We start from the raw sequence: 144,179 nt of genomic DNA, 5'->3' as shown, positions 1-144,179 counted from the left end.
GAAGTCCAAATTTAGAGTTCTTCCATCTGTACAGAGGTGAAGATTGCATGCAAGTCTTTGTGAAGCAAATGGAGACACTGGCAAAAGATATCTACGAGAAAAAGCAAAAACACAGGTACTTCACAGGAGCAGTTGGACAAACAAAAGATATTGCGACTCACTGTTGGATATGCGAAACTAGTTTTTCTGCGGACAACAAAAAAGTCTTGGATCACTGCCATTTCTCAAATCAGTTTCTTGGCTGGGCTAACTCAAAGTGTAACCTACAGCGCAGAACACAAAGCTTCGTCCCCATAATCGCACACAACTTGTCTGGATATGACTTGCATCATGTTGTGTCTTCGTCACTGCAACCCTAACAATAAATTTTCAATAATACCTCAAACTGATGAGAATTATATCAGTTTTAGCTTCAAAGTTTGGATCAAAGATATTGTGAACAAAAATCAAAACGTCATACCCATATACGAAGAACTTCGCTTTATCGATTCTCTTCGCTTCATGCAGTCGTCTTTAGATAAACTAGTTCAGTCTTTGCCTGACGACAGTTTCGATATACTTGATAACCATTTTGAATACTGTGATCAAAATGATGTGAAACTACTGCACGGTAAAGGATTCTACCCCTACTCCTACATGGACACATTCAGAAAATTCAAGCTTAAAAAATTGCCGCCTAAGAAGTTCTGGGTCGACAAACTCAAATCAGGAAAAGTGACAATAACCGAAGCTGACTACGAAAAAGCAAATCTGATCTTCGAAAAATTCGATTGTAGAAACATGGGTGAATATCACGATCTGTACTTGACAGTCGACACCCTACAGCTTGCCTGCTGGTTTGAGCGGCTACGAGCAGTCTGTCTGGACTCGTACAGCTTAGACTGTGCTCAATATCTATCAGCACCACACTTAGCGGGCGATGCCTTTCTGAAGATATGTCAACCCGACCTGGAACTTCTCACAGATCGCAACCATCTTGATATAGCAGAAGAATTGTTGCGAGGGGGTATGTCCTCGGTATACACAAAAAGACTGTTCACGCCAAACAACAAATATCTGGAACGTTTTGATGGCACGCAAAAATCAACATATGGTCTCACCATAGATGCTAATAACCTCTATGGTGGGATTATGAAGGATTTCTGCTTGCCAATCAATTCCTTCCAGACAGACACAGAAGTGCCGATTGAACAAATTTTGCAAACTCCAGACGACGCTGAATTTGGATATATCGTCTGCGTCGACTTGGACTACCCCGACTCAATTCACGATGCTCACCAAGATTTTCCAATGGCACCTACCCGAGAACCTGTAGACAGCATGTGGTTGAGTAGTTACCAGTTGGATCTTTTGGAAGAATATCATCTCCCCAAAGTTTCAAAGTGCAACAAACTGCTTCAAACACTCTATGATAAGAAGGATTATACACTACACTATGTAACGTTGAAGATTTATGAACAAACGGCCTTAAAGTTTCAAAACTGCACAAGGTGCTCAAGTTCAGACAATCAAATTGGATGGCAAAGTATATCGAACTGAACACAAGATTGCGGCAAGCAGCAACCAGCAAAATTGCTGAAAACTTCTTCAAACTCATGAACAAATCTGCTTTTGGAAAGTGCTGTGAAAGCATGCGAAATCGAGTAAACGCTTTCCTGGTCCAAGATGAACGAGCTCTCCTCAACCGCACAGATAAGTTTAACATGAAATCCTTTAAAATTTTTGATGAAAACATGGCCGTCGTGACTACAAGAAAAACGAAAATAAACTGGTTAAAACCTACAATAGTTGGTGCTTCAATTCTGGATCTTTCAAAAGCATTCATGTTTCGATTTCACTACAAGAATATGAAACAGTGGATCAAGTGTGAACTTTTATACTCTGATACGGACTCACTTACCTATGCTGTTGATTGTGATGACTTGTATGAGGAGCTAGCATGGGCAGAAGTCAACACAGAATTCGATTTCTCCAACTACCATTCTGATAACGCATTGTACAACACAGAAAATCATATGGTAACTCTCAAATTCAAAAACGAACTGGCAGGGGTGGTAATGGAGGAGTTCTGTGGCTTGAAACCCAAAATGTATTCAATACAAACGAAGGGTATGTGTAACATTAAATTTTATTAAAACAAATTCCAGTTTTGAAACTAACCAAATTCATGGAAGCGTTTTTTTAATATAACAGGAACATTGAAACCTAGATTAAGAAAGCACATAGATTAAAATAGAAAATGGATTGATTGTAATGTTCTTTCAGACTGTCAGAAGAAAAGTGCAAAGGGAATAACACATGAGGGGCAAAAGCAACTAAAGCACGAGGTCTTCAAGAGAGTATTGAACAGCGGGGAAATTGTCCGCGTCAAAAATGTGACCAACAAATCAGAGAAACATGAGTTGATGACACTGGAACAAAACAGAGTTGCGCTTTCGGCCTACTGTGACAAGCGGTTTTACCTTGACCCAATAAACTCCCTACCATTTGGACAAAAAAATATTAGAGAATTTGCATTTCACAATGTTATATTAAATGATTGGGATTGGGAGTCAGAAAACGAAAGCGACTTGGATTCAATTTCACAACCAACACCGGAAAATGTGATATCTGAAAACAAAAGTTTTTCTCCCCCCGATCCAGGATTCAATCAGCCCGATTATTCAGAAAGTGAGCTTGATCAAGATATTGTTGACTGGAATGAACCCTTTGCAATTTCCCCGCCAGCCTTTGACAATTCTTTTCTAGAAATGGAAGCAGTTGAAAGCGAAGCAAGCAATAATAGTGATATGTCTGATTTATCTTCAAGTAATAGTCTTATAATAGAACCAACACCAAAACGCAGACGTCTAGTATTATACAATTCAAGCAGTGAAGATAACTGATAACTTACATTTAGTTGTAGTTGAAGTGCATGGATAAATTATAAAAAGCATTCATAAAAACTAAATACAAATTAATGTAAAAAATTGAAACTTTATTATAAAAAGAAGAAAAATAAAAGGTTTCTCTAACACTGTTTTATCGGGATTCCACGACGACTAAGAATAATTTCCATGGGGGAATGACTTTTAACATGGCTAGTCAAACCTTTTTGCTGGGTAAAAACTTTGAAACAAATTTTACACCTTAAAACAGGGTTTTGGATAATTAGAGGGGGCGCAATAACTGCTGAATTTTCACACTGGTGGTATCGTGTGTGAATTAAACGCCAAATTTTCTGATTGCAGTTTTCACATTGATATCTAAAATTGTTGGGGTGTATATCTTCAAAATGAGTAAAAAGATCTTTAGAATTTAAAAGTTTGGAGCGACACAGAAAGCAGTCCAATAAGCAACGTTTTCGCCTTGGTGGCATTTGGAATTCTTCGTATTCTGGTATTGGGTGTGTAGGTTCTGTATAACTGTGGGTAAAATGTTGAAATGGTCTCAGACCAAAACAAGATTAAAGTACCCTGGCGCAGACATATGACGAATTAACTTTCAAAGCAAAAGCGGTGGTAGTTAAAAAGGCTTCAAGCCCAAAGCGGCAAACCAGTCACGCAAGTGGAGGGAAAATGGTTTCCTAAGATTAGTTTCATGCATGGCAGGGGAAATAAGGAGAAAGAATTTCAAAGTGTCCCACCCTGTAGTTTGCCCAGGAAGACACTTGTGTCCCCCCCGTAGTGTTCACGGGAAGACACTTATGTCCCCCCCCCAGTAGTTTGCCCAGAAAGACACATCACTACTGTCACATAATCCGGGTCTTTCCTAGAAACTTTGACACGGACAAGCGGACAAGCAAAAGTGTCGAGTGATTGAAATGTACGCTACAAGTTTCCCGTAGCCTGATTTGGGTCTTTAATTTCCAGCATCCATGAGAAGTCACATGTGTCAAGCAAGTAATTCAGATCCAGCTTTTGGGCAACGGCTTGCTTCCTACCAAAGACACACCGATGTTAATTTTTCGTTGTCTGCGACGGTTCGTTAACTAGAGCAACATTGGCAAAAAGCAGAGAGGGAGCAAACGAGATACCGCGCTTGTAATGTACTTCTGCTGTACACATTCCAAAGTCAAGTTGGGAATCTTTGTAAGTAGAGCCCTTGAAAACATGAGCCACAGGCAATTGCTCAACGACCTTAGACATATCGAAATCATTAAAATCGCCACAAATAGTAAAATTTGCTTGCGGATAGACCCATTTTGATATCTCAACGGTTTCAATGAAATGATTTTCATACAATTGCTGGATAATATTATGAAACGCAGAAGATATGGACAGATTGGGAACGCAAAATCAACCACATCGCCTAGTTTTTTCGAGCCAGGAAAAATAAGCTTCTCAATGGGTAGTTCAGACATAAAATAAGCTCAACCATCACAACCAAGTTTTCTACAAGAATTTTACTTCGTTCTATCGCATCTCAAAGTCGTGTCCGGCAACATTGATGTAGCTGTCCTTAGTGTTGTCGTTCAAAAATTTCCAAGTCTCAGTAACAAAACACAATTCTTTGTTATTCATAAAAAGGTCATTCTGCAAATAGCGTTGGGCTTCTTAATTGGGGCCATTCCCATTACAGCTTCGTGGTTTGATAACCCATAGCCCCCAATCATGGTATTTATACCATAATGGGGACTATATTTTCATGGGGGGCCTATGATGGGAAAGATCTCCTAATTGACCTGGCATGTATTAAAAAGACTTAAGATAAGCAGAAACTCGTTCTTGTCATTTTGTGACCCACTTATTCAACCAATCATGCACCTGCACAGAAAAGTTTCTGATTCTGATGCTCTTTGGATCCGAACCATCAACATTTTTTTCGCGCCATTTGGCTGCACAGTTTTGTTCTTTCTGATGGTCGTCGGGAGAGTCAAGCGACACAAATTTTTTATTACTGTAAGAAGCAAGTTTGTACAGAGCGGATAAAATGTTCCGTCGACTCAAACTATTGTCAACTGTAAAGTGACTTTGTTCCAAGTCTTTGAACATCGAATATTTCACAAGGAAGTTCTAAGTGCTTGAACAAATTCTGGGCTTCAGTAATCTCATGCTGAATTTGTGCACTCGACTGAGTTTGTGTCTCCAATTGACTCTGTTAAACGTCTAATTCCTATTGCGTTTGGCAACGCATCGCGCTTTGGTTTGCTTTGAATATTAACGGGAGGAGCTCCATTCAAAACCTGTATTTCAGTTTGGCAGGAATTTCACCAGTACCAACGTTTCATGTGACTTCTGAATAGCTTCGAACAACTAATTGAGACACGTAGGAGGCGGCAATTAAATTAAGTTTATCTTTGATACATGAAAGGTCAGTTTGTATTGACTGAGCCCCGCGTAATTGGGCGATCGTCTCGCACAGGACAGTGGCCAGTCCTTCGTCATCTTTTCCGTGAATCCCTTGAATTCGGCGTTTTTGGCCTGGAGCAGTTCGGCAACCACAGGATAGTGCCTCACGTCGCGTGTCATAGCGTTAATGCGCCGAACTACATTGAAATGGCGGATGTTGGCCCTACCATACAAAATTCCCGAAGAGGAATTGAAGATTAGAAAAAATATTTTCCACCGATCCTTCATCTTGTTAAACACCATAAATAAAGCTTATCGCCGACAATCATTGTGTTGAAAACGATAATAGGCGATATTTACTGGGAGTACTTCTTACAAAACTACAACGAGCATTTTACATGGTCATGGACAGTCCTGTGTTACAGTGGACAGTTTATCATTAATGGCTAATTTATGATGATCATCATGATAAGAATGTTTTGTACTGATTTCAAGTTTAATAGACCAAACTTTTCCGTTTGTGTGAAACCCGCAGTACGTTATGTACCCTCCGTTACAGAGAAAGTACAACTGCAGGTGCAAGAGCAGGTGTTCGAATATTCGGAGTCCTTTTTGAAGCTGACATAAAGTACAAGCCTCTCCGACAAACTCTCAAAAGATTCGCAGTTATCCTAGACCTGAAAGTATATTGCTCGGATGATTGGTCACAGAAAAAAAATTTTGACATCAGGCGGAAGACATCAAATCACGCCTAATAACTGCTGTGAAAAATATGCTGCTAAAAGATAAATTATCGATCAAACTCCGTATATAAAAAGAATTTTTACTACCTGTCGTTCTCTATTGGTTTTGCGCGGCTTTGTCTAAACGTGAAATGCAACCTGTTGAAAAAAAATAATATTTCGATGAAATGCATTGCTGGAAACAAAGAAGCAAGGTACATAAACCAGTTCTGATTTCCAGATGTTCATAAGGATAATGAGTGTCTTCTCTTGTCTTTCATGACGCAGACAAAACGCACACAAATTCGAAAATAGATCATTTTAGTAGAAATATAGACTTGCGTCAATTGTCTGAGCAAATATACAGTTGCGAGCAAAAAATTGTTTTAAGAATGGCAGTTAACACCTAATAAGGATGTTTGTCAAAGCTTGGTTATCTCTAGCAAAGGGTTGACTGTAGCAAATTTTTTGTAATTGGAACTGGTGCAAACGAAACGGGACATAGTTTTTACAATGAAGATAGGAACATTGATGGAAGATGGCTGAGGAAAAGCTGGCCTTGGTTGAGGAAAACCAAATGTCCCTCAACGTCGAAAAATATATTATCCTAAAATTGAAAAGCCAAATTGCAGGAAAACTAAAAGAGAATTCTATCAACTCTTCACTGATGGCGAATGACTTGGGCATCGTTGTTGTTTAACATCTGACGATGACGGAGAACGGTCAGTTAATAAATAAGACCTTTAAAAATCTTTTGGCAAAAAATAATAACGTGTCATCAACTGGGGAAATGGCAGTAAAGCTCCCTACTTGCACCATAAATTTAGTTCCAATACTAACGAATGCCTCGCCGGTCCCTGGCCCAAAAAAATCAGCTATCGAAATGATAGAAAGGTTGGAGAAGACGGCCAGAAATGGATCTTGATTAGTAGAAAGAAAGCTACTTTCCGTTGCGCACTACAAAGAACGAAAAGCATAAAATGTAAAATTAAGTCGGAAAAAACATCCAACAGTCATAAAAAATGCGTACCAAAAGCTCTAAAGTTCACATAATCTGTAAATTTAAAATTTTATCAGGAAATATCTGACCCAGTTCTTTCTTGACTCCGTCATCTGATGGGGGCAAACGTGGTCTGAGACGATCTTTGCAATACGCACACTCTTGAACTCAATAAAAGTCATTTTTTGCTTTCACGCTAGGTTGTTAGATGAACTAACGCTGCTTCAGCTTTGTCGGTTCATTGACTCTACCATGAAAAATTGGAGCAATGTCGTTTAATTTCATACTACTGCCTCCTATTGAAGGCACGGTGTTTATTTCTCAAAAAGTAATTTATCTGCGGAGTCTTATAATCTGGGTCTTTCCTAGAAACTTTGACACGGACAAGCGGACAAGCAAAATTGAGTGATCGAAAGGTACGCTACAAGTTGCCCGTAGCCTGATTTGTGTATTTAATTTCCAGCATCCATGAGAATTCAGATGTGTCAAGCAAGTATTTCAGATCCAACTTTTGGGCAACGGCTTGCTTCCTACCAAAGACACACTGATGACAATTTTTCGTTGTCTGCAATGGTTCGTTAACTAGAGCAACATGGGCAAAAGGCAGAGAGGGAGCTAACGAGATACCGCGCTTGTAATGTACTTCTGCTGTAGACATTCCAAAGTCAATTTGGGAATCTTTGTAAGTAGAGCCCTTGAAAAGATGAGACATATGCAATTGCTCAACGACCTTAGACAAATCAAAATCATTAAAATCGCCACAAATAGTAAAATGTGCTTGCGGATAAAAACATGTTGATATCTCAACGGTTTCAATGAAATGATTTTCATACAAAACTGTTTTTAGCAACTGCTGGATAATATTATGAAACGCAGAAGACATGGACAGATTGGGAATGCAAAATCAACCACATCGCCTAATTTTTTCGAGCCAGGAAAAATAAGCTTCTCAATGGGTAGTTCAGACCTAAAATAAGCACAACCATCACAACCAAGTTTTCTACAAGAATTTTCCTTCGTTCTATCGCATCTCAAAGTCGTGTGTCCGGCAACATTGATGTAGCTGTCCTTAGTGTTGTCGTTCAAAAAGTTCCAAGTCTCAGAAACAAAACACAATTCATTGTTACTCATAAAAAGGTCATTCTGCAAATAGCGTTGGGCTTCTTAATTGGGGCCTTTCCCATTACAGCTTCGTGGTCTGATAACCCATAGCCCCCCAATCATGGTATTTATACCATAATGGGGGGCTATATTTTCATGGAGAACCTATGATGGGAAAGATCTCTTAATTGACCTGGCATGTATTAAAAAGACTTAAGATAAGCAGAAACTTGTTCTAGTCATTTTGTGATCCACTTATTCAACTAATCATGCACCTGCACAGAAAAGTTTCTGATTCTGATGCTCTTTGGATCCGAAACATCAACACTTTTTTCGCGCCATTTGGCTGCGCAGTTTCGTTCTTGCTGATGGTTGTCGGGAGAGTCAAGCGACACAAACTTTTTAGTACTGTAAGAAGCAAGTTTATACAGAGCGGATAAAATCTTCCGTCGACTCAAACTATTGTCAACTGTAAAGTGACTTTCTTCCAAGTCTTTGAACATCGAATATTTCACAAGGAAGTTCTAAGTGCTTAAACAAATTCTGGGCTTCAGTAATCTCATGCTGAATTTGTGCACTCGACTGAGTTTGCGTTTCCACTTGACTCTGTTAAACGTCTTATTCCTATTGCGTTTGGCAACGCATCGCGCTTTGGTTTGCTTTGAATATTAATGGGAGGAGCTCCATTCAAAACCTGTATTTTAGTTTGGCAGGAATTTCACCAGTACCAACATTTCGTGTGACTTCTGAATAGCTTCGAACAACTAATTGAGACACATAGGATGCGGCTATTGAATTAAATTTATCTTTGATACATGAAAGGTCAGTTTGTATTGACTGAGCCCCGCGTAATTGGGTGATCGTCTCGCACAAGACAGCAGCCAGTCCTTCGTCATATAGACCGATCTTTTCCGTTTGTGTGAAACCCGCAGTACGTTATGTACCCACAGTTACAGAGCAAGTGCAATTGCAGGTGCAAGAGCAGGTGTTCGAATATTCGGAGTCCTTTTTGAAGCTGATATAAAGTTCAAGCCTCTCCGACAAACTCTCAAAACATTCGCAGTTATCCTAGACCTGAAAGTATATTGCTCGGATGTTTGGTCACAGAAAAAAAACGTTGACATCAGTCGGAAGAAATCAAATCACGCCTAATAACTTCTGTGAAAAATATGCTGCTAAAAGATAAATTATCGATCAAACTGCGTATATAAAAAGAATTTTTACTACTTGTCGTTCTCTATTGGTTTTGCGCGGCTTTGTCTAAACGTGAATGGTTACCTGTTGAAAAACTTAATATTTCGATGAAATGCATTATTGGAAACAAAGGGGCAAGGTACAAAAACCAGTTCTGATTTCCAGATGTTCATAAGGATAATGAGTGTCTCCTCTTGTCTTTCATGACGCCGACAAAACGCACGCAAAAAGCCGAAAATAGATTATTTTAGTGGAAATATAGACTTGCGTCAATTGGCTGAGCAAATATACAGTTGCGAGCAAGAAAATCGTTTTAAGAATGGCCGTTAACACCTAATAAGGAAGTTTGTCAAAGCTTGGTTATCTCTGGCAAAGGGTTGACTGTAGCAAATTTTTTGGAATTGGAACTGGTGCAGACGAAACGGGACATAGTTTTTACAATGACGATAGGATTGTTGATGGAAGATGGCTGAGGAAAAGCTGGCCTTGTTTGAGGGAAACCAAATGTCCCTCAACGTCGAAAAATATATTATCCTGAAATTGAAAAGCCAAATTGCAGGAAAACTAAAAGAGAATTCTATCAACTCTTCACTGATGGCGAATGACTTGGGCATCGTTGTTGTTTAACATCTGACGATGACGGAAAACGGTCAGTTAATAAACAAGACTTTTAATAATCTTTTAGCAAAAAATAATAACGTGTCATCAACTGGGGAAATGGCAGTAAAACTCCCTACTTGCACCATAAGTTTAGTTCCAATACTAACGAATGCCTCGCCGGTCCCTCGCCCAAAAAAATCAGCTGTCGAAATGATAGAAAGGTTGGAGAAGACGGCCAGAAATGGATCTTGAATAGTAGAAAGAAAGCTACTTTCCGTTGCGCACTACAAAGAACGAAAAGCATAAAATGTAAAATTAAGTCGGAAAAAACATCCAACAGTCATAAAAAATGCGTACCAAAAGCTCTAAAGTTCACATAATCTGTAAATTTAAAATTTTATCAGGAAATATCTGACCCAGTTCTTTCTTGACTCCGTCATCTGATGGGGGCAAACGTGGTCTGAGACGATCTTTGCAATACGCACACTCTTGAACTCAATAAAAGTCATTTTTTGCTTTCACGCCAGGTTGTTAGCTGAACTAACGCTGCTTCAGCTTTGTCGGTTCATTGACTCTACCATGAAAAATTGGAGCAATGTCGTTTAATTTCATACGACTGCCTCCTATTGAAGGCACGGTGTTTGTTTCTCAAAAAGTAATTTATCTGCGGAGTCACATAATCTGGGTCTTTCCTAGAAATTTTGACACGGACAAGCGTACAAGCAAAATTGTAGAGTGATCGAAATGTACGCTACAAGTTGCCCGTAGCCTGATTTGTGTCTTTAATTTCTAGCATCCATGAGAATTCAGATGTGTCAAGCAAGTAATTCAGACCCAACTTTTGGGCAACGGCTTGCTTCCTACCAAAGACACACCGATGAGAATTTCTCGTTGTCTGTAATGGTTCGTTAACTAGAGCAACATGGGCAAAAGGCAGAGAGGGAGCAAACGAGATACCGCGCTTGTAATGTACTTCTGCTGTAGACATTCCAAATTCAAGTTGGGAATCTTTGTAAGTAAGGCCCTTGGAAACATGAGTCATAGGCAATTGCTCAACGACCTTAGACATATCAAAATCATTAAAATCGCCACAAATAGTAAAATGTGCTTGCGAATAAAAACATGTTGTTATCTCAACGGTTTCAATGAAATGATTTTCATACAAAACTGTTTTAGCAATTGCTGGATAATGATATGCAACGCAGAAAATATGGACAGGCTGGGAATGCAAAATCAACCACATCACCTAACTTTTTCAAGCCAGGAAAAGTAAGCTTCTGAATGGGTAGTTCAGACCTAAAATAAGCACAACCATCACAACCAAGTTTTCTACAAGAATTTTACTTCGTTCTATCGCATCTCAATGTCGTGTGTCCGGCAACATTGATGTAGTTGACCTTAGTGTTGTCGTTCAAAAAGTTCGAAGTCTCAGTAACAAAACACAATTCATTGTTATTCATAAAAAGGTCATTCTGCAAATAGCGTTGGGCTTCTTAATTGGGGCCTTTCCCATTATAGCCCGCTCCCCCACCCCCCAGCTTAGTGGTCTGATAACCAATAGCCCCCCAATCATGGTATTTATACCATAATGGGGGGCTATGTTTTTATGGGGGCCTATAATGGGAAAGTTCCCTTAATTGACCTGGCATGTATTAAAAAAAATTTAAGATAAGCAGAAACTCGTTCTAGTCATTTTGTGACCCGTTTATTCACCCCGTCATGCACCTGCACAGAAAAGTTTCTGATTCTGATGCTCTTTGGATCCGAGCCATTAACAATGTTTTGGCGCCTTTTGGCTGCGCAGTTTTTTTCTTTCTGATGGTCTCCGGACGAGAAATCAAGTGACACAAACCTTTAGTACTGTAAGGAACAAGTTTATACGGAGCGGATAAAATCTTTCGTCGACTCAAACTTTTTGCAACTTGCTGTTGTTGTTGTTGTTGTTGTTGTTGAGGATTTTCCTTACAGAAGGGATTTCTCCCGAACAAAACAGGTATAGAAAATTAGTCCATGTCTCTCTGCAGTGTTGACAGTCACAACAGATCTGTCACGTGCAGACGTTTTCTGGTTTGTACCGCATCATGATATCATTCCACATTTGCTTTAGAATTATATGTTTTAGGCCATGTTGATTTCCGAAGTCAATGCTGTGATGAAGTCTGTTGGCTATCCTTTGAGTGCGAAAGAAGAATTCGCCGCCAGATTTTTCCGTTTTTTGTTCAGTCAAAGTAATCGTCTCTTCTCATTGATCTGTTTCCAGGCAGCACCGGTTGTTTTGTATTTGTCGGTTGAAGTTGTTGAAGACTTGATAGTAGTAGAAGATCATTGAGCTGATAGGACTTAGGCAAGGGTAGTAGATTTGACAAACGCAGTTGTTCGATGTAACTCAGTGTCTTGCTATTTGTTATCGAGGACCCAATCTTTGGTTGAAACCGTTCCAAGTTTCGCATACTTCCTCGGTTTAAGTTACAGCACGAATATCCGGACATTAGAACCGGCAGAATCATCGATTTGTAAAGTCCCTGTTTGATGCATTTATTATCTTTAAAGGCTACATTGCTTCTCGGGGAATAGAAGACTCGGTTAGTTTTCTTCATTCTTTCATCTAAATGGATTTTCCAAGTCAAATCAGATTAGTAGTAGTGGTAGTAGTAGTAGAAGTAGTAGTAGTAGTAGTAGTAGTAGTAGTAGTAGTAGTAGTAGTAGTAGTAGTAGTAGTAGTAGTAGTAGTAGTAGTAGTAGTAGTAGTAGTAGTAGTACTAGTAGTAGTAGTAGTAGTAGTAGTAGTAGTAGTAGTAGTAGTAGTAGTAGTAGTAGTAGTAGTAGTAGTAGTAGTAGTAGTAGTAGTAGTAGTAGTAGTAGTAGTAGTAGTAGTAGTAGTAGTAGTAGTAGTAGTAGTAGTAGTAGTAGTAGTAGTAGTAGTAGTAGTAGTAGTAGTAGTAGTAGTAGTAGTAGTAGTAGTAGTAGTAGTAGTAGTAGTAGTAGTAGTAGTAGTAGTAGTAGTAGTAGTAGTAGTAGTAGTAGTAGTAGTAGTAGTAGTAGTAGTAGTAGTAGTAGTAGTATTAGTAGTAGTAGTAGTATTAGTAGTAGTAGTAGTAGATTAGGCCTCGAAGTTCGTTCTTCAAGGTATTGCTCCCATTCAATTGTCCAGACTTATAAGTTTCTGATTAATGTTGCAGTATCCACAATTGCATACAATGCGCCAAGTGCATTTGTTTTCCTCTGAGTACTGATTGCAGAAATAATGCCAAAAATTTCTAACAATATATTTCAATTTAAGATTCTACCATAATTTGAATAAACTTTGAGCACTAAATTGTGGAGATTTTTTGACGGGTGGAAAAAATTTTCGTCTCTTCTTACTAATCGATTTTTCTTTATTTGTAGTTCCCGTCGGCTATGTTGACGAGTGGTACTTTCCTGAATATTGTCTACGTTCGATAGTTCAACGTCGTATTTACCTCGTTTTAAAGCAATAGGGTTTAATAAGTTGTGAAGTTCAATATAAAGGCTGAGAGGCAACAAATTCAAAGTAACAAGTCGCTATTTATAGTTCTGCTTTTCGCTCAAAATCCATTTTGTCGCAATTTTTGTAACTTTTCAATTTCTTTCATTTGCGAATTATTCGGAAACCATGCCTGTGAGCAATAAGTACCTATCGGTACAAGGTAACATAAATAAGCGTTCAGTTTAGATTTTTGTTTACAATTTTGAGAAATTTTTGTTTTAAGCTTGAAAAAAACACATAGACTTTTTCGTATTCTAAGAGAGCAGTTTTCATTCCAATTTAGGTTTTCTGAAACTTGGAGCTCAAGGTCTTGCTGATTTTTTACTTGATCTAGCTTATGGTTGTCAATAGACGCCGTTATATTTCCCTTGATGTTCAGGAGGTGAGTTTTGTTATAATTTATTCTCATTTGATTTTCTTTGCACCAAGTTGACAAACTAGAAACTGCGGTTTCAGTATTGCAATTCTTCTCACTTATCAGTTTCATATCGTCTGCAGAGCCATAACAAATTACTTCAGCTGGTGTTCAGGTAAGTCGTTGATGAAAATAATGAACAAAAGAGGTCCTAATACAGATCCCTGTGGGACATCACTGGTGACTTCAATCAAAATAGATACCTCTTTGTTGATTTTCACATATTGTTTGCGATTCGTTAGATGCGACGATATCAATTGAATTAACTTCCCTCAAATGCCAATGTTATAAAGCTTTTGTAACAGAATATTATGTGGTACAGTGTCAAAAGCTTTTGCAAAGTCAAGATATAAGATACTTAGGTCTTTGCTTTGATCGTTTCATTGTCAAAATTTTGTACACTGTGTCGAGAAATAATAGTACCTGCAAAGTTGCCGATTGATTTTTCATGAAGCCAAATTGATTTTCACAGAGTTTGTGTCTTACTAGTTCGTATATTTCATCAAAATTTATTTTCTCGAGTACCTTGGACATGCAGTTTAAAAGACTTATGGGTCGGTAGCAAGTTTTATCTGTTTTATTACCGTCCTTAAAAATGGGAACTATTTGGCTTACTTTCCAATATGTAGGATAGGTTCCCTTCTTCATTATTGTTTGGTACAAGAATGTGACTGACTTTGTGACTGAACTACTACAATTTCGCTGCAGTAAATTTCCATTTCCGTCTGGTCCAGTAGACTTGTGGATATCAAGATCTTTGAGCAGGTTTTCGGCTTTTGTGGAATCAACTTTGATGAAATTAAGATTTTGTTTCGAGTATGTTATTGGTATTTCTGTTTTTTGATTAAAGACGCTCGCAAACAAGAAGTTGAAGCTCTCAGCTTTTTGTTTATATATTCGATGTTCAGTTGTATCAGTAGAGACCTGTAAGCATTAGAGACCTGCTGTACTTATCTGACTTTCTTCCAAGGCTTTGAACATCGACTATTTCACAAGGAACTTCTAAGTGCTTCAAAAAATTCTGGGCTTCAGTAATCTCATGCTGAATTTGTGCACTCGACTGAGTTTGTGTTTCCACTCGACTCTGTTAAACGTCTAATTCCTATTGCGTTTGGCAAAGCATCGCGCTTTGGTTTGCTTTGAAGATTAACGGGAGGAGCTCCATTCAAAACCTGTATTTTAGTTTGGCAGGAATTTCACCAGTATCAACGTTTCGTGTGACTTCTGAATAGCTTCGAACAACTAATTGAGACACATAGGATGCGGCAATTGAATTAAGTTTATCTTTGATACATGAAAGGTCAGTTTGTATTGACTGAGCCCCGCGTAATTGGGCGATCGTCTCGCACAAGACAGCAGCCAGTCCTTCGTCATCTTTTCCGTGAATCCCTTGAATTCGGCGTTTTTGGCCTGGAGCAGTTCGGCAACCGCAGGATAGTGCCTCACGTCGCGTGTCATAGCCTTAATGCGCCGAACTACATTGAAATGGCGGATGTTGGCCCTACCATACAAAATTCCCGAAGAGGAATTGAAGATTAGACAAAATATTTTCCACCGATCCTTCATCTTGTTAAACACCATAAATAAAGCTTACCGCCGACAATCATTGTGTTGAAAGCGATAATAGGCGATATTTACTGGGAGTACTTCTTACAAAACTACAACGAGCATTTTACATGGTCATGGACAGTCCTGTGTTACAGTGGACAGTTTATCATTAATGGCTAATTTATGATGATCATCATGATAAGAATGTTTTGTTCTGATTTCAAGTTTAATAGACCGATCTTTTCCGTTTGTGTGCACCCCCCCCCCCTCAGTACGTTATGTACCCACAGTTACAGAGCAAGTGCTATTAAATGGTAAATCATATGGCACGTGCACCCGGGTTGCAAATATGCACACACTAAGCGGGGGTTGTCACAAACGGATAAGTTGAACGGATAATAGACTGATTAGATGATCGAAATCCCAAGCAGTAAAAACTAAGCGGTTGTTCAATCAGTGAATAAAGAACACCAATAATATTCATGAAAGCAGATCTGACCTATCAACTGGGAAGCAAAAATAAAGAATAGCAATAATTCCGCAAAGTCTTTCCCGTTATAGGCCCCAGCTTAGTGGTTATAGAGCGTGTACCTCCCCCCCCCCCCGCACTCATAGTAATTATACCGCAAGGGGGGCTATAATGGGAACCCGTTCCAGATGCTTTATCCGGAAAAGTTTCTTTTGGCGGTTACCTTCACGCTGCTGCCCGTTTTCGGACATTTGGAGATGAAAATAATAAACCATCGTAGGAATATCTTAAAATATAGCTGTGAGTTCAATCATGAGGTGAGAGTGATGGCAGCTAACTTAACCGTAAAAGACGTTGTGACGCTACTCAATCAGTACTATGTGTTTTGTCATCTTGAATTGGAATGAGCTACCGCTATCTCCTAATATGTATAAAAACAAAAATTGTTTCAAACCCTCTGATCAGGTTCTTGCGAAAATATCAATTGGATCCCGACTCATGCTTTGAGCGAAAATTTTTCATGGGTGGATTTTAAGTTTAAAAGCGTTCAATTTTAAAAGCTGGGTGTTTGCACCATCAAAATAAATACGACTTGTCTACTTTAGGTTAGGCAACATGTTTTTTTTTGAAATTTGATTGAAATAATTAATAGGAAATAAATTTTTCTAATTCTGCTTCAAAATCACATAACGTACATAACGTGCATAACGTATGAAGGGGAATGTTCACAAACGGAAAAGGTTTTAAGTGGGGGCACAAACGTAATTAGGTGGCATGAAAAACACGGGGGGGGGGGGTAAAATTGAGCTATCTTTTATTGTCACCGTGATCGTGTTGGCTGAATATCCTATCGACCAGTTTTCTTGGTCTTGTCGTAGCACAGTAGTCTTGCAATTTCCGTTAAACTTGCTACTGAGGTTGGGTTTCTATCAAAATTGTTCGTTTTGATGTGGCTGTGCATACAACCATCTATTGCTTAAAAGACTAGAGCAAGTCCTCTCTTTAGGTGGTTTTTAATTTTAGGTATAATGGAGGGAGAAGGCCCGGATTCGGGCGGAAAATATATGTCTAGTAAAGATTCTATAAATTGTGATCCTGCAACTATGACACAAGAGCAACTCGAGCTGCGTCTGCAACAGGTTAGTTATTGACTTATTTTGATAAATAATGGTCCTATTGTGTTAATGCAAACGGTTGTTTCATCAGATCAAACAGGTTTTGTACTATTTAGCGAAAATTCAGTTTTTTATAAAGACACCACTTTTTCAGATTCAAGACCTCAACTCAAGGATTCCGAACACCTTCAGAGATCCTCGCAACGCACCTTTAAGAAAGATGAGCGTCGATTTAATCAAAACCTACAAATTAATAAATGAGGTTTGTATCCCTTATTTCATGTTCCACAAAGGCAGCTTCAACCTTAAAATTTTGTGGTCTTTGAATTTTGGTGTGTTCAGATATATTACGCCAAAAAGAAGGCAGATAAACTAAGACAAAGGCAAGCAACAGGAGCTGTGAACAATGAAGAATCAGCGACGACTGTTCATACGAACACAGTCGCGCACACTGGTCAAGGTACAATTGGTGTGCGAAAAAATATCCCCAATGCTGGTGTCAATAACATTGTTGTTGGAAAGTACATCGGACTGAATAATGATGGCTTCGATGACGACCAATGTGACTATATTGTGAAAGCTGACGAAGTGTGGATGGATAGATACGAGATTGAGTGCTCAATTGGCAAGGGTTCTTTTGGTCAAGTTGTCAGGGCATATGACCGATTGGAGCAAGAGTTAGTCGCAATAAAGATAATCAAAAACAAGAAAATGTTCTTGGACCAGGCCCAGATCGAAGTGCGGCTTCTGGAAATGATGAACAGAGCGGACCGGGGAAATAAATATTACATTGGTAAGAGACACATTTATGGGCTTATTAGTGTTAAATTAAAATCTGACTATGTTTGATATTAAGATCATCAAAAAGTCAGGAAGTGATTCGTGCTTTTGGAATATATATTATTTCTGAGGAAATTGGAATCCTGTCAGAAAAATCAAAGCTGAAATTCATTGTTTTTGTACCGAGGGACATGAATCCCCAAATCATGGACGACAACTATTCGTTTTTTATTAATATGTCAAGCAGAAATATTAGTTCAATTGATATTCAATTCTTACATGCAGTGTTGTTTTTTAGTAAACCTAAAACGTCATTTCGTGTTCCGGAACCACCTGTGTCTGGTATTTGAACTACTTTCCTGCAACTTGTACGAACTATTGAAAAACACTCAGTTCCACGGAGTCTCGTTGACCCTAACGAGGAAGTTTGCGACTCAGCTACTGACCGCTCTCCTCTTTCTCTCCTCTCCTGGACTCTCAATCATTCACTCAGATTTGAAGCCAGAGAACATCCTTTTGTGTAATCCGAAACGAAGCGCAATCAAGATTATCGACTTTGGATCTTCATGTCAAGTTGGTCACCAGGTACGTCTTCAGCTTTGTGCTATACAACAGCTAGAAATTTTAAGAATTTGTTACTAACATTGTTTCTGCATGCGGTTTGACCCTCAGTGTAGATTTTTTAAGAAAATTATTAACGTTAATCAAGTTCATCAAGCGGCGATATACAAAAAAATTCTCAGTTTTCTATTTACCAGACGTTCTATCTTAACTAGTGACTTGAAGATCGGTAAACGCGGTTTGTTTTTGTGGCAGTCAATATGAGTTCATATAATTTCTCAAACCAATTTGCGGGCCGATATGCCCTAACTAGCAATTTTTTTGCTGCTATATACGCATGAGATTATTGTTCCGCTCATTTTTAAACAACCGGTTGGTGACATGAGAGTATGATTTTAGTGTTTCCAATATATCCAGTCCCGCTTCTACCGTTCTCCGGAGATCTTGTTGGGCATTAGAGACTATGACACAGCAATCGACACTTGGTCTCTTGGCTGTATCCTTGTTGAGATGCACACTGGAGAACCACTCTTTCCTGGTCAGAACGAGGTGGGTACTTTAATATGTCATCATAACGTCACCCCTTAAGAGTCGAAGCGCAAATTCTGATGTTTAATAGCGGTGTGTCATTGTACTCAAGCATTTTTTGTAGTAGTCACTTTTGTCTGATTGGTCTTAACGCATTACTTTGTCACTTTTGTCTGACATATTTGAATTAGTTCTGACTGAAGTTTATCACATGAGTTCTTTTCCTTTTGTACCGATTTTTGAAATAAACTCATTAGCGCGCTCTAAATGGCCATTGACAAAAAGGCAATTCAAAAGTGTGACAGAATTATTTTAACTTAAAGCAAATCGACTAAGTGGTCGATAATTAATTTGAATTGCGTCTTTTAGCCCATTGTTAGTGTTTTATGTCATCGCAGCTCATTGCGTCTAGAATTGTTTCAAAAGAAGATTGTAACTCTTATTGCTGTGTTGGGCCGTTAATGAATTTTTTGTTGTGATTGATTTTTCGTCGTGTGAAACGGTTTAAACCAGAAAAGCTCGTAGGTAATTATTGTCTGCGCTGTTATGCTTGGGTTGTTGGAACCAAGCTCTAAAATTCATTCAATTTAATCGACTCAAGAACAATTCTTAATAATAGCTGTGATAGCTGAGCGGATTTATTGGCCTTCTCTTAGTGTTTATGATTCAAAGATGAACTATAGTGATTAATTGCTCTCAAACGAAGTTTGTAGCAATTATATTAGTCCAGTCGGTCTTTTTTATGAGATTTTTCGGTTGACCAATTTTTCGTCTGACGCATTTGTCTTTTCGTCCTCAAAAACGGGATAAACAGGTAGCGCCCAGCGGGCATTCAGTGCACTAAGAGCTTTGAGCTTACTAGTCTGCAAGTATGCGATTCATGAGAAGCAAACGATATGTCAAAAACCGCCCTTCCACCGTTGCCCCCACCCCCATTGTTGCCCCACCCACCCCCATAAGCACCCCCGCTGCGCTCACCTTACTTCCCTTCAATTAAACTAAAGCTAGCTTCACTACACAGTCGCTAGCAACTGACGAAGCCAGCTTCTCGTTTGAGAGCAATTCGCCCGAAGTTAGTTAGTTATGTTTATTAATAGCCGCACAGCGATAGCTAGGGCTATTTTTGGCCGTCTCGTTTTTTTTATTTCGTCATGATTTTTGTTACGACCATATGACGTCGCAGCCACTTTTTGTTCATTCGTTCATGCAATTTCAACTGAATTGCATGTGTGACGTCATTTTTCGCTCTTAGTGGAGCGAGTTTTTTTGTTCATGCGCGTGATTAAATTGTTGGTCACACTTGACTTACCTCAATCTCAAAAATGACTTCCTCAATTTGAAATTGACTTTTATTTACTTTAATTCAAAGAGATAAGGTCAAATGGCTGTGTCACTCTAAATGAAGGTTATTTAGGAGCAGCTAATAGAGGCAGCAAAAACTTATACAGATTTTTAATCAAAATATAACAGATCAGCCTTCAATGAGAAGACGAATTATTTTGGTCATTTTTACCTTTTTTTAGACTGCCGATCTACGAAGCTATTGCGGCTATTTTCTGGCAATCTGCCAGCTATGTTCAATGTTTCCAAGGATAAAGATTGCGGATGGTTTTTGCTTTCAATTTTCAGAAAAATTGTCAACCAATCTGTTTAGTCGGTGTCGTTCGTTAACCGTTTAAGTGCGAAGAAAGGTAAGTGTAAGAAGTTGAAAAGGTGTCCTTGTGTAAAGTGTCCGTTGAAAGTGAATAGATTGAATCTAGTCATCAGATATCCGATCACAACCAACCTTTCCTCGGATAGCGGTTAACATGTTTCCCCGATTTTATTTCGAACCGTACATTTACTCAGGATGAAATTTTCTCTCGTTTTGTCAGATTTTCTGCAGTTGTAAGTTGTACTATACTGATTTAGAGAAATCATGATGAAACTCACTTAGTCAGTGTATCTCAAAAAGTAACTGTTAAACCTTCTCGAGGTATCTTTACTGGGATATCTTTTATACGGGACCAGGTCCTTGTTGACCCCCCCACTGTTGCCACCCCATCAGCCCCCAGGTGCACCTCTCCCCGCTGCGCTCACTTACGCCCCTTCAATTAAGGTAAAGCTAGCCTCACTAAACCGTGCCTAGCTACTGACGAAGCAAACAGCTCGCTGGTCGTTTGAGAGCAATTCGCCCGACGTTAGTTGGTTATATTCTACGTTTTTAATCGGATAAGTGTCACAGCAGACAGGATAAGTGTCACTGCAGAGTTTTGAATGTCTTAATGAGTTTAAAATAGTAGCATAGTTTTCGGTTTTGTGGACAGCGTCAAAAACTTGAGCAATTTTATGTAGTTTTTGCCAACTTAAATTGCAGTTTTTGTTCGTTTTTGCTTCTGTTTGCTTTGTGCAGGAAGATCTCTGCTTGAATGCAAGTTAAATGCAATATATTTCCGCAAGGAAAAATTGGTTTGAAGACATAGGTATGAAGAATTAGGCAAATTTGCAATGATTTTCGTTATATTTTGAAATTTGGGAATTGTTTTATTACTTTCAAATTTTTGAGATCAAGTAAGTATTTTTTTGAGCATGATGATTCCAGTTGTGTGTTGAAATTTTTGGCAACAGAGCTCCCGCAGATCTTGGAATTCAACACATTGGCTTCCAACAGGCTGATTCTAAAAGTGTAATACTGTATTTCTCTGAATTCGAGAAACTAGCTTTATCTGTGTGTCTGGCTTTCTTCGATTGGTCTGCTGTTCAGTTACAGATATTTTTAGAATTCAATTCTATGGATTGATTTTGTGGTGTCTATGTTCTGTTCTTTGAATTCGCCTTACTTTTTGATCGCTTTTCGTTTCGACACGATTAATTCGTGACTTCCCGCACTCACGTTTCCAACTGAAAGGATTTTAAATGCTTTCACGCACTGAATTACGCAATATAGTCAATACGGTCAATGTCAAAATATCAAAATTAAAAGAAACGGGATAAACTGATAACGCTCGGTAATTAAGTTAAAGTAGATTAGGTCATTAAAGTTCATTAGAGCTATCTAAATTACTGCTAGCTATTATAGCTAGCTGACATTAGTATTAAGCTTAGTATTAAGGTTAATAGCTTTTAGTTCACAATCTGAAATAAGTATAGTTTTTGTATTAACTGAAACTGCACACTGAAACTCTCCACGCTGCAACTCTTTGCAAATTTACAAAAAAGTTCTGTCTATCTTTTCTTTTTTTTTTTCTGTTTCAATTCCGATATGTGTCAATCGCGTTAACGGTGACTGTTTTCCAAAATTTTGCCGCTTATGTTTAATTTTTTCCTGATCTTCAATTCAACTTGTACTTTTTTTGAGATAAAACTCCTGTACTTTTTTTGAGATTGACTTGTACTTTTTTAGATAACAATCAGGAGTAACGGTGGTCAGATTGAAAAAGCAAATAGTCAAATGAACTTGAATTTGAAACGTCTTGCTTGTTATGGGACAGACTAACGAAGGCGTTGCAATGGATGCATTGCGGCAGCTTTTCGTAGAATTGTTTGTAGCTCGAAGATGTCTGGGTAGAAAGAAGGGGCTTGTATTTTTTAAACCCAGGACGACCCGAAATTACCCAGTGACCCAAAAATTTTCACCAAATTTAGTAGAGTAATGAGTAATAACTACTTTATGTAGCTGAAAACCGATAGAAAATGACCGAAAACGAATCATTCAGAGTTCAAAAACGAGTTCGGAGCGCAAAATTGATTATCCTAGACCAAATTCCCGAAATTTTATTTTGTAAATGAAAAATATGAAATCGAGACCAACGCAGCTATTGGCACCTTTGGAAAGAAATTTTCAGTTTCAGTCAGTTCTATTGTTCTGGAAACTTCACTTGAAGTGATTTTTTTATTAAGCGAACAGAAGGTTATAAACCATTAGAGCATAGCCTATTGGAGTCGTTTAAATGAATTGATTAATAGCCGCACAGCGATAGCTGGGGCTATTATTGGCCTTCTCTTGGTTTTTTACAATCCAAGAATTGGATTGTATTGGTGCTCTTTCTTTTTTAAAATTTTTGTTAGATGTTTTCACACCTTTTTTCATGACTCTGAGCTTTCAAAACAGGATAAACAGGTAAAGCTCAGCGGGCATCAAGTTTCATTAGAGGCCCTTAGCCGCGTTTAGTAGTTCTTCAAGTACTTAGAGTGGTGAAGCTACTGGGAAGGCCGTAATTCAAGGTTAACAGGTCATTTCCAGATGTTTTTGAGCCCAAAATGTTGCAATTTTTTCGTCTTTTTTTCGGACTTTTTGTTGGACCAATCTGAAATTGAGGTTTGTAAAAGTTAGTAAAGGTCTTTTGTAAGACGTAATTACTTTTTATGGCCATTTTAAGAGCTACATGTATTGCTGCACCAAACATAAACACGGTAATTTATTCTAATTTTAAAAATTTTCAAGTTTTTAATCTTTTTGTTGTTTCAGCTCTTGGTGTCACAAAATAGGTTATTTTATAGTTTCTAGTGGTAATGGAACCATTTTCAACTTCACGAATTTTACCAATTTTTTATTAAACTTTTCCAATTTTCTGACATTAATTGTCATTATTCAAGTTTTCCAGCTTCAGGGGGCAAGAAATCTCGTCTAGGATTTGCTAATATTTTACTGCAAATTTTTTATTGGCCATGGCATAAGCCAATTTTCCCAAATTTTTGAAAATTGTTGTCAATTTTTTGGTTTCTCTAACCTTAACAGCCAAAACATTTTCTTTAGGTTTTGATAATAGTTACTGCATAGTTTCTTGTGGTAATGTGGAATGTGTTTCAAGATTTTAATTTTACAAATTTTAGCGATTTTCAAATTGTAATTTTGTCTTTGACTTCCTGAAATTTTAGTCTTTTTCCTCATTGGCCAGAGGTTTGCTGTTATTGAGTTTGCTAGCATGTTATACCAGAGTTTCTAGTGGCAACAAAATAGTTTTCTGTTTTTTAGATAGCAAATATAAGTAATGTTTTAAATATAGCTTGCAATTTAAATTTTTTTGATTGTTTTCAAATTTTTTGAATTTTTTTTTGTCATTTTCTGAGTTTAACTATCTTTATTGGCCAACGAAACTTTTTAAATGTTGCAGATGAGTTACATGACAGAACTCCACTGAGAAAAAATGAATTTGAACATTTTTTCCAGACACATTTTCGAAAAATATCTTCAAATTTTTCCTTTTCATTTGAAGCATTTTTCACATTTCGTTTTAAAGTATTTGTTTTTTTTTTCGAGATTATCTACCTTTAGTGTCAAATTAATCTTTCTCAAGTCTTTTGCGAGAGTTAATGACTATATTGCATTGTGTCATAAATGGTCTTCAGGTTAAAAGCTTCAAGAGTTTTAGGAATAATTGTTTTGTTTAGTTTCTTTTAGTTTGTCAGCTTTCGAGATTTCGTCTTTTTGGCTGGGATTGTTCAATTGATCTGCTGTTCAGGTACATTAGGCCTGCTTTTCATTCAATTCCTTGGATTGTATTTCAGGACTTGTCCTGCTATGTTTTTTATTTCGTCGTCGCAATTTTTGTTACTTCCATATGACGTCACAACCACTTCAAATCTGCTTTTTGTTCATTCGCTCATGCGATTTCAAATGAAGTGCGTGCGTGACGTCATTTTTCGCTCTTAATGGAGCGAGTTTTTTCTTTATTCGCGTGATTAAATTTTTGGTCACACTTGACTTACCTCACTCTCTAAAATGACTTCCTCACTTTTAAATTGACTTTTATTTACCTCAATTCAAAGAGATAAGGTCAAATGGGTGTGTGTCACTCTAAATGAAGGTTTTTTGAGAGCAGCTAATAGAGGCAACTTATACAGATTTTTAATCAAAGTATAACATATCAGCCTTGAATGAAGAGACGAATTTATTTGGTCTCCTTTTACTGTTTTTGTGGAGACTGCAGATCTGTAAAGCTATTGCGGCGATTTTCTGGCAATTAGTTGCATTTTGGCTGACTAGTATATGTTAGAGTATAGTTCTGGGAAGTCTAAGGCAATTAGAGCTCAAATACGAGGGTGCTTGAGCTCGAGGATGAGCTCGACTCGCCGAAGGCTTCCCTGAACTACACTTATTTAGACCCCCAATTTTCGTGTTGAAAATTTGACGAGAGAATCATTTGAAATTGATAGCAGCCTTGCAATTATGCATATTTCCAAAGAATACGTTTTCATTAACTCGTTTTTTCTATTTCTATGTCATTACGTTCTGCATGCTTGCCAAACAAAAGCAATTTTCGTTTCAAATCGGAATTGTTGTCGCATTCATTGTTCGAATCCAATTGTGTCCTTCTCAATGTCACTCTTTATGGTTTAACAAATGAGCAAACTATGAGATTGTACTGAATCAGTTATAGGCCTTGGAAATCCTCTTTGATAAAGTTATTTCTTTGTTTAATTGCTCTTCGTAGTTCTTAGCAATTATTGTAAACGTGTGTGTCTTTTTTATGCAAAATTTTCGCTTGACAATTTTGACTTTTCGAGTGACTTTTCCGCCCTTGACTTTTTGCATTTCGCGTGATCTAAAATTCTCTCTCAATCACAGTTTCAAGCAGCTGAACTCAATTGGCGGCAATTTAATGCTAAAAGTCAAATGAAAAGTGCGCCGAAACTGGTGTCATTTTTTTTACTTTAAATCTTAATAGTGGTATATGTTAACCTCTAATGTGGTTATTTGAAGCCCGCTATAGAACTTCTTAGTCCCATTTAGGCTCCCCTCCCCCCCCCCCCCCCGACTGAAGCAGGCTGCAATTGATTAGAGCTCCCACTAGTCGTTCAAGAGCAATTCTTCCGACGTTTAGTCGGTTATGTTTCCTATTTTTTATTATGCCTTTTGATTATCTTTGAAAAGTGAATGCATTTTTCTCTCGAAGCCTTGAGGTTTCCTAGAAGTTTGCTCAGTTGATTGCTCATTTTCACCAAATTGTCAGCTTGGTTTCTGTGAGACAGTGTGCAAACCGACCGCAAAACTGATCAAATTCGAAATCTAGTGTGATATAAAACCTGAAATCTTGAAAAAGTGGTACGCATAAAAAAGTATAAAATTTAAAAATTAGTGATCTAGCCGAGTTCATTTTTTGGTTTTTTTACAGCGAAATTGAGGTTCAAAGTAATCAAGATCATTGTAGGCAAAAGCATTACTTGCCCAACGACCAAACAATGAAGTATTCGATGCCAGATCTGCTAATAAAAATTGAAGGCCTTAGCAACCTTCCATAATGATGATGTTGACTATCTCGGTTCGTTGTTAAAAGAGAGGGTAATGTTGCTTTTTCACGTGCCTGGCAGTTAGTGGTATAGGGCCAAAAATAGAGAGCTTTGTCTCAATACAGTTTTATGAATAATGTAAAAAAATGGACTATCAAAAAAATTGTGAGAGAAAAGACCTAATTAATTGCGCGCAAATGAGGTTTGCGCATTATATTAGTCCTGTCGGTCTTTTTTATACGATTTTTCGCTTGACCGATTTTTTGTCTAACTCATTTGGTTTTTCGTCCTCGTTCTTCACCGCCCCGCACCCTATCACCGCCCCTGCACATCGTGCAGGCCGTAAGGGCCACGTGCACTCCTTTTTTTAAACGAAAAACTCTCCTTGTCCTGCCGTTCTTGCCCGGTGTGTACCTTTCTCCATTGGTGTAATCATCCTGCTTCATCACACTCTTGCTTTTTGTGAAGATTGTTCATCGAAAAAATTGTTTTGATAAACTGGTATATGTTGATCTGAATTGTGACTTCGCTGTTTTGTTACCGCGAATTGTGTGCCAAGATGTCTAAAAATAGTCTTAAAACGATCTACCTAAAATGGTTTTTTTTAGCCCTGCAAAGTCAGCGACCAATGAGGCTACTACTCATCATTGCACATAACTTGATATTATTTTTTTAAGAAAAGTGCGGAACAGTTAGTGTTGGCTGTCGGCAAATTGATTTTAGCTAATTGTAAGGTACGACAAATTAAGGGCAATGTAGCTGACTGGTGAGTGCTTCTGTTTAGGACGGAGGATGACTAGGGTTCGTTTTTTTTTCACCCATAAAGAACATTTTCTCGCTACAGCCCCCTATGAGTTAAAATGCCCCGTTAGTCGGTTTATGTTTAATTGCTCTCAAACGAAGTTTGTAGCAATTATATTAGTGCTGTTATTCTTTTTTGATGCGATTTTTTGCTTGACCAATTTTTCATCTGACATATTTGACTTCTCTTCCTCAAAAACGGGATAAACAGGTAGCGCCCAGTGTGCATCAAGTGCTCTTAGAGTCTTTCAGCTTACTAGTCTCCAAGAATGCGATTCACGAGAACCAAACGATATGTCAAAAACCGCCCTTCCACCGTTGCCCCCACCCCCATTGTTGACCCACCCACCCCCATAAGCACCCCCGCTGCGCTCACCTCACTTCCCTTCAATTAAACTAAAGCTAGCTTCACTACACAGTCGCTAGCTACTGACGAAGCAAGCCGGTCGTTTGAGAGCAATTCGCCCGACATTAGTCAGTTTATCAATGTTTCCAAGGATAAAGATTCCGGATGGCTTTTTTGTTTCAATTTTCAGAAAAATTGTCCACATTCTTTTTAGTTGGTGTCGTTCGTTAATCGTTTAAGTACCAAGAAAGGTTAGTGGAAGAAGTTGAAATAATGTCCTTGTGTAAAATGTCCGTTGAAAATGAATATATTGAATCAAGTCATCAGATAACCGATCACAACCTTTCCTCGGAGAGCGGTTAACATGTTTCCCCGATTTTATCCCAAACCGTACATTTACTAAGGATAAAATTTTCTCTCGTTCTGCAGTTTTAAGTTGTAGTCTACTGATCTAGAGAAATCATGATGAAGCTATCATCTACTCAGTGTATCTCAAAAGGTAACTGTTAAACCTTCTCGGGGTATCTTTACTGGGATATCTTTTATACTGGACGAGGTCGTTGTTTACCGTATCAACAGCTTAAATTCAGCACAGTTAATTTCAACTGATTCGATGAGGATTTTTGTGAAAATATTATATTGTTAACCAAGGTTTTTGTGATCTTTTTAATGTGGTTTAGTTTTCCTAGAAAAAAAATCGCCCATGACATTGTTGAATTCTTTAAACTCTATATACTGTTATTAATGGGCGCGGCAGTGAAGTATTGCTTCACGCATCCATTTGAGCTATTTTTTGTTGAATTGATTTTTTTTTGATAACTTAATCACATTGTTGATGGAATCGCGCAACGGCAATATGCTCCAATTAATCAAGACATCAATATAGCTGCGGATGGACTCACACAATATTTTTTCAATTTGAGCCAATGAATCTGGTTTTTAAGTTACCAGCGTATAAACCCACTTAAATCAGGATTTGTTGTTTAGTATGATCAGATGAACAAAATAATCGAGGTATTGGGTCTACCCCCGAGGAACCTGTTGGAACAGGGAAGCAAAGCTAAGAGATACTTCGACCACCACCCAGACGGAACTTACAGTCTCAATAAGAAACACAAGGACCACAAAAAGGTAAACAAAACAAGTTATATAATCAAGTGCACGCTAAATAAGTCATGATGATAGATTTGAGGGATCTATTCTGCCCCCCCCCCCAGCTCAGTGAGCATACATTTTTTATAAACCCAAGGCGCACGTGCCATTTTTTACATAGTAACGTGCTATATAACAACTTATAATTTGTAATTGGGAGTCATAAAAAACACTGGTGGGGGGGGGGGGGGGCGAAACAGAATAGATCCGATTTCGAAACTGATGTTTTGCCTGTACTGTAAAAATCTTGCCTCTTTTTTCTTAAATTATGCATATATGTATGGTTTAATGTATTATAATACAAGTTGTAGGTACTAGGTAATATGAGTTATGGTTAAGGTAATGTATATTAGAGATGATGCATGAGTGTTGAAATTGAAGCCCGTTCTTTGCGTTTCATCGTTGAGGGTGTCGAATAGAAAACCCAATTAGCCCGTTTGGATACTCATCGTTGGAGCTTTGTATACATAATAGTTAACTTCTGTTATTACAGTTTCCCGAAACGAATAAATTCATTTGTTGTTCAAATGTTTATCTGATTTGCGTGATTAAGACAAAAAAAGAGTCTCAAAAAAACAATGAGACAGTCAATCCTTCGATTTTTTATTGATACTAATAATGTTTTTCTCCTTTAAATTTCTCTAATTTAGGAACATATACTGATTGGGTGTTTATTTCTAAAAAGGCGAACAATTAATTACTAGAACGAGATTCTGTTAAAACGTTGTTTCTGTTATGTAGGAGTACAAGTTGGCTGGGACTCGTAAGTTGCACGATGTGTTGGGAGTGGAGACAGGGGGTCCAGGGGGCAGGAGGAGAGACATGCCAGGACACTCTGTCGTGGATTACATGAACTTCCAGGTCAGTTCTATCGATTCTGTCTCTGATTTCACTTCACTCACTTTTCACCAAGGTTCTTTCCGTCTAAAGAGTGAGATTGAGAACATTCGCAGAAATGCAGTTATGGACAGCATAAATTTAGGGTTTATTAAATGGCATTTGATTTTTTCATTAAGAGACTTGAATTTAAGATTAGAAACGCTTGGAGAGAGAGACTTTTGGAGTTCTTTTTTTACCCGGTAGATTACGACCTGCCATAATTGATATATTTGTACCTTTGTAACGCTATATTTAAGCTGTAATGATTGGTTCAATCCCGTATTAAGCAATACAAGTCATTAGCAGTGCAGAAACATTAGTGTAAACATTAGAAGTATTAGTATGATACACATGGTAATGAAAACAAGTAATTTGTCCAAGGGGAAAGAAAAGAATTCCAAACGTTTCTTAAATCTCATGAATGTTCAGTAATAATGGTTAAGCATTCATTGGATCCCTTCTCGTGAAAAGAGCGCTGAGGATGGACGTTTTACTTGTGCTTAGGATCTCATTCTGCGTATGTTGGAATACGACCCCAAACAGAGGATCAAGCCCCTGGACGCACTGAGTCACAAGTTCTTCAAAAAGATGAACGATGAAAGTACAAACACTGCAGCTGGAGCTACCCAATCTGCTTCCCAAGTAACCCTGGCGCCGGTTCTGGGACCCAGCGTGGGAGGAGTTCATCAAACTGCAGTTCCACCACTGACCTCTTTGGACCCGAGAGTAGCAGCCCAACATCAGCAGCCAACTCAGCACTCCTCGATTTTAGCGGGACTGACTCATGATCCGTCATCGAAGCAGAGCTTAGCACCAGGCAATCAACAACAGCAGGGATTGAGTAATATAGCTGGCATTACAGCTAATCACGTGCATATTCAGCCCAGGAAGACTCACGGCAACTCGATTCCTTTGTCGAGTGGAATGACCAACTCTAATCCAAGTGCTATTGAGTCGAAACCATTGTTCGACTTTAATATTCAGGTAAACATATTGACGTATTTCTCGCAATAACAAAAATATTGTTAAAAATCTGGTATAACATGGGAAGGTTGCAATAGAATGGTATGCTGCAGTAAATGTATAGGAATGTGAGGTCTAAGTTTAGGAAATACGGATAGCGTATATAAGCGCCTCATAAGGATAGTATATATTCAGCGCATATACTCCCCAATGAAGTAGCCTACAATTTTCCTTCTGTTTTTCTTAAGATGGTACGGCACATTTTCTACGATGACCGAATTTTTTTAAACGCGATAAACTGGTGAGGGGCGCTTAAATTCAGCAACAAAGTGGTGTCTATGTAAGCATCTGCAGTTCAGTAAGTTGTGAAAAAAAAAGTTGCTATGAAGGCATTAATTCAAGATGAAAAGGTCAGCATAAAGTTTTTCCTCCCCAAGTAGCATGATGGTTTTTTCCTATATAGGTGGGTTTCAAAGCTTCAAATGGTGGACTATGATTAACTGTTCTGTGTTACTTTGAACTGATCGGCTGCAGCGAAATTAATAGTTTGTTTTTAACCAAAACGACTTTTCTATTTATAAAAGTTAAAAGTATCTCTCAATGCATCATTTTGTTTTTTAATAGCCGCACAGCGATAGCTGGGGCTATTATTTGCCTTCTCAGTTTTTTTTACAATTCAAATAATTTGAATTTGTATTGGGGCGCTGTCTTTTTTTAAGATCGGTTCACACATTTTCATGATTTTTGAACTCAAAGTGGAGTAGTGATTTTGGTCACGCCGAAACAGGAAATGGAGCGAAAAAGCGAGTGGTTTTGCGGCGTGAATTTTTTTTCGCTCTCATTTTAAAGTAGTGTAAGAAAAGGGTGTTTGAACAAAAATTTGCTTGTTCGCTAGTGGTTTTTTGTTTACATGCGGCAATTTCACTTTGATTTTTACTGTTGGTTTAATTTTTTGGATCGGATTTTTTTCTAAATGGTTTTTCCAATCCATTCATAGTTAATTCAAGGGCTAGTTTGTTGTTAGAATCAAATTTATATTTCCCGCTAGTTGGTTTTTGTTCTCGCTTGCGGCATTTTGACATTGATTTTCCGTTGTTTGTTGTTTTTTATCTGATTTTTTTAAAAGGTTTTCCCAATTCACTCGTAGTTCGTTCTAGGTCTAGTTTTTTTGTTCAGTCAATGAAGATTCTTTGAATTGTACGTCAGGACTTGTCCTGCTATGTTTTTTTTATTTCGTCGTCGCCGCGATTTTTGTTACGACTATATGACGTCACAGCCACTTCAAATCTGCCTTTTGTTCATGCAATTTCAACTGAAGTGCGTGCTTGAGTTTTTTTTGTTCATTTGCGTGATTAAATTTTTGGTCACACTTGACTTACCTCACACACAAAAATGACTTCCTCACTTTGAAATTGACTTTTACTTACTTAATTCAAAGAGAAAGTCAAATGGGTGTGTGTCACTTTAAATGAAGGTCATTAGAGAGCAGCTAATGGAGGCAGCAAAAACAGATTTTTAATCGAAATATAACATATCAGCCTTCAATGAAATGACGGATTTTTTGGTGTGTGTTACTGTTTTTTTTGAGACTGAAGATCTACGAAGCTATTGCGGCTATTTTCTGGCAACCTGCCAGCTATGTTTTTGTTGTTTAAAGTAGTTTTTGGACAAATCCACCCTTTATTCTAAAAGTTACCTTGTGTAATAGGATATAAAAGTTATCGTCATATTGAATCAAAGTTATTAAGAGGTTTTCTTTCACACTATTTTTCTCAGATTTGAATAACGCACTTAAAAAGCAGCACATGTTTTGTTTCAATTGTGTTTCAGAATTTTAAGGGATCTCAAAAAAATTAGAAGCTTGAACGATGTCAATTTGATGAGTTCTTTCTAGTAGGGATGTGATCTACCTAATTGTAAAACTTCTGATATCGTGAAGTGTTCACAGTCGATGTTTTAGCAATTACGTAAGCGCTGATGATCTTGTTTAAAACAATTTTTGTACTACTCTTTTCCGGCTAACCAACGAGTTTTAGTCGCGAGAAACACGATAAACTCAAGCCGGGGGAATCTTAACACTCAAATTCTCTAAAAGCTTTGCTAGTTTCCAAGTATGTGGTTCACCGAAACTGCTGTGATGACTTAAATTCATGAAGTGAAGGGTGATTAATTGCTCTCAAACGATGTTTGTAGCAATTAGTGCTGTCGGTCTTTTTTAATGCGATTTTTCGTCTGACGCTTTTGACTTTACGCCCTCAAAAACGGGATAAACAGGTAGCGCCCAGCGGGCATTAAGTGCTCTTAGAGCCTTTCAGCTCAAACTGTTTCGGAGACTTATGGTGTGAAGAGCGGTTCTTAGAGGTTGAAGACCCCCCCTCCACTTTTGACCCCCCCCCCCTCTATTGCCCCCACCCCCGAGCGCTGTTACCCCCCTACCCACTGTTGCCCCCATCAGCCCTCGGTTCACCTACACCCCCACCCCACCATTTCTAGCTACTGACGAACAACCGCTCGCTAAAAGCTAAAAACACGTAAATTTATACTATTTTGCACAATTTTTTCAAGCTTTTTGAAAATTTTAAACCTTTTTTTGATTTTTATTAGCCCTAGGTGTTAAGGAACCTCCCCAAGGGTTTGAAAATAGGTTACTGCATGGTTTCTAGTGGTAATGGAATGGTTTCAACATTTTAACATCACGAACATCAGCATTTTTTTTTTACAAAAAGTGCATTTTTTTTCAACTTTTTTGACATTTATTTTTCCTTATTCAGGTCTTTACAACCCAGGTGCCAGAAAACCTGCTAAGCGGTTTGATATTAAGTTACCGATAAATTTTTATTGGCCATGGAATAGTTTTTCAACTTTTTAATGTAACAAATTTTAGCGATTTCTTGATAAAACTTGCTTTTTCAAGTCTTTTGAAAATTTTTCTCTTTTTTTGAGTTCTTCTGCCTCAAGAGGCGAAGAATCTCCTCTAGGTTTTGAAAACAGAATACTGTATAATTAATAGAAGTAATGGAATGTCCTGCAAGATTTTAACATCACGAATTTAAGCATTTTTTTACAACTGCCATTTTTTCCAATTTTTCGACATTTATTTATTATTCAGGTTTTTTGACCCTCAAGCCTCAGAAAATCTACCTTAGGGCGATAATAAGTTACTGAATATTTTTTGTTGGTCATGCATTAATATTCAAATTTTTAACATCACAAGTTTAAGTATTTTTTTAATAAATCTTGTTTGTAATTTTTGAAATTTTTTGTCATTTTTAAATTTCTCTGGCCTCAAGAGCAGCGGAACTTCGTCTAGTGTTTGATAATATGTTACTGCATAGTTAATAAATGTAATGTTATGTTTTTCAAGATTTTAATACCACGAATTTAAGCAATTTTATAAAGTATTTGCATTTTTTTTTACGTTTTTGAGTTTTTCCCGGCAGCAGTGGCCCGGGGACCTCCTCCAAGGCTTAATAATAAGCTGCTTCCTAGTTTCTAGAGTAAATGGAATGGTGATCAATTTTTTTTATGACTCCAGTTTTAGTAATTTTTGGATTAAATTTTAAAATTTTTTCAAATGTTCTGAAAGTTTTTGTTCCAAGTGTATGGAACTGTATGAGCCAGTGATACTATTTCAGACTTGAAACAGGGATACTGGATAGTCTCTTGAGACAATGAAATGGTTCATCAGATATTAATATCTTGAAATTTGGCAAGATTTTGTGTAAATTTACATTTGTTTCGAAAATATTCCATTTGTCCTTCTCTTGAGTTAAACGACCATTACTGGCCAACGAAACTCTTTAAGTGTTAGAGATGAGTTACTTGACAGAACTCCAGAGACAAAAATTGACTGTGAACTTTTTTTGCGAAGTTGAAAACTTTTTTGTTTAATTTTGCCTTCAGTTTTTGTTTCTATATGATTTATTTACTAACAAGGCTAGACAACTAGAAGTTGCAGAGTCGAATCCGATCATGGAAATTATTCCTATCTCTTTCTCTCTGTTTTTTAGGGTTTTTCCTTCCCTTTCTCGTTTACGTTTTCTCTCACTCTATCTGTCTCTCTCTTTTTTGTTGATGCCGCACTTCAGCTACTGTTATGTGGCGTAATGTCATCATCTCTGATCCTCATTAACAATGATATATAGTAGAAATGTTTTTATCATAAATGAGTTTACAGGTGCTTTTCGAGAAATTGTTAATTGCTCTCAAAAGCTATTTCTAGCAAATATATTAGTCCTGTTTCTCTTTTATGAAATTTTTCGCTTGGCCAATTTTTCTTCTGACCCATTTGACTTTCATCTTCAGAAACGGGTTAAAGAGGTGGCGCCCAGTTTGCATTAAGTGCTTTTAAAGCCTTTCAGCTCACTAAGGCGGTTCTTATAGATTGACTCCCCCCACTGTCGCCTCCTCAACAGCCACCCGGTGCACCCCCCGCTGCGCTCACTTACGCCCCTTCAATTAAGCTAAAGCTAGCCTCACTAAACCGTGCCTAGCGAAGCCAAACGCTCGCCGGTCGTTTGAGAGCAATTCGCCCGACGTTAGTCGGTGATGTTTTTTACAATCCAAGAATTGGATTGTATTGGTGCTCTGTCTTTTTTTTTATTTTAAGATGTTTTCACATTTTTTTTTCATGACGTTGAGCTTTCAAAACGGGATAAACAGGTAAGGCTCAGCGGGCATCAAGTTTCATTAGAGGCCCTTAGCCGCGTTTAGTAGTTTTTCAAGTACTTAGAGTGGTGAAGCTACTGGCAAGGCCGTAATTCAAGGTTAACAGGTCATTTTCAGAAGTTTTTTTAGCCGAAAATGTTGCAATTTTTCGTCTTTTTTTCGGATTTTTTGTTGGACCAGTCTGAAATTGAGGTTTGTAAAAGTTGGTAAAGGTCTTTTGCAAGACGTAATTGCTTTTTATGGCCATTTTAAGAGCTATATGTATTGCTAAAACAAACATTAACACGGTAATTTATTCTAATTTTTAAAAGTTTTTTGAATATTTTTGTTGTTTCAGCTCTTGGTGTCACAATAATAGGTCATTTTATAGTTTCTAGTGGTAATGGAATGGTTTTCAATTTCACGAATTTCACCATTTTTTTATATAACTTTTAGTTTTTTTCAATTTTCTGACATTAATTGTCATTATTCAAGTTTTCCAGCTCCAGAGGGCAAGAAATATCGTCTAGGATTTGCTAATAGTTTACTGAAAATTTTTTATTGGCCATGGCATAAGCCAATTTTTTCAAATTTTTGAAAATTGTTGTCAATTTTTAGGTTTCTCTAACCTGAACAGCCAAAACATTTCCTTTAGGCTTTGATAATAGGTTACTGCATAGTTTTTAGTGGTAATGGGGAATGTGTTTTAAGATTTTAATATTACAAATTTTAGCGATTTTCAGATTGTAATTTTTTTGACTTCCTGAAATTTTAGTCTTTTTCCTCAGTGACCAGGGGTTTGCTGCTATTGAGTTTGCTAGTATTTTATTGCAGAGTTTCTAGTTTTTTTTGTCGTTTTCTGAGTTTAACTATCTTTATTGGCCACTGAAACTTTTTAAATGTTGCAGATGAGTTACAAGACAGAACTCAACAGAGAAAAAATGAATTTGAACCTTTTTTCAAGACACATTTTCGAAAAATATCTTGAAATTTTTTCTCTTCATTTGAAGCATTTGTCACATTTCTTTTTGAAGCATTTGTCATTTTTTTCGAGATTATCTACCTTTAGTGTCAATTTAATTTCTTTCAAGTCTTTTGCATGAGTTAATGACTATATTGCATTGTGTAATAAATGGCCTTCAGGTTAAAAGCTTCAAGAGTTTTAGGAATAATTGTTTTTTTGTTTAGTTTGATTCTTTTAGTTTCTCAACTTTCGAGATTTCGTCTTTTTGGCTGGGATTGTTCATTTGATCTGCTGGTCAGGTACTTTAGGTCTGTTTTTCATTCAATTCCTTGGATTGTATTTGAGGACTTGTCCTGCTATGTTTTTTAATTCGTCATCTCCAGCGATGATTCTTGCGATTTGACTTCTTGGAATTGGCTTTTAGTGACTTCTACTGCTTTGCAGTTAAAATTTGAATACGTGACGTCATTTGTTCTGCTTTCAAGTCAATTGCGTGAGTTACCTCATTAAAAAAATTACTTCTGAAATTACTTAATGATCTTTTAATTTTGTATATCTATGTGTACAATTCTCCGAAGCTGTTGAGAAGACATAAGATCCTGGTGCAGATGCAGCTTTTTTGGTTTGAACCACCCCCTTCAACCCAATACCCAATGATTTTTGCTGTTTTTTTCTTATCTGATTTCCAAAATTGATTTTCCAATCCATTCATAGTCCATTCGAGGTCTAGTTTTGTTTAATCAATGGAAATTCTTTGGCGGATGTGCATGTAGGCACTGTTTTACATTGCTCTACGCCTCTAGCGTCTTAATTTATGCAGCTGTTTGTATATCTAGTCGAAAAGTCAATGTTCGCAAAATTGACGGTCGATCAGATTAAATGATCTCATTAGAATTGTTTAATGGAATTTCTGCTTTTGAAACTGGCCACAAACAAAGCGTCAAATGAGACAAAGAAATGTATACAGATTTTAGAATGGCTTTTATTTAGGCTCAACAGAAAATTTATGTCCAAATTATGTGTAAAAGCGCCCTAAGCAGATTGTCCTAGAAGAAAATATGTTTGTTGATATAATGAGTTAAATAGACGAAGAGTACAGTTATGTGAAGGACGCCTATTAGGACGTTTCAGTTGACTAAACTAGAAATCTTTTAACTTTTTATCTGTTTGTATGTCAGTAAATGTAGTCCAAAAATATTCAGAACTAGTACTCAAAGCTGTAGAAGCTTATAGCTCTAATTTTTCACCCACAATATCTTTTGAACATAAAGTTTTGATTGATCAGTTAAGCGATATTGAGTTATCAGTAACAGCAAAGCTATAGCTGGGGCTATTATTGGCATTCTCTTGGTTTTTTTTACGATTCAAAGAACTTGAATTGTACTGGGGCGCTGTCTTTTTACGACTGGACGACGAGTTATGGTGATATTTTTTAAATCGATGACTTCTATATTAGAGGATAGGTTTTAGAGAAGGTAAAATGCCGCAGGTGAAAAGAAATGTTTAGGTCAACCTGCTGAACAAATGTCATAAGCAGAGAGAGAGAGAATTTAAAGTGGTTTTCGTTTTTGCATTATTTTGAGAGAGAGAGAGAAAAAGGTGTGAACGAATTTTCGCTAAGCGGGCGATTTTTTTTAATTATGGGCAGCTTTTTCAAAGCAGTTTTTTTAGTTTTAACTTAACTTTATTGGATAACGGTGTTTGTCTCAATTAAGTAAACTAGTATTAGTGCGTTTGGAGGACTTTTTGATAATCTGATGTAAATATTAGACTTTTTAGGCGTAATAATTTGAGCTATTTTTTGCCATTTTGCCCTGTTGGATGTTCTTAAGCAGTTTTTGTAATTTTCTACTTTTTATAGCATCTAGGGAGTTTTTTGGTTGAACTTATTTGTTTTAATGGTTTAGTTGGTCTTAAGATTGATAAATTTTGTTTTTCAGCTGTGTTTGCTGAAAAATGGCAATCCAATTGAATCCAATGTTTGCACATTTTTGTCTTATTCCAATTTTTGCACATTTTTGTCTTATAATTTTTTTTGGTCCAATTCTTCTAAATTAAACTTTTTGCAATAGCTTTTCCAGTTCACTTTTCATCCTAGAGCTGTTATATAGGTCTTTTTACGAAGACAATTCAAGGTTTTATATATTGCAAAAAAATATAATTCTATTTCCTTCTGGTTTTTCGTTTTTTGAATTTTTAATAGCCGCCGTCAGCCTCTCAAACGGCTATTATTTAGGCGCTCTCCTTTTTTAATTCGCTTTACCTCTTGATCACATTTTTCGTTTTACATATGTCACGATTTTCACGTTTGACTTCTGACTTCCCTCACTCATTGTTTCAATTGAATGGATTCTAAATTCTTTTACGCATTGAATACGGTCTATGTCAAAAGAGCATAATTAAGAGAAACAGGATAAACGATAAAGGCCGGTCATTAAGTCAGTGCATTAGGTTATCAAAGTTCATTGGAGCGGTTGCTAGCTGATATTAATATTAAGCTTAATACTCTTTAGTTTAGAAGCTGAAGTAAATATAGGTTTAGAATCTAACTGAAACTGCACACTTAATTAGAACAATTTTTGAAACTTAGTAAAAATTTTTGTTAATTTCAATCTTCTTTTTTTCTGTTTCAATCCCGATGTGCGTCTAGTGCGTCAACGGCAGCTATGTTCGAAAATCTGCCGGCTGTTTTCTTTTTCTTCCCTTTCCTCTGTTTTCTATATGTAGAGTTTTTTTAAATATCAGAGGTTGTTCAATTATTGAATAAAGATTTGTTGCGAGTAATTTTGGCAATAGTGGTTTCGGTGCGCAAGTTGAGATGAAATATTGTTCAATTTTTTCCCAAATATTGTCTGGCCTTTCTCATATTATCTTTCCTCTTATTAATTCAAGATGAATAGTAGATTTCGTTAATAGGCTTTTTATATTCATTGAGAAGAAACGGGAAGTGGAGCAAAAAAGCACGTCATTTTTACTCCATTTTCAAGTTAGTTTGAAAACGTTGTTTAAACAAAAATGCGCGTTCTCGATTTTGATTTTTTTTGTTCACATGCGGCAATTTGACTTTGTTTTTTGCTATTTTTTTCAATTTATGATCGGATTTTGTTGTAAGTGGTTTTTGCAATCCATTATCCGTTCTAAGTCAGTCTTTTGTTCAGTTGAATTGTGTCAGGACTTGTCATGGTGTTTTTTATTTCGCCGTCAAGATTTCATCAAGATTTTTGTTGCGACCATATGACGTCGCAATTACTTCAAATCTTCTTTTTCGTCGTTCGTTCATGCTATTCCAATTGATTTGCGGGCGTTAATTTGGTTAAGTTTTTGGTCACGCGTGACTTTCTCACTATCAAAAACGACTTCCTTACTCTGAAATTGACTTTTTGTTACTTTAATTTAATTCAATGAGATAAGGTTCAGTGAGGTTATTTGAGAGCAGCTAATAGAAGCAGCAAGAAGTTAAACATATTTTAAATCAAAATATAGCATCTGAAAAAATTTTTTTGGTCTGTTTCTGTTACTATCCTTTTGAGACCGCAGATGTACGAAGCTATTGCGGCTATTGTCTGGCAATCTGCCAGCTGTGTTTTTTTCAGTTGGTATTTGAAGGGTAAAAGAGGGTAGCCTCGCTATGTTCATGTGTCTGACTGAATTATTTGAATTAGTGAAAGAGCTCATCTCGAACATCATGGTATGAATTTTTATTTTGTTTTAGGCTCCTCCTAGGCCTCACGAAGTGGCCTTGTCGCCCTCGTCAATATACAGAACAGCCAACAAGATGGGCTCCAGCATCTCGAAGATCGGCATGGCACCCAACTCCAGTGGGATTCCCAGTGCCCTTGGGGGAACGTCCGAAATCATTCTGTCCTCTGACCAATTGAACTCAGCGCCAAACGGCATCCTAGTGTCGCCTATAGCAAGTGGCAATAAACTACAGCAGCAACTACAACAGAGTACCTCTGGCGCGGTGATCAACCAAGTGCCTAATATAGCCGCCGCAGCCAACAATCCGTCATCTTTTCATCTAGCCTATGCTGCCAAACAACCCTCCCACACCCAGCCAAGCTTACAATCTTCAGCTGGTCTGTCTAACGTCGTTCTCACCAACAATCCGCATGGAATCAACTCTCTCTACATCCAATCACCACAGCACTTCACCTCTGGCCCGCCTGACAAGCAAAGTCCGATGACATCAAATCGCAACAATGCCACTGCTGCTGTTATTTTGACGCCAGGAGGAGCAGGCGATACAGGATCCCAGATTCTAGCATCTCCAGGGGGTTCCAATTTAGTGAGTGCAACGTCACTAACGCTTTTGAACCACCCGAACCCCCAATCGCAACACTTGCATCAACAGAATACCCAATCACATCACCAACTGCTCACTGGAGCTACTTTGGGTCCCGCGTTAGCTGCTAACAATCCGGGATCTGCAACTTCTGGCTATCTTCTCGCCCAGTGTGGACCAGCGGCGGGGGCGGCCTCCAACCAAGGTGCTGCAACTTATGCTATCGACCCCTCTTCGGCTACTGCTCTCTACCTCCTGGAAGCTACAGGTGCAGGAACTCCCCCTGGTCTCAGTTTGAAACCCCCCACGATCACTCACCACCCACACGCATCCGCAGCCGGGAGCAAATAGCCCCGGGGAAGGGTGTAAATAGCCAGTTGTCAATCTTCAATCCTCTAATGTCACCATTTGGAATGTTTGCAACGCAATAAAGAAGCCCCAAGGAAAGAAGAGATAGTGTTAGGAGAGAACTTTTTGAATGCGGAATGTCATTTCATGTGACTTTTTACTTCGCCCCCTTTTACACACAACTTTGTGTATTTTAAGTTTCAGCAATTTTTGAGAATTTCAGTTCATTTTCAATTATCACAAATAGCGAACGAGGTAAAACTATGAGAATGTTGATCAGAGTAAGAGAAATGCGCGGAGGAGTTGAGCCGAGAGCAAAGATGTTATGAACCAAAGATCGGCGCCATGATAGTTATGCTGAGGGAGCGAAATTTGCAATAGGAACGGTCGGTCATTCATTATGGCGACGATCGGTACGTGACAAGCGACTTCACAATGGTGGTTACCACATCAGTATTTTCAAAGTCATTGCCAGAACTTTGGATGGTTGTGGATAGATGGGAGGAAGTCAGGTAGTCAAATTCCTATGGCTTCCGGAAAACATCAAGATGCTGTTCAAGGTACAGTTCTTAGACTCTTGGAGAGTAGATGCGGTCCAAGTTGCTGTGTCAGTGGGCCCTGAAAGTTGGATTTATTCGTTTGGTTCTACTAAGTGCAAAACTGCGTATTTGCTCCTCTGAGACTTTAACATGAATAATAGATAGTTTGTCCTCGTTCTTTTGTTCAAATTTTATTCTCATTCTGGCTGTTTTGCTCTATCTTGTGCGCAAACAGGATAGACGACAGTCATTTGGATGATTGCGAAGCATTTGTTCTTTTAATTGATAAATAGTATTAAATACATTCATTTGCAAGTTGTAAAATAGTTTAGTAAATCAATTCTAATTCAATTTTCCACTCGTATATCAGTTTTCTTTTTAATAGCCGCTATGAGCAACTCAAACGGCTATTATTTAGGCGCTCTACTTTTTTTTAGTCAAATATTTGGGACTGTTGGTGACTCTGCTTGTTCATTACGACTTATTGTTATCTATTACACCTCAAAGACTAGTTTTCAATTGCTCGTGAACGAAGTTTGAAGCATTATTGTTCACGTTTGTGCCTTTTATATGCAAAATCTTTGTTATACTTTTTTTTGTTTTCGTTCGAGAACATTCTGTGACTTCTTGAGTGACTATTGCACGCGTGAGTTCTTCATTTTTGCTCGTACGGAAATAAAGTTTGCTGCTATTATAAAATCGATTCTGAGCGCTTGGGAATCAAAGCCATTGAAGCTTAGTGGTTAAGGTGTCAGACTGACATCTTGGAGGGCTGGATTTGGAACCCGTAAAACCCGGATTTGGAGGGCTGTTTTTCGTTCCCGTAAAACTTTCTAAGCGAGCTCATTATAAAGTAAACTGCCCTACCTGTCGTCTTAGAGCAATTGAAGCTACATTAGTCGGTTATTAATTGCTCTCGGACGAAGTGATCTCCATTGTTCTCACTCCGAAGTAAAGCTTGTTGCTAAAATGAAATCGATTGCAGCATAGCAAAAATGAGGGCACATAGCCGAGTAGGCAGTGCTTCTGGTGAAGTACCGGAGGTCAATGGTTCGAATCCTGGCGTGTTCAACCATTTTTGTTCAAAAAGAAAAATTTATCTAGGCTACAGCCCTTGAGTTAAATTGCTTCGCCTGTCGTTCGAGAGCAATCCCTCCGATAGTAGTCGGTTTATGTTTGTTTAATTGCTCTTGAACGAAATTCATAGCAATTATTGTAAACGTGTTGGTCTTTTTTATGCAAGTTTTTTGCTTGGCCATTTTGCGCTTTTCGTGTAGAACATTCTTTGACTTCTCAAGTGACTTTTTAACGCTTTCGTTCTTAATTTTTGAGTGATCTCTAATACCCTCACTCCGAAGTAAAGCTTGTTGCTAATATAAAGTTGATTGCAGCATTGCACAAATGAGGGACAAATAGCACAGTCGGCAGAGCATATGGTTATGAAGCGGGAAGTCAATGGTTTGAATCACGGTTGGGTTAAATGTTTTTCCACCCGCCTGTTGTTCGAGAGCAATTCTTTCGTCATTAGTCGGTTTACGTTTATAAGTCGTGAAGCTAAGCTGAGTAGCATTATTCAAGCTACTTCCGGTTTTTCTGTTTGTTTCTTCTAACTTTCATTTTCCGTTTATTTTTGCCGGAAAGAATGAATTTCCCGTGCTGACGGTGAATCAATTGCTTTTTTGTTTGATGTAATTTATTACGGTGATAAGCAGTGGGTTTTTGAGCAGTGGTAAGCTGAATTGCGTACTTACATTTAAAAAAATAAATGACTAATCTCTAATTGACCTTTTAAGTTCACTTCAGGCTACTCTAAGTCCCTTTCAAGGTCTATAAAGGACAACTGGTAAAATATATGTCTATTTACTTATTTAAAAAAAGGCTTCTTAAAAGATGTGAAATCGGGAATTTGAACATTGCAAAAATTTGAGTTAAATTACAAAAAAACATGGAATTTCTTTAATTCTTTTCAATAACTGCAATCATCATCAATAACTGCATCATTCAAGCTACTTAATTTGCCACCAAATTCTACGACACGTTTTTTTTTCTAAGCTATTGCATCCATCTGCCGTCTACGTTTTTAACAGGAAATAATGATTTGTGTTGGTAGTGTTTGATTCTTCTTGACCCCCAAATGCAATGATTGTTTCTCTTGGCCTTATGTTAGGCAGTTGCCTGCATTTGGATAAAGGTTGAATTTCAAAAAACATCAATATAAGTTTCAAACTTTGCCAATGAAATGTGCAATTTTCATTATTTCAAATTTGAACTAATTAACGGTTGGCGTATAAAAATCTCTTCTTTATCGGTCTGCTTTTCTTTTTCCAGTTTTAATTGCACTCGAACGAAGTTTGAAACAATTTCAAGTGACGGAATTTCACTACGAGATAACCCCTTCGGTGAATTTAGTTATTCCACCCCTCCCCCCGAAGTAAACAGGCTCCAACAGATTAGAGCTTGCACTAATCATATCGTTCCAGAGCAAATCCTCCGACGTTAGTTGGTTTTGTTTTCGATGTGTCTGTCAGCTGTATATTCTCTTTTGGTAATGTTCTCTATGAAGAACTCGGAAATATAAATTTTAATTATATATCTATAAGACCAGTACGCTGAACACATTTTCGTTGAGCTAGCAAACAAAATTTTTTGACCATGAACTGCTTAGTGGATAATTTTTCCTTTGAATTGTGTTCTTGGAGCAATTCCTCTTATCGCTAAGGAGTTTTAGCCGTTTTTGTTCGTTTTTAGCCTTTCATTTGTTTGCTGACAGCCAGATTTGTTCTTCTAAATATTTAGAAGAACAAATCTGACTGTCAGCAAACAAATGAACAGCTAAAAATGTACAAAAAACGGCTAAAACTCCTTAGCTGTAAGAAGAATTGCTCCAAGAACACAATTCAAAGGCAAAAATTATCCAAAAAGCAGTTCATGGTTAAAGAATTTTGTTCGCTAGCTCAACGAAAATGTGTTCACACAGTGATTTTTCTCGTTTTGAGTGTTTAAGGAAAAACGCATAAAAATTCCGGTTAACACTTATAGGCACCTGAGCAAAGTATTTATTGTAAATAACCCCCAAGAAAACCAAAACTTCTATTTGATTCGTAAAAACCAATTATATGTCATTATTGTTATATTAACAAAAACTCCGAGAAATCAACTTTGCTTTGGCGTTTAATAGGCTTCTGGATGCCAATAATATTTGTAAAAAACGGTTTGGCAACTATTGGTTTAGCAGTAAATGTTGCAAAACTTTAAAGAACTGCGGTATGAGCTCGGTGGAAGCTGGATTGACAGGTAACCCTCTGCAGTCGCAAATATAGAATTTCTGATTGCGGAATAATCTGTTTCAATGTCAAAATTGAAGTAGACTTTAAATTCTTCAGTTATTTTGTGTCATTTTTTAGTGTTTCGGCATCTCTGAACAGTTTTTTTTGTAACCAGTACCGTTTTCTTTTTTTAAAAACAAACAATATTTTTCGACAGTTTTGGCGTTTTGTCATGATTTAACTTTTTAGGATGACTCAATCTGGTAAAGGCTAGCTAAAGAAATTTACTTGTTTTGCTACTTTTCTGTTTTGACTAAAATTATCGGAAATTCAATTCCTTGGCCTTTTATTAGCTCTAGATTGAAGTTTTCAGTATTTTTTAAAAAAATAGTTGGGCCTTTTTCGTGATTTTTTTCGCCTGTTTAAATATTTAATTTACTTCTTCGATTTTTTGATTGACTTTTGTTACTGAACTTTTGCATTTGACATGATATAAACTCTCAATCATAATTTAGTTGCAGTTGCATATTTGAGATGAACAGTTGCTTCACCTATTCGACATTTTCAATGACTTCTTATTCTCAACTCTTTGCGTTTTACATGATAAAAAGTTCTCTCATATACAAATTGAACAGCTTAATTCAGTTGGCGACAGTTTTCTACTAAAAATCTAGTGAAAAGTTAGCCAATTTTGGCTTGACTTTTCTCTTCAAATCTGTGGTATGTATTAACTTCTAATGTCTTCATTTGTAGACCCGTAATGCCTCTCCTTATACCTCCTCCAAGCTACTTCAACCAACTCCAAGCTGCAGTAGACTAGAGCTCCCACTAGTCGTTCAAGATCAATTATTCCGGCGCTGTAATGAGATCTGCTGTAAAATTTTAAAGACTTTTAAAGATAATTTGGAAAGCCGACTTTGGGCCGCGGAAGCAGGAAAAGAAGAGAAGTGTAAAATTTTCACTCCAGTATTTAGTGCGGAAAAAATTATATGTGTCAGTCTTCTTCGCGCAAAAGTTTGCCTCCCCTTTTCGACTTTTCCATAGACTTTTGTTTGTTAATTTTTGTGTTTTACATGATATAGACTCTTGTTCGAAGTTTAGAACAATTTTTTTTAATGTTTGTTCTTTTTTCGCAAAAATTTGTCTTAAATTTGGCTTTTTGATCGGAATTTATTTCTGAACTTTTCGCGTTTTACAAGATAGAAATTTCTCTCGTTTACAAATTGAACAACTTAACTCAATTTGTGACAGTTTTCTGCTTTAAGTCTAGTGAAAAATTGACAAATTTGGTGGTTTTTTCTTTAAATCATTAGTATGTAGTAACTTCTAATGATTTCTTTTGTAGACGCGTACTGACTCTTTATACCTCCTCAAAACGACTCCAACCAACTCCAGACGGCACTAGATTAGAGCTCCCACTAGTCGTTCAAGATCAATTATTCCGACGGTAGTATGAGATCTGCTTCAAAATTTTGAAGACTTTTAAAGATAAATTGGAAAGCCGAGTTTGGTCCGCCGAAACGGCAATAGAAGAGAAGCGTAAATTTTTCATTAGTTTTTTGTCGAGTGGAAACAGTATTTGAAAACCTGTTCGAGTTTTTGACAGTGGTTTTTGCTGTTCTTCTTAGTTAATTTGAGTGTAATTTGTACTGTTCTAAATTTATCAACAGTTTTTCGAAAAAACTTTTCATGTTTTTATCTAGTCGACCGTTCACTTCAAATTCTAAATTTTTTTGTGTTTCGGAATAACTGAACACCTTTTTTCGCAATAAGTGCTCTTTTTTTCTTTTTTTGTACAAAGAAACAAATTTTGACAGTTTTTTGTTTTGGTATTTTTAAAAGATCTCGAACGAAGTTTAGAGAAGTTTGTTCAAGTGCGTTGGTCTTCTACTCCCAAAAATTTTGCTTTAACTTTTCGTCCTTTTTTATCGACTTTCAGTTCTCAACTGTTTGCGTTCTACTTGATGTAAATTTGTCTCTCTGTCATTTTTCTCTTTAAATCAGTGGTATATTTTAACTTCCTTGAGCTGCATTTGTAATTCTTACTGCTTCTTAATTTTCCTCCTCCAGGATGACTCAACTATCCCCAGGCTACAGTAGACTAGAGCTCCCCACTAGTCGTTCAAGAGCAGTTCTTACACAGTTAGTAGGTTTGTTTACTTAATTCTTTCTTTTGAAGCTGGGCCACTTCATGAAAGATCTATCTTTAAATTTTGAAGACTTTTGATGATAAATTAGATAGGTGACTTTGAACTGCCAAAACACGAATTGAAGTGCGTCTTGCTTCATGAAGTGACCCAGCTTCAAAAGAAAAAATTAGGTAAACATAGCTACTGACTGCATAAGAACTCCTCTTGAACAACTAGAGGGGAGCTCTAGTCTACTGTAGCCTGCGGATAGTTTAAGTATCCTGGAGGAGGGATTCTAAGAAGCAATAAGGATCTACAATTGAAGCGAGTAGTTAAAAAATACCACTGATTTAAAGAAAAATAATGACACTGAAATTGGGGCCTTTTTGACAAGACTTTTAGCAGTAAATTGTGGCCAATTGAGTTACGCTGTTCAAATTGTATATGAGAGACAATTTTATCCCCAGGCTACAGTAGACTAGAGCTCCCCAATAGTCTATACCCAAGCTAGAGTAGACTAGAGCTCCCCACTAGTCGATCCAGAGCAGTTCTTACACACTTAGAAGGTATGTTCTGAAGTAGGTATGTTTTGAAGTCGCGCGGAAACAGTTTTACATTAATTATTCGAGCTTTCGATAGTGGTATTTCTGTTCGTCGTAGTGAATTTCAGTGTGATTCGTACTGTTCAAAGGTTTTTTGGACTTTTTTTCGAATAATTTTTTATATTCTTTTCCAGTCATCTCGATGTCTAAGTTTTCCCTTTCCTCCATAAATTTTCGTTGACATGTGATCCAGGGCTTGCCCTGTTGCCATGCAATCTTTTTTAAAATTAGCCTGACTTCCGACTTTTCGATAGACTTTCGTTTTATAAGATAAAAATTTCTCTCTTTTACAAATTGAACAGCTTAACTCAATTGGTCACAGTTTTCTGCTTTAAATCTAGCGAAAATTTGGTGGTTTTTCTCTCTTCAAATCATTGGTATGTAGTGACTTCTTAAGATTTCTTTTGTAGACCCGTAATGAATCTCCTTATACCTCCTCCAAGCGACTTCAACCAACTCCAGACTGCAGTAGATTAGAGCTCGCACTAGTCGTTAAAGATCAATTATTCCGACGCTAGTATGAGATCTGCTTCAAAATTTTGAAGACTTTTAAAGATAAATTGGAAAGCCGAGTTTGGTCCGCCGAAGCGGGAATAGAAGAGAAGCGTAAACTTTGCACTATTTTTTTTGTCGAGCGGAAACAGTATTTGAAAACCTGTTCGAGTTTTTGACAGTGGTTTTTGCTCTTCTTCTTAGTTAATTTGAGTGTAATTTGTACTGTTCGAAATTTATCAACAGTTTTTCGAAAAAAACTTTCTTTTGAATATGGGCCCTCTTCATGTAAGATGTGTTTTAAAATATTGAAGACTTTTGAAGTCAAATTGAATAGGTAATTTTGATCCACCGAAACCCGAATTGAAGAGAAGTATAAATTGTTCTTTTTCTAGTTTTGAAGTCGTGCGGAAACAGTTTTTCATTAATTATTCGAGTTTTCGATAGTGGTATTTCTGTTCGTCTTAGTGAATTTCAGTGTGATTCGTACTGTTGAAAGGTTTTTTGGACTGTTTTTCGAATAATTTTTATATTCTTTTCCAGTAATCTCGAGGTCTAAGTTTTCCCTTTCCTCCATGAAAATTCGTTGACATGTGATCCAGGGCTTGCCCTGTTGCCATGCAATCTTTTTTAAAATTGGCCTCACTTTTGTTTGAGTTCTGCGTTAGAAATTCGTTCTTCAAATTTAGGCATGATAGTGAATAAGGTAGAAGTCAGAAGAGCAAAACAGATCACAACAAATGAATGAAGGGATAAAATCAGGTCATTAAGGCATAAGGCATTAGGTTATCAAAGTTTATTACAGCTAACGCGATTTGTTATTAATATTCATAGCTTTTGGTTTAAGAGCCAAATTCTTTATAATTTTGTAATCTAGTCAACACTGTTCGCATAACAGAGACCATTTTTTGACACTTTGAAGAAAAAGCAGTCAATTTGACTGTCTGTATCTCATTTTTTTATCAATTCAAATGGATGTCATTTTTTGATACGCTTCTTGTTCTTGAAACCAAAGTTTGAAGCATTCTTGAGTAATCGGAGCAGAGGTAAGATGCACTTGTAAAAAATGTCAGTGATGTAATCACTTGTGAAATCATTTCAACTCAATCAATTGTTAGTTCATCAATTGCCATTATCATCAAGTGTAATCAACAATACAAACAACCTTAAAATGACAAATTTCAATCAGCTCAATTTTAGATTTTCAATCACTCCAATTTATAGAATGTGAATTAAACGTAATTACTTCCTGAATGCTGCTTTCATCGAACAGTTATAACTAATAAACCAGTGGTTTGTTACTTTTTGATGCGCAAAATGACATTGTAAGAACGAAAGAAACAAAAAAATTAAATTTAGGTTTCAGCTGTAAACAAGTTCCTTTTATCTTTCCGTGAGGCATGTAGTCGTTCAAGCCACCTTTTGCCCTTATAAATTGCAAACATTTAGCCAGATTTTCAGAAATATTTGGGTTATTCCCGTTGAGGTATTTGGTCTTTTCTTCGGAACAGCATTCGACAATCTTGTTGCCAATCTTTGAGAGCGTCTGTGTTCCGAAATTTGAGATGTCTTGAGAGGCTATTTTGAAACAATCCAAGTACTGACCAGTGTTGTTTATCCGAACATAGCAGTGTGGCCATTCCTCGACTATGTAAGTATTGGGAACAGTTATGGGTGATGCTCTTTTCCTAATCAAGAAAAAATTGCAAATTAAATGCATTCATTCATTATTCGCTTTCATGAAATCAAACTACTGACCCGGGTTGACCTTTCCCGGTAATCCTACAAGGATCATATATGATGTCATACAAATCATAACGTATTCCCTAGTACGACCCTTGTCTGGAACCTAAGAAATCATATATGATCCTTGCATGAAATCAAGGAAATCGTACAAAATCCTAGTGTGACTTTTAAGAAAAAAACAGAAGAAATGTTCAGGAGCACTCAAAAACCACGATAAATGATTGATGAAAGTTGTATGAAATTAGGGAAATCATATATGATCCTTGTATGATTTCCAGGAAATCATATATGATCCTTGTATGATTTCCAGGAAATCATATATGATCCTTGTATGATTTCCAGGAAATCGTATATGATCCCTGTATGATTACCAGGAAATCATATATGATTTCCTTGTAACCATACGAGGACCACATATGATCCTTGTACGATTGCCAGGAAATCAGATATGAGTTGACGATAAGCAAAAAGACTCAATATAGTTTCTTAGTAATCGTGCAAGGGTTATTGATAGTCTCTGCTAGGATTGCCAGGAAATAAAATACATGATTTCCTAGTAATCGTACAAGGATCATATATGATTCTTGTACAATTACAAGGAAATCATATATATTATGTCATGGTAATCATAGCAGAGATTCTCAATACCCCCCTGTTCGATTAGTTGGAAATCGTTTACTGCCTTGGTATGATGACCACTAAAACCTTGCAGGATACTCGTAAGCTAATAACGAAGCCATATATGATCCCTGTGTGAAAAGCTCGAAGGCATAATAAGTTCAAAGTTATCTTAGCCTGTTTAATGATCAGCTCGTCTTTTGCAAAATACTTCGAAAGTGAATCAATTATTTCAACAATGAAATGAAACTTAAACCAAGAGCAATGAACAAACTATTGTTTTTTCATAAAGGATGCACTGTTATTTGACTAAATTACAAGATGTAGTTTTCAAACTGTATTGGTAATCAAAAGTTTCAATATATAAATTTCAGCTATTTAAAAGCCACAATCGGCTTTGCAACCACATTAGGATCACGACGTCCAATCCAAGGAAAACTAAACGAGCTATTTCTATTTCAAGGTGTTTCCATTTGATTGCTTTCAATAAAAATAAGTCTTCACAAAAAGAAAATAGTTCAAACTGAAACCTTTGAAAACTTCCCTGTCCTATTTATTTCAGCATTACTTAGTTCAGTTTTGTTCCAAATCGTTTTTTGTTTTTGCACGAAAAAAAAACAGTTAATTTTTTCGTAAGGTCTTCAGAACATATAAAAGCAGCCAAGAAATTATAGCATTACGGAGGCTTCTAACGCTCGATTAAAAGCTGCATACCGGCTTCAATGAGTTCAACTTAGTGGTCATGGAATTATAATTTCAAATTGAGTTTGAGAACTTGACATTAGCGAAAATGGATTAAAAAATAGCAGTTCTCATAGGAATTTTTTCTCCCGAATTTTTTGCAGCAACTCGACTTTACCATGAGTTTGGTAACTTATCAATGGCATATAGTGCATATAGTAACAGTGTGGTACGATTCCTTTTTTAATTATTTTTTAAATTTTAGATCCAGCATGAACAAAAAAGTACAAGAACATTCTAATTATAGACAAGATTCATCTAAAATATGTTTCTAGAATTTTGTACCAGGATTAAAAACGTATCAATTAGAAATGGATAAATGCACGAGACAAATGCCACTTTTTCAAAATTTTAGAAGTAACTTAACTGCCTTACTCAATATTTTGTCGAAAAAGTGTAAGAATTGCGGTCAAAAATGTTGAAATATTTTTTTTGGCCGCATATAGCCCGCATAAATTTAAGAGAGGAGTGCGATGTCAGCGGTAAATTTTTGTAAAAATTGTTGATTGTAGAGGTGAATTTTTGTAAGGTGTGCAGTTATTTTGTGGTGGATTTTTTTTTCACAGCATTAATTGGAATTCTTAACAGAAAAACTTCCCTACCCGCGTTCGAACATCTGAACTCCTGTCCATGTTGGCCACTTCTTTTGCTGAGGCCCCTGTCAGTTACATCTTGGATATTTATTTTTACATTTAATGAGACTCACTCCATTTTATCATTTTATGGAATTCATGCCTTGAATTTTTGTAAGAATTGCTTTTTTTTTCAATTTGAAATTTTAATTCAATTTTTTTAGTATAGCATAAAATGTTTGGTTAAACATTCACATTTCAAGATTTACTTGATGAAACCTCTGGTCCATATGTTAATAGTTTGGTCCTTATACAACTAGTAGAAACAATTTTTTAAAAGTTTGTACCTCTCTAACTATTGGAACACTGTCATAAAATTGGAGTATTTCGCTCTTTATTTTCTCCTTGAAATTGTTTTTCGTTTTTTCCCAGATTTTTCTTTGTAAATTTTTCTTGGAAAATTTTAGATTACTGCGCGGACAATCTATTTAAATTGACACATTTTCTGATGAAGGTCTGAACAGTTGAGAACTTTCTCTCATCTCATATGTTCCCAAGATCTTAAAAGACGTTGGGTCATTTTCGTTTGTGTCGCCCAGTACGCTATGCACCCCCAGTTACAGAGCACGTGGCATTCCATCGTAAATCTTTATGTAAAAATCTGGCGCGTGTTTTTTGGGGTTGCAAATAATATGCATCCAATAAGTTGGGGGGGGGGGGCACAGACAGAAAAGAATCAAGACGTTTATTTTAGTGGTGAATTTTTGTAAGTTCAGTAATTTTTAGCGGTGAATATTTAAAAAAAATGGCAAAAATGATTTATACTCAATAGCTGCCTTTCTAACGTGAATAAATTTGAAAAATCATTTTGTTTGTATTGAAGTCCCGACCTATTCTCTTTCGGGCCCCGTTTTACGTTTATCACCTACTGTTATAAACAGTGTTAGTTATATAGCACCTTACAATGTAAAATATAGCACATGCGCCTGGGGGGCTTGAGCTTGGGAGCGGGGTGGGGGGTGGGGGGTTAGCGTTTTAGGATAAAAGACTGGGCACTACTAATTATTTAAAGCATTGAGTGTAAAAACTTTGTACTTGATCATAATATTGATTTGTATTCAAATGATATTCATGCTATTTTATGATCAGGACAGAGGAGAAATTTTTTAAAATGTCGTGATTTTTCTGAAGTTTTGTGAAATTTTGGTGGGTCTCTTTCCTAGCATTCACTGCAAATGTGGCATTTTTTCTAAATGCGGTGATAAAAAAAAGATGCAACATCTTTTAAGAAGAAGATGCAACATAATTTCAAGAATTGCGGTGTTTAGCGATGAAATTTTGAAGAGCTGCCAAAAGTGTTATATTTTACCACACTTACCGCATATCTTAAAAGTTCACTTCATTTCTTTAAATTGTTAAAGAACCCTTAAACCTCGTTACGAGAATTCACAGAAAGCGCTGTGGGGGTTTGGGGGGGGGGGGGGGGGGTGGCATTAGTAGAATCAAAGCAATAATTATTGATTACTATTATTTGAACTACTACTTAATAGAGCTATAACTAACTTGATTCTCCGCAATTGTGTTTTTCTTCCAAAGAGAGACACATTTCGGGGTCTTCGCCAATTTGCTGATTTGAGATCAAAATTATAAGGATATATCATCGCATCTTGTCCATGATGAACGAGAGCACGCGAAGTGAGCCTCCCTCCATTTCTGATCTTCCCAATAAACCAATGAGTGTTCGGAGACTTCGAGAAAGCGACTAGTGAGGTTGAAACGACAAGAAATAAAACACTCTCGCTTTTGGCTGTCCACATTTTAATTATATATGTTTGCTACTTTAAGGCGAAAAGTAGTTTAAAATAATGTTAACCCATTCCATTGAAAATTATTTAAATCTGGACACGACCGCTCGAAAGCAACAAAATTCACACTAAAAACTGCAATTACTGACCTTTAAGGATTTAAAAGCAGGAAAAATTCGCACCGTCAAAATTTGATTTTTCTTTTTGACTCTTTATGATTATTGACAGCACCTTTTCTAAAATTTGCACGAGTTAAGACCGGGGGTCTCTAAATGAGGCATGCTTGCTCACACCACTAAATACTCCAGAGCGAAAACCCATAACATCTTCTAAGAGGTCTTTGTTATTAATCAAAATTACTGGTGTACATTAGTATATTAGACTACTGCTTTTCGAAGTATTAATCGATTGAAACTAAGTGGAATGCCGAGTGAAAACTTTAATAACAAGTGTCAAAAGCAGTTGTCTATATATAAGCTCATATAGTTGTCTATATATGATGCTTCTCTTACTGGCGGCAGTTGTATTTTTCTTCGGAAATGGGGGAACATTTATGGGAGACGGGTTTTTCCCCAGACCAAATTTTATATTCATCCTTGAAAAATAAAAGTAGTACCATGTGAAAGCTTAAAACGCAGATTTCAACAACCTAACTTTTCATTATTTTTATTGGCAAATCAGAGTTTTTTGAGCGTGGTGGGTTTTTTACTAAACTGTTTGAGAATTTGTTCCTCTTTACGGAGAATTTTACAAAAAGTTTTTCAAAGTTTAATTTAGTTTATCTAATGTTATAGAATCAAATCTAACGGTTTTAACGACTTTGACAACATTTTTTAAGAACAATATTTGAGTTTTGGGTTTCAACCTTTTTGTAGTTGTCTTTTTCTTCTGTCGCTTGATTGGTCTCTTCGGACAGTTGTCACATGAATGGTCTCATTGGCTCTCTATTGACTTTTCCGTTTGTGCCACCGCAGTAGGTTATGCGTCCCCCAATTGCAGAGCAAGTTCTATTACATAGTAAACCATTTTGTAGAAATAAAGCTCGTGCTGATGGGGTGCATATAATATGCACCAACTATACTGAGGATGGGGCAAGTACGGAAAAGATTTGGCGTACATTTCTTTTAATTTGGTCGTGTCTATTCATATCTATTTTTGAATTTGGATTTCCTTGAATTTGTAAGTTTTGACCTCATTAATAACAGTCCTCTTTGTTTGTCTACTAAGGGATAAAGAAAAAAGAAGTAATCAAATTTAACCGTTCTAACGACTTCAATACTGTTTTTTTTTCAGAAACTTTTAGTAAGTTTTTGAGGCCGTTTTGGATGTGGCTTTTGCTCTTCTGTCAAATAGGCTGATTACAGGTCACAGGACTCTCTAATTGACATTTTATTTTTCAAAAATGTTTCAAAGTCAAATCTAACGGTTTTAACGTCTTTGACAGCATTTGTTTAATTTGAAAAAGAATCAATTTTTTTTCAATTTTGCCAGATTCGTGCTTTTATTTGAGATTCTGTTGACAAGTGTCAGCAATGGCATTTCACAACGGCTATCGTAAGTTTTTTTAAAAAAATTGCTTGCCTATTCATTTTTAAGTCTAACAAATTCTGACTCTTTTTTATCAAAATTATCAATGAATGGTTAAAACTGGGAGACCATCAAATGCAAAACCAGGATAGATGTTGTATACAGCTTCTCAAAGTTATAAATTGAAGTACAGAAATCAGCAATCACTGACCAGAATAATGATCATGTCGAATTGGGATAGATCATAAAAAAGTCTGGGAACGAATCTAAATTTTGTATAGAATTTAGTCAGCACTTGGAAGCACCTTCTGATGAAAATTGCAACACCAGCTGATGCCAAAACTGCAAAAAAAGCTAAATTTTGTTAAATCACAGATAGAGTCTACAGATTGTGAATTGGCCTTCAAAGGATTCCATGAAAACATCACGGAAGGATTAAAAAATTTCAGCGCGGATGAAACAGATGAAGTAAAATTTACAATATAGGCATTGGATAGACTACAAAATCCAAAACTTAGCAGTAAAGTATTGCGGTTGTTTTAACACTGCATGCAACAGCAAAATCGTGACGGGAGACAAAGAAAAAACCAGAGGAGACCATTTTTTCAGGAAATCAAAATCATTAAGAGACTCATTACGATAAGCTCTTGTTGTTTGATAAGCTCTCATTAAAAAATTATACACAACTCTGTGAAGACGTAATAAGTGAAAAAAGACTTTGAAGAGCATTTCCCGGAGGAACTAACCAAAGAAGATTTTTGCTTAGAATGATGTTGTGAAGAACTGTTACAGCACTGACTACAATGCACCTTATAAAATTTTCCTGAAGAAAAAAGGTCTGAAATATTTTTGTTTCTAACATGTACATTTTTAGCAAACAGATTTTCTGAAAACAGAGCAATACCAAAATTTCAAGGACTTATAAGAGTGAAATTTTTGAAGGAGCAAAAAACGATACACCTATCAGTCTCTGGCCAGCAATAAGTAAACCTCTAGAAAAATTAATCACCAACGATTGACAACTTTTCTCAGAAAACGTGACTCGCTCGGCAGAAGTCAGTTGGGTTTTCGGCAAACAGGTGTTTCTTGAAGCTTTAGTATTTTTTGGGAGATATCGGGCAGGCCTGAAAAGCAAACGAAAAAACGACAGCAATCGTAATCGTAGTGTACAAAAATTGATGGCTTAAATACTTCCCTCCAGTCGTTCGAAAAATATTTCGTTGAGAACTGACTGAAACTCAAGTGCAAAAAACGATTTCGTAAAATTTCTACAATAATCTCTCAGAAGCAAATATTATTATTCGGCACTATTTCAACTAATGAAAATAGGTGTTCAAATATTCGAAAATGAACTTAAAAATTTAAATTTATTATCCACGCCATCCATGCCACTGTCTTATGCGGGAGAATGTCAAAATTTTCGGGTGTGCTCTGTTGACACAAATCCATGCAGTTGAGCAAAAAAACTTCCACCAAGAAAACGAGTTTAATTCTAATCAATTATTATATATGGCGTTTTAGCATATGGTAACAGCAGCAACTTCAACTTCTAGAGTCACAAAGTAAAGCAAATCTAAGTTATGATTCCTAGTTAACAGAAATTAGAAACAATCTTAGTACTAAGAGATGACCAAATGAAATATACTCTTTAAACATAACTTATTTTTCAGTTAATCTTAACTGTAATGATAAAAATTATAAAATTATTTTCTTTTGGTCAAGCAACTTAAAAAGAAATTGAAATTTTTCAATGAAAACGAGCAAAGATAATGAACAAGATGGTTGGTCTTAGCGTTAAAAGAATAGGTCTTATAATTGTAAAGCTACGTATAATCCTCCTTTTTTTCAAAAAAGCAAAAACTCGATTAAAATGGCGTAATTATTTTCTAGAACTTTAGAGGTACTTATTATATCAACAATAAAGATATCTCATTTGAAATGTACTGATCTACACTGACTCACCTTTAGTTCAGCTGCCTGGCATCATTCAACTAAGATTGTAAAGAATTTATCATGACCTAGCACGTGCATTGTGTTTGTGTTCTCGTTAATTACGGTTGCGCAGATAACCCCTTTCAAAACTATTTTTATTATTGTTTTTAATACTAATAATTTTGGTTCCTGCGTAATCGCAGCGTAACAGCATTAGGCTACTGCGGCCCGCTCTCAGCTGCCCTTTTTTATTATTCCCCACATTTCAGACTGTTCTTTTTATGAGCAGCATACCTCTTTTTTGGTGACTATGACCACTTTTTTGCGTCTGACGTTTTCACGTGGTACCATTGATTGCAGCCAACATTGGTCAAGCTATGGTCACCCTAAAGCTATGGTTAAATAAGAGCTCATCCTTACACAGATTTTACTGCTTTTTTTATTCTTTTACTCTTTTTTTTGTTTTAATTAATTTTTTAATTAAATTTTTACTTAAATTAATTAATTAATTAAATATTTTTTAAAAATTTTTATTTGATTATTTTATTATTATTATTTTTATTATTATTGTAAATAGAAATATTATTTTTATTAATATTATTTTTATTATTATTATTATTATTTTTATTATTATTATTACTATTATTATTATTATTATTATTATTATTATTATTATTATTATTATTATTATTATTATTATTATTATTATTATTAATATAAATATTATTATTATTTTTATTATTAATATTTTTATGATTTTTATTATTAATTTTATTATTATTATTGAGATACCGGCTCCATCCGGACCACTTAAAACTTCATCCTTGTAACCAAGCCTACAGGTATTAGTATCTTTATTTATAAACTCTTATGCTATATAATTATTTTCACTTGTACATATGTTATCTCCAATAGGAGAGTCGCGTGTTGAAAGTTGTAAGCTGTTCATTTTAGCGCTTTTCACTTAGCAGGTAGTTTGTGTTAGATCGCGCTTTCACACTTGTGTATAGTGCAGACGAATTTAAATCCGAAAAGATACAGTCGGTTCGTGGCCAAGAATTAATTCTTGAACTTAATTCTTTTGAAAGTCAAAAGTTCAGTTTATACACTGGAGCTTACACATACAGAATTCCCCAGCGAACAAGACTTACAGACAACCATTATAGTAGATAGCTCATATCTACCCACAGGTACTAAAGTATCCGACATAGAATCTTCTCCATTCGGAGCAGACTTAAATCAGCATATAGCGCGGGATCACATGCCGCCGTCAGCGATAAAAACTCCTCTCGGTGTACCAGCATTTTGGAACCGCAGATGAAGAAAGACAACGAGACCAGAGAAAAGAACGCAGAAAATAGGATTGGGAAAATGAATCTAAACGACTAGAACAAAATGGCCCCATGATCGATAGAATCCCGTGGGACGAGGCAGACCTAAATGTCAAAAACCTCATCTACCTATCCCTAGGGTCGGAAGGTAATAGGACATACCATCAAAGAAACCCGCACACAAGAATAGAGCGGTGTACTACCAATGAACTAGTACATGAACTAACACTGACATTCACCCGTCCACGAAACAGAATCGATCGAGTTCAATGCGTCAAGACAATGCCACAACCCAACGAATCATTTAAAATTTTCTATGGTCGCCTTCGGGAACAAGGGGCACACTGCAAATTCGAACAGCTCGAAGAAGATCTAACAAAAAACATATTCATATCGAATATGAGAAGCTCGGACATACAAATGGAACTCCTATCGGAGACGCGTACACCCCAACAGGCATTAAATTACGCAGTCAACAGAGATAGAGAGAGAGAGAGGACTAGCGAACCAACAGGAAATCCTCAGATCAAATAACACAAATTGGAATACAGTTTAATATGTTCGTTCAAACAAACAAAGAGCATATTCCCAAAACACTCAACAAAAACCAATTCCATGTTGGAAATGCGGAGGATCATTCTCATTAGCTCATCTACAAATATGCCCTGCAAAATCAACAACATGCAAAATATGCAGAAAAGCTGGACACTATACATCATTGTGTACAGCAAAGATGCCAGAACGCCGGCCACCACGTTTGCCACAACCCAGCATGGTACAAAGCTACAAACCACAACAAACAAAATGAGTAAGGAACATCAATCAGGAAGAAACAGAGAGCGAACAGCAGACAAAAGCGTAGACGCCGAAGCTGCACTCTATGTCAAAGAACTACATGAAGACTGGGAAAACATAAACATAATTCGCCCAACACACTTCCTCCCATAGAAAAACAACTTAGTCAATAAAGAACCCAACGGAGAATTCTGGGTAGAAACAACAACACAGGCACACAAACTACAGTGGCTCGCAGATACTGGCTCATCCCGCTCGTTTATAAACCAGGAGATAGCAATACAACTCCTAAAGGAGATTCAAAATACAAGAATAGAAAAGTTCACAGAGAACACAATCTACAAATGCTTCAACAACAACAACATCGAAATTAAAGGTGTTCTTATCATTGACATAAAGTCAGGATCGTGGACAGCAAAAAGCTGCAAAGTTCTCATTGTAAACAAAAAATCGAACAACATCATGGGCAGAGATCTACTGGCAAAACTGGGGGATTACCCTCAATGCTTCAATAAATAACGGTAAGCACGTCAACCTAATATCCGAACTCCAAACAGGGAAAAACTTAATAAAATGGGTATTTCAAAAGTACCTACATCTATGCACTGGGCTAGGTCGTTCAAAAAACCACATCGCAAAATCGATCTTCAAATCGGAATATACCCCATCCCAACATAAAGGTCGACGAGTCCCCTTACACCTCCTCGAAAAAGTTGAAAATGAACTCAAAAAATCAATAGACGATAAACAAATTATTAAATTAGAAATTTTCTCGGACGAACTTTATAAGCCCTGTCGTGATAACCGTGAAGAAAGCCAAATCGGTTAAAATAGCTTTAGATTCCAAAAAATTAAATGACGCCATCCACAAAAACAAATACCAAATGCAAAGCATTGACCATCTAATGGACTCAGTAGCAGTATACATATCCGAAAGGAAACCCAAGCAATGAAAATACTTCTTTTCGAAAATTGACATAAAACACGCTTACAGCCAAATTCCTCTAGATGACGACATCAAGAAACACAGTAACTTTAACATACTAGGAGGAAAAGCTACTGGTACATATAGATTCAATAGCGGCTTCTATGGTCTGACAGATATGCCAGCAACGTTCCAGAAAACAATCGGCAAAACACTACACGATAAAAACTCAAATTTTGCTTATTTAGACGATATCCTAATAATAACTAAAGGAACGTTAGACAAACACGAAAAAGAAATAGATAAAATACTACATAGACTAAACGAAGATAATTTAGCTATCAGCCTACAAAAATGCAAATTTGCCAAAAAAGAAATTATATGGCTTGGGTTCAGAATTACTCCAAACGGAGTAACTCCAACAAAACAAAAATGCGACGCAATAACAAATTTAGAAAACCCAAAAATGTTAAAACAACTCCGATCTTTCATGGGTTGCATCCATCATCTAATAAAATTTATTCCCAATCCAGCTGAAATATTAGAGCCACTACGACCACTACTTTCCAAAGCAAACACTAAATCACAAAACAAACTAGATTGGAAAGAACAACGCACGAAAGAATTTAATCAAATTAAGGATCAAATCGAAAAGATAACAAAACAAACATTTCGATACAACGAAACCAACTAGAGTACGATGCGGCGCAAGCAAAAAAGGTCTAGGAGCATGCTTAGAACAAAAATGCGGTAGTACATGGGAAACAATAGCCTTTGCTAGCCGCTTTCTGAACAATCTAGAATCGCGATATGGTACTAACGAACTAGAACTATTAGCTGTAGTCTGGTCGTTGGAACATTCTAATTATTACTTATACGGTTCCGAATTCATACTCCAAATGGACCACCAAGCATTACTTACAGCACTAAAAAAACAGAGGAAATAAAACATATCAAAGCAGATTGACACGATGGGTAGATCGACTAATACCATTTCATTTTATAGCAGAACATGTTCCAGGCAAAAAAATGGGGTTTGCCGACTATTTAAGCCGGAATCAATCCGGAGAACCAATTCTCCCCTCTGAAGAAGATAAAACTTTGTGATAAATGCCATAGACGAAATAAAACTTACTCTTCTACGAAACGCACTAACTCCAATTGGAGCAAATAAAACAACCAATCAGAGCGCAGATACAAAACAAGTCAGTAATGACGTAATCATTCCAAAACAGATTAACAACATAGCTTTAAACGCTTTTGGCCTTAATTCAATCGAAAACAAGTTACACTCTGATTCAACTTATATTCACCCATCAAATTCAAACAATACGACATTCATAAATAGCAAAAACCTAGTAGCCATTACAACAAGGCAAAACCCACTTCTGGATGCATTCAAAGTACCAATTCTAAAAATAGATAGAGCCCCCAACAAACAAAGAATTACCCAATTGGACAATTCAGAATCCCCAAAAATATTCAAATCCTCAAGTACCCAAACAGAATACACCTCAAACAAAGAAAAAGGACTAGACCCACTTGATCCAACCAAGCACAGTGAATTATTTACAGCATACAACGATTTATCAACCCCTTTATACCGGTAAAACCTTACAAAAATATTCAATGAAGAATTTATAGCAGAGGCGTCACAGAAGGAGCTAAAAGTTATTATTGATTATGTAAATACCGATAACTGGGAGGACCTCAAAAAGTAAACCCGCTTTATTATCGAATTATAAGGGACTTATCAGTTACACCAACAAACTGCTTATTATACGACAATCGTTTAGTCATACCTTACCGTCTAAAACAGTTAGTTTTGGATACAATCCGCCACAAACACCCCGGCCAAGCGGGAATGCTCGCACTTGCCAAATTGATATGGTGGCCACATATCCACTCGGAGATCGTCTCCAAAGCTAAAGCCTGCAGACAATGTATAGGTAAAGGGAAAAATCTTAAAGCATTAATACCTAAAACACAACTAGGACATTTACCTACCCTTACGGAGCCAAATCAAGAAATCCAAATGGACTTCGCCGGCCCCATATCATACAAAAATAGTACACAAAGTAACTATATTTTAGTTACAATAGATCGTCTCTCACGATACCCTAATGCAGAAATATTTCATAATTGCGATACAGACACTGCAATTGATTACCTAGAACGATATTGCAAAGTACACGGAATTCCACGGTCAATACGCTGCGACCAAGCACAAGCGTTTAAGGCAAAAGAATTTGAAATATTCTGTAAAAATAAAAATATTAAACTGATATTAGCTCCAGCTGGAGACCATAGGGGTACAGGAATGGTAGGGAGACTAATACAAACACTAAAACGTCGCTTGGCAGTATTAGATATCGACCCCATGTGGTGCTCTGAAACCCTAAGCGCTAGAATAGCAAGTGTAATCGAGAACATTTGCTTTATTCCTAACAAAACAACAAAAGTTACCCCATTCGAGGCTTATTTCGGCAGTAAAACCACATACAGAACTGTCGAATATGCTAACTAAACCATCTATCAAAAAATTATCATATAAAAAACTTAAAAGTAAATGTTTAGACAAGAAACTCTTAAGCCACAAGGCTCTGACGCAAGAAAAAATGTGGAGAAGAGATGGAAGTTCGGAAGACGAATTGGATATCCAATATAACAGAGAAACCACACAAAGCATCCCTCTTACACAAGTTGATTCCGATGACTCCGAAAACCTACCACTAATTACCCAATCACCAAGTAAGATAACGCCTTCAGAATTCCATTTCTCCATAGGAGATAAGACAACAAAAATAATATACAATAAACGTAATGTAGCTCGTAAATCAATTGCTAGAAAAACCAAAGAACCAAGAAACACACTAGCACCCCAATGGAGTTACCAGACGGCACAATACCAGACGGCACAATAACATATTATACTCCACTACCATAACAATTGATAGCCCGTTTAGAAAAAATACGGTAATCAGAAAAAACGACAAAGCAATTGCTACCAAAACTAAGCCATTACCAGAAGCAAAGCCACACTTGATCCACATGGTAGCATGCAAAACCATAAGCGAATATAGAAGGAATCAGGAAAAAAATCAAAAAGTTCTGTTTAGAAGAAGCCAAACAAGCTAAACAAAACAGCGCATCAGTAGCAGTGGGAAGTCATCCAACAACAAACAAACCTCACGAAATCCCAGGACTATCACGAAAGTTAAACCCACCAACAACAAGCGCACCCAAAAGACCAAGATCAAAAATCGAGACAAGTAGCAAACACAAAAAGAGGACATACAAGAAAGAAACAACAAACACAAAATGGTCGAAAGAGAAAACACTAAAGATAGCAACAAAAAATCAAAAGGAACAGCAACGACCGAAAGTCAAACATCCAAAGGGAGGCAAAAAGCCCAAGAGCAAACAAAGCACCCCAGTTCAAAGCTTTAACGAAAAAGCAAAACAGGCAGCATTAGGACAATCACTAACTGCCTCCACACGGAGACTACAATCAGCAACATCGGACACGGACACAAACAGGTCCTTCCTCATTTTCAATACCCCCATACCGCAGCTACCATCAATACAGATATTTAACGTCGACGCGGATCCCACAAGTAAAGATCCGTACGAAATCATTGCAAGCAACGATCCAACCGATTTCATGGAAACGAGCTCATTAAGCCCACGAACACAGGGACCCCAACTCATCGCATAGTCATCATTGGTCAACAACAACGCAATTGATACCAATGAAAAAATAGATTTCAACAAGTCCACAAAGAAAATTGACAAAATTGTCAAAAAGATAAACACAATGAACGCTGAAAACGCTACCAATGTAACACCACAGCAACAAAACACAACCAACATCCCGGAAACACAAGTGATATTCTTGGACTCGTCAAATTCTCCTAACGAAGAAAGTACAACCGATCTCATTCGAACGGAGCAAGCCCCGATAGGAGACAGTAATGTTGCAGAATTACAACAACCAAACCACACGAAAACATTTTCTTCTAACAAAGAAGAAAATAAACAAGACGACCAGCCAATAACAACACACCCGCAAGTGGAGACCCTAAAGAGCCCTGCTAACTCACTGATTTACAAAACTCCCCCTTCATCACCACAGCCTGATACAATTTCAGATCTCGACGAGGATGACATCAAGCCACTAAACGAAATCCAATAAAGTGGATTTCTTCGGAAGAGGGGAAGTGGGATACCGGCTCCATCCGGACTACCTAAAACTTCATCCTTGTAACCAAGCCTACAAGGATTAGTATCTTTATTTATGAACTCTTATGCTATATAATTATCTCACTTGTACATATGTTATCTCCAATAGGAGAGTCGCGTGTTGAGAGTTGTAAGCTGTTCATTTTAACGCTTGCCACTTAGCAGGTAGTTTGTGTTAGATCGCGCTTTCACATTTGTGTATAGTGCAGACGAATTTAAATCCGAAAAGATACAGTCGATTCGTGGCCAAATTTTTATTATTAATATTGTTATGATTATTATTGTTTTTTATTATTATTATTATTATTTTTTTTTATTATTATTATTATTATTATTATTATTATTATTATTATTTTTATTTCTATCTCAGAAGCAAATATTTATATTCGGCACTATTTCAACTTATGAAAATAGGCGTTCAAATATTCGAAAATGAACTGAAAAATTTAAATTTATTATCCACGCCATCCATGCCACTGTCTTATCCGGGAGAATGTCAAAATTTCCTGGTCTGCTCTGTTGACACAAATCCATGCAGTTGAGCAAAAAAACTTCCAGCAAGAAAACGAGTTTAATTCTAATCAATTATCAACTATAGCGCTTTAGAATATGGTAACAGCAGCAACTTCAACTTCTAGAGTCACAAAGTAAAGCAAATCTAAGTTATGATTCCTAGTTAACAGAAATTAGAAACAATCTTAGTACTAAGAGATGACCAAATGAAATATACTCTTTAAACATAACTTATTTTTCAGTTAATCTTAACTGTAATGATAAAAATTATAAAATTATTTTCTTTTGGTCAAGCAACTTAAAAAGAAATTGAAATTTTTCAATGAAAACGAGCAAAGATAATGAACAAGATGGTTGGTCTTAGCGTTAAAAGAATAGGTCTTATAATTGTAAAGCTACGTATAATCCTCCTTTTTTTCAAAAAAGCAAAAACTCGATTAAAATGGCGTAATTATTTTCTAGAACTTTAGAGGTACTTATTATATCAACAATAAAGATATCTCATTTGAAATGTACTGATCTACACTGACTCACCTTTAGTTCAGCTGCCTGGCATCATTCAACTAAGATTGTAAAGAATTTATCATGACCTAGCACGTGCATTGTGTTTGTGTTCTCGTTAATTACGGTTGCGCAGATAACCCCTTTCAAAACTATTTTTATTATTGTTTCTAATACTAATAATTTTGGTTCCTGCGTAATCGCAGCGTAACAGCATTAGGCTACTGCGGCCCGCTCTCAGCTGCCCTTTTTTATTATTCCCCACATTTCAGACTGTTCTTTTTATGAGCAGCATACCTCTTTTTTGGTGACTATGGCCACTCTTTTGCGTCTGACGTTTTCACGTGGTACCATTGATTGCAGCCAACATTGTTCAAGCTATGGTCACCCTAAAGCTATGGTTAAATAAGAGCTCATCCTTACACAGATTTTTACTGTTTTTTTTTCTTTTACTCTTCTTTTTGTTTTAAATTAATTTTTTAATTAAATTTTTACTTTAATTAATTAATTAATTAAATATTTTTTTAAAATTTTTATTTGATTATTTTATTATTATTATTTTTATTATTATTGTAAATAGAAATATTATTATTATTAATATTATTTTTATTATTATTATTATTATTATTATTATAAATATTAATATTATTATTATTTTTATTATTAATATTTTTATGATTATTATTATTAATTTTATTATTATTGAGATACCGGCTCCATCCGGACCACTTAAAACTTCATCCTTGTAACCAAGCCTACAAGTATTAGTATCTTTATTTATAAACTCTTATGCTATATAATTATTTTCACTTGTACATATGTTATCTCCATTAGGAGAGTCGCGTGTTGAAAGTTGTAAGCTGTCCATTTTAACGCTTGTCACTTAGCAGGTAGTTTGTGTTAGATCGCGCTTTCACACTTGTGTATAGTGCAGACGAATTTAAATCCGAAAAGATACAGTCGATTCGTGGCCAAATTTTTATTATTAATATTGTTATGATTATTATTGTTTTTTATTATTATTATTATTATTTTTATTTTTTATTATTATTATTATTATTATTAATATTTTTATTTCTATTATTATTATTTTTATTAATAATAATTTTATTATTATTATTATTATTATTATTATTATTATCAGTATTATTATTATTATTATTATTATTATTTTTACTATTATTGTTATTATTATTATTATTATTATTATTATTATTATTATTATTACTATTATTATTATAATTATTATTATTATTATTATTATTATTATTATTATTTTTTATTATTATTATTATTATTATTATTATTATTTCTATTATTATTATTTTTATTATTATTATTAATATTAATATTATTATTATTATTATTATTATTATTATTATTATTATTATTATTATTATTATTATTATTATTATTATTATTATTATTATTATTATTATTATTATTATTATTATTATTATTATTATTACTATTGTTATTATTATTAGTTATTATTATTATTATTATTATTATTATCATTATTATTATTATTTCTATTATTATTTTTATTATTATTATTGTTCCGACCCTCTTGAGGGGGGGGGGGAACTATATACTCAACTGGGTTTTTTTTTTGTTCCGTGAATTTTCGCCGCTCGATATAATCATCGTAGAGAGTTGAGACTGGTATCTTTAGAAAGCTCGTCCAGCGTAGAATATGGAATTAAAAAGATTTTTTAAATTTTCGTTTTTTACAGGGAGTTATCGAGGCTTAAACTTCTGAGAAAAGAAGAGTGAATTCACGTTGTTTTTATTCACATTTTCCGGAATTTTTGCCTAAATTTTCGTCAATTTTGCTAAAATTTGTTATAATTTTGAAGAATAGTGTCGTTGATTTTATTTTTGAAGACGAACAAGCAATTTTGATTGTTTTGATTTAATTTTTTGGTCAAAAAATCCGGATAAACATTTCAAAATTTAGCCTTTTTCATCAACAACAGCACGAAATAAGCTACTTTAGTCCACTTTGATTAAATTTGCCTACAGTACACCCCCAAACAACACTCATACAATCTTTGTAGACTCAGAGGGGGCTATTTCTACTTCAGAGTCCGCAGAGAGTGCCTTGTAGTTAAAAATTTGCCGTTTTTTGCTAACTTTACTCGTTGATTATCAAAAATGCAAAATTTATTTTGAGTTTCAACTCAGAAATTATCTATATCTACAGCATTCGAAAAATCAATTGTTCTTAACGGACAATAAGTATTAACAGGGGTAGTTTTGGGCCATTCTTGGACTGTTACAATCCAAAAAAAATCGGGTTGTAATCAGTCGGTCTTTTTTTTTTTAAAAAAAGACATTTTTTTAATAATAAAGAACAGAACATATCAAATCAAAGCTCAGGAGTGATAGGTCCAACCAATTCGCTTGCTAAACAGCTCCAGGCTAATGAAATTAGTTTTTTAATTGAAAGTTTATGGTCGTTTCTTTTTTAAAAACAATTGACTTTTCAATAAATAATGGCTTAATTAACTTTTCCTCTATTTTTTCATAATTTGTTCAACTTCCAGCTTAGTGTCAGCAAAAAAAGACTGCTTCTTCTCTCTACTGAGTTAACATTTATTCTCGGTTGCAGTTTTAAGCCTGAAATTTTTGTTTTCTGGCTTTGATACTACAAGATTTTAGATTTTTGTTTGTTTTGATATTTGCCAGTTTTTCACGTTTTCTAATTTTGTCACATTATCACATTATTGACAGTTCTCATGTCACCTTATTAGCATTCAAATTAAAGCGCAATGGAACATATTAAAATCCTGAAAGATATAGATCATCGTTTTAATGGCCTCGACGCCTCTTTCTTGAAGAAGTCAATTGAATTTTTTAATTTTGTCTTAACTGTCATTTATACTTTGTCGTTTCGGTCGTATGAAATTTCTTGTATAGTGATAGCTTTCATTGGTTTTCATGGAAGAATAGAAAAACCGATATTCTGATATTAGCAGATAGCTGATGGCTTTTATGACTTTCAAACCCATCGTTTTCCAAAATTAAAAAAAAAAACTTTTTTAACTTCGCAATTTTGTTCTTTTTATGTTTCTTTTTGTTACCTATTCTCGTTAGTTGATTACAGGTCAAATATGACATTATGGGTGTCAAGGGAATAAAAGGGATTGGTGTCCCAAAATCTTTTCTTAAAAGATTTTGTTATGACCTTACTGGCTTCGACACCGCTTTTTCACAAAAAAAAATTAAATTAATTTGATTTTTGTCATATTTGACGTTCTTTTTGTAGATGCAAGAAATATTCTGGATAATTACAGGTCTCGAGGGTTTCCCTTTCATGAAAAAACGACGATAATTAAATAGCTCTTTTTGTAATTAATGCCTTTCATGACATTGAATGTAATTTTGTTTCGAAAAAAAAATTAAAAGTATTACATACTTTAGCACTTCGCTTTATTGTCTACTTGTTACCTAGTCTTACTAATGAATGGTCACGTACTACATTATAGCTGTTTGAAGAAGGCGCAATCAAATATATTTTGAGTGTCAAAATTTGGCTTGACGGTTTTGACAGCGTTTTCTGGCAAGTTTCAATTGAAATTTTGTTTGTTCTTTGTTGTTCTTTTTAGCCGCTCTAAAAAATGAATAAGGTCAGGTCCTAATGCCCTTCTATAGAAGCAGTGGTAATCGCAACTTTGTGGTATTATTAATTTATTCCTAATGGTATTTATTACTTTGAAGTTAATTGTTTCAAAAAATTAAGTTAATTTTTTTACTGTACTGTTTTTGTTCTTTTTTGTATAATTGTTACCAAACCTTTTTATGGACTGGTCGCATATGTTTTCTGGTGATCTATAAGTTATTTTTGTTTAGTTTCAGGTTTATCTGACGGTATGTTGACTTTGTTATTAAATTTAGTTTTTAAGAGGGACATAAATTTTTTGGTGTAATTAATGTTTGTTGTTGTTGTTTGATTTTGCTCTTCGTTTTGACTCGCTTTCTTAATATTGACATATTACAGCAATCTAATGCATCAATTTTTACTCCACTGAGTTTTTTGTTTTGGATGTTATCTTATCGTTCATACAGAATTTTTTGAAAAAGACTTGGGCTTTTTTGGGATTCGCAAAAAATAATTTTTGGGTTTTTCTATCTTTTCTTCATTTGGTAGACAATTATGCCAAAATTGTGGATGGGCGGGGTCGGAACCTTATGTGCCATTGCACATTACCGAGCCGCCTTGTTATTATTATTATTATTATTATTATTATTATTACTATTATTTTTATTATTATTATTATTATTATTATTATTATTATTATTATTATTATTATTATTATTATTATTATTATTATTATTACTATTATTACTATTATTTTTATTTTTATTTTTATTATTATTATTATTATTATTATTTTTATTATTTTTATTAATATTATTATTATTATTTTTTATTATTATTATTATTATTTTTATTATTTCTATTATTATTATTTTTATTATTATTATTAATATTAATATTATTATTATTATTATTATTATTTTTATTATTTTTATTAATATTATTATTATTATTATTGTTATTATTTTAATTATTAATCCAAATTTTCTTTGTTCGTGTTTTTTTTTTGCTTTCTACTAAACTGTCGACCTTCTCAAAAATCATTTGCGATGTTCTGATACTAAATCTTTTTACAAAAGTATTTGAAATCATCGAATATTCATCATTTGTACCTTGAAATAAAATAATTTGTAAATATTTGCATACGCATCAATAACCCTCGCATTATTGGTTCTAAAGGTCCACTTTCAAGTTCACTGATGGATGTTAATCTTAGTTATGAGGGGTTAATTCAGGGGGCTCTAAAATAGAGCTTTTCTCTCCAACTTTGAGTTGCTTTTATGTTTGTCTGTGACGTCGGCGATAAATTTTCTAGCATATTTTATTTAAAAGATCTGTCAGTAACAGGCGCTTTGATGCTTTTATATGTTTGTTAGCTAAATAGAGGCACCATAATTTTTTTTTATCATATATTGGTTCAAATTGATGAGAAAAAACGGCTCATTATTTTTGTTTTTGTTTATTTGGCCTTTAGTTTTAATGACCACTGAAACCGCCCATGGAATAGCAGTCGAATAGCCTCACACCTAATCGATGATTTTTCCTCGCTCTCTACGTCAAGTGTTTGTTTTTACATGTTTAGTCAACTAAAAAAAGTATCCTTTACTCTGTAACTACTGTTCTCAGTTTTAATTCTCTCACCTTCTATTTCTGGTATGTGGATTTTATTTCACAAAACAATCGATCAGTTTACAATTTTTCAATGGCTCACAGTTACATGAATGAAGTTATTCACGATGGTACACAAAATATTGAGTACAAGTCTATTTGTTTTGTTCATTTCAATCTCGCTTTTTTTACCTTTCTTTAACAAGTACAAAAAACTATATGAGACCAAAAAATTATTTTTTTACATCTCAGATTAACCACCATTCCTCCGTGCAACGTATAAATCAACAAGGAGGCTCGGTAACGTACGATCGCGCATAAGGTTCCGACCCCGCTCATCTTTTAATTTTGGCATAATTGTCTACCAAATGAGGAACAGATAGAAAAACACAAAAATTCAAGTATTGTTCAAAAAATTGGTTTATGAACGAAAAGATAGCCTCCGAAGAAAATAACTCAGTGGAGTAAAAAATGAGGCAAGATTGATGAGATATGCCAATGTCAAGAAAGCGAGTCAAGACGAACAGCAAAATCAAACAACAACAACAAACAATTATTTACGTTAAAAACATTGTCCGTTTTAAAAAACAAAAGTTATTAACAAAGTCAAATATGCGTCAGATAAAACTGAAACTAAACAAAATAACTTGTAATTGACCAGAAAATCTATGGGACTAGTCCATAATTAGGCTTGGTAACAATTAGACAATAGAGACCAAAAAGAGTAAAGTTAAGGCTATTCTTTTTTTAAAAAAACAATTAATTTCAAAGTAATGAAAACCATTAGAAATCAACTAAAATATCCCTTAGGTTTACGATTGCTAATTCTTCTATAGAATTACATTAGGAACCATCGGTATTAAATTTTATTCGCTTACAAAAAGAACAACAAATAGACAAACAAAAAATCAATTAAAAATTTCCTGAAAACGCCTTTGAAGTCGTAAAGCCATATTTCGGCTCTCAGAATGTGTTCGATTTTACTTTCTTCGCATATCAATAATGTAGTATGTCACTTCTCATTAATTAGACAAGGTAACAAGTAGAAAAAAAGAAAAAAGAGCAAAATTAGGTAATGGTTTTGTTTTTTTTTCGAAAAAAATTATTTCCAAAGTCATGAAAGTCATTAATTACAAAGTAAACATACTTATTAGGTTTGTTTACTCGTCAGAAGGAAGCCCCTGAGACCATCAAGTTTCCAGAATTTGTCTTACGGCTACAAAAAAAACGTCATTTATGACAAAAATTAAAAATTAGTTTAATTTTTTATGAAAACGAATTCTCTAAGAACATTAGATTTTGTTACACCAATCTCACCAACAGTATCACCAACGGTATCATAATTTACCTGAAATGAACGAGACTAGGTAACAAATAGACAATTAAAGGAACAAAATTGCGAAGTTAAAAAGTTTATTTTATTTTGAAAACAATTGTTATCAAAGTCATGAAAAACGCTCAGCTATCTACTAATATTCGCTCATTTGTGCTGTCATGAAAAACCAGTGAAACTTGTCACTATACAGGAAATTTCACACGAAAAGGACTAAGTAAAAACGACAGATAAACACAAATATGAAAATTTCAATTAATTTCTCGAGAAAGTAGTGTCGAAGCCGTTAAAACCATAATCCATATCTTAAAGATTTTAATATTATCAATTGTTCCTTATTTGGAATGCCAATAAATTGATATGGGAACTGTCAATAACGTGATAATGTGACAAAACTAGAAAACGTGAAAAATTGGCAAATACGTAAAAATAAAAAAAATTGAAATCTAGCAGTATCGAAGCCAGAAAACCAAATCTTAAAGCGTATAACCGCAAAATAGATTAAATTTTGAATCAGTAGAAAGAAGAAGCATTTTTTTCATTGCTGACACTAAGCTACAATTAGACAAAATTATTAAGAAAAAATTGAGGCTAATTTCAATAAGCCATTATTTATTTAAAAATCAAATGTTTTTAAAAGTTAAAACGATCATAAGTTTTCAAGTAAAAAACTAGATGCATTATTTTGCAGCTGCATAGGAAGCCAATTGAATCTATCACTTCTGAGCATTGATTTGAAATGTTCTGTTCTTTAAGTAATATAGAAAATATCGACTAATTTAATTTAAAAATAGACCGACTGATTGCGATCCGAATTATTGTTGCATTGTAATTGTCCAAGTTTTGTCCAAAGTTAGCCCTGCTAATGGTGCTTGTCCGTTAGGAGCCTTTATTTTTTAATTAGTATATAAAAAATATCGAATTTTTTTAATGAAAAAGACCGACTGATTAAAATCCGATTTGTTTTGGAATATAACAGTCCAGAACTGGTCCAAAACTAGCTCTGCAAATGCTGCTCGTCAATTAAGAACACTTAACTTTCCGAATAGTATTGATATAGATAATTTTTTAGTTAAAAATCAAAAATAAATGCTGCGTTTTTGATAATCAACGAGTAAAGTTAGCAAAAAAACTGCAAAGTTTTAATTACAGAACACTTTCAGCGGAAGTTGAAGTAGAAATAGCCCCCTTCTGAGTCTTCAAAGATTGTGTTGGTGGTGTTTTGCGTGTGTACTTCCGGAAAATTTAATCACAGCGGACTAAAAAGCCTTTTTTGTGCTGTTTTTGATGAAAAAGTCTGAATTTTGAAATATTTAGCCAGAATTTTTGACAAAAAAATATATAAAAATTGTCGACAATAATTTTTTGTCTTTAAAAATGAAATCAACCGTACTTTTTCTGAAAAAATTTACAAATTTTTTGCAAAATTGTCCAAAATTTAGTCAAAAATTCCGGAAAATGTGAATAAAAACAACGGAATTCATTCTAGTTTTCTCAGAAGATTAAACCTCCATAACTCCCTGTAAAACACGAAAAAAATTACTTTTAATTCCAAATTCTACGCTGGACGAGCTTTCTAATGATACCACTCACAACTCTCTAAAATGAAAAAATCGATCGATCAAAATTGTCTAAAAAAAACCAATTTGATTATATATTTCTCCCCTCCCCCTTCAAGAGGAGTCGGAACAAAAATTGGCAGAAGCCAAATTTAGAAAATCGCTGCTTAACCTGACTTTTTTCTATTTTGTTGCCTTTTAAATTGTGGAAACCTGTAAGTACAGAAAGTAGAAAGCCAACCAGTAGATTGAAAAAAATTTTTTGGTATTAGTCTGGATTTTTTTCTTGCAACAAAAAATTTGTACCGCTCATAGTATACGATTAACTCAGTGACTTTTTCTAAAATCTCCAGTTGTGGGCTTTAACTTGCTTTGAGCGTCAATATAGCGATATCCACCAAGGTCTTCAAGGCATTATAGCATTTTAGCATTTTCTTTTTTAGGCACAGTTATACAAACGCGCATTACTGAGACTCTCTGTATCCTGTTTTTTCATTAGCTGAGAAATCTTAAGGCTACTTTAGTTAACTATTGTTAAATCATTTTAACTTACTGCGCGTTTTTAGAGACCAATGTTTTAAAAGAATCAGTATTGTTATGTTGCAGTTTACCATATTGTATAAATTCAATATAAGTGGTATTTTCGAAAAAGCTATAACTTTAGGGTCCAGACCTAATGGTTAACTTGAAATAACTTGCAAGTTCTTGCAAAAGATGGTTACGTTGTAAGAACTTGCAAGTCAAAATGTTAACTTGTAGGAACTTGCAAGTCGAATGGTAAATTTGTAGCAACTTGCAGGTCGAATGGCTAACTTGGAGGTTTAGGTCCGGTTGAGCTCGCCGGTCCGGTTGAGCTCGCCTCCTATTGGTTAATTCAATTTGACACTCAGTCATTTACCGTAGAAAGCAGGTGAGAGTTAGTTGCTCAATTTGGATAACATATCAGAATGCAAACCTAAGTTGAAAAAAGTTTAATTCGCAATTTTATCATTTCTAGAGGTCCTTTTGCAATTCAGTTAACGAAGAGTAGGTCTCAATTGGCTTTCTATATTTTTAAAGCATCTGTTTACAACTTATTTTTGTTTTTGCTACAATGTCTGGTAACAACATGTATTAAAAGAGTTATATAAGAAATTATGTGAGTCAAAAGTTTAACCTGTAGGAACCCAGCGAGTTGAATGGTTTAGTTTCAAGAGCCTTTTAAGTCGAAACGTTAACTTTTAAGAGTGTTATGAAACAATCAAGTCAAGCGCAAGAAAACTTGACTCGAGTCCTTGAACAAGTTGAAAACGGTTACCCGCAAATATGTAATCATCAGAAAACTGTAACAAAAACCTTTACTCAATATAATCTTTTGGCTAGAGAACTTGTTCCCATATATATAGAACAAGTAATTAGTGACCCTCTCCGGACAGAAGCTTCCTTTACGGCCCTAAATGTCGGACTTGAGTCTCCCCACAGTTCTACATTCTGTGCTGGGCACAACACAAAGGCATCACCTAACAACTGTCACAGCAAGGACGTGAGGCCCAGAGACTGTGCGATGCACAAAATACAGAACAGAAAAGATCAAAAACACTAAAGACAAAGGCCCTAAAGACAAAGACACTTTTGGTGCCAAAAATTTTTGGGTTACAGACGTTACCCAGAAGGACCATTTTTTTTGGGTGGTGTCAGACGTTACTCCTGGAGGATTTTTTTTCCTACTACGGTTTCAGACGTCACTGTCGCTGATTGCCCTAGGTTTCAGACGTCACCTCAAGAAGTCCTGTTCCCCGGTGAGATCAATCCAAATATCAGTATTTTTTACAGGTCAAAAAAGAGAAAAAAAAGACAAAACCTGAAATTTTTCCACTTTTATCAAAATTTCACTGCTTTTTTAGGCAAATTTCTTTGACGCATACTTGTGGGAATTTATTTAACGCAATGACAACTTCTTAGTGCAAGAAATTGTTCCTAAAAACGAAAATTGACGAGAAAAACGTTTTTGAAAACAGAAATTCAAAAAACGTTCATCAAATTCTTAGCGTCATATTCTCATAGAATCTACTTTCAATAGTTCAACCTCACTATTGAACTTACTGTTAATGAACCAGAAAGGTCACTAATTGTATAAAGTCAATTAGCTATTCAGAAACGAAAATTGTCGAGAAAAACTTTTTTGAAAACAGAAATTCAAAAAACGTTCTTCAAATTCTTAGTCTGATATTCTCAAAGAATCTACTTTTAATAGTTCAACTTCACTTTTGAACCTGTTGTTAATGAGCCAGAAAGGTCATTATTTGGATAATTTCAATTAGATATTCAGAAACGAAAGTTGACACAAAATTCGTTTGTGACAAAAGAAATCCAAAAAACCTTCTTCATATTCTTGGCCTGATATTCTAATATAATCTGTATTCCATTGTTCAAACTCACTTTTGAGCTAGTTGTCACAGAACCAAGAAGGTCATTACTTGGATAACTTCCTTTAGTTTTAGAAAAACGAAAAAACTTTTTTGGCCGGATAAAATCAAAAAGCGTTTTTTAAACTGCCCGCTTCATTTTATTATGAAAAAAAAACTCTCAATACCCACCAAAAAAGAGCAAGAATTGTTTTTTGCAAAAACCTATTTTTTGCAGAAGTCATCGGTCTCAGACGTTAACGTCTGCGAAGTCCCTTAGCCCTATGGTTTCAGACGTTACCATACTGTGAAGAAGAAAATAACGGTTTCAGAAGTTACCGATGTTTGATTTTTTTTTCAACATCAAAACGGATTCCTTTTCACAAAGAGATCTCAGACGTCATCTCAATCAATTCTTCAAAAATCCAGCCATAAGCGAAAAATCGGTCTAATGTCATGGTTTTGGATGGCACTAGAAGCACCACAAGATCAATCAGATTAACAAAGAGTTGGAGAAAAGAAAAGTTTCAGAAAAGAAGAAAGTTACAATTTCTACAAAGTTTTCAAGGTTCTTGTGGTTTATTAAAGTTCTTCCACCTTTTGTGTTTTTCTCGTAGCCCTTGTTGCCTACACGCATCGCATTTGAAACAACTTCTCGGGTTTTAGCCCACAAAAAACAGATCTCCTGAAAAAGAAACAAAAGAAATTTGCTTTTTTTAAATTTACGGAAAGATCTGTCAGATTTTAATCGCTAAAGTTTTACGGTTAGGGTCAGGGAAATAAGAGAAATTTTTAGGTAGTTTTTAGGTCTGATGGTAGATCATTAGCTATTTGTTGAGAACATTTATCAGGTTTTACAATTTTACAAGAAAAAAATAATTTAATGTAACAATTATTCGGGTTCTGGTGTAATATCGTTTCAACTGCATAATTTTAGCAAAGCACAAGTTTCCTGTTAATAAAAGTAACCAAACACATTAGTTGAAACAGTCAAAGCCAGCTATTTAAGCAAAACTTGTGTTTTTTTTCAACAAAAAACAAGCAATTAGTTGGGTCTGTTGAACAAAACTCTACTAAAGCGCGCGAACGTTCGGAAAAGATTTCAAATTTGTTTGAGTGCCTAAAAGCTAGATTTAGCAAACAAAACACATCCTAGGACATCCGTTTTTGAGACAGGTTGCGTCGTTGGTTTTTTGAACAAGAAAAAACTAGGAACATTAGCATTCAAACCTTAGACAACTTTTACATCAAAATTTGCGTCGCTCCGGTTCTTTAAGCCGTTTTTTACCTTCAACAAAGAATTTCAACGTCACGTCTACAACAGCAACAAACGGTCAAGAGAACCCAACAAGCAGCAAGATGTCTAAGCAGATCACTGCTGAATGCCAGTTTGCCATCAGCATGTTTAAACGACAGAAATGACCATGAAAAACCAGCTCGACCTTTTGGAGAAAACCATTCAGCAAAGAAAGAGTTATCGATCCTTGTCTCTGCTGATTGAACGAAACAGAGCCAACGAAAAGGAACTCAAGGAGTTGTTGTAGAACTTGATGAAGCAGCAGCCTCATCAGAATACAGCAACATCAATTCTGAGCAGACAAACCAAACTGATCAACCGTCTTAACGAAATACAGTTACAAGTTGATCTTTTGGACGATGATGGTCAACTGAGCCAGTCCTCCCAACGGATCAGAGATAAAGTCAGCATGATCTCAAGCAGAGAAAACCGATCTCATCGATCTACGCCCGTCTCAATAGACATCAATGAAGACAACAAGCTCCGATGTAACCTGGAACAACAGAAAAGCAGCCCAGTCAACCCAATTCAGCCTGCTGCTATCCCGCCTCGACCAGGAAAACCAACACTTTTTTTTAACCGTCAACTGCTCCACAAATAAACTTCGAACGTGTTCTTGGCGCTCACCAAAGACCAACAGAAATGCAAAACTTGGAAATCAGTCAAGAAGAACATAATCTTGCAGGAACTGATAACCACGTTCACAATCCTTTCACACAAGCCCATGATACACATGTCTTTAACAGTGCAACTGATGACACTCAATATGCCACTATCAACCCTAAAAACCATACAAACTTGCCACCCTACAGTCTCATCACTCGACAACACAGCCCCGATCACTCTCGACAACAGTGAAGCAAATGAAAACCATTTGATAAACCTTTTGCCGCCTATAACTAACCTGGGCATTTCAAGCGACAGTATTACAGCTAAATCCGAATATCGTGCTTCAAGTATTCCTAAGGTCAGCATTACTGAGCATTTATTCTCAAAACCAGTGACTGAAAATAGATTCATATTTCAAACACAAATCAAGCTTGTCATGAAACCCAAAATAAAAAAATTGCTAGATATAACAAAGGCAAATCAAATCCTGTTATTCAATAGCAATCGATGCAAGTTTTTGCTCAAGAACCTTATTGCAGCCCAAGCAAGAACTTCAACTCAGGAAGTCAGTACCCCACTCAATTTCCAACAAATGCGAATAGTTGCCCGCAGCTAACAAAAAATCAGTCAAGTGTTGTTGCGGAAAGCATTCAATTACAAAATCCGCAGTACACATATGCAACGCATGCTGAGCAAGTAACCCAACAAAAAAATGTTTTCTTCCTTCTGAACAACAGAATCCTCAACTGTTTCAGCAGCTTAATAACAGTTTGTTTCCACAAAACCACAATCAGTTTCCTAATATATCTGCATTGCAATTTTCATCACTTCCTACTCAAAGTTACACTCAGAAACAAACGAACCAACAAGCTGTGTCTCAACTTCGCTCACAACCAACATTTTTGCCTAACAATCTGCAAATTTATCAAAGTCAAACTGCCCCTGACTTTCCAGCATCTTCAATGCCCTTCGGTGCAAATGTACCAAATTTCGTTGACTCACAGACACAAAGCAACGCAAAACAAAACCAATTTTGTCACCCAAACAATGAGCCAAGCAATTTAATTGTGAAAAACTCACATGCCAGTGCATCAAATGCTAATTTTAACCCTGTTACACAATTGACAAATCTTGATTATAAACATTCTATTAAATTACCTCCACTAAAGTTATAAAGTTTTAATGGAGATCCTCTCCACTTCCGTGAATGGATTAACAATTTCTACAGTATGATCCACCATAACATATCAATCACAGATACACACCGAATAACGTATCTACAGAATTCTGTGTCAGGAAAAGCCAAAGATACACGCGTATTCTTGCGACCCGTCGTATTACCAGACAGCCTTAAACGAGCTGATAAATCACTTCGGTGACCGCACTATCGTGGTTGATGCCTTTATCAACCAACTAGAAAACTGGCAAGTCAATCATCAGAACAAGCAAGGTTTTATTGCCTTTTCGTCCTTTTTGAAAAGACTTGTTCAGGAACTCCAATACCTTGGTTTTATAGCAGACCTTCAATCAACAACGCTATTGAAAAATGCCAAAGAAAAGTTTCCACACAACCTCATCCTTAAATGGACCGAGCACTGTCTCACTGGGTTCCGTTCAGACCCATCTTTTGCGGAATTCGAACAGTGGTTAGAGCTTCAAGCTCAAGTTTATGATAAAGTTAAACGGGAAAACCCCATGAGAAACACATTCCCCAGTTGCAAAAAGTTTGGAAGCTGAAACTTCAACGCTAGTACAGCTTACAGAAACTATACATCACAACCCTTAAGCTCTCTAGTTGTTAATCAGGACAGGAACCAAAAGCATCAATTGCAACAGAGTCCGCAGCCGCAGTCAACAAATTCTTCTCCGAAGAGTTTCAACGCAATCAGATCTTGCGAAAAATGCAAAAATAATCACAGCCTTGCAGTTTGCCCTGAATACCAGCTTTGTCCTCCTAGTGAGAGATACAGCATTGTTAGCAAAAACAGTTTGGGTAGAAATTGTCTTAGCAATAATCACCACAAACAGACATGTCCGTCAACTAAACGATGCCAATTATGCAGTGGTTTCCTTCATACAACATTGCATGACCCAGTAAAACAAATCAAACGTCCAACAGCAGCTTTTTCAAGAGAAAACGCACAAAAACATCAACGTACTGTTTCGTTAAACAACAAGACAGCGGTTGAAAATACGATCAATAATTCTCAGACAAAATGTCTGCAGAATAAGTATTCAAACAGCCGCTACGGGCAATCCTTCAACGGTCAAAACCAAACCAACCCTCAAAGACGAAACCTAAATGGAAGCAGTACCAGTCAGTATTTTAGCATCAACCATAGTCCCGATGCACCAAAAAACTGGTATGAGCAGCTTCAACTCATCCCCGTTTCAATTCTGAAAGGAAATAAAGCCTTCGATACATATGCCTTAATTGATCCTGGTAGTCAATGTAGTTTTGTTCTGGATGCCATTTCAGAATATTTTGAGCTTCCTTGCGAATCTCAGCAATCAGTTCCTCTTCAGTTCCTTATCACTGAAATTAACATGACTCTCTCTAAAATAAAGGAACCAGTCAGTTTTACTCCTTACCAATCATCAGAGATTTCCTTTGAACTCTCTCGAGCATACAGCACACCATCTTTAAATGTCAGTGCCGCAAATGTTTTCCAAATGAATCAAATTTGCGATGAATTTAACAACGTACGCCATGTTCACTTTCCTTGTATTGCCGATGGCAAAATCGGCGCCCTCCTTGGTGTTAACGCCTTTTGCATTCACCTATCCCACTCTTGTCATTCAAGGAAATCAACTTCAACCGTTTGGTGTCAAAACTAAATTAGGTTGGACACTAGCCGGTGAATACGAAAATTTTTTCACAGACAACCATCCTAAATCCTCCAATCTGCCAAACAAAGCCTTCGTTTTTCAAGTTTCAAGAAATCGAATGGACAAACCCGAGCTAGAAGAACTAGTTCAACAGTTCTGGAGAATTGAATCGGAAGGAATTCAACCAGAAAGCAAGCCTTCATCTCCTCTTGATCAAAAATTTATCCAGATAATGAAAGACTCAATCAATTTCAATGGACAAAGATTTGAAATTAAATTGCCTTGGAAAGAAAACTCATATTTGGAAAATAATTAATTTTCCGCCCTTAGTCAAATCAAAAGCTTGAATAGGCGACTCGAGCGTAATCCTCAACTTGGTGACAACTATAGAAAAACGCTGCAAATTGACTTGGAAAAAAACTACGTTAAACCAGTTGAGATGCAAGATCCACCGCCGGATCGAACCTGGTATCTACCACATCACCCAGTTGAGAATCCTAACAAGCCCGGCAAGGTTCGGCGCGTCGCAAACGCCGCCTCTAAGTTCCGCGGACAATCACTAAACACCAACGTGTTAACAGGTCCTGACCAGCTCAATAGCCTACTTGGAGTCCTTATGCGCTTTCGTGAAAATCAAATTGCAGTCCTCGCGGACATCGAAGGCATGTTCATTAAAATTGCTATCAACCAAACTGACCAGTCAGCCCTTCGTTTCCTGTGGATAAACGACAATGAAATCCAACAGTATCAGTTTACAAGACTAATTTTTGGCGCTACCTGCTCCCCATCCTGCGCGATCTACATTTTGAATCATTGCGTTGATAAAATCGGAGATAAATATCCCGAAGCAGTCAGAGCCGTCAAAAGTCACTTTGATATGGATGATTACATCCAGTCCAATGATACGGTAACGAACGCCACAACGACAGTTCAGCAAACGATTAAGAGTCTCCAGGAAGGCGGTTTCCGCCTCACAAAATTTGTTTCTAATGAACCCAATGTTCTTGACACATGACATTGAAGAAAAACGTGAAATTGTCGGACTCCTTGGGCAGATGTGGAATCTGAAAAGCGACACCCTCATTATGAAACCGCCAACAGTCTTTTCAACGGACGCAATTGAGTATACTCAGAGGAAAGTCTTTGGCCTTGTATGCTCGATATTTGACCCTCTCGACATACTGTCACCTTTTACAATTCGTTTCAAAATCCTTCTCCAAGAAATTTGGAAGCTTGGGAAAAAGTGGGATGAACCATTACCCATACAAATAAGCAGAAGACTTCAGGAAATACTAAATTCATACTTCGAAATGCCTGAAGTACATCTTACCAGAACACTAACAAATCTCCGAAACTCTAAGAGCAGTGCTGAATTACACATATTTGTCGATGCCTCAACAGCTGCAATGGCAGCCGTAGTGTACCTGCGAATAACACACAACCATTCAGAGGTAACAGAAACTTGTTTCTGGATTGGAAAATGCAAAGTTGCTTCAATAAAGCAAACAAGCGTACCCAAACTTGAACTCGAAGCTGAAGTAATTGGAGTTAAGCTACATTCTACAATCGTTAAAGAATTCTCTTTCACAATTGACAAACTCTATTCTGGACTGTTAGTCAGGTAGTCCTTAATTGGATTGCGTATTCCAAAAAACAAACTGTATATATTGCAAATCGACTCAGAGAAATTGCAGCATCAACCAAGACAAAACAAGGGAGACATATTTCCACATTGAACAATCCAGCCGACCATAGCACTCGTGGCCTAGATCCACGTGAAATATCTCTCAAATGGTTGCAACCTCCAGAGTTTCTGTCATCATCAGAGGAAATCAGTAACCAGCCTGTACCTTCGAAACCAGCTGTCGTAGCAACAACAGCACATACAGCTTCAAATGTTCCAGAGCCAATCATAGACCCAGCACGTTTTTCGTCTTGGACGAAAATGCTACTCACCTTAGCCACTGTCTTTAACTTACTGTTCAGAGCAAAAATCTTCGTGACAGCAAACAACAGTACACGACCGATGACATTGATCTATCTGGGAAGCACTTGATCAGAACTTCTCAAGAGAACTAATTCCACACGACAGTTTCATCAGTAAAAAGGGGCCTCAAGCCCCACAGTAAATGCAACGGTCTTTGAACCCAATCCGCGATCAAAACGTTATACTCCGTTCATGTGGAAGACTTCAATTTGCTCCTGATGCACTTGAAATAGAAAAGTGTCCAAGAATTCTGCATGCGAATCACACGTTTGTACCTAGATCATGCTCATCGCATATGCATTAATCAGGGAACAGAACCCGTCAAAGCGTTCGTTCAGCAACGATACCACGTATTTAGCTTGCGAAAGTGTCTACATAGCATAAAATTTCGCTGTTTCTTATGCAGAAGACTTAATGCAGAGAACATACAACCGATCATGGCTCCTCTTCCCGCTTTCCCGTTCCCATCAGCCGCAACACAATTCCCGTTTTCCAATAGTGGTGTCGACTTCTTTGGACCATTTTATATAGAGGACACAAAAGGAAATCTTGAAGAACCTTATTGTTTGATTTTCACGTGCTTGATCACGAGAGCAGTCCACCTTGAAAGCTGCCCAGATCTCAACACCGGTAATTTCCTAAGTTCATTTCGACGTTTCACCAGTAGACGATGTCAACCAGAACGGCTGTACAGTGATAATGGGAAGACAATCATCGGAGCGTCAGAAGAGCTGAAAAAAAGTGTAAAGAGCCTTGACAACGACAAAATTTACAAAGCTCTTGCTGCTACAAACACGATTTGGAAATTCTGTGGCCCCCATTTTGGTGGTGTTTGGGAGCGCTTGATACAGACAGCGAAAAAAACGCTGCTGATCATTCTAGGCTCAAAACAACTCTCACTTGACGTATTCCAAACAGTACTGGTAGAGAGCGAAGCCATCTTGAATTCAAGACCTTTCACAAATTGCGCTGATCTTCCGGATAACGAGATGCCTCTCACACCTAACCACTTCCTGATTAGTCGTCCATTCAACACTCGGTCACAAGGAAAATTTGACAGCCAGATTCCAGCCAGCTTCAGGACATGGCGAAATCTGCAACAGATGATGAACTACTTCTGGAAGCGACTTGTCAAAGAATACCTACCGACACTACTCAAGAGATCAAAATGGAATGAGAACAACCAGTCACCACTTAAAGTTAATGATAAAGTCTGGATCCTGAAAGACATGACTCCTCGTGGAATTTGGCTTCTTGGGCGTGTGTTGGAGGTGTACCCTGGACGAGATGGACAACACTTGTGGTGAAGGTAAAAACGGCTTACGGTACGTTCGTTCGCCCCGTTTCCGCACTCGCAGGCGTTTTGGCTGATTAGCCACGTTTTTTTCACGTAACGGTTTCTAGGCAACTTGGGTTACCCTCTCTTCGAAGACCTTGTCAAGATGTTGCTGGACCCCTGTGCGTTACCCTCTCTTCGACGACCTTGTCAAGGTTTTGCTGGCCCCCTGTGCATTACCCACTCTTCGACGACCTCTCCAAACGTGTTGCTGGCCCCTTGTTCTTCTTGGAGCTTGTTGTGAAACAATCAAGTCAAACGCATGAAAACTTGACTCAAGTCCTTGAACAAGTTGAAAACTGTTACCCGCAAATATGTAATCATCAAAAAAACTGTAACAAATACCTTTACTCAATATAATCTTTTGACTAGAGAACTTGTTCCCATATATATAGAACAAAGAGCTTTGTAAGTTGAATGATTAACTTGTAAGAACTTGAAAAACGAATAGTTAACATGTAAGAACTTGCGGTTTTTTGGAAGAAAGACTTGCAAGGCGATGCATCACCTTGTAAGTTTCCGTCAGAAACTTGCAAGTTCTTACATGTTAACCATTCGGCCTCATCCGGGTTACCTTTTGGGTTCTGAGGTCAATTTTTTGGTCGGCCGTTCTCGTAAACTTTTTCTAAGTTCGTGCCTACAGAAAACAAGAAGCCGACGTCACATTTCATCAAATATTTTTCATTCTATTCAATGGACGATGAGTGACTTTGTCTGGTGAAAATTACCATTCATCGGTATAATAACAAAAATAACATCACAATAATTAGCAATGGTGTGTTTTAAGAATCATTGACTTGCAAACCATTCTTAAATTTTTGTCTTAGGAATTATTTTTTCCTGATTTTTGGAAGAATTTACCTTAATCATTCGGAAAAGTTTTAGTTTATAAAAAGAGTTCTTGCGTCATTTTCCATAAGTGTCTGATATTTGATAGGAAAAATAATCACGCCTCCTTTTTTGACCTTTTGTTTTACGGCTGCTTGTTTGCCAAGCCTTTACGATTGGTTACTTCGACAACTGACCTTGTCGTACGCGAGTGGAATTGCGTACTTGTTCTTGAGTCGCGAGTTGTGTTTATGTTCTATGTCCTACTTGCGCGGCGAGTGCGCTTTACACAATTTCCAAATGAATTCGCTTAGCGAATCGCGTAAAGACTAGTGTTTACTTTACTCGGATTACAAAGACAGTTAGTGAAGAATAAATTAAATTGGGCAACTGTACGCGAGAAGCAAAATAAAGAGAATGAAAGAATAACTCAACTGTTATTCCAGAAGTCAAATAAAATGTGAACAATATTTTCCCGTTGTGGGAAATTGGTAGCAACAGACATGCATGTGAAGTAATAATGATTTATACACATGCCCCTCAGGAATGGGTACACTGATTAAATTAAGTACATCGTATGATAAGTTTACTGCACTAAATTATGATGTACGACATTTCTCCCGCTTTCAAAATTAAAATTGCATGAAATAAAATTTTAATAACAAAATGAATAATAATAATACTTTTTCACCGGTTAAATAGTATCAACAATATGTTTACTGGTTATCATAGCTAGTCATAATTAATAGTATATCAGTTTTCACATGTCCTCTTCATCAATAATCAGTTCATTTGAAGTGCTATGATCAGCTGGCCGAATACGGGGGTCCGTCGGAGACACCTGTCCTATGATAGGCGAGGGAAAGTCGTTGCGAATCGGTTCAACTTGAGTAGCAGTGTCCACAATGGTTTGTATCACAGAGGGTTGAGTCGATTCTATGTCACCCACTCGACGCTTCCTACGGGGTGGAGCAAAGTTCGGGGGACACGAATTAGTGGAATCACCCGAGGAGTCGTCTTTATCGTAACCATAATATTTGGGGCTTTTTCGAGTTCGTTTAGTGGATCGTGTAAGAGTATCGGCGAAAGATGTTGTTGGAGCAGGATGAGGTGGTTCAATTGTTTCTTGCTGCGTGTTTGCAGGCGGGGGTGCAATAAGCACTTCTTCCGTTATAATTAGCTGATCGGGAGCAGCCTCTGGAATTACGGGTAGTACTTGCGGGGCGAAATTATCTGGAACTTTCGGCATACGTACTCGCATTGCGCGAGCAATGTTAGATTTGTTCGAGGGTACGCCACTACCAGTCTCCCGTTTTCGATGTTTCATTTTCCTGTCTCCTTTCTGGATGCGGGTACACTCTTTGGTATGGCTGAGTATCTTGGCTTCCGTTGTCTTTTCATGCGTGCGGGGTCCTCTGCGGTTGATGTACTCCGTCAACTTAGTCTTTCGTTCCTCACGAGTGCCAAATTTTGCAATATCACTATTGCGTACAGTGACTTCCACCTTACCCGGCTCGCGAATGACCGAAGTGTATTGGTCGGTCTTTTGGACGACCGATCCTGGTGCCAACACCTCATACAATCCGTCCAGGTTCTTCTTGGATCGCTTGTGGAGGTGCTTCTTTCTGGCAATATTGAGTTGGACCGCGTGTTCTTTCAATGGGAGTGGACGGTGTGCATGCGTGGTACGAAGGAAGCGTGATTCATTATCTGTGGCTTGCCGTTCGCGATTAGTAGCATCCTTAGTCGCCTTGCACATATTGCGCTCAACTTCATCATCACTCCGGATGTTTCCCCAATGTTCTTCCGGCAGCAATTCGTTGGGGGTTACAATTTCTTCATCTAAATAATGATTCAAAATTTTTTCATAACTGAGGTCAGATGATTTAGGTTGAGTACTTATATTATTAAGTGGTGTATTGGCCGTACGCCCGAAGTGAGATTCGAATGGCGAAAGCTTAGTTGTTTTATGTTCGCATATGCGAAGCTGGTATATAATTGATTTTAATGCTGCTTTAATGGTGAACGTATTTAGTTCTTTGTGTGCGTCTTTAATACATGCCAAGCGTTGTTTAATTGTACCAATTAATCGTTCTACTAAACCTATTGCACGATGATCATTTGCCCGAGCTGGTATTAATGTGATTTTGTTTTTTGTACAAAAATTTTTTACTTGGTTACCTATAAGACATCGGGCTTGATCTATTCTTAAGGAACGAGGAACTCCATGAATTTGTATATAATTATCTAAAAATTTTATGACATTCGAGGCATTTGCATTATCAACTAATTCCGCAGAAGGATATTTTGAAAATCTATCGATGCATGTTAAAATATATATTTCATGTTCTTTTTCGTTATTAATGAGCCCTGCAAAGTCTATTTGTATTTCTTGGTTGGGAAATATACATGGTGTATGTGCTTTAAATTGTTTTGCGGGAATAACAGATTTTAAATTTTTACCGATAGCAGTGCAAGATTTGCACTCTATTGCTTTGACTAGCAAATCGCGATTCATGTATGGCCGCCAGCAGTGCTGGGCCATACATATCATCCCCCAGCTACCCGGGTGACTGGCATGGAGATCGTCAATGAGGGCCTCTTTGAGTGCATTGGGGATTGCCACCTTCTCGTCCATGCAGACACACCCGCCTGTCACGTGAAGGTCCCGCCAATAACTGTGAAGGTATGGGTTGAGGGCCTTCAGTCTTTCTTCGTCCCCCCGAATTATGCAGTCTCGCACTTCTTTTAAGACTGCATCATTACTTGTCAGTGACGCAATGAGGCCTTTGCTAAAAACTTTCTCCACCACTCGTTCGAACGACATTACTTGGGGGCTATCCGTTAGCGGGGTACTTAGGTTGGAGTGCGATGAAGATCTGCGAGGCGTGCTCGTTGTCGCATTGTCAGTGAATGACACGCGAGGCGAAGCTCTAGTAGATCGAGTTGAGAGAGATTTTCCCTTGAGAGAAGATGCTTGTTGACTCATTGTTGATGAGGTTGTTGTTTTTTCAATTAAATTGATTGACGAAAAGGAAGGCAACTGAATTTCAGATTGAGTTTGGGCAAAAAGCACTTGATTTTTGTTTACCAATTGGGCACGTGAGTTATTTAAAGTATTTGAGTGTGGCTTACTAAAAAAGGTAGGAATTTGAGGCTGATTTTTGATTGACAAGTGAGAATGACTTAAAGGAGTAAATTTGGATGTATTTTGGTGAGCGAGTGACGCTTTTCTTGTATTTACTAGTCTTTGAGACTCAATTTGTACTGGAGTAGTTGTAAATGGTAGACTATGTGACGCATATTTGGAATAATTTGGGTATTTAGTAACTCGCGTTGCAAAAGAGTCATCTAAGGAATGCATTTTAGTCTTTTGAGTAACTAGTAAAGGATTATGCCAGGCGGGTGTTAATTTGTTTAAAGACTTGCGTACTCGCGATGCGAGATTAGGGGTGGTATCAATTAAATTAGAAGTGTTAACTTTTGGGGGAGAATATGTGTTAGCGAGTACGAAATTGTTTTGACTGAAATGTACTCGCTGATCATGTACACTAGTACAATTAATACCATTAGTGGAAGGGATAAATATATGTTGCATTTGATCCGCGAATGAATTATTTTTATGAGCTAAATGTACGTCTGGAGCGTGTGTGCTATACATATGTTTAGATTTGAAAGGGATAATATTAGAGTTGTGTTTTTGCGACGCGAGATTTGAATTATTATTTGTTAAGCGAACATGCTGAGCGGGATTCATGTCTAAATTGAAAGTTTGTTTGGATGAGAATTTTAGACTATATTCGCGGAGCGAAATTTGATTTAACGTTTGTTAAGCGTACCCGCTGAGCGGGTTTTATATCTGGAGTAGAAAATTGTTTTGAATAGTATTTTGAACTATTGTTTTGAAAAGCGAGTGAATTAGAAATGTCAGATTGAGGGTTTTGAGTTTCATAATCTATGGTTAAAACTTGTTCTGTAATGTTGGTGGAATTTTTATGTTCTCTATCAATATCAATATATAATTTATGAAGTGAATTAACTGTGAGATTGTGTTTTTGTTGAAGTAATTGGGCATCAGTATGTATACTCGATAATGTTGCAACTAGAAATTCTTCGTCATATTTGGAAACACTTTTTGCTGGTTGATATGGGTTACGGGATATGTAATCAACTAGGCCCATTTTTGCGCCGGGTAAATGCTCTATTGAGAATTGATAAGGCAAGAGACGGTCAACCCACCGTGATAACCTACTATTATAACTTTTATTTGATCGATGCTCTTTTAAAATGGAAAGTAATGCGCGGTGGTCAGTTATAACAGTAAATTCTTTTCCATATAAATAGTTTTTAAAATATTCTATCGACCACACTACCCCAAGAAGTTCTAATTCGTTAATACTATAACGTTCTTCACTGCTGTTTAAAAATCGGGATGCAAAAGATATCGGTTTCCAACCATCAACTGTTAGTTGTTCTAGTGCTGCTCCCAAACCAGAACGTGAAGCATCACATTTGATTCGCGTTTCAAATTGGGGGTTATAATGCATGTTTTCGGTATGATTTGCTATGCGAGTTTTAATTGCACTAAAATGTAATGTGTGAGTGTCAGTCCAGACAAATTTAGTGGATTTACGAAGTAGGGGTCTTAAAGGATGGCAGATTTGAGCTAAATTGGGAATAAATTTGCTAATATAGTGGACTGAGCCGAGAAATGAGCGTAATTTTTTGAGTGTATTAGGAGGTTGTAATGATATAATGGATGATGTTTTGGATTCGAGTGGCGAGATTCCAGATTGAGTTATATTATATCCTAACCATGAAATTTGTTGTTTTGCAAAATGGCATTTCGGAAGATTGATACGGAGGTTGTCTGCATCTAACTTTCGAAGACAATCCAGTACGAGTTGAAAGTGATCATCTTCTGAACCTTTACTAACAATTAAAATATCATCTAAGAAACAGAATGTGTTTTTAAGTCCAATCAGGGTGTAGTCCATTGCCTTCTGAAACTCGGCAGGCATGTCAGTAAGACCGTAGAATCCTGTTTTGAATCGGTATGTGCCTGTCATGTCACCACTGATAGTATTAAAATTACAATGATTAGCAGTTTCAGGGTGTAAATTTAGTTGGCTGTAAGCATATTTAAGATCAATAGTAGAGAAATGTATTTGCTCCGCGGGTTCTGTTTTGTAGTTTGTAATTATTTGTGATATCGAATCTATGAGTGTTTCAATATTTGGCATTTGATATTTGTTCTTATGTATTGCTTTGTTAAGAGTTTTAGAATCTAGTGCTAATTTTATGGTTTGATCTCGTTTGACTGTGATTACAATAGGTGAAATGAAATATTGGTCAGAACAGTTATTCACTTTTTCTATATGTCCCTCTGCAAGAAGTTTTTTAATTTCAGTATTTACTCGTTCTTGCAAGTTGATGGGTACTTTTCTACCCTTTTGATGTTTTGGCTGGAAATGACGCTGAAATTTGGATTTTACAATGTGTATTTTTGAACGACCAGTACGTGTTATAAGTTGAGGGGATTGTTGTGCGATGCGTGTTTTGAATGGACATTGTGATATGATAGTGTTGACCATACTACCTTCCGGTTTTGGGGTTTGATTTACTGAAATTCCAAGAGCGTCAAATAGATCTCTTCCCACTAGTGGTTTTAGTCCATCACGAACTACAACAAATTCAGCTTCTTCAAGTCGCCATCCATTGCTCGCAATTGGTGCCTGTATCATACCTATCACGTTTATAGGTTCATTGGAAAATGTTTTGAGTTCCTGGGGAGGCGCTATCATCAACCATCGAGCAAGGGGAGAATTTTCCACAATTTCCGAAGCAAGGGACTCAGGCAAAATACTGCACACACTGCCGGAGTCGATGAGAAGTCCAACATGGTTGTTACCAATTTGTAGGATAGTGTTCTTTGGTTCAATATTCGCATTGCGGGTTATAGTTCATATTTTGTATGGCATTTACTGTTTGGTCAGTTGTAGTTTCTTCAACAGAGTTAACATTAGAGCGATTGGGTTTGTTTGGTGATGATTTTGGTTTTCTGCATACTCGGGAAAAATGGTTTTGAAGGCCACAATTGTTGCAAGTCTTGCCTCTCGCAATGCATTTGACTCTATGGTTAGTTGACCAAGTTAGGCCACAGTTCCTGCATAGTTGTTTTGGTGATCGAGTAAAGCTTGATGTATTTGGTCTCTGATTTGGTGGTCGAAATGTTCGTTGAGGGATTATTGCATTGACTTGCGGAGCAGATTGCGAGTTTGTAATTTGTAGCTGGTTTCTTTGGCCTAATTTCATATTTATGGCCATACGTAATGCTTGGGCTGGTTCTAAGGTTTCTCGCAGCAATTCCCGTTGAATTTCTGGATCTAACATATTTGCAATAAATAAGTCTCTAATGAGGGTGTCTTCCTGGCTTCCGAGCTCACAATTTTCAGAAAGTTCTTTCAATTTCCCGAAGAAATGTTCGATAGACTCTCCTCTTGTCTGTTTCGTGGTGAGAAGAACATATCTGTCGAATGTAATGTTGCGCTGACGAATAAATGCTGTTTCCATGATTGTCCAAAGTTCTGCTGTTGAGAGACTGTCCATCTTGAGGTGTGGGTTTTGACTACAGACAATTCGACGTCCTTCAGTGCCCAAACTGAGGTATAGCATTGACACACAGTTTTTCGATCGGCTTGCGCCCATGGCTTGTCTCCGCACATTATTCCCATCTCCAGTTGTCTCTGACATCGGTTTTCCCAATTCATTTTTGATTGAGCGTTTCTCGCCAATCTTTCCCGCTCCGATTGTGCCGATGATCCTGTTATCGTAACCTCATAGATCGGTTCAAGTGGTAGTTGTACTGTTTCAGGTTTTGGTTCCAACAAAGTGTCTATTGTGATATTTTCCTTTGCAAGAAGCGCTAACTTGGCCTGCATCTGCCACTTTTCCCATTTCAGTGGCGGATCTACACTGGGTTTATCCCAAAATGGCTCAATGCCAAGTGGAGTTCGTTTTTGAGCTGCTGACTGCGCCATGTTGTACGCGAGTGGAATTGCGTACTTGTTCTTGAGTCGCGAGTTGTGTTTATGTTCTATGTCCTACTTGCGCGGCGAGTGCGCTTTACACAATTTCCAAATGAATTCGCTTAGCGAATCGCGTAAAGACTAGTGTTTACTTTACTCGGATTACAAAGACAGTTAGTGAAGAATAAATTAAATTGGGCAACTGTACGCGAGAAGCAAAATAAAGAGAATGAAAGAATAACTCAACTGTTATTCCAGAAGTCAAATAAAATGTGAACAATATTTTCCCGTTGTGGGAAATTGGTAGCAACAGACATGCATGTGAAGTAATAATGATTTATACACATGCCCCTCAGGAATGGGTACACTGATTAAATTAAGTACATCGTATGATAAGTTTACTGCACTAAATTATGATGTACAACAGACCTCAATGATAATGTTGTGTTTTATCATGCTCAGCAATTTTTTCTCTCATGGGTATTGTCGTACTGGCTGAACAGTTTTTACACAGCAAAAATGCCGCCGTAGAGAAATCTTTATTGAGTATTGTGATTTATTAGAAATCTTTATTATTAATGAATCTTTATTATTAAATCGTTATTATTAGAAATCTTTATTGTTCCGACCCTCTTGAGGGGGGAGGAACTATATACTCAAATGGGTTTTTTTTGTTCCGTGAATTTTCGCCGCTAGATATATTCATCGTAGAGAGTTGAGACTGGTATCATTAGAAATCTCGTCCAACGTAGAATATGGAATTAAAAAGATTTTTTAATTTTCGTTTTCTACAGGGAGTTATCCAGGTTTAAACTTCTGAGAAAAGAAGAGTGAATTCACGTTGTTTTTATTCACATTTTCCGGAATTTTTGCCTATGCTAAAATTTTTTATAATTTTTAAGAATAGTGTCGTTGATTTTATTTTTGAAGAGGAACAAGCCTTTTTGATTGTTTTGATTTAATTTTTTTGGTCAAAAAAATTCAAAATTTAGCCTTTTTCATCAAAAACAGCACGAAATAAGCTACTTCAGTCCACTTTGATTAAATTTGCCGACAGTACAGCCCCAAACAACACTCATACAATCTTTCTAGACTCAGAGGGGGGCTATTTCTACTTCAGAGTCCGCTGAGAGTGCACTGTAGTTAAAACTTTGCCGTTTTTTGCTAACTTTACTCGTTGATTATCAAAAATGCAGAATTTATTTTGAGTTTTCAACTAACAAATTATCTATATCTACAACATTCGAAAAATCAATTGTTCCTAACGGACAATGAGTATTAGCAGTGCTAGTTTTGGGCCATTCTTGGACTGTTACAATAAAAAAAATCGGGTTGTAATCAGTCGGTCTTTGTTTTTTTTTAAAAAAAAAAGACTTTTTTTTTAATAATAAAGAACAGAACATATCAAATCAAAGCTCAGGAGTGATAGGTCCAACCATATCGCTTGCTAAGCAGCTCCAAGCTAATGCCTTAGTTTTTTAATTGAAAGTTTATGGTAGTTTCTTTTTTTAAAAATAATTGACTTTTCAATAAATAATGGCTTAATTAACTTTTCCTCTATTTTTTTCTTAATTTGTTCAACTTCCAGCTTAGTGTCAGCAAAGAAAGACTGCTTCTTCTTTCTACTGATTTAAATTTTATTCTCGGTTGCAGTTTTAAGCCTGAAGTTATTGTTTTCTGGCCTTGATACTACAAGATTTCAGATTTTTGTTTGTTTTGATATTTGCCAGTTTTTCACGTTTTCTAATTTTGTCACATTATCACATTATTGACAATTCTCATGTCACCTTATTAGCATTCAAAATCAGGCACAATTGAACATATTATAATCCTGAAAGATATACATCATCGTTTTAGCGGCCTCGACGCCTCTTTCTTGAAGAAATCAATTGAATTTTTTAATTTTCTCTCTAACTGTCATTTATACTTTGTCGTTTCGGTCGTATGAAATTTCCTGTATAGTGATAGTTTTCATTGGCTTTTCATGGAAGAATAGAAGAACCAATTTTATGATATTATTATATAGCTGATGGCTTTCATGACTTTGAAAACAATCGTTTTCCAAAATTAAAAAATACTTTTTAACTTCGCAATTTTGTTCTTTTTATGTTTCCTTTTGTTACCTAATCTCGTTAGTTAATCACAGGTCAAATGTGACATTATGGGTGTCAAGGGAATAAAAATGATTGGTGTCCTAAATTTTTTTTTTGAAGAATTTGTTATGACCTTACTGGCTTCGACACCGGTTTTTCAAAATAAAAGTAAATTAATTTGATTTTTGTCATATTTTACGTTCTTTTTGTAGATGCAAGAAATATTCTGGATGAATACAGGTCTCGAGGGCTTCCTTTTCATGGATAAACGACCCTATTTAAATAGCTCTTTTTTTAATTATTGCCTTTCATGACATTGAATGTAATTTTGTTTCAAAATAAAAATTAAAAGTATTACATACTTTAGCACTTCGCTTTTTTGTCTACTTGTTACCTAGTCTTACTAATAAATGGCCACGTACTACATTATAGCTGTTTGAAGAAGGCGCAATCAAATTTATTTTGAGTGCCAAAATTTGGCTTGACGGTTTTGACAGCGTTTCCTGGCAAGTTTCAATTGAAATTTTGTTTGTTCTTTGTTGTTCTTTTTAGCCGCTCTAAAAAATGAATAAGGTCAGGTCCTAATGCCCTTCTATAGAAGCAGTGGTAATCGCAACTTTGTGGTATTATTAATTTATTCCTAATGGTATTTATTACTTTGAAGTTAATTGTTTCAAAAAATTAAGTTAATTTTTTTACTGTACTGTTTTTGTTCTTTTTTGTATAATTGTTACCAAACCTTTTTATGGACTGGTCGCATATGTTTTCTGGTGATTTTAGGTTTATCTGACGGTATGTTGACTTTGTTATTAAATTTAGTTTTAAAGAGGGACATAAATTTTTTGATGTAATTAATGTTTGTTGTTGTTGTTTGATTTTGCTGTTCGTCTTGACTCGCTTTCTTAATATTGACATATTACAGCAATCTAATGCATCAACTTTTACTCCACTGAGTTATTTGCTTTGGAGGCTATCTTATCGTTCATACAGATTTTTTTGAAAAAGACTTGGGCTTTGTTGGGATTCGCAAAAAATAATTTTTGGGTTTTTCTATCTGTTCCTCATTTGGTAGACAATTATGCCAAAATTGTGGATGGGCGGGGTCGGAACCTTATGTGCCATCGCATATTACCGAGCCGGCTTGTTGAGTATTATGATTCTAATCAGTTCTCACAAAAATGTAGTTTCCACTCGCAAAAAGTTGTTGCACGTAAGGTCTCATGAAAAGTTCCCTTGCTCCGATAAACTTTTTTTTTCTGAAAAAATTCCAATTAAAATCGAAGACATATCTTTCGTTTAAATGTTTTGTGCTGCAGTGAAGCTAAATTAAGGAGAATTCGACTTTAAATACTGATTTTAAAGACCTTAATTTGCTTGGTTGTATAATTTTGTCTCTAAATATGAGTTTACTTCTATATTAAGGATGCCGGTTAATATGCGTTTGCATATGATGTTCCAACCCGCGCTCATCCTAATTTTTGAATTAATTGTCAATCAAATGAAGAAATATGAAAAATAGACATTTGAGTTTTAAAAAAAAGGTTACACCTTCTAACTAACTGAATTACATAATACCATGCCTCATTACAGCGCTCGTAACATCTGCCATTAAAAAGACTACGAGAACAAAAACAAAAACAACAAAAAAGGCAAAAACAAAATTTTTACGGCAAAAACTCAATAAGTTAAAAGCTCTATTATGCTCTTTGTGGAGTGTGCCTTTGAGTATGTTCTTTAGTGATGATTATACTTTTTGGCTTCTTTTTCAATCCTGCTATATTCGCACAAACTTAATTCTGCATAATTAACTTCCTGGAAAACCCTAAGAGGTTATTTCTAAAGTTCATAAAACTGTAAGAAACCTAAACCTAGTGGCACCATTTTGTCGTACAAAAATTTGCTCGTTTAACAAATGCGTTTGACCATATAATTTTCAGTAAACTAATTTGCTAATTATCTCTAAGGTTGGCTAAATTTAATTAGAAAAAACAGCACTCTACTTGTTTCACATGTTAAAAAATCGGCAATTAAAACTAATTGGGCACTAATTTTGATTAAATTTGTGTTTAGAGAACAGTTTAATTGAGTTACTACAGTTAGGGCGCCGCAATAATCCTTTGTCTTTTTGAGGGGTAACTAAAAAAATATTAGTTTTAGTAAGTTATAATATTAAGTAGTGTGTTTTCTTGAAGCAACTTTTCAGGTAAGATGAAAATTCTCAATTTTGTACAATTTTGATATTACTGAGGAAACAAAAAAGTTCTGATTATTATTCTAGCTGACCCTGACTAATTGTTGCATATTGATTTCCTTCAATAAAATGTAAAATAATTTCACTATGGGGTTTACGGTATTGTTCACCACAACATTTGCAATTCTATATCTGCCTAAATGTTTCCTAAAATGTTTACCAAAATAAATTTTTTGATTTGTGGTCTGGTATCTGAGTTCATGAGGAACTTATATCTTTCCTTGAGACAATAAATTGTTTTCCTTTGCAAACTAGGTTGGAGCATTTTTTTCACAGAAGTAAAACTTAAAATGGAATAGATGTGAACTAAACTTTTCACCAAAAAGTCAACAAAAGGAATATGTTACTCGATATTTTTACTTTAATTTAATTTTTTTAATAAATTTTTTTGGTTTTGCGCGTGATTTTGATTTCAGGGTTGCGATCCACTGCTGCCTATTTGGAGGCATTTACTATGACGGAGCAAATATTAGAACTGAGCGCGAGCAAATTAAATCTGTCTCAGATGATGTTTTCAAACAAGAGAACAAAATTGTTGATAAAAGTAGTCTATTGCAAAAACTCTGTTGGGGCAAATCACAAGAAAAAAATGAAAATTTAATGTGCATTTTTTGGTTGTTTTTTTTCATTGTAGTGTAAATTGTCTTATTTTTTTTACTTACGATTGGGAAAAAGCGATTTATCAACAAAATTTCATCCAACAATAATAAAAAAATTCAATTTTTTTGCAATGTGTGTCAGGATAAGCTTGGCACAAGTTAATTTGAGTGAAGCCATTTAGAGCAGTACAAATTTTTATAAACCGCATTTTGCAAGCAGTGTCTTTTCTTTGTTTTTTTGCAAGCAATGTGTGATTAGTTTTTAAAAACTTAGGTAGTTATTTTCAAGTAGGCAGTCAGATTGTTTAAAGTCAATAGAGAGGGTAAAAGTTACTTTGAATTTAAATTAATTAATTTAGAAAAGGAAGGCAAAAAACAAAATATATTATATTTTAGCCTAAAAGAGTAAAAAATTTCATTTAATTTGATGTTAGCGAAGCAGACAGTTTCGACCAAGTTACTTTTTTGCCTCTATTTTGTTACCAATTTGGTTACAAAAATACAAGATTGTTTTTAGTCGCATTGCCTACCACTCGAGTCATCCAAACGATTCATTAAATTTTTTTGTAGTTTGATGAGATATTTTTTGCAAAAGTTAGGACATTTTTGAAAAAGTTTTGAGAATTGTAATGATTCATACGAAGCAATCAAGACTTCAGTTGATTCTTAGACAGTTTGGTATTGCTGAAAGTCACACATTTTCAAGAAAAATGGTCATTCCTCTGAAATTGCAAGCAAGTTTCTTGTCTCTTTGCCAACTTTTCTGTAAGATATTATTCTAAGGCTTCCTAATAAATGTTGATCAATAGTTAAAATATAGTGTTCTGTCGGGATATAGTCAAGTAAAACACAGTTTCTGAACATTTAATAATGATTTTGTTTTTTTAGCAGCAGGCAAAAAAGAAACTTTCAAGCAATTTTTCGAGCTTGATCAATTTTTTTCCTGTTTCAATTTTTTTTTCATTTCATGAAATTGCCCCGATCGGCATATCTAATTTAATGTAGCATCTCTGGGATTGTTAAAACATATCACGTCATCACTTATCTGTATCAATATCCTCGCCAAATGTGGGTTTCCCGAAACAGATTTCAAATGTGACACTTATAAACTGTAAAAACAATTTAAAGGCTGTTTTGTCAATGAATGTGTATTTGTGAACAGAAAAATTTCTCTTCCAAGAAATATACAATGTTTTGGATGGTAAATTTGGTATTTGTGAAGAAAAAATTATACCACCTGTTTTTGTTCTTCGAAAGTTGATCATCATCACTTATAATATAAAAAAGTATATGTGTTGCTTGATAAATTATCGAGTATGATGGAAAAAAATTACTGCTTTGAATTAACTCCTTGGTAGAGAATTTTGCCACAAACTCTTTAGGAATTAAAGTTTGAGATGCAAACAATTAATTTGTTTTTTATCATAATTTTTGAGGGAAAAAGGTGATGGGAAAAATATGTGGATACAGCGACTTCTTGAATCATTAATTTTTACACTTATGATTTAGTTGTTGTTGTTTTGTGCCAGATTGAAACCAAAAATGGAAAATAAACTTCAAAACGGAAAATTGAACTGAGAATTCGCAATCAAAGATCATTTTTAGCGAAATTTTCGAAGCGGAAACCTTCTTCAAAGCGTCAAACATTTTTTGTTATCGCTTATTACGCTTTATTTGACACCAAATAAACCGTGAAAAAAATTAATCAAGAATTTATAGCGTTTTTGAAGACTGATAATTCTGTCCATGAAATTTAAATTACTGAGGTTGACGCATCATTGAACAAAACCTTTATATTTTCTTGATTGTGTAAAGGTCATAAAGGTGAGTACGATTTAAATCATGTGGTAGAAATTTTCGAAATTTTGATTTACTCGGTCGAGGTGTGTTTTGAGTGTGTGTGCGAGCGTGTGTGTGTGTGTGTGTGTGTGTGTGTGTGTGTGTATGTATGTGTCTGTGTGTGTGTGTGTGTGTGTGTATGTATGTGTCTGTGTGTGTGTGTGTGTGTGTGTGTGTGTGTGTGTATGTATGTGTCTGTGTGTGTGTGTTTGTGTGTGTGTATGTATGTGTCTGTGTGTGTGTGTGTGTGTGTGTGTGTGTGTGTATGTATGTATGTATGTGTCTGTGTGTGTGTGTGTGTGTGTGTGTGTATGTATGTGTCTGTGTGTGTGTGTTTGTGTGTGTATGTATGTGTCTGTGTGTGTGTGTGTGTGTGTGTGTGTGTGTGTGTGTGTGTGTGTATGTATGTATATGTCTGTGTGTGTGTGTGTGTGTGTGTGTATGTATGTGTCTGTCTGTGTGTGTGTGTGTGTGTGTGTGTGTGTGTGTGTATGCAAAAGTGTGTTAGTGTATGTTGATACCGCAGGAGTAGTTTGGATGTAGATTTTTTAGGGTGTCATAGGCTTCAAATAGGCCCCAACTTATATAGATTCGTATATAAAAAATAAAACACAAGTAAATTTGTAATTTAATGGCCCGTACGAAACCTACAGTAATACCAAGTATCAACGTAACTCAAGATATCCGATACTATCGCTATTTGGTATCCCACACATGCTCACACATCAATATACAATCTCTCTCCCTCTCTCTCTCTCTCACACACACACACCCAAACACACACACACACACACACACACACACACACACACACGCAGACACACACACACGCAGACACACACTCACAACCACACACAACCACACAAACAACCACACACACACGCGCGCACAAACATACACGCACAAACGCGCGCACACACACGCAGACACATATACAAACACACACACGCACACACAGACACACACACACACACGCAGACACACACACACATGCAGACACACACACACACACGCGCGCAGACACACACACGCAGACACACACATACACACACACAACCACACACAACCACATAAACAAACACACACACAAGCGCGCACAAACACACACGCGCACACACACACACGCAGACACACATACAAACACACACACGCACACACACACACGCAGACACACACACATGCAGACACACACACACATACACACGCACACACGCACATACACACAACCACACACACGCAGACACAAACACACACACGCACACACCCACACAACCACACACACAAACACGAAGACAGACACACACACACGCAGACACACACACGCAGACACACACTCACAACCACACACAACCACATAAACAACCACACACACACACGCGCGCACAAACACACACGCGCACACACACACACACACGCAGACACACATACAAACACACACACGCACACACACACACACATGCAGACACACACACACACGCACACACACACATACACACAACCACACACACGCAGACACACACACACACGCACACACCCACACAACCACACACACAAACACGCAGACAGACACACACACACACGCACACACGCACACACACACACACACACACACGCAGACACACACACACACCCACACGCAGACACACACACGCACACACACACACAACCACACACAACCACATAAACAACCACACACACACGCGCGCAAACACACACGCACACACGCGAACACGCACACGCAGACACACATACAAACACACACACGCTCACACACACACACACACGCAGACACACACACATAAGCAGACACACACGCGCGCGCACACACACACACATACACACAACCACACACACGCAGACAAACACACACACACGCACACACACACACACAACCACACACACAAACACGCAAACAGACACACACACACACGCACACACGCACACACACACACACGCAGAAACACACACACAACCACACACACACACACACACACGAACACACACACACGCACACACAACCACACAACACACAAAAAAACACACACACGCACACACGCACACACAGACACACACACACACACACATACACACACGCACACACATACAACCACACACACACACAAACACACAAACACACGCGCAGACACATACACACACCCGCACACAAACACACACGCACACACACGCAGTCACACACACACACGCACACATAAAAGCACGCACACACACACACGCAGACAGACACACACACACACACACACATACACACACGCACACACACACACACGCGCGCAAACACACACACACGCGCGCGCGTGCAGACACACACACGCAGACACACACACACACACGCAGACACAGACGCTCACGCAGACACACACATACACATGGAATATTTAATAAAAGGGTTTAAATATCTCGATTCAAAAAAACCGATTGAAAGAAGACCAAAACTTCTACTTAATTACTGTTTTGCATTTTTTTATTGCTTTCGATATAGAGTATGGAAATGTCTGTATTATTTTAGACTTTTTAGACCTACGTAGCTGCTTTGCCATTTTGAGCACCTGTGAACGTATTTACTACTTTGAACGTTTATGTTTGCGCTACGTTAAATTGGAGAGAAGACCGTTAAACACGCAAATATGGTCACCTAGACCAATTTATTGACAATTTTTAATGAGTTTTCTGCATTGCAATGCCATAGGTTTCACTTAAGTCTTTTCTGGTTAAATTGCAGTCAATATATCGCCATCCATTTTGTTTCTTGACCTCAAATCGGCTTCGTTATCTTCTTTCAAAAGACTTCTCACAAGGAACGGCTGTATGTGCAACAGTTTTCCGCCTGACTTTTTTGATTTCATTGATTACAGCAAAATTCATTAATATGTTGATTTGATCACATTGTTTAATTTACTGTTTGTTTTTTTTTCCATGTCGTTGGCAGTTTTGATGTTTAAGCAAGTCAAACCAGCCTGTTCAAGTTCACGATTTGGGAAAACTTTAAACAATATTCTGTTGTTAACTTTATCAACAAATATTTCGTCGGAACTTTTCCGTTTGTTCTCCACAAGCCTAGTTGGTGTGCATATTATTTTCAACCCCCCCCCCCCACAGACGCACACCCCATATCATAATATTACATAATATATACTATGTAATGGCACGTTCTTTGTAACTGGGGGTGTAGAACGTATCTGGGGGGGGGGGGGGGCACAATTAACGAAAAGCTATTTTGTGCAATCTCGCGTCGAGTGATGGGATCCCAGTTTCATAAAAAAGGGTGCGTGGAGTCCCAAAAGAAAAATGTGCGACCTTAACTTTTCAATAAATGCACCATTTGTCTGACAAAGTCATATCTGTCTGGTGTCCTTTTCTTAATTTGAATTATTTTTTTGAAGACTCTTGAAAGCAAGGCGAATTTAATTGGACAACTGGGGATATTATAGCCCCTTCAATTGACAAAAGAGCATTGATTACCCACCAAGTCAAAAAAAGGATACGCTTCCCCAATTTAGCACACACGCACACACACACACACACACGCGCGCAGACACACACACGCACAGACACACGCACACAAACACGCAGACACAGACGCTCACGCAGACACACACTTACACATGGGATATTTAATAAAAAGGGTTTGAATATCTCGATTCAAAAAAACCGATTGAAAGAAGACCAAAACTTCTACTTAATTATTGTTTTGCAATTTTTTATTGCTTTTGATATAGAGTTTGGGAATGCCTGTATTATTTTAGACCTATGTAGCTGCTTTGCCATTTTGAGCACCATGTGAACGTATTAACTACTTTGAACGTTTATGTTACGCTACGTTAAATTGGAGAGAAGACCGTTAAAACACGCAAATATGGTCACCTAGACCAACCTTTTGACAATTTTTAATGGGTTTTCTGCATTGCAATGCCATAGGTTTCACTTAAGTCTTTTCTTGTTAAACTGCAGTCAATATATCGCCATCCATTTTGTTTCTTGACCTCAAATCGGGTTCGTTATCTTCTTTCAAAAGACTTCTCACAAGGAACGGCTATATGTGCAACAGTTTTGCACCTGACTTTTTTGATTTCATTGATTACAGCAAAATTCATCCATTTGTTGATTTGATCACATTGTTAAATTTAATGTTTGTTTTTTTCATGCCGTCGGCAGTTTTGATGTTTAAGCAAGTCAAACCAGCCTCTTCAAGTTCATGATTTGAGAAAACTTTAAGTAATTTTCTGTTGTTAACTTTATCAACAAATATTTCGTCGGATCTTTTCCGTTTGTTCTCCACAAGCCTAGTTGGTGTGCATATTATTTTCAACCCCCCCCCCCCCACAGACGCACACCCCATATCATAATATTACATAATATATACTATGTAATGGCACGTGCTTTGTAACTGGGGGTGTATAACGTATCTGGGGGGGGGGGGGGGGGCAATTAAAGAAAAGCTATTTTGTGCAATCTCGCGTCGATTGATGGGATCCCAATTTCAGAAAAAGGGAGCGTGGGGTCCCAAAAGAAAAATGTGCGACCTTAACCTTTCAATAAATGCACCATTTGTCCGAAAAAATCATATCTGTCTGGTGTCCTTTTTCTTAATTTAAATGATTTTTTTTGAAGACTCTTGAAAGCAAGGCGAATTTAATTGGACAACTGGGGATATTATACCCCTTTCAATTGACAAAAGAGCATTCATTACCCTCCAGGTCAAAAAAAGAATACGCTTCCCCAATTTAGGGAGGACTATTGAAACTGAATATGATACTCTGAAATGGCACGGCTATTTCAAGAACTTCTCATTCTACAATTAATTATCATTTCGGTCGCTCGTTTGATAAAATATCATTCAAAGTATAAGTATTTGAATTAAAACTATATTTCAGTTGACCTTTCCCAGAAAATAAACGGGAATTTGTGGTTATCCAGAGCAATCTATGGATCAAGTATGAATACAACAACGGCTACTGTTTACGACTTCTTTGTAAGTTTCAAACTTATTCTAGAACATTCTGTTGTAATCTTCCATCTGATAGATCAATAAATACCGTGACTAAAATAGACAGTAACTAGTAAACAAAAGTTAACATTAATTTTTTTTTACAAATTTGCGATCTAGACAAAAGTTGACATTGAAAAATAACAAAATAATTCTGCTGGAAAACAATGTCGCTGATATAATAAGAATAAATAATCCCAGGTTGAGGTCCCAGACGGAAGCAAGTATGTCCTGACCGTCCCAGACGGAAAGTACCTATGTCCAGACCGTCCCAGACGGAAGTTGCCTATGTCCAGACTTTCGTGCGTTCGCCAGACTTTGGCGCGTTCATGTCCAGACTTTCGTGCGTTTTTTGATGTTTCCAGACTATGTAATTTTGAACGCACGACGCCCCCCTCGTGCGTTCATCTTCGGTCTGGACATACTTGCTTCTGTCTGGGACCTCAACCTGGGATTCGAGAGCTTTCCGAATTTTATGAAAGTGTTGCTCTTTTTATTCCCCCTTTAACTTTTTTCTAACAGCAATGAGGCTGCGAACATAAGGTTCCGAAACCACTCATCCTTGTTTTGGCTTAATTGTGTACCAAATAATACAGAGATAGGAAAATTTCAGTTTATTGAAGAGCAGTTTACGTTTTGTAATTTTCAAATTGATGGATTCTAAAAGAAGTACAGGTATGCTTAACAATGGTGTTATTACATTTTTTTTTCATGTTACAACAGTGGACAAAAATTGATGTGACCAAAATTTTCGTTCAAGTAATCAAACAACTATACTACAATTTCTCATCAAAAAAATATATTTTCAAGCAGGGAATGCATGATATTGTAAGCGTAAAGTTTCAGCCACCGAGCTGTAGATGTTACCAAAAAGCAATTTTTAAAATTGTGGCGCGTTATCCGATGGTAAGAACAAAAATCGAGGAATATACGAATTAAAAAATAGGGTAGCAAGACAAATCTCAAAAATCAATCCCAAAAAACTTGGAAGAAAGGGCTCGAAGTACACTTTAAAAATGAAATATTATTTGATAGTAAGCAAAGCATACGCCAAGGTCACAAAGATCAGAAATTTTTTTTTAAACTATGTTTTTTTTTCCGTCTTTTTATTAGAAAATTAGCGATGACTGAGTCATTAAATATTCCATAACTGGTCAGAAAACTGTTTTGTTAGCCACCAACAAAAAACTTGGATTGCGCTTTAAAGGAAACTTCATTAGGCATGGTTTGGTTTTACTCGGAGCAGCAAAAAATAAAAAGTGGAAAAAAGTTCGGGCGAATCTCAAAAATCATTTATAATAATTGAAAACAAATATTGCCAAAACTGTTCAAATAGCAGAAAAGGTAAGGAAATCAAAACAAAATAATTGATTTTTCCTTGGAAACACTAGCTGACATATCAAAAGCGAGACTGAAAGAAAGTATATTGAATGGAGTTTCAAAGAGTGGAAGAAATACAGTATTTTTTATTTTCAATCAAAACAACTATTGCCAAAGTTGTCAAAACCACAAGATATGGAACGAAAGCAAAGAACACATTTAACAATGGTTCACTTAAGAGGCAACGTGGCCTGTTACTACTGCGAATATGTGACAACACAAGGAAAGCAGTTTAGTGTAGGACATTAGATAGACTTATTTCGGGTCTTTCCCATTATAACCCCCCCATGAAATTATAGCCCCCCATTATGGTATAATTACCATGATTGGGGGGGGGGGGGGGTTGGGGGCTTTAGGTTATCTGACCACTAAGCTGGGGGGGGGGGCTATAATGGGAAAGATCCCTTATTTCTTTCTCATTTGAAAGCCTTTGAGACTTGGTATTTTCCGAATTAGCAGTTAGACAACAAAAAATTCATTAAATAGGAGCAGCCGGCTACAATTTGATTCCTCATTGACATCAACAGATCAAAACAGTGTAGATAAATCTGAGAACATAGAAGGAAGACGTAAAATACACTGAAATACACTCTTTAAAATCCATCAAATTAAGATATTAAGGAGAATTGAACAATAATTGTCGAATAGACGGGAAAAATACCAGTGATGTGATTGTACATCAAATATGGTGATCATCCGACGAAGACTTAATTAAAAAAAACTAGTTGAACGTGTAGTTCCGCTCCCCCGGTTATCGACATCGATAATTCTTTTTTATTCTGACACACCATATTTTGCCGCCAAAACTTTGATTCCTGTGAAATTGATTTAATAAGCCCAAAGTATACGAATAAACAAAAAGCACGTGTCGTGCTGAAGCTATGAAATAAAGGTAATTTTAAGAAGCCCAAGTTTTGAACCCAAGTAATCTGAAGACTACAAGAAGTCAGAGCCCCCTATTGTCAAATCGAGGACCAGGCCAATTGTCATTTGGCGCAAAATGACAATTAGCCTGGCCCTCGATTTGACAATAGGGGGCTCTGACTTCTTGTCGTCTTTAGATTACTTGGGTTCAAAACTTGGGCTGGTTAAAATTATATTTATTTCATGGCTTCAGCACGACAGATGCTCTTTGTTCAATCGTATATTTTGCGCTTGTTAAATCAATCTCACAGGAATCAAAGTTTTTGCGCCAAAACATGGTGTGTCATAATAAAAAAGAATTATCGATGTCGATAACATTCTCGGGGCCTACGTTTCCTAACCTCCTACCTTACGGGTGTGGTTTCGGAAAAACATGTGCAAGCTTAACCGCTGGTCGGGTTAAAAATCCTAAAGTAGTTTTTACTTCACAAGACCTAGCAGTTTTGTCGGGGCCGGTGAACGTCCTTGTCACCCTTCTCAATGGCCATATCCCCTTAGAGTCCATTCTTTAAAGACCCAGACAATATCATCGACTTCCAACTGGTCCTCGGGTTTGGTCAACTTCTTTCTGGCGTTCAGAGTTGGAACGAACTCTCTCAAAAGTTTTTTTCAGATTTCTTCGAGTCTTTGTCGCACTTGTATCCACGTTTTCGTCTGGGCGGTGGAATTTTCTTTGAAGACACATGCTGGGACATTCGAAAAGGCTCTACCGATCAGAAATTGATTAGGTGTGAGTTGATCCTCGTCTTCGACATTACTTCTAACGGTCTCGCATTAACTAGACTTTCCGTCCCGGTGACGATGATTGAAAAGTTGTCCCAGGTCAACTTGATGATCCTAAATTCAAAAAAAGAGCTCGTTTTACAATCTGTACGAGCCTCTCCCACATCCTACAGAAATGAGGGCAGAAGGAGGGTTTAGACGCCATTCAACAGACTGATTCAGTAGTGTCTGTCTAAAGAACTCATGGTCGAGCTGGAGTGGTTGTCGTCGTATCTGTTCTCTGGCTCCAAGAAAGTTGCTGCCGTTGTAACTGAGGAAAAAGTTGAGGTTGTCTCCGTCTTGCAATGAATCTTCGGATGGCTGTCATGCAAGTGATTGTCGTTAAATCTTCTGTCACTTCCAAGTGCACAGCTCTCGTGACAAGACAATTGAGGAGGCAGATATAGACCTTTTCCTCTTTATTCTGCTGAATAACTGTAAAAGGGCCAATATAGTCAATTCTGACGTTTGTAAAAACTACAGGAGACTCGTTTTGTTGAAATCTGATGTCGGGTATGTCCGCCATTGGTTGTTGTAGTCCTTGGCCTTTGAATCAAAACACTTGTAGGTGATACTTCTAAGAGCGTCGCGAGGAACAAGCACGTAAAAGTTTTGTTGTACATAGTTCTTGACGTATTAAGTCCCAAACTGCATGCAAATTTCTTGGCATGTAACTAAGAAGAGCCGAGTTATTAATTCTTTTGCATTGAGAATCATTGGATGTTTTGTGTTGTAACCCAATGTAATTCTTTTCTTTCTGCCACAGACACGCAACGTGTTGTCTGTGAAACGGTGAATACTGAAGAAGCTTGTCTTTTGCTGGAAGAGATTTCTTCTGTTTCACAAGGTTGATTGACGTACCGAAAGAGTTTTGCTGTGATGCTTGTAGTAGGTGATTTCTCGATTTTTCTATATCCGTACAGTTGAGTGCTCTTTTTCTCTTCGTTTTAAGTATGCTGAGGAAACAGAAAACTGCTGCGGTTGCGTGGAGCAATTTGGTCCATTTTGAGAAACTTTCAATGTCAATGATGGCTTGAATTGGTCGTTGTATTGTTGTGACATTCCTTTTCTTCGCGTAAAATATCTTGCTCCAAATGTCTTTCGACTCATACAAAAAAGGTGGAGAAGTTAACCACAATTTAACAACATCATTTGGGTCAATTTCACGAAACACGTGATCTGCTGGGTCGTTCTTTCCGCTGATGTGTCTCCAGTTATCAGGTGAAGAGTTATTTTGAATTTCACGAACGCGGTTGGCCACGTAAATTTTGAGTTTGTCTGGGCTTTTAATCCAGGCTGGGACGGCAGTTCTGTCACACCAATAAACGTTTTCCTTGAAGACGATATTTTGTTGATTTTTGACGAACCGAGCTAAGCGGGTTCTAAGAACTGCGGCCTGAAGCTCCATTTTAGGAATACTGAGCTGCTTGAGAGGGGCAACTTTGGCTTTGCCCATGAGAAACGAGCATGAAACGCTATTTTCTGAAGAACTTCTGATATAAGCTACAGCTCCATAAGCTAGTTGCGAGGCTTCGCTGAATATGTGAATTTCATGTTGTTTATTCACTGATAAAGCGGGGTTTATACAACGAGGAAGAACAATGGGCGGTGCTGATTTGTATTTGTCAATAAATATTTGAATCATTTTCCGTTTTTCAAATGGCAAGGTGTCTTCCCACGCTAATCTATCTTTCCATACATCCTGTAGAATAAGCTTCAGTGTAATTATTGGTGGGGCTATTATGCCTAGTGGATCAAAAAGACAAGAAATTAGTGACAACAGTCTCCTAATTGAGTAGCTGTCACCGTTGTCGTCAAATTTGGCTGGAATTTTGTTGAATACTATGTCAGTCGACTTATTCCAGTGCACTCCCAGTACGCGATGACAATCTTTGTCATTTTCCTAGCTGTCGATGAAACTATTGATTGAGGACTGTTCGTTTGAGACAAATTTTGTCAAGTTGAATCCGCCTTTCGAAAACGTTTTCTTAAGCAACGCTGTGTTTTTTTGCCTTTTGAAATGATTTAAAAGAGTGCACAAAATCGTTCATATAAATACTGTTGTAGACTAAATCTTTAACGGCCTGATTTTCTGCAAAATCGGTTGCAGTTTTTTGTAGGACGAAAACAGCTGTTGTCGGCGAGCATCTGGTGCCGAAAATTAGGCGAGTGTACTGGAACTGTTTTATTCTTCAATCAGTTGGACACAGAAATCTCTTAGGCGGTTGATCTGCTTCTATGATGCCGACTTGCATAAACATGGCTTCAATATCAGCCGTGATAGCGACAGAATTTTCCCTGAATCAAATTAAGAACCCGACAAGATTGTTTAGCAAATCGGGTCCTGTTAAAAGATTGCTATTCATTGAATTTTCTTTGAACGTTCATGCGGCGTTTGAGACGCGGCGCACCTTTCCAGGTTTGTTGGGGTTTGTAACGGGGTGGTGTGGTAGGTAACAGACGCGATGGGGTATAGTGTCACTGAAAATCACTGATTTGACATACCCATTTTCAATGTAAGTGTCGAGGGTTTTCTGGTATATATCTCTCAGATTTTTGTCTTTCTTGAGCTTTTTATCGAGGTTTTGGACTTGATCTTTTGCTACGTGGTAGTTGTTCTTAAGAGCAACCTTTTCTCTCCAGAAAAGAACGATCTCGTATCTTTCTCCTATATGATGAACTGTGTTTCTCAGTATTTCTACTGCCCTTGTGTCGTTCATAAGCTCGTACAGATTGTAAAACGAGCTCTTCTTTTGAACTAAGGATCAGCAAAGTTGACCTGGGACACCTTTTCAACCATCGTCATCGAAATCGAAAGTCTAGTTAATGCGAGACCGTTAGAAGTGATGTCGAAAACGAGGATCCGATCAAATCTAATCACTTTCTGATCGGTAGAGCCTTTTCGAATATCCCAGCATGTGTCTTCAAAGAGAATCCCACCGTCCAGACAAAAACGTGGATACAAGTGCGATAAAGACTCGAAGCAATCCGGAGAAGTCTTTTGAGAGAGTACGTTCCAACTCTGAACGCCAGAAAGAATTTGACCAAACCCGTGGCCAAGTTGGATGTCGATGATATTGTCTTGGTCCTTGAAAAATGGACTCCAAGGAGGATATGATCATTGGGACGCGTGACAAGGACGTTCACCGGGCCCGACAAAACTGCTAGGTCTAGTGAAGTAAAAACTGCTTTAAGATTTTTGACCCGACAATCGGTTAAGCTTGCACATGTTCTCCCGAAACCACCCCGTAAGGTTAGGAGGTTAGGAAACGTAGGCCCCGAGATTGTTATCGACATCGATAATTCTTTTTTATTCTGACACACCATGTTTTGCCGCAAAAACTTTGATTCCTGTGAGATTGATTTAACAAGCCCAAAATACACGATTGAACAAAGAACACGTGTCGTGCTGAAGCCATGAAATAAAGGTAATTTTAACAGCCCATGTTTTGAACCCAAGTAATCTAAAGACGACAAGAAGCCAGATTTCCTATTGTCAAAACGAGGGCCAGACCAATTGCCACCCTCTAGTTCTCGGGTCGAGTTGTCACCGCTAAAGATTGCTAAAAGATGTAAGATTAGCGGTGAATTTGAGTAAAAATGTAAGATTTGCGCTCAATACGATGAATGCGGTGACATAAAATATTTAACCGGTGATAGAAAATTTTTTACCGCTACCAGCAGAATGCGGTGAAAAAAATTTTTCGGCGCTAAAAACAGCAAATCTTACAAAAATTCACCGCTTTTACCGCATTCAACGCTAAAATATCTGGGCGCTTTGCGGTGAAAAAAGTTTTTTTTTCATTTTTTTTCACCGCTACTCACCGCTTATCTTACATTATTTTTAAACAAAACCTCGAGCCAGGTTAGTGGTGACGGAACAACAAGCAAATAAAATTAGTATAATGGTTAAATATAATTACAACTAGAGTCATGTTCGCAAGTTCCACAAACTATAGCAATATTATTTACAGGCAGGGGCGCTGGCTCGTAATGTCTTATAACTTTCTGGGTATCTGATTTAGGAGGAGTGGAATCTTCCGTTGGGGGATATTGATGGGGGGAGGGCCATCCAGCTGCGGATCCTTATGATGACCTGGATCATCATCTGTCTACTCTTAGGGGTTCCTGGAAACATATTGGGTGCGTTAAAATAGCAAATGCTTTCCTCTTTCTTGGAAAATTCTTATATGGAAATCTGTTTCCAGTGTTAGCCTATGGAACATTTTCTGAAGAGTTCGTAAATTATTTTTCAACATACTGAAATTTTGTGATGCTTTTCTCATTATTATAAACTGCCAGTTTGATTTTTAGTTTTTCGAACCTTATAGGCCATAATTACTCTATACCTGCTTTCGGTTTTGTCAACGTGTGAAATTCAATTACAGAAATTGTGAACTCTACTTTTTAACATTTTCTTCAACAAAATCCAGTTTATAATGGCTTATGGCCAAAAATGTGGGACCTGTTCCAGTTTGTAAAGATTACTCTTTGAAAGCTGGATGTTAGTATGATCTTTACTTGTTATACCATCTAACTGATTTTTTAAAATTATTTTAGTGATCGCCTCAATCATTTTCATGAAACACTTGCGTCAGATTCCTCACATCTTTGTGGCCAACCTGGCCATGTTTGACCTCGGGGTGATGTCCATGAATAGTTTTGCCCTAATCGGGGTGTTCTGTGGGGACACCTTTCTGCCCTCGTACCCCATTCTGTGTGAAATGAGTGGAGTAATTTGCATGTTGAGCTGTTTTGGCAGTCTCTGGACAATGATGTTCGTTGCTATCAACAGGTATATAACACTTGTTTCAAAACATGGAGCGAAAATTGCAGCCATATTTTCTTAGTTTTATCACTCTAAAGCTTTCTCATCTAAGATTACCGAATGGTTTCTGATTTTGTGAAGATTAAGCACACAATGTTATATGTGAAAATTGTAATTCCTGAATTCCACGTGGAAAAATTTTTCTTCATGTAATCAATCACAGGCCCGAATCGTGCAAGAATATTATCAGTCTCACAAGAATGTAGCAAATTAAGCATCCAAATCTTGCAATATTCTTTCAAGATTATCACTTTGCAACATTATTGTCAAAGAAAGCAAAAAACTCAAAAAAGGCAAACGGTAGCTTTTGAGAGATTCAACAAAAACGCATGCGAGCCCAGAGACTCCTATCACATCCAAAAAAAATCAGAAACTGTTTAATGTTGAAAATACTAAAACAACAAAATGCAAAAGAAGAGTAATTCATCACAAAATACATAAAAACTATCTATCTAAGACATTTATCAACAAGTTTCTTTGAAATATTAAAATTTTTTTCTGCTAACCTGGAATTTGTTTTTTGTTCCGACCCAACTTGATGGGGGAGGAACTATATACTAAAATGGCTTTTTTGGGTCAATTTTTGCCAATCGATATAATCATCGTTCAGAGTTGTGAGTGGTATCATTGGAAACCTCGTCTACCGCAGAATATATAACTGGAAATATATTTTTTTGATTCTTGTATTTTTTAAGGGAGTTATTGAGTTTTAAAGTGTTTCGAACATTTGGCTACCATCAGTTTCTTTTATTCACATTTTCCGTAAATTTGCCCAATACTCTTTTGGTGAATGTTGCGTAAAAGTATGTGTGAGCGTTGCTGTGCGGTTTCATTCAAATTTCGAATCAATTTCTGGCTAATTTTTTCAAAAGTTTAGCCATGTTTTGTCAAAAATGCACCAGCTATGCTTCTATAACAGAATTATTATAAAATAGCCAGATGTACAAACCTAAAAACTGGTGACACAATATTCTCATACGCCAATGTGGACAAATTTTACGTCCGCTAACTATGGGAGTGTTCTGGATTTAACACTTGGCCTGCTTTTTTCTAATGGAGCTTGATAATCGCCCAAAACTCTCCATTGGGTTTCGACATAATGAGTTCTTTTGTCGAATTATTTCTTTGGGTTACAATTGGGACTATTACTTTTTTTGAGGGATCTGTAGCACTATCAACGCAAATATTGGTCCAATCTTGTGTTTTCAAAGTAAACAGAAATTTCCAACTGTATAAAGCGTTATCGTTTTCATGAATTTTTCAGCAATTTTGGTTCTTTTTATGTTAATTACCAGGAAGAGATTAGTCGGGAATGATTTCATATTATTGCTCTTTTGCTGACAGGTCCGAATTACGTGCAAATGAGGCCCAATGAACCCTTATAATCGTGTTTCAAAGCACCTGGTATTTTATGACCTCGGCTACGTGTTTGTGGTGTTTTGTTTTTGATATTTGAGTTCTTTATTTGTTGTTATTTTGCATTAATATTTCATCTCACCAATGACACAACCAATTGAATTCCTATGGAGCTAAAGAGAGTTATTTTTGGTGTATTATATAAAAGTTCTTTTTTTCTGTCAAATAATAATTGTTTTCAGCAGAGATGTCCAATTTTCATTGCAGTGAGTTAATAAAAAAAGCTAATTCATCCTTGCGTATCTGTTGAAAAAATATTTTTTGACACTTTTTTATGCTTTTTTTTCGGTTTCTGGAGGTAACGCCATTTTTGAGGTTATGTTTTTCATGTCATATTAAAAAATTAACAATTGTTGACAATTTTCAGTAATGGCATTGAGAGAGTGCAACTGAACATACCTAAAGCTGCCAATTAGTTAATAAAGGTTTTCGGCTGCTTAGAGTACGTTCTCTTGCAAAAGTTGGTTGAGTTATTTTATGACTGAATTTTCGTAATCGTACGATATTTTATAAACAACATTGGGTGTCAATGGTTGTCTGTGGAGGTGCAAAAAGATATTTTCTCAAGATTTTTGCCATTCATAGATAACAGTTTCCATTAAACATTGATTTTAAAACAAAATATGCAAAGAAGAATTCAAAAAGTAAAGCATCACCAAATACAAAAAAACTATCTATCTAAGACTTTCATCAACAAATTTAATAATTATTATAAAACCTTTTACATTTTTCTTACTCGCCTAGACTTTATTTTTTGTTCCGACCCACCTTGATGTGGGAGGAAGTGTAAACTCAAATGGCTTTCTTGTTCGGTCAGTTTTTGCCAGTCGATATATTTATCGTAGAGAGTTGTAATTGATATCAATAGAAAACCTGTCCAGCGCTGAATATAAAACTGAAGAGATATATTTTTTAAAAAAATAGTGTTTTCAAAAGAGTTATCAAGTTTCAAAGTGTTTTGAACTTTGAAGATTTGTCCAATAGTTTTTTATCAATGTTGCGTAAAAATATGTTTAAATTGTTAGAACTACTAAAATTGGATTTAATTTAAAAGATATAGAAGAGCGTTGCTGAGCTGTTTTTTTTCTATTTTTGAATAAGGTTTTGGTTATTTTTTTCAGTAGTGTAGCAATCCTCTGTCAACAATGCACCAGTAATGCTTCTATAGCAGATTTATAATAAAGTAGCCGGATGTACAAATCTAAAGACTGCTGACACAATCTTCTCAATGACCATTATGGGCTAATTTTACTTCCGCTAACCGTTGGAGTGTTCAGGATTTAACACTTTGTCGGTTCTTTTCTAATTTAGCCGTATAATTATACAGAAACCGTCATTTCGTTTTTGATGTGTCGACTTTTTTGTCGAATTAAATATTTCGCTTTCAATTGGGATAACTACTTTTTTGAGAGCATCTGCTGCATTATCAAGGCAAGTTTCAGTCCAGTTGAGGTTTTTCATTATAAAATGAAAATTCGAATTTATAGAGCGTTGTTTTTTTTTATATTTCCGGCTTCTTTGTTCCTCTTATTTTAATTAGCAGTAAGTTATTAGCCCGGAATGATACCGTATTTTTGCTCAGTTTTTGAGATATCCAAATTACGTGCAGATGAGGCTCAATGAAAACATATTGTATAATCAACTTTTAAAACGAGTGTTTTTTTAGCTTCAAAATTGTGTTTGTGGCAAATTTTTTAAAAAAATTTTTGAGTTCTTTATTTTTTGTCATTCTGTTTTTTTTTTAAAATTTAATCTCACTAATGTCACAACCAATTAAAGTCCTAAGGAGCTACAGAGAGATATTTCTTTTGTTTTATATAAAAAAGCTTATTTGTAGCTAGTTTTCAGCCAAGATGTCCTATATTTTATTCCAGAAAGCTAATAAATTAAAACTGATTAGTTCTTGCGTATTTATGTTTAAGGATTTTTTTGGCTTGGGTTTTTATTTCTATTCAAATCTTGGACCTAACGCCATTCTTGAGTTTCTGTTTTTCTCTTTTTGTCACATTGTTTCATTAATAATTGTTGACAAGTTTCATTAATGGCGTTGAGAGCGTGCAATTGAACATACTTAAAACTCCTAATGAATTAATTAGAGTTTTTGTCGGCTTCGGCACCATTATCTTGCAAATTTTTTATGACTGTATTGACGTTCTTTTTGTAGCCGTACCATTTTTTTATAAATCATAAGGGATGCCAATAGTTTTCTGTGGAGGTGCAAAAACACATTTTTATCAAGACTTTTGCCATAGGTATCCGTTTTTATGACTTTGAATTTATTTGTTTTACAAAACTTTTAGCAATTTTTGAACAATGCCCTCCTATTAATCTTATTTAAGCCAACTTGTAGCTTAGTTTCTTGGCTGACAGACCACATTTCTTTTCTTTTGAAGTTAAAATTTAAGATTTCAATAGCTGCTTTGTGCTTGAATTAATTGTTTTCTAGCGTTAATCCAGATAGCTTTCATAAAGTTATGTGATTTTGGAACAAATGAGCAAATTTGAGCTTGCTCTGGGTATGTTGTAACATTAGTATACTGACACCAAGTTTCATTGGCGTTGGACACTGGTCCATTTATAAATAAGTAATTTTTGATTAGTTTTCAGTTTAGGTTTCAATTGAAATGGACACGGATTTCCTATTGTTGACAATACTTGTATTCATTTTATATGTCATGAAAGGTATTCTGGATAACGGCAGTTCTCTGTGGATCCCTGCAGTTCTTCCCTGAATATATAAGAGGACCTGTTTAATGATTTTAGTTGATTGCTAACGGTTTTTATGACTGCGTAATCAATTGTTTTTCAAAAAGGAACCGTATATCTTGAGTTTGTTTAGTTCTTTTTTTGTCTACCTGCTACGTAAACTCATTCAAGACAATTCCCACAGCTTTAGTGAAAAGCAAGTTATTTTCATTATGTTATGCTGTTTTTGATATTGTGAAGTGTTTTTAGGAAAAAAAACATTGAGTTTTGGCTGTAAATTATGCTTGTTTTTCTTATTTGGTTTTGTTGTTTGTCTTGTCTTGTAGTCTCGTTAACGATATATTGCATCGGCGTTCGGAATTTCAATCGGCTTTGAATTGTGTTTGAGTTTAAAGAAGTTTGTAAAATGCATACAGCATTTATTTCTGAAAGAATTTAAATTTTTGAAGTTTTCCATCTCTCACTCGTTTGGAAGATAGTTTAGTCGGCGAAGTCGATGAGCGGGTTTGAAAAATTAAGTGCGAACGCGCATCGTGGAGCCTGCTTGTTGATGGTCATGTCATTGTTGATGTCATTTCATGATGTCCGCAAACTTGCAGTGTGTCATCAAGGCTAGAAAAAAAAAGAGAAATCTGAGGTTCTTTTGCGCCAAAAATAGCAGTTAGTAAAAAAGAATAAAATGCGTTCAATAAATTACTCATTTGTTTCCAATGAGCCCCTCAGTATTTGCCGGTTAGAATACGTCATTTTATTCACAAGTTCATCCGTTGTAAACAAACACGTGAGCTAAAAATATGACTGTTATTTCATGTTAGTCATTTAAGCAAATAAATGCAAAAATAAAATAAAACCTCTATTTTATTGCAAAATGTTATGAAAAACTTAAAAGCAGCTGTTTTAAATAAAGAAATTTGGTAGATATTTTTGCGGAATTTTTCTTGAGCGATTATCGTCTGAGCGGTTGAATTATATGTGATTAAACCAATGAGGAAAACGACTGATTTCAATTTAAAATTCAGTATCTACTTTTTCTGGTCTTTCTGAATAGCCATGAAAGTATGGTTGAGCCTGGAAGTCTTAAAATTATGTATCTTTTTATGCAAACCTCGTGTGGGTTTGAATTGCCAAAACACAATAAACGTCAATCTTGATTGCTTGTTTTTGCGACCTCTTCCCGCTGACCTCATTTTGGAACAAAAAGATAGATAGTAATCAAAAACGTGTATTAAAGTGTGCAATAGGAAATCATGTAAAATTAACAAAAACAATTGATAAAAAGTGTACCAATGAATTTCATTATGGGTACATACAATTATTGCAAAATAACTCAAATTCCCACTGACATTAATTATAGATAATTTTTGACGAACAATCAAATTGACAGAAGCCATGCACAAGTGTATATTTATAGCAGAGAACATTGAAAAGGAAGTAAAATCTATTGACTATGTTCTTTTCGCTTTTTTTGTCGCAACGAAGCTGTGATACCAACAATTTTTCTAAAATGGTATATAAATGATCATAATTCTATTTTTCGCATCCAGTTTCGTAAATTTGTTTCTTTGTCTTGTGACGATGTCCTTAATCACCGCATTCACTGCAAAAATGCAAAAAATTGGGCAAGTTTTGTTGGAAACAATTATTTTTTAACGTTGTTAAACGGAAATAGTACAACATTTCTCTCTAGCTCCAGGTTGAGGTACCAGATTCAATCCAACTCTGATCAGACTACTTTGGCTGAACACGGTTCGCATATTGTCATCTAAATAACAGGGTCTGCAAACTTATATGGTCGCGGGATCATCTGCACAATGATCGCAAAAAGGTCTGACCAGCGACTAAAGTCTGAGTATAGTCAGATCTTAAGTTGCATTTGGCACAAAATAGACTGAAAATTGGCTGATCATAAGTCGCCAGAGACCCAATTCTGAACATAAGTCACAAATTGATCAGAGAACCAGTTCTGAACACAGTGTGATCATATTTCGAACGAAAATCCGATCGATCAGACGACTGAAAATAGTGTGATCATAATTTGATCGAAAGTCTAATCAGGAACCAAATTTTGAACATTCTGTGATCATAAATCGCACAAGAATCCGATGAAAGATGAAAGTCGAAACATGGTCTGATGAAATTTTGCACAAAAGTCTGGACAGGAGTTGCCCAAAAATTTGATCTGAGACCATATTCTGGAGATTTGCCGCCCTGAAATCTGATCACAGACGATAAGTGACTGTTTTGATTTGACCATAGATTTTTATTACCACTGTTTTTGTTTACTCAAAAACAAGATTGCTGGAACTTCAAAATAAAAGCTTTGCTAATCATTTTGTCAGCTAGTTTTGCTTCAACATTAACATGATGTACCAGGAGAGACACGTGCTAAAAACTGTAACTTTGAACACCAAGTGACAATGTTGATTTTATAGATATAATTCAATGGTTAGGAAATGGATGACTTTTTCACGGTAGCAAAAGAAGATTTGTGAAGCAAATCTCAAGAAAGTTATAACTGTTGAAAAGGAACAACAGTGGGTAAAGGGTAGCCCAGGCATATCGTGCCAAAGTAACTATAACTCAAGGGTCTTTTTTGAAACACCACCAACACTGGCGTCAGTGAAGCAAGCTGATTAGTTTGCTTCTCTGACGTCCGGACGCAGCACCACCAACACTACCCATTCAAAATTAACTGAAGGCGGAACACCGCACAGGCGGAACACCGCACACATGATGTACTAACTTATTTAAACTTAGACTGAGCTCTATAATTTGGAATTGCACTTCTATACGAATTTCAAGTACTTTTTACTTGTATTAGTGACTGGTCTAATCAGAAGGCAAAAGTCTGGAGGGTGGGCGGATCAGAGGTTGTTTGCCTTTGGCACCTGAATCTGAGAGACCTTGACCCGGGAATGTATCTATGCGTTTTCTTTTTTGATAAAATCCAGCTGTAATAAAAACTTTAGGTACGTGTTCATATGCAAGAACGAGTGGTACGAAAAGCTGTTCAACCTCAAAATGACCATTCTGATTATGGTGTTAATCTGGGTGTGTGTGACACTGCTGGATCTACCCAACTTCAAGTTCATAGGGTGGGGTGGACACGCATTCAGCCCCCTCATCCTCCACTGTAGTTTCAGACTGGACAATGTCTGGTGGTTCAACACTATCCTCTACACTGGTCTGGCTCTCTGTGTCCCAATGTGGGTCATTCTCTTCTGCTATGTCCAAATATGGAGAGCAGCTACTACCAGTTTGTATTCAATTATATGGAAAAAAGAGCAACTATATTTCAGCTCTATTGCAGCACGTACTAAAACCGGATGAAGGTGTAGCGAATTTTCATTGCGCAATGCGTTGAAACGCGCTGAATGCTGTGAGCCTTCATTTTTTTTTTCAATCATTTTTCAGCTCATTTCCTACAAATTGAATAATTGTGAGCTATTTGTTTTTAAAAATTTCTTTTTAAAGCGCATTTTCAACTCATTCTTGGTATAAAAACGATTTTCTGCTCACAAAAATATTGTACACAAATTTTGCATATTTCAACATCAATACATGTGCAAAAAGGGCTTGTTCTATTGTTCTATTGGTAACTGTCTCAAAAATTTAAGCAAATTGTCGCTTCATGCCTTTTCGCCCTCTTTGTAATATCTCTATTCGAGAGATGACAACAATATTTGTCTTACTGCTAAAAATTGCTTCTTTTCATCAAAATACAAAAAATGATGCTCTGCTGTAAAAACTTTATTTACTAAAAATTTAATTTAGACAAGTTGTCGAAACTGGACAATTTTTAACGAAGCTTTTTATAAGGAAGATCAAATTTCAAACGTTAACACATTGGAATATGTTTGTACAGGAATCGGTTCCTTCAACGATTTGGATGCTCTGGCAAACAAAAAAGATTTACTTGTAGTTAGTTTGACTTTCGATTCAAAAAAGTGTTTAGTTGCAGCGTGTAAGGCAACTGTATTGAAAAGTAGAAAAAATCAATGATTAGAAAGCTGTAATCCTACTGGAAAAGTTTTCAATGGACATATACTTTCTTCCGTTTTCAATATACGCTCAACTGTTGGTGTCTGATATTGCAGTGTTTCGTTAAATAATGTCTTAAATTTTCTCTTAATATGAAATTGACTTCAAAACCCAAAAAAGGGGCAAATATTAGGGAACGTTTTATTGTATTACCTGTTGTTCTTAAATTGAATGCCTTTTGCGAAACAACTTCTTTTGTGAGTTACCTTACGCGACATTTTTCACCATAAAACTTTTACTTTTTTTTCAAAATAAAGTTAATCCTTAAATTAGATTGCTGCGTGTTTATGTCTTTGTTTTTTTTCGTTATTTTTCACAACACTATCTTATCGTTCTCTTTTTGAGTTAAAAAAGCGATATTGTGTGCAACCGGTTTTGATCGCTTCTCAATCATTATCTCAAGATAATAGTGTTTTTTGAAAAAAAGAGCTATGTTTGTAGACATTATATGGGGTGCGTCAAATTATTGGAGAAGGTCGAAGTGCTAGTAATTAATATAACAGCGTTTTCATATAGGTCGAATAGTAATGGGCTTAAAATTTTAATGTGGAAAACGTTCTGGCACTACTCAATCAGACCAGATTCATTGCTGTTTCTAAAACTTTTGCGCAATTTTTAATTGAACTTTTTTATTTTCAAATTTCCGTACAGAATATAACGCTCGACCAAGACATGAACTGATGAAAGATTCAACAGTGACTCATTATTACCAATATAAACACTAATGCGTTAAGATGACGAGATCAAACACCAGATGACTGTTTTGTAGACAGCAAATCATTCTGGTCTAAACAAGAGTCCTCTCAAAGTTAAAAGTAACTTTTCAATTACTTCAGGTGCAGAAGTTACATAAACTGGCTTTTAATTACTTTTGATAGCTGTGAGAAACGAAAGCGTTTTTTTTAGCTCACAGTGGAGAACGCATTGTTCAAGGCAACCGCATTGGTCAAGGTAACTAGAATTAAACAACCGCCTTTCAAAACCTGTGTTGGAATTATAATGCTTGACGAATGGCTAAGGTTTATTTCAGGGATGATTTTAGGAACTGTTTGTTCTCAATTACAAACTGAAACAGAGATTGAAAAGACAATATCAATTTTCAAATGTTTTCGTTCAATTTTTTTAAATCTCATTCTCAATAAAAAAATGTGCCTGTATACAAGAAGCGTTTCCACAAACCAATTTTTCCCAATTAACTAATTTTTAATAGTGAAACTCAAGGGATTGTTTTTCGTATAAAGAGAAAAAGGAGCCTATCCATACCTTGCACAAACCGTTTCTAACGGTGCTGGCTTTCCTTGCATCCCAAAAACCTTACGCACTTGATTGCAATGGCAGTTTTTTTTTCAAAAAACTTTTAGATATTAAATTTATAGAACTCCAAAAAAATGGCGTAAATATCAACTTTGCGTTGCTATGTTGTAATTAGTTTTATTGCTAATGATCTCGGTAAATCATCATTAGCAGACGGAAATACAGACTTTGTATCCTCCACCAATCAGAGACCGAAAGGTTTCTATTCTCTTTTATATAGCGCATGAACAACTAAATCTAGTAAGCCTATTAGATAGCTGCACTATATGTATATCTCCTCTATTGACTTCGGTGTTAAGTACCATAGTTGCTGTAATAATTACAATTTGTCTTTAGTTTTTTGTAGAGTCGTTTAGTCAGAGAGAACTAGGTGAGTCTACTTTGCACGCAGAAATAAGTAGCCCTAACTTTTGTGCACATTTAAGGCAGTAAAAGGAGCCCAAATAGGGTCTGCCTTACATCGACACTTGCGCAACAACTTCCCATTTTTCAGCTCAGAGAAACTAAGATCAAAAAAATTAAAATTTAGCTTTGTTTTTTACAAGAGGGTGTCTGTTTCTTCGGCCAAAAATCCATTTCTTGTTAATTCGCGGCCGTCGTTCCTTTCGACCTTAGAAAAAAACTCTTTTGTTTTTAGTCAAATTTAATTGTCAATAATATGCTGGCGTAATGAACAGGTTTATGTGCATTACGTGCACGACCAAAGCCAGCTCTGATTAGACCGACTTGGGTCGCGCACAGGGTATAGAGTGTGACCCAGCTAAAGAGTCTGTACTCTATGGTCCAAGTTTTTTCTGATAAGAATCCAGTCTGGATTAATTGTGATCACTGCATTGCGTGTATCACAGGTTCAAGTGCATCTGGGTCGACTAGTAAGCGTAGAAAGAAGGAACAGAGACAGTTGATGATTTCACTTATCACCATATTTGTGGCATTTGTCTTGACATGGATCCCTTTTGGAACTTTGGTCTTCCTGTTCGGATACGACCTATCCTATGTCACCACCACCCCATTCGGTCAGTACCTGTCACAATCAGTATTAATCGTTGCAGCCTTACAGCTTAAAGTTTCTTCTGTGAGGTTAGACTCCTATAGTTTTAGCATGCTTGTAGCAAAAGAAACCCTCCGCCAGCCGTTTGCCAAGCCTTCATCCGTTCATAGTCGGTTTGTTTTCTGCATTTGAAATTTTCTGCTTCTGAAATCTATCATGACTCATGTTATTTATTATATTGATAGTTGGTTGTAGTCGCATTGACAGCATATCTTGAAAATATTAAACATAGCTGACTATGAACGGATGAGTTCTGTGCAAACGGCTGGCAGAGGTTTTGTTTTGATACAGGCTTGATAAAACTATAGGAGGCTTTAGGAGGCGTTAAGATACTGTGGATTAAACATGGTCTCTAAGTGTACGCGAGCCCTGATAGATTTCAAAAGAAACTATTGTATAGATTTCAGAGCAAGTTTTGTTCAGTCCCGGCAAAAATTAAACATAAAAGTTATGAAAGTCAAAGTTTATATACGAGGTAATTTAAGCGAGCTACTACTTTGGTCTTATAAAATGTTTTTAAGAATGAGCAAAAAAATTGTAAAACTTTTTTCTCAATGAATCTCATTTGTTTTAAATTTTTTATGTTTTCATCTATCATATGAAGGCGACATATAGGTTACTATTATCTAGGCATTTTGGACGATTTTTATGAAGAATTGCAATACTCCTAGACATGCTCAACTAAGTTGTAACTATACTAATACAATTTGAGCACCTTAATTTTTTTTGTGTGTCTAACTTCAATTAGATCACAGCAGGAGCACTTCCATCTAGTGTCCTCAGTTCTGCAAACATACAGTTTATCACATTACGATTTTCTGTACCATTTACATAAAACGATTAATCTGTTAATAAACCTCACAAAAAACTGCGAATGTTTTGACCATTTCCCCGGAGTTTACCTGTCCAAAATAATTTTGATTTTTTTTTGGAAAAAATCACAATGGGGCTAAAATCTAATATCTCATTCGATAGTTGGCATTTATACCTCACTCACCATACCTTTGTTAGCTTATTTAAGGGACCTATTCTGTCCCCCCTCCCCCAGGCGTGCTAATTTACTACAGAGTAATGTTCTGTATAGCACATATAGAACACTACTCTGTAGTAACTGTTTGTAACTCTTGGAGTAGGAAACTTTTTTTTGGGGGGCGGGGGGGGGGGGGGTTGGGGGCAGAATATATCCTACATGAGATGGTATAATGAGAAGTAAAAATTTTAGAGGTGTATCTATTGGCGGACTTGTGGGCACACACAAACTCATCTGTCAATTTCATCATATATGGATTCACGCATAGAGGATTCCGCAAGGCATACAAGACATGGATGGTGATGATAGTTCCTTGCTATCATTGGGGAAAGGAGACTACCTCTGGAGTAAACCCATCTTCTCAGTCTGCAGGCGTGAACAAAGCCAGGAATCCAATTGCAGAGACAAAAAATTAGTTAACAAAAATGACGCTTCTTTCCCATTATAGCCACGAAATTATCGTCCACCCCGAGATTGTGCATCCACGAAATTACAGCCCCCCAACAATTTTTGGTGGGGGGTGGCTATACATTATATGACCACTAAGCTATAAGGGGTGCTATAATGGGACAAACATATACCAAAGGAGCAAAGAATGCCAACCAGGAATGAGCCCTAGCTTTTCAAAAAACCAACTGTTTTAAAATGACCAAATACAAATTACCTCACCTGCACTCGTTGTGTTATGTCTACCCTTCTCGAGGGTTGAAAGCTTTTTTACCGCTAACATTATACGGCTTGCGATTAAACAGGTTATAAAAATTACCAGTAAGTAGACTATGGTACCAAAAAGCTACTTACAGCATAATTTTTGATTCGTGCTTCATAAGCATGAGTTTTGCCGAGGCGTTTCAAAATATGTGTGAAATTTGGAAGCTTCAAAAAAACTAGCAGGCCCGCAAAAGCATCGCAAGAAAATCATTTAAAAGAATAGGTTTAAAATTGAGATTTTTTCGTACCAGCTCGGGCTGTAAGCCATGCCCATCCTTCGACAGCCAGAGGTATTACGTTACGTTACCGATGTGTTTGGTTTTGTATATTACCCCAAGTACCACCAATTTTTTGATTAAAGACTTAATTGGCTGAGCTATCTTGCAAATTTAAGTACCGCTAAGACTTGTACAGATAACGAACTTCTACATGTTGGCAGAGCGCAACTCATAAAAAACATTAATCTACATTTTTAAGGTGCGGTAAAACAGGCGAAGAGCGGATGAGAATTAAATCCTAATTTTTCGAAAAAAATCGCATCTTTTGAGATCACATTTTATACTCCCAAATTACCTATAAATTCCAAGTCCAACACCCAAACACGAATGAACGATTCATCTCCCCCATACTCAAAAGAGCTGCGGCACTTACAGCTGAAAACCCCGAGGGGATTACACGTGCTGCAAGTGCCGACCAGCTGGGAGCGCGAAAACTGGAGATGAAAAGTCCAAACGTGTCCAAGTGAAGGACTTGCCAAATCTACCTCCATCATAATTGGAGGTGAATATTAACAATCTATTACAGTAGATGAACTCGTCACATACGACGTAATCTTAAATTCGTGCTTAAAGAAAGTAAAGAAAAGAAAGTGAGAAAAGAAAGTGAGAAAAGAAAGTGAGAAAAGAAAGTGAGAAGAGAAAGCGAGAAAAAGTGAGAAAAGATAGTGAGAAAAAAAAGTGGGAGAAGAAAGTGGGAGCAGAAAGTGAGGAAAAAAGTGAGAAAAGAAAATGAGAAAAAAGAGAAAAGAAAGTGAGAAAAGAAAGAGAGAAAAAAAATGAGATGAGAGAAAAGAAAGCGAGAAAAGAAAGTGAGAAAAGAAAAAAAGAAAGTGAGAAAAGAAAGTGAAAAAACAAAGTGAGAAAAGAAAGTGAGAAAAGAAAGTGGGAAAATAAAGTGAGAAAAGAAAGTGAGAAAAGAAAGTGAGAAAAGAAATAAAGAAAAGTAAGCGAGGAAAGTTAGAAAAAAGGGAGGAAAAAATGAGAAAAGACAGGGAGAAAAGGAAGTGATAAAGAAAGTGAGAAAAGAATGAGTAAGTTGCGGTAAAACAGGCGAAGAGCGGATGAGAATTAAATCCTAATTTTTCGAAAAAAATCGCATCTTTTGAGATCACATTTTATACTCCCAAATTACCTATAAATTCCAAGTCCAACACCCAAACACGAATGAACGATTCATCTCCCCCATACTCAAAAGAGCTGCGGCACTTACAGCTGAAAACCCCGAGGGGATTACACGTGCTGCAAGTGCCGACCAGCTGGGAGCGCGAAAACTGGAGATGAAAAGTCCAAACGTGTCCAAGTGAAGGACTTGCCAAATCTACCTCCATCATAATTGGAGGTGAATATTAACAATCTATTACAGTAGATGAACTCGTCACATACGACGTAATCTTAAATTCGTGCTTAAAGAAAGTAAAGAAAAGAAAGTGAGAAAAGAAAGTGAGAAAAGAAAGTGAGAAAAGAAAGTGAGAAGAGAAAGCGAGAAAAAGTGAGAAAAGATAGTGAGAAAAAAAAGTGGGAGAAGAAAGTGGGAGCAGAAAGTGAGGAAAAAAGCGAGAAAAGAAAATGAGAAAAAAGAGAAAAGAAAGTGAGAAAAGAAAGAGAGAAAAAAAATGAGAAGAGAGAAAAGAAAGCGAGAAAAGAAAGTGAGAAAAGAAAAAAAGAAAGTGAGAAAAGAAAGTGAAAAAACAAAGTGAGAAAAGAAAGTGAGAAAAGAAAGTGGGAAAATAAAGTGAGAAAAGAAAGTGAGAAAAGAAAGTGAGAAAAGAAATAAAGAAAAGTAAGCGAGGAAAATTAGAAAAAAGGGAGGAAAAAATGAGAAAAGAAAGGGAGAAAAGGAAGTGATAAAGAAAGTGAGAAAAGAAAGTGAGAAAAGCAAGTGAGAAAAGAAAGTGCGAAAAGAAAGTGAGAAATGAAAGTGAGAAAAGAAAGTGAGAAAAAAACGAGAAAAGAGTGAAAAGAAAAAGAGAAAAGAAAAAGAGAAGAAAGTGAGAAAAGAAAGTGAGATAAGAAGGTGAGATAAGAAAGTGAGAAAAGAAAGTGAGAGAAGAAAGTGAGAAAATTGAGAAAAGAAAGTGAGAAAAGAAAGTGAGAAAAGAAAGTGAGAAAAAAAGTGAGAAAAGAAAGCGAGAAAAGAAAGTGAGAAAAGAAAATGAGAAAGTTAGAAAAGAAAATGAGAAAAGAAAATGAGAAAAGAAAGTGAGAAAAAGTGAGAAAAGATAGTGAGAAAAGAAAGTGGGAGAAGAAAGTGGGAGAAGAAAGTGGGAGCAGAAAGTGAGGAAAAAAGCGAGAAAAGAAAATGAGAAAAAAGAGAAAAGAAAGTGAGAAAAGAAAGAGAGAAAAAAAATGAGAAGAGAGAAAAGAAAGCGAGAAAAGAAAGTGAGAAAAGAAAAAAAGAAAGTGAGAAAAGAAAGTGAAAAAACAAAGTGAGAAAAGAAAGTGAGAAAAGAAAGTGGGAAAATAAAGTGAGAAAAGAAAGTGAGAAAAGAAAGTGAGAAAAGAAATAAAGAAAAGTAAGCGAGGAAAATTAGAAAAAAGGGAGGAAAAAATGAGAAAAGAAAGGGAGAAAAGGAAGTGATAAAGAAAGTGAGAAAAGAAAGTGAGAAAAGCAAGTGAGAAAAGAAAGTGCGAAAAGAAAGTGAGAAATGAAAGTGAGAAAAGAAAGTGAGAAAAAAACGAGAAAAGAGTGAAAAGAAAAAGAGAAAAGAAAAAGAGAAGAAAGTGAGAAAAGAAAGTGAGAAAAGAAAGTGACAAAAGAAAGTGGGAAAAGAAAGTGAGAAAAGAAAGTGAGATAAGAAGGTGAGATAAGAAAGTGAGAAAAGAAAGTGAGAGAAGAAAGTGAAAAAACGATAGAAGAAAGTGAGAAAAGAAATAAAGAAAAGAAAGTGTGAAAAGAAAGTGTGAAAAGAAAGTGAGACAAGAAAGTGAGATAAGAAAGTGAGATAAGAAAGTGAGAAAAGAAAGTGAGAAAAGAAAGTGAGAAAAGAAAGTGAGAAAAGAAAGTGAGAAAAGAAAGTGAGAAAAGAAAGTGAGAAAAGAAAGTGAGAAAAGAAAGTGAGAAAAGAAAGTGAGAAAAAAATGAGAGAAGAAAGTGAGAAAAGAACGTGAGAAAAAATTGAGCAAAGAAAGTGGGAAAAAAAGTGAGAGAAGAAAGTAAGAAACGTAAGCGAGAAAAGAAAATGAGAAAAGAAAGCGAGAAAAGAAAGAGAGAAAAGAAAGTGAGAAAAGAAAAAGAGAAAGGAAGGTGAGAAAAGAAAGTGAGAAAAGAAAGTGAGAAAAATAGTGAGAAAAGAAAGAGAGAAAAGAAAGTGAGAAAAGAAAGTGAGAAAAAAGGAACGAAAAAAATGAGAAAAGAAAATGAGAAAAGAAAGTGAGAAACGAAAGTGAGAAAAGATAGTGAGAAAAGAAAGTGAGAAAAGAAAGTGATAAAAGAAAGTGAGAAAAGAAAGTGAGAAAAGAAAGTTAGAAAAAAAAGGAAAAAATGAGAAAAGGAAGCGAGAAAAGGAAGTGAGAAAGAAAGTTAGAAAAGAAAGTGAGAAAAAAACGGGAAAAGAAAGTGAGAAAAGAAAAAGAAAAGAAAAAGAGAAAAGAAAGTGAGAAAAGAAAGTGAGAATAGAAAGTGGAAAACAAAGTGTGAAAAGAAAGTGAGAAAAGAAAGTGAGAAAAGAAAGTGAGAAAAGAAAGTTAGAAAAAAGGGAGGAAAAAATGAGAAAAGAAAGCGAGAAAATGAAGTGAGAAAGAGGGTGAGAAAAGAAAGTGAGAAAAGAAAGTGAGAAAAAAAAGTGAGAAATGATAGTGAGAAAAGAAAGTGAGAAAAACGAGAAAAGAAAGTGAGAAAAGAAAGTTAGAAAATCAAGTGACAAAAGAAAGGGGGAAAAAGAAAGTGAGAAAAGAAAGTGAGAAAAGAAAGTGAGAAAAAAAGTGAGAAAAGAAAGCGAGAAAAGAAAGTGAGAAAAGAAAATGAGAAAGTTAGAAAAGAAAATGAGAAAAGAAAATGAGAAAAGAAAGTGAGAAAAAGTGAGAAAAGATAGTGAGAAAAGAAAGTGGGAGAAGAAAGTGGGAGAAGAAAGTGGGAGCAGAAAGTGAGGAAAAAAGCGAGAAAAGAAAATGAGAAAAAAGAGAAAAGAAAGTGAGAAAAGAAAGAGAGAAAAAAAATGAGAAGAGAGAAAAGAAAGCGAGAAAAGAAAGTGAGAAAAGAAAAAAAGAAAGTGAGAAAAGAAAGTGAAAAAACAAAGTGAGAAAAGAAAGTGAGAAAAGAAAGTGGGAAAATAAAGTGAGAAAAGAAAGTGAAAAAAGAAAGTGAGAAAAGAAATAAAGAAAAGTAAGCGAGGAAAATTAGAAAAAAGGGAGGAAAAAATGAGAAAAGAAAGGGAGAAAAGGAAGTGATAAAGAAAGTGAGAAAAGAAAGTGAGAAAAGCAAGTGAGAAAAGAAAGTGCGAAAAGAAAGTGAGAAATGAAAGTGAGAAAAGAAAGTGAGAAAAAAACGAGAAAAGAGTGAAAAGAAAAAGAGAAAAGAAAAAGAGAAGAAAGTGAGAAAAGAAAGTGAGAAAAGAAAGTGACAAAAGAAAGTGGGAAAAGAAAGTGAGAAAAGAAAGTGAGATAAGAAGGTGAGCTAAGAAAGTGAGAAAAGAAAGTGAGAGAAGAAAGTGAAAAAACGATAGAAGAAAGTGAGAAAAGAAATAAAGAAAAGAAAGTGTGAAAAGAAAGTGTGAAAAGAAAGTGAGACAAGAAAGTGAGATAAGAAAGTGAGATAAGAAAGTGAGAAAAGAAAGTGAGAAAAGAAAGTGAGAAAAGAAAGTGAGAAAAGAAAGTGAGAAAAGAAAGTGAGAAAAGAAAGTGAGAAAAGAAAGTGAGAAAAGAAAGTGAGAAAAGAAAGTGAGAAAAAAATGAGAGAAGAAAGTGAGAAAAGAACGTGAGAAAAAATTGAGCAAAGAAAGTGGGAAAAAAAGTGAGAGAAGAAAGTAAGAAACGTAAGCGAGAAAAGAAAATGAGAAAAGAAAGCGAGAAAAGAAAGAGAGAAAAGAAAGTGAGAAAAGAAAAAGAGAAAGGAAGGTGAGAAAAGAAAGTGAGAAAAGAAAGTGAGAAAAATAGTGAGAAAAGAAAGAGAGAAAAGAAAGTGAGAAAAGAAAGTGAGAAAAAAGGAACGAAAAAAATGAGAAAAGAAAATGAGAAAAGAAAGTGAGAAACGAAAGTGAGAAAAGATAGTGAGAAAAGAAAGTGAGAAAAGAAAGTGATAAAAGAAAGTGAGAAAAGAAAGTGAGAAAAGAAAGTTAGAAAAAAAAGGAAAAAATGAGAAAAGGAAGCGAGAAAAGGAAGTGAGAAAGAAAGTTAGAAAAGAAAGTGAGAAAAAAACGGGAAAAGAAAGTGAGAAAAGAAAAAGAAAAGAAAAAGAGAAAAGAAAGTGAGAAAAGAAAGTGAGAATAGAAAGTGGAAAACAAAGTGTGAAAAGAAAGTGAGAAAAGAAAGTGAGAAAAGAAAGTGAGAAAAGAAAGTTAGAAAAAAGGGAGGAAAAAATGAGAAAAGAAAGCGAGAAAATGAAGTGAGAAAGAGGGTGAGAAAAGAAAGTGAGAAAAGAAAGTGAGAAAAAAAAGTGAGAAATGATAGTGAGAAAAGAAAGTGAGAAAAACGAGAAAAGAAAGTGAGAAAAGAAAGTTAGAAAATCAAGTGACAAAAGAAAGGGGGAAAAAGAAAGTGAAAAAAGAAAGTGAGAAAAGAAAGTGAGAAAAGAAAGTGGGAAAAAAAGTGAGAAAAGAAATCGAGAAAAGCAAGTGAAAAAACGAGAAAAGAAAGTGAGAAAAAATTAAAGAAAAGAAAGTGAGAAGAGAAAGTGAGAAAAGAAAGAGAGAAAAGAAAGTGAGATAAGAAAATGAGATAAGAAAGTGAGAAAAGAAAGTGAGATAAGAAAGTGAGAAAAGTGAGAAAAGAAAGTGAGAAAAGAAACTGAGAAAAGAAAGTGAGAATAGAAAATGAGAAAAGAAAGTGAGAAAAGAAAGTTAGAAAAGAAAGTGAGAAAAGAAAAATAGAAAAGAAAAAGAGAAAAGAAAAAGAGAAAAGAAAAAGAGAAAAGAAAGTGAGAAAAGAAAGTGAGAAAAGAAAGAGAGAAAAGAAAGTGAGAAAAAAGGGAGGAAAAAATGAGAGAAGAAACTGGGAAAAGAAAGTGAGAAAAGAAAGTGGGAAAAAAAAGTGAGAAAAGAAATCGAGAAAAGAAAGTGAAAAAACGAGAAAAGAAAGTGAGAAAAAATTAAAGAAAAGAAAGTGAGAAAAGAAAGTGAGAGAAGAAAGTGAGAAAAGAAAGTGAGATAAGAAAATGAGATAAGAAAGTGAGAAAAGAAAGTGAGAAAAGAAAGTGAGAAAAGAAAGTGAGAATAGAAAATGAGAAAAGTGAGAAAAGAAAATGAGAAAAGAAAGTGAGAAAAGAAAGTTAGAAAAGAAAGTGAGAAAAAAAAAGAGAAAAGAAAAAGAGAAAAGAAAAAGAGAAACAGAAAAAGAGAAAAGAAAAAGAGAAAAGAAAGTGAGAAAAGAAAGTGAGAAAAGAAAAAGAGAAAGGAAGGTGAGAAAAGAAAGTGAGAAAAGAAAGTGAGAAAAATAGTGAGAAAAGAAAGAGAGAAAAGAAAGTGAGAAAAGAAAGTGAGAAAAAAGGAACGAAAAAAATGAGAAAAGAAAATGAGAAAAGAAAGTGAGAAACGAAAGTGAGAAAAGATAGTGACAAAAGAAAGTGAGAAAAGAAAGTGATAAAAGAAAGTGAGAAAAGAAAGTGAGAAAAGAAAGTTAGAAAAAAAGGAAAAAATGAGAAAAGGAAGCGAGAAAAGGAAGTGAGAAAGAAAGTTAGAAAAGAAAGTGAGAAAAAAACGGGAAAAGAAAGTGAGAAAAGAAAAAGAAAAGAAAAAGAGAAAAGAAAGTGAGAAAAGAAAGTGAGAATAGAAAGTGGAAAACAAAGTGTGAAAAGAAAGTGAGAAAAGAAAGTGAGAAAAGAAAGTGAGAAAAGAAAGTTAGAAAAAAGGGAGGAAAAAATGAGAAAAGAAAGCGAGAAAATGAAGTGAGAAAGAAGGTGAGAAAAGAAAGTGAGAAAAGAAAGTGAGAAAAAAAAGTGAGAAATGATAGTGAGAAAAGAAAGTGAGAAAAACGAGAAAAGAAAGTGAGAAAAGAAAGTTAGAAAATCAAGTGACAAAAGAAAGTGGGAAAAAGAAAGTGAAAAAAGAAAGTGAGAAAAGAAAGTGAGAAAAGAAAGTGGGAAAAAAAGTGAGAAAAGAAATTGAGAAAAGAAAGTGAAAAAACGAGAAAAGAAAGTGAGAAAAAATTAAAGAAAAGAAAGTGAGAAAAGAAAGTGAGATAAGAAAATGAGATAAGAAAGTGAGAAAAGAAAGTGAGATAAGAAAGTGAGAAAAGTGAGAAAAGAAAGTGAGAAAAGAAAGTGAGAAAAGAAAGTGAGAATAGAAAATGAGAAAAGTGAGAAAAGAAAATGAGAAAAGAAAGTGAGAAAAGAAAGTTAGAAAAGAAAGTGAGAAAAGAAAAATAGAAAAGAGAAAGAGAAAAGAAAAAGAGAAAAGAAAAAGAGAAAAGAAAGTGAGAAAAGAAAGTGAGAAAAGAAAGAGAGAAAAGAAAGTGAGAAAAAAGGGAGGAAAAAATGAGAGAAGAAACTGGGAAAAGAAAGTGAGAAAAGAAAGTGGGAAAAAAAAGTGAGAAAAGAAATCGAGAAAAGAAAGTGAAAAAACGAGAAAAGAAAGTGAGAAAAAATTAAAGAAAAGAAAGTGAGAAAAGAAAGTGAGAGAAGAAAGTGAGAAAAGAAAGTGAGATAAGAAAATGAGATAAGAAAGTGAGAAAAGAAAGTGAGAAAAGAAAGTGAGAAAAGAAAGTGAGAATAGAAAATGAGAAAAGTGAGAAAAGAAAATGAGAAAAGAAAGTGAGAAAAGAAAGATAGAAAAGAAAGTGAGAAAAGAAAAAGAGAAAAGAAAAAGAGAAAAGAAAAAGAGAAACAGAAAAAGAGAAAAGAAAAAGAGAAAAGAAAGTGAGAAAAGAAAGTGAGAAAAGAAAGAGAGAAAAGAAAGTGAGAAAAAAGGGAGGAAAAAATGAGAGAAGAAACTGGGAAAAGAAAGTGCGAAAAGAAAGTTAGAAAAAAGGAAGGAAAAATGAGAAAAGAAAGCGAGAAAATGAAGTGAGAAAGAAGGTGAGAAAAGAAAGTGAGAGAAAAAGTGAGAAATGATAGTGAGAAAAGAAAGTGAGAAAAACGAGAAAAGAAAGTGAGAAAAGAAAAAGAGAAAAGAAAAAGAGAAAAGAAAAAGAGAAAAGAAAAAGAGAAAAGAAAAAGAGAAAAGAAAAAGAGAAAAGAAAGTGAGAAAAGAAAGTGAGAAAAGAAAGAGAGAAAAGAAAGTGAGAAAAAAGGGAGGAAAAATGAGAGAAGAAAGTGAGAAAAGAAAAAGAGAAAAGAAAGTTAGAAAAAAGGGAGGAAAAAATGAGAAAAGAAAGCGAGAAAATGAAGTGAGAAAGAAGGTGAGAAAAGAAAGTGAGAAAAGAAAGTGAGAAAAAAAGTGAGAAATGATAGTGAGAAAAGAAAGTGAGAAAAACGAGAAAAGAAAGTGAGAAAAGAAAGTGAGAAAAGCTATTGACAAAAGAAAGTGGGAAAAAGAAAGTGAAAAAAGAAAGTGAGAAAAGAAAGTGAGAAAAGAAAGTGGGAAAAGAAAGTGAGAAAAGAAATCGAGAAAAGAAAGTGAAAAAACGAGAAAAGAAAGTGAGAAAAGAAATAATGAAAAGAAAGTAAGAAAAGAAAGTGAGAAAAGAAAGTGAGATAAGAAAATGAGATAAGAAAGTGAGAAAAGAAAGTGAGATAAGAAAGTGAGAAAAGTGAGAAAAGAAAGTGAGAAAAGAAAGTGAGAAAAGAAAGTGAGAATAGAAAATGAGAAAAGTGAGAAAAGAAAATGAGAAAAGAAAGTGAGAAAAGAAAGTTTGAAAAGAAAGTGAGAAAAGAAAAAGAGAAAAGAAAAAGAGAAAAGAAAAAGAGAAAAGAAAAAGAGAAAAGAAAACGAGAAAAGAAAAAGAGAAAAGAAAGTGAGAAAAGAAAGTGAGAAAAGAAAGAGAGAAAAGAAAGTGAGAAAAAAGGGAGGAAAAAATGAGAGAAGAAAATGGGAAAAGAAAGTGCGAAAAGAAAGTGAGAAAACAAAGTGAGAAAAGAAATTGAAAAAAGAAAGTGAGAAAAGAAAGTGAGAAAAGAAAGTGATAGAAGTGAGTGAGAAAAGAAAGTGAGAAAAGATAATGAGATAAGAAAGTGAGAAAAAAAGGGAGAAAAGAAAGTTTGAAAAGAAAGTGAGAAAAGAAACTGAGAAAAGAAATTTAGAAAAAAACGAGAAAAGAAAGTGTGAAAAGAAAGTGAGAAAAGAAAAAGAGAAAAGAAAAAGAGAAATGAAAGTGAGAAAAGAAAGTGAGAAAAGAAAGTGAGGAGAAAAGAAAGTGAGAAAAGAAAGTGAGAAAAGAAAGTGAGAAAAGAAAGCGAGAAAAGAGAGTGAGAAAAAAAATGAGAAAAGAGAGAAAAGAAAGTGAGAAAAGAAAGTGAGAAAAGAAAGTGAGAAAAGAAAGCAAGAAAAGGAAGTGAGAAAAAAAGTTAGAAAAAAAAGAGAAAAGAAAGTGAGAAAAAACGGGAAAAGAAAGTGAGAAAAGAAAAAAAGAAAAAGAGAAAAGAAAGTGAGAATAGAAAGTGAGAATAGAAAGTGAGAAAATAAATTGTGAAAAGAAAGTGAGAAAAAAAAGTGAGAAAAGAAAGTGAGAAAAGAAAGTTAGAAAAAAGGGAGGAAAAAATTGAGAAAAGAAAGCGAGAAAATGAAGAGAGAAAAAAGTGAGAAAAGAAAGTGAGAAAAAAAGTGAGAAATGATAGTGAGAAAAGAAAGTGAGAAAAACGAGAAAAGAAAGTGAGAAAAGAAAGTGAGAAAAGAAAGTGAGAAAAGAAAGTGGGAAAAAGAAAGTGAAAAAAGAAAGTGAGAAAAGAAAGTGAGAAAAGAAAGTGGGAAAAGAAAGTGAGAAAAGAAATTGAGAAAAGAAAGTGAAAAAACGAGAAAAGAAAGTGAGAAAAGAAATGAAGAAAAGAACGTGAGAAAAGAAAGTGAGAAAAGAAAGTGAGATAACAAAATGAGATAAGAAATTGAGAAAAGAAAGTGAGATAAGAAAGTGAGAAAATTGAGAAAAGAAAGTGAGAAAAGAAAGTGAGAAAAGAAAGTGAGAAAAGAAAGTGAGAAAAGAAAGCGAGAAAAGAAAGTGAGATAAGAAAATGAGATAAGAAAGTGAGAAAAGAAAGTGAGATAAGAAAGTGAGAAAAGTGAGACAAGAAAGTGAGAAAAGAAAGTGAGAAAAGAAAGTGAGAATAGAAAATGAGAAAAGTGAGAAAAGAAAATGAGAAAAGAAAGTGAGAAAAGAAAGTTAGAAAAGAAAGTGAGAAAAGAAAAAGAGAAAAGAAAAAGAGAAAAGAAAAAGAGAAAAGAAAAAGAGAAAAGAAAAAGAGAAAAGAAAAAGAGAAAAGAAAGTGAGAAAAGAAAGTGAGAAAAGAAAGAGAGAAAAGAAAGTGAGAAAAAAGGGAGGAAAAAATGAGAGAAGAAAATGGGAAAAGAAAGTGCGAAAAGAAAGTGAGAAAACAAAGTGAGAAAAGAAAGTGAAAAAAGAAAGTGAGAAAAGAAAGTGAGAAAAGAAAGTGATAGAATCGAGTGAGAAAAGAAAGTGAGAAAAGATAATGAGATAAGAAAGTGAGAAAAAAAGGGAGAAAAGAAAGTTTGAAAAGAAAGTGAGAAAAGAAACTGAGAAAAGAAAGTTAGAAAAAAACGAGAAAAGAAAGTGTGAAAAGAAAGTGAGAAAAGAAAAAGAGAAAAGAAAAAGAGGAAAGAAAGTGAGAAAAGAAAGTGAGAAAAGAAAGTGAGAAAAGAAAGTGAGAAAAGAAAGTGAGAAAAGAGAGTGAGAAAAAAAAATGAGAAAAGAGAGAAAAGAAAATGAAAAAACGAGAAAAGAAAGTGAGAAAAGAAATAAAGAAAAGAAAGTGAGAAAAGAAAGTGAGACAAGAAAGTGAGAAAAGAAAGTGAGATAAGAAAATGAGATAAGAAAGTGAGAAAAGAAAGTGAGATAAGAAAGTGAAAAAAGTGAGAAAAGAAAGTGAGAAAAGAAAGTGAGAAAAGAAAGTGAGAATAGAAAATGAGAAAAGTGAGAAAAGAAAATGAGAAAAGAAAGTGAGAAAAGAAAGTTAGAAAAGAAAGTGAGAAAAGAAAAAGAGAAAAGAAAAAGAGAAAAGAAAAAGAGAAAAGAAAAAGAGAAAAGAAAAAGAGAAAAGAAAAAGAGAAAAGAAAGTGAGAAAAGAAAGAGAGAAAAGAAAGTGAGAAAAGAAAGTGAGAAAAGAAAGAGAGAAAAGAAAGTGAGAAAAAAGGGAGGAAAAAATGAGAGAAGAAACTGGGAAAAGAAAGTGAGAAAAGAAAGTGAAAAAAGAAAGTGAGAAAAGAAAGTGAGAAAAGAAAGTGATAGAATCGAGTGAGAAAAGAAAGTGAGAAAAGATAATGAGATAAGAAAGTGAGAAAAAAAGGGAGAAAAGAAAGTTTGAAAAGAAAGTGAGAAAAGAAACTGAGAAAAGAAAGTTAGAAAAAAACGAGAAAAGAAAGTGTGAAAAGAAAGTGAGAAAAGAAAAAGAGAAAAGAAAAAGAGGAAAGAAAGTGAGAAAAGAAAGTGAGAAAAGAAAGTGAGAAAAGAAAGTGAGAAAAGAAAGTGAGAAAAGAGAGTGAGAAAAAAAAATGAGAAAAGAGAGAAAAGAAAATGAAAAAACGAGAAAAGAAAGTGAGATAAGAAAATGAGATAAGAAAGTGAGAAAAGAAAGTGAGATAAGAAAGTGAAAAAAGTGAGAAAAGAAAGTGAGAAAAGAAAGTGAGAAAAGAAAGTGAGAATAGAAAATGAGAAAAGTGAGAAAAGAAAATGAGAAAAGAAAGTGAGAAAAGAAAGTTAGAAAAGAAAGTGAGAAAAGAAAAAGAGAAAAGAAAAAGAGAAAAGAAAAAGAGAAAAGAAAAAGAGAAAAGAAAAAGAGAAAAGAAAAAGAGAAAAGAAAGTGAGAAAAGAAAGAGAGAAAAGAAAGTGAGAAAAAAGGGAGGAAAAAATGAGAGAAGAAAATGGGAAAAGAAAGTGCGAAAAGAAAGTGAGATAACAAAGTGAGAAAAGAAAGTGAAAAAAGAAAGTGAGAAAAGAAAGTGAGAAAAGAAAGTGATAGAAGTGAGTGAGAAAAGAAAGTGAGAAAAGATAATGAGATGAGAAAGTGAGGAAAAAAGGGACAAAAGAAAGTTTGAAAAGAAAGGGAGAAAAGAAACTGAGAAAAGAAAGTTAGAAAAAAACGAGAAAAGAAAGTGTGAAAAGAAAGTGAGAAAAGAAAAAGAGAAAAGAAAAAGAGAAAAGAAAGTGAGAAAAGAAAGTGAGAAAAGAAAGTGAGGAGAAAAGAAAGTGAGAAAAGAAAGTGAGAAAAGAAAGTGAGAAAAGAGAGCGAGAAAAAAAATGAGAAAAGAGAGAAAAGAAAATGAGAAAAGAAAGTGAGAAAAGAAAGTGAGAAAAGAAAGCAAGAAAAAGGAAGTGAGAAAAAAAGTTAGAAAAAAAAGAGAAAAGAAAGAGAGAAAAAACTGGAAAAGAAAGTGAGAAAAGAAAAAAAAGAAAAAGAGAAAAGAAAGTGAGAAGAGAAAGTGAGAATAGAAAGTGAGAAAATAAATTGTGAAAAGAAAGTGAGAAAAGAAAGTGAGAAAAGAAAGTGAGAAAAGAAAGTTAGAAAAAAGGGAGGAAAAAATTGAGAAAAGAAAGCGAGAAAATGAAGAGAGAAAAAAGTGAGAAAAGAAAGTGAGAAAAAAAGTGAGAAATGATATTGAGAAAAGAAAGTGAGAAAAACGAGAAAAGAAAGTGAGAAAAGAAAGTGAGAAAAGAAAGTGAGAAAAGAAAGTGGGAAAAAGAAAGTGAAAAAAGAAAGTGAGGATAGAAAGTGAGAAAAGAATGTGGGAAAAGAAAGTGAGAAAAGAAATTGAGAAAAGAAAGTGAAAAAACGAGAAAAGAAAGTGAGAAAAGAAATAAAGAAAAGAACGTGAGAAAAGAAAGTGAGAAAAGAAAGTGAGAAAAGAAAGTGAGAAAAGAAAGTGAGAAAAGAAAGTGGGAAAAAGAAAGTGAAAAAAGAAAGTGAGGATAGAAAGTGAGAAAAGAAAGTGGGAAAAGAAAGTGAGAAAAGAAATTGAGAAAAGAAAGTGAAAAAACGAGAAAAGAAAGTGAGAAAAGAAATAAAGAAAAGAAAGTGAAAAAAGAAAGTGAGGATAGAAAGTGAGAAAAGAAAGTGGGAAAAGAAAGTGAGAAAAGAAATTGAGAAAAGAAAGTGAAAAAACGAGAAAAGAAAGTGAGAAAAGAAATAAAGAGAAGAACGTGAGAAAAAGAGTGAGAAAAGAAACTGAGATAAGAAAGTGAGAAAATTGAGAAAAGAAAGTGAGAAAAGAAAGTGAGAAAAGAAAGTGAGAAAAGAAAGTGAGAAAAGAAAGTGAGAAAAGAAAGCGAGAAAAGAAAGTGAGAAAAGAAAATGAGAAAAATAGAAAAGAAAATGAGAAAAGAAAATGAGAAAAGAAAGTGACAAAAGAAAGTGAGAAAAGTGCGAAAAAGTGAGAAAAGAAAGAAAAGAAAGTGAGAAAAGAAAGTGAGAAAAGAAAGTGAGAAAAGAAAGTGAGAAACGAAAGTGAGAAAAGAAAGTGAGAAAAGAAAGTGAGAAAAGAAATTGAGAAGAGGAAGTGAGAAAAAAGGGAGGAAAAAATGAGAAAAGAAAACGAGAAAAGAAAGTGAGAAAAGAAATAAAGAAAAGAACGTGAGAAAAGAAAGTGAGAAAGGAAAGTGAGAAAAGAAAGTGAGATAACAAAATGAGATAAGAAATTGAGAAAAGAAAGTGAGATAAGAAAGTGAGAAAATTGAGAAAAGAAAGTGAGAAAAGAAAGTGAGAAAAGAAAGTGAGAAAAAAAATGAGAAAAGAAAGCGAGAAAAGAAAGTGAGAAAATTGAGAAAAGAAAGTGAGAAAAGAAAGTGAGAAAAGAGAGTGAGAAAAGAAAGTGAGAAAAGAAAGCGAGAAAAGAAAGTGAGAAAAGAAATTGAGAAAGTTAGAAAAGAAAATGAGAAAAGAAAATGAGAAAAGAAAGTGACAAAAGAAAGTGAGAAAAGTGCGAAAAAGTGAGAAAAGAAAGTGAGAAAAGAAAGAAAAGAAAGTGAGAAAAGAAAGTGAGAAAAGAAAGTGAGAAAAGAAAGTGAGAAACGAAAGTGAGAAAAGAAAGTGAGAAAAGAAAGTGAGAAAAGAAATTGAGAAAAGGAAGTGAGAAAAAAGGGAGGAAAAAATGAGAAAAGAAAACGAGAAAAGAAAGTGAGAAAAGAAATAAAGAAAAGAACGTGAGAAAAGAAAGTGAGAAAAGAAAGTGAGATAACAAAATGAGATAAGAAATTGAGAAAAGAAAGTGAGATAAGAAAGTGAGAAAATTGAGAAAAGAAAGTGAGAAAAGAAAGTGAGAAAAGAAAGTGAGAAAAAAAGTGAGAAAAGAAAGCGAGAAAAGAAAGTGAGAAAAGAAAATGAGAAAGTTAGAAAAGAAAATGAGAAAAGAAAATGAGAAAAGAAAGTGACAAAAGAAAGTGAGAAAAGTGCGAAAAAGTGAGAAAAGAAAGTGAGAAAAGAAAGAAAAGAAAGTGAGAAAAGAAAGTGAGAAAAGAAAGTGAGAAAAGAAAGTGAGAAAAGAAAGTGAGAAAAGAAAGTGAGAAAAGAAATTGAGAAAAGGAAGTGAGAAAAAAGGGAGGAAAAAATGAGAAAAGAAAATGAGAAAAGAAAGTGAGAAAAAAAAATAAAAAGAAGGAGAGAAAAGAAAGAGAGAAAAGAAAGTGAGAAAAGAAAGTGAGAAGAGAAAGTGAGAAAAGAAAGTGAGAAAAGAAAGTGATAAAAGTGAGTGAGAAAAGAAAGTGAGAAAAGAAAGTGAGAAAAGAAAGAGAGAAAGTGAGAGAAGAAAGTGAGAAAATAAATTGAGAAAAAAAAGTGAGAAAAGTAAGTGAGAAAAAAAGTGAGAAAAAAAGTGAGAAAAGAAAGTGAGAAAAGAAAGTGAGAAAAGAAAGTGAGAAAAAAGAGTGAGAAAAGAAAGTGAGCAAAGAAAGTGAGAAAATAAAGTGAGAAAAGAAAGTAAGAAAAGAAAGTGAGAAAAGAAAGTGAGAAAGAAAGTGAGAAAAGAAAGTGAGAAAAGAAAGTGAGAAAACAAAGTGAGAAAAGAAAGTGAGAAAAGAAAAAGAGAAAAGAAAAAGAGAAAAGAAAAAGAGAAAAGAAAAAGAAAAAAGAAAGTGAGAAAAGAAAGTGAGAAAAGAAAGTGAGAAAGGAAAGTGAGAAAAGAAAGTGAGAAAAGAAAAAGAAAGTGAGAAAAGAAAGTGAGAAAAGAAAGTGAGAAAGGAAAGTGAGAAAGGAAACTGAGAAAAGAAAGTGAGAAAAGAAAAAGAAAAAAGAAAGTGAGAAAAGAAAGTGAGAAAAGAAAGTGAGAAAGGAAAGTGAGAAAAGAAAGTGAGAAAAGAAAGTGAGAAAAGAAAGTGAGAAAAGAAAGTGAAAAAAGAAAAAGAGAAAAGAAAAAGAGAAAAGAAAAAGAAAAAAGAAAGTGAGAAAAGAAAGTGAGAAAAGAAAGTGAGAAAGGAAAGTGAGAAAAGAAAGTGAGAAAAGAAAAAGAAAGTGAGAAAAGAAAGTGAGAAAAGAAAGTGAGAAAAGAAAGTGAGAAAAGAAAGTGAGAAAAAAGGGAAGAAAAAATGAGAAAAGAAAATGAGAAAAGAAAGTGAGAAAAGAGAGAAAAGAAAGTGAGAAAAGAAAGTGAGAAAAGAAAGTGAGAATAGAAAGTGAGAAAAGAAAGTGAAAAAAGAAAGTGAGAAAAGAAAGTGAGAAAAGAAAGTGATAAAAGTGAGTGAGAAAAGAAAGTGAGAAAAGAAAGTGAGAAAAGAAAGAGAGAAAGTGAGAGAAGAAAGTGAGAGAAGAAAGTGAGAAAAGAAAGGGAGAAAAGAAAGTGAGAAAAAAAGTGAGAAAAGTAAGTGAGAAAAAAAGTGAGAAAAAAACTGAGAAAAGAAAGTGAGAAAAGAGAGTGAGAAAAAAAGTGAGAAAAGAAAGTGAGAAAAGTGCGAAAAAAAGTGAGAAAAGAAAGTGAGAAAAGAGAGTGAGAAAAGAAAGTGAGAAAAGAAATTGAGAAAAGGAAGTGAGAAAAGAAAGTGAGAAAAGAAAGTGAGAAAGAAAGTGAGAAAGAAAGTGAGAAAAGAAAGTGAGAAAGAAAGTGAGAAAGAAAGTGAGAAAAGAAAGTGAGAAAAGAAAGTGAGAAAAGAAAGTGAGAAAAGAAAGTGAGAAAAGAAAGTGAGAAAAAAAAAGAGAAAAGAAAAAGAGAAAAGAAAAAGAGAAAAGAAAGTGAGAAAAAAAGAGAAAAGAAAGTGAGAAAAGAAAGTGAGAAAAGAAAGTGAGAAAAGAAAGTGAGAAAAGAAAGTGAGAAAAGAAAGTGAGAAAAGAAAGTGAGAAAAGAAAGTGAGAAAAAAGGGAGGAAAAAATGAGAAACAAAAATGAGAAAAGAGAGAAAAGGAAGTGAGAAAAGAAAGTGAGAAAAGAAAGTTAGAATAGAAAGTGAGAAAAGAAAGTGAGGAAAGAAAGTGAGAAAAGAAAGTGATAAAAGTGAGTGAGAAGAGAAAGTGAGAAAAGAGAGAAAGTGAGAGAAGAACGTTAGAAAAGAAAGTGATAAAAGAAAGTGAGAAAAGAGCGAAAAAAGGTAGAAAAAAAAGTGAGAAAAAAAGTGAGAAAAGTAAGTGAGAAAAAAAAGTGAGAAAAAAAGTGAGAAAAAAAAGTGAGAAAAGAAATTGAGAAAAGAAAGTGAGAAAAGAAAGTGAGAAAAGAAATTGAGAAAAGGAAGTGAGAAGAAAGGGAGGAAAAAATAAGAGAAAAGAAAATGAGAAAAGAAAGTGAGAAAAAAAAGAAAAGAAAGAGAGAAAAGAAAGAGAGAAAGGAAAGTGAGAAAAGAAAGTGAGAAGAGAAAGTGAGAAAAGAAAGTGAGAAAAGAAAGTGATAAAAGTGAGTGAGAAAAGAAAGTGAGAAAAGAAAGTGAGAAAAGAAAGAGAGAAAGTGAGAGAAGAAAGTGAGAAAAGAAATTGAGAAAAAAAAGTGACAAAAGAAAGTGAGAAAAGTGAGAAAAAAAGAGAAAAGAAAGTGAGAAAAAAAGTGAGAAAAGTAAGTGAGAAAAAAAGTGAGAAAAAAGTGAGAAAAGAAAGTGAGAAAAGAAAGTGAGAAAAGAAAGTGAGAAAAAAGAGTGAGAAAAGAAAGTGAGAATATAAAGTGAGAAAAGAAAGTTAGAAAAGAAAGTGAGAAAAGAAAGTGAGAAAGAAAGTGAGAAAAGAAAGTGAGAAAAGAAAGTGAGAAAACAAAGTGAGAAAAGAAAGTGAGAAAAGAAAGTGAGAAAAGAAAGTGAGAAAAGAAAGTGAGAAAAGAAAGTGAAAAAAGAAAAAGAGAAAAGAAAAAGAGAAAAGAAAAAGAAAAAAGAAAGTGAGAAAAGAAAGTGAGAAAAGAAAGTGAGAAAGGAAAGTGAGAAAAGAAAAAGAAAGTGAGAAAAGAAAGTGAGAAAAGAAAGTGAGAAAAGAAAGTGAGAAAAGAAACTGAGAAAAAAGGGAAGAAAAAATGAGAAAAGAAAATGAGAAAAGAAAGTGAGAAAAGAGAGAAAAGAAAGTGAGAAAAGAAAGTGAGAAAAGAAAGTGAGAATAGAAAGTGAGAAAAGAAAGTGAAAAAAGAAAGTGAGGAAAGAAAGTGAGAAAAGAATGTGATAAAAGTGAGTGAGAAAAGAAAGTGAGAAAAGAAAGTGAGAAAAGAAAGAGAGAAAGTGAGAGAAGAAAGTGAGAGAAGAAAGTGAGAAAAGAAAGGGAGAAAAAAAAGTGAGAAAAAAAGTGAGAAAAGTAAGTGAGAAAAAAAGTGAGAAAAAAACTGAGAAAAGAAAGTGAGAAAAGAGAGTGAGAAAAAAAGTGAGAAAAGAAAGTGAGAAAAGTGCGAAAAAAAAGTGAGAAAAGAAAGTGAGAAAAGAGAGTGAGAAAAGAAAGTGAGAAAAGAAAGTGAGAAAAGGAAGTGAGAAAAGAAAGTGAGAAAAGAAAGTGAGAAAGAAAGTGAGAAAAAAAGTGAGAAAAGAAAGTGAGAAAGAAAGTGAGAAAGAAAGTGAGAAAAGAAAGTGAGAAAAGAAAGTGAGAAAAGAAAGTGAGAAAAGAAAGTGAGAAAAGAAAGTGAGAAAAAAAAAGAGAAAAGAAAAAGAGAAAAGAAAAAGAGAAAAGAAAGTGAGAAAAAAAGAGAAAAGAAAGTGAGAAAAGAAAGTGAGAAAGAAAGTGAGAAAGAAAGTGAGAAAAGAAAGTGAGAAAGAAAGTGAGAAAAGAAAGTGAGAAAAGAAAGTGAGAAAAGAAAGTGAGAAAAGAAAGTGAGAAAGAAAGTGAGAAAGAAAGTGAGAAAAGAAAGTGAGAAAGAAAGTGAGAAAGAAAGTGAGAAAAGAAAGTGAGAAAAGAAAGTGAGAAAAAAGGGAGGAAAAAAATGAGAAACGAAAATGAGAAAAGAGAGAAAAGAAAGTGAGAAAAGAAAGTGAGAAAAGAAAGTTAGAATAGAAAGTGAGAAAAGAAAGTGAGGAAAGAAAGTGAGAAAAGAAAGTGATAAAAGTGAGTGAGAAGAGAAAGTGAGAAAAGAGAGAAAGTGAGAGAAGAACGTTAGAAAAGAAAGTGAGAAAAGAAAGTGAGAAAAGAGCGAAAAAAGGTAGAAAAGAAAGTGAGAAAAAAAATGAGAAAAGTAAGTGAGAAAAAAAAGTGAGAAAAAAAGTGGGAAAAAAAAGTGAGAAAAGAAATTGAGAAAAGAAAGTGAGAAAAGAAAGTGAGAAAAAGTGAGAAAATAAAGTGAGAAAAGAGTGAGAAAAGAAAGTGAGAAAAAAAGTAAGAAAAGAAAATGAGAAAAGAAAGTGAGAAAAAAAGTGAGAAAAGAAAGTGAGAAAAGAAAGTGAGAAATGAAAGTGAGAAAAGAAAGTGAGAAAAGAAAGTGAGAAAAGAAAGTGAGAAAAGAAAGTGAGAAAAGAAAGTGAGAAAAGAAAGTGAGAAAAGAAATTAAGAAAGTGAGAAGAGAAAAAGAGAAAAGAAAAAGAGAAAAGAAAGCGAGAAAAGAAAGTGAGAAAAGAAAGTGAGAAAAGAAAGTGAGAAAAGAACGTAAGAAAAAAAGTGAGCAGAGAAAGTGAGCTGAGAAAGTGAGGAAAGAAAGTGAGAAGAGAAAGTGAGAAAAGAAAGTGAGAAAAGAAAGAGAAAAGAAAAAGAAAGTGAGAAAAGAAAGCGGGGAAAGTGAGCAAAAGAAGGTCTTTTTGATAGTTGCTCTCAATCTATCTATTTCGGGGCACTTTTTTAAGGCCCTGCTCATTTTTTTGAGTTTCTTTCTGTCAGACTCTTGGCTTTTCGTTTTATAGACAGAATAATTTAATGCCGTCTGCAACCGCTCAACAGAAACCATAATTTGTTGCTCAAATTTTCCGATCTCAGCTTTAAAGCTTTGCTGGAGTCCTTTTATTGGTAAAGCAGTCTTTTCTGAAAGTTATTTTTAACGAAGAAATGCGAAGAACGTTTTAGCCAAGAAAAGCGAAGAAAAGTTTTAGCGAAGAAAAGTCAGGAGGATAACTGAATTGCAGGATAAGAGTATGAGAAAATGAAAAAAAAACTGAGCAAAACCTCACAAACCTTTAGACCAGTTCAGACCTGCGCGCCCTAATTAATTTTAATCACCAATGGATGCTTAACAAATCGTTGGCCATCTGGGATACGCAAAAAGAAATGATAATATGTAAAAAGAACAATCAGTATTGCATTAAAGCAACTCAATGTAACGGTTAACCTCAGTTAAATGTCAACAGCTCAAGGTCTCACACGCGTGCACGCAAACACACATACATACACACAAACACGCTCGCGCTCAAACAGTTTCACACACAAACGCACAAGGATAAAATTCAGTGGTTGTACTCCAAGCCATGGTTAACGTCAGTTAAATTTTATCAGTTGAAGGTCACAAGCACACACACACACACAAACACAGTCACGTAGACGTAAGCGGTCAAGTTAAAAGAACGTTCGAAAACAAATCGAACGTTTGAAAAGCAAGCAAACGTTCGAAAACTAATCAAACGTTCGAAAACGAATTGAACGTCCCAAAACCGAAAAGAGCAAAAGTGCACACACACATACACACACACACACACGCACACACACATACGCATGCACGCTCACGGACACACGCACGCACACACATAAAACCAAGTCACAGAACACGCTGCATGTTTAAGGACCGTTAAACCATGTGAAGATTGGCGCTTAAACATGGTGGTATAGGATACATGCATTACGCTAGGCTGCATGTTTAAGGGACGCTAAAACATGTGAAGATAGGCGCTTAAACATGGTGGTATAGCATTCGAGTTAGAATTAATATATAGATGTTCATTCTCATTTTCTCCGCTTAAACAGAAAAGATGGTTAAACGGCTTTGTTCTTTCACCGTTTTCAAAATTGTTACGCTACGAGATGTCGGATTTTCATGAACGAAAATACACAGACAACTCAACTTGAGTTCAATATCCAGTGTACAGTTTGCATTCAAACGTTAACAGTAAACTAAAAAATAACAATTTCGAGTCTAAAAACTCGTGCGGACGATCCCCAAGAGTGTCAAGAAATCCAAAAAACAAGTTAACGATGATGTTTTCAAGATCCCAAAACCCCACTGGATCGTATTAGAGGGATTCACAGCACTTTTGCGTTATACAATAGAATTTCCAGAGGCACAGTTAGACGGTTTCTCAAAAAATATGGTGTTTTTTTCGAGAAATT

At 35.6% G+C, this 144,179-nt stretch overlaps 3 protein-coding genes across 3 annotated transcripts; all 3 read left to right on the top strand.

Moving 5' to 3' along the window:
• The first annotated feature begins 16,731 nt into the window (after window positions 1–16,731).
• LOC142341464 (uncharacterized) lies at window positions 16,732–41,308 on the top strand. Its single transcript, XM_075392420.1, has 9 exons — window positions 16,732–16,966; window positions 17,097–17,204; window positions 17,285–17,735; window positions 18,021–18,307; window positions 18,683–18,832; window positions 28,155–28,298; window positions 29,061–29,180; window positions 29,703–30,182; window positions 39,485–41,308. The coding sequence occupies exons 1-9, from the start codon at window positions 16,856–16,858 to the stop codon at window positions 40,406–40,408; spliced, it is 2,775 nt and encodes a 924-aa protein (XP_075248535.1). The 5' UTR covers window positions 16,732–16,855; the 3' UTR covers window positions 40,409–41,308.
• A 28,469-nt stretch (window positions 41,309–69,777) lies between these two features.
• On the top strand, window positions 69,778–122,996 carry LOC142340662 (melatonin receptor type 1C-like). The gene is made up of 7 exons (XM_075391353.1): window positions 69,778–69,938; window positions 102,758–102,855; window positions 109,962–110,079; window positions 110,497–110,731; window positions 117,856–118,142; window positions 121,090–121,257; window positions 122,515–122,996. Exons 2-7 carry the CDS (start codon window positions 102,820–102,822, stop codon window positions 122,736–122,738), a joined length of 1,068 nt encoding a protein of 355 aa, XP_075247468.1. The 5' UTR covers window positions 69,778–69,938; window positions 102,758–102,819; the 3' UTR covers window positions 122,739–122,996.
• On the top strand, window positions 82,329–83,198 carry LOC142340663 (uncharacterized). The gene has a single exon (XM_075391354.1). It carries the CDS (start codon window positions 82,329–82,331, stop codon window positions 83,196–83,198), a length of 870 nt encoding a protein of 289 aa, XP_075247469.1.
• Window positions 122,997–144,179: the final 21,183 nt, after the last annotated feature.

This window comes from Convolutriloba macropyga, chromosome 6 (genome assembly GCF_964194025.1).
Source record: "Convolutriloba macropyga chromosome 6, txConMacr16.3, whole genome shotgun sequence".
In the NCBI taxonomy this organism is placed as follows: domain Eukaryota; kingdom Metazoa; phylum Xenacoelomorpha; order Acoela; family Convolutidae; genus Convolutriloba; species Convolutriloba macropyga.
Note: the sequence above shows the minus strand (reverse complement) of the source record. Positions and strands in the feature narration are given on the sequence as shown.

Bases quoted from the DNA above. Each gene is read 5' to 3' on its own strand.
- LOC142340662 (XM_075391353.1), top strand. From the start codon at position 102,820: ATGAATACAACAACGGCTACTGTTTACGACTTCTTT. The intron at 102,856-109,961 runs GTAAGTTTCAAA...TATCTGATTTAG, and splicing joins CTACTGTTTACGACTTCTTT to GAGGAGTGGAATCTTCCGTT. The intron at 110,732-117,855 runs GTATATAACACT...TAAAAACTTTAG, and splicing joins ATGTTCGTTGCTATCAACAG to GTACGTGTTCATATGCAAGA.
- LOC142340663 (XM_075391354.1), top strand. From the start codon at position 82,329: ATGGCTCCTCTTCCCGCTTTCCCGTTCCCATCAGCCGCAACACAATTC.
- LOC142341464 (XM_075392420.1), top strand. From the start codon at position 16,856: ATGGAGGGAGAAGGCCCGGATTCGGGCGGAAAATATATGTCTAGTAAA. The intron at 17,205-17,284 runs GTTTGTATCCCT...TGGTGTGTTCAG, and splicing joins CCTACAAATTAATAAATGAG to ATATATTACGCCAAAAAGAA. The intron at 28,299-29,060 runs GTAAACAAAACA...TCTGTTATGTAG, and splicing joins AACACAAGGACCACAAAAAG to GAGTACAAGTTGGCTGGGAC.